Source organism: Canis aureus, chromosome X, assembly GCF_053574225.1.
Source record: "Canis aureus isolate CA01 chromosome X, VMU_Caureus_v.1.0, whole genome shotgun sequence".
NCBI lineage: Eukaryota > Metazoa > Chordata > Mammalia > Carnivora > Canidae > Canis > Canis aureus.
In genome coordinates, this window is record NC_135649.1 from 4,125,390 (window position 1) to 4,247,285 (window position 121,896).

General features: G+C 46.4%; 3 protein-coding genes, 1 long non-coding RNA gene and 1 pseudogene across 12 annotated transcripts; 2 read left to right on the forward strand and 3 right to left on the reverse strand.

Annotated features, from left to right (window-relative positions):
• The first annotated feature begins 29,041 nt into the window (after positions 1–29,041).
• On the forward strand, positions 29,042–29,821 carry LOC144307592 (thioredoxin-like; annotated as a pseudogene).
• Positions 29,822–68,092: 38,271 nt separating this feature from the next.
• CNGA2 (cyclic nucleotide gated channel subunit alpha 2) lies at positions 68,093–74,986 on the reverse strand. Its single transcript, XM_077888707.1, has 6 exons — positions 74,877–74,986; positions 74,567–74,659; positions 73,765–73,935; positions 72,541–72,648; positions 70,663–70,769; positions 68,093–70,314 (listed from the first exon to the last, which is right to left on the reverse strand). The coding sequence occupies exons 1-6, from the start codon at positions 74,984–74,986 to the stop codon at positions 68,909–68,911; spliced, it is 1,995 nt and encodes a 664-aa protein (XP_077744833.1). The 3' UTR covers positions 68,093–68,908.
• Positions 74,987–89,008: 14,022 nt separating this feature from the next.
• On the reverse strand, positions 89,009–95,674 carry FATE1 (fetal and adult testis expressed 1). The gene is made up of 5 exons (XM_077887323.1): positions 95,473–95,674; positions 94,322–94,449; positions 90,690–90,796; positions 90,206–90,284; positions 89,009–89,501 (listed from the first exon to the last, which is right to left on the reverse strand). Exons 1-5 carry the CDS (start codon positions 95,576–95,578, stop codon positions 89,370–89,372), a joined length of 552 nt encoding a protein of 183 aa, XP_077743449.1. The 5' UTR covers positions 95,579–95,674; the 3' UTR covers positions 89,009–89,369.
• A 2,685-nt stretch (positions 95,675–98,359) lies between these two features.
• LOC144307754 (uncharacterized) lies at positions 98,360–108,038 on the forward strand. Its single transcript, XR_013374474.1, has 2 exons — positions 98,360–99,428; positions 106,928–108,038. It is a non-coding gene; the product is annotated as an uncharacterized LOC144307754 (long non-coding RNA).
• A 1,245-nt stretch (positions 108,039–109,283) lies between these two features.
• Positions 109,284–120,290, reverse strand: PRRG3 (proline rich and Gla domain 3). 9 transcript variants are annotated; one of them, XM_077889378.1, is made up of 5 exons: positions 119,699–119,818; positions 117,164–117,374; positions 116,251–116,289; positions 115,158–115,318; positions 109,284–114,833 (listed from the first exon to the last, which is right to left on the reverse strand). In XM_077889378.1, the coding sequence occupies exons 3-5, from the start codon at positions 116,255–116,257 to the stop codon at positions 114,306–114,308; spliced, it is 696 nt and encodes a 231-aa protein (XP_077745504.1). In that variant the 5' UTR covers positions 116,258–116,289; positions 117,164–117,374; positions 119,699–119,818; the 3' UTR covers positions 109,284–114,305. The 9 variants fall into 9 exon arrangements, with proteins under 9 accessions (XP_077745504.1, XP_077745503.1, XP_077745508.1 ...); XM_077889377.1 differs by lacking the exon at positions 119,699–119,818 and adding an exon at positions 119,171–119,308; XM_077889382.1 differs by lacking the exon at positions 119,699–119,818 and adding an exon at positions 118,898–119,028 and having other exon boundaries at positions 117,213–117,374.
• Positions 120,291–121,896: the final 1,606 nt, after the last annotated feature.

Below are 121,896 nucleotides of genomic sequence, written 5' to 3' on the forward strand. Positions count from 1 at the left end.
ATAGAAAAAGCATTAGAAACGACAAATACCCACCATTTGCTTCAACGTGGATGGAACCGGAGGGTATTATGCTGAGTAAAGTAAGTCAATCGGAGAAGGACACACATTATATGGTCTCATTCATTTGGGGAATATAAATAATAGTGAAAGGGAATGTAAGGGAAGGGAGAGGAAATGTGTGGGAAATATCAGAAAGGGAGACAGAACATAAAGACTCCTAACTCTGGGAAACGAACTAGGGGTGGTGGAAGGGGAGGAAGGCCGGGGGTGGGGGTGAATGGGTGACGGGCACTGACGGGGGGCACTTGACGGGATGAGCACTGGGTGTTATTCTGTATGTTGGTAAATTGAACACCAATAAAAAATAAATTTATTATAAAAAAAAGAAAAAGCACTGAGGGAAAACACAAAAGATCAGAGCTCTTGGCCTGGTTCCTTCATTTCCCTACAAGTTGTTTAATCTCTGAGCTCCCCTTTTTTAATCTGTAAATGTGTTGGAGGACCACATGAGATCTTGGGCAAGAAGTTGCTTTACAAACTGTACGGTGCAGTATTAAATGAGGGATAATTCATGAGGATGCTTCCATTCTGTGGCCACTCCATGCCCCTGCGAAGCAAACAGTACTGGGTACTACCAATGGTAAGAGCACAACCTCTGAAGTCAAGATGCTGAATTTGGACCCTACCTTCACAACTTACTAGCCTCTCAGAACCTCTGTTTTCTTACCAATCAAGAAGGGAGACTTTTAATTCCAACTTGATAGGGTTTGTAGTGAGGATTAACTGGGAAGCTCTTAGAACAACATACAGAACATGTCCACGGTAAGTCCTCGCTAAGAGTGTGGACCAATGACACCTCTCATTTTGGTCACTCCACATTATTATTTTGAGATTTTCCCATATTCAGAGTTCTTCCACTTTAACTGCTATACATCTCCATCATTTGCACATTTCATTCTTCCTTATCTAGTCCCATATTGGTGCCTTTATATTTTCTAACTGGCTACTGCTGATGTAGAAGATATTGATATGAGAGAGCTGCTCTTCTACCTAGTAAACATGCTGGACTCTCATCAGTTCTAATGGTATGTCTAATTCTCTTGGACTATCTATGTAAATGATCACATCATTTACAAATACACTCATCTTGTTTCTCTTTAGTAGTCCTTATACTTCTTATTTCTTCTTTCTAGGACTTTCCACATTAACTTGCTTCTAAAGTTTCTTTTCTTCTAAGTATAATATTTGCTGTGGGTTTTTTATAGGTGGTCTTAATATGAGTGAGGTGTTCCCTTTATTAATAATTTTAATGTATTTTATCACTAATAGATATTAAACTTTATAAAATGTTTTTTATGCTTCTACAATCTTTTTTCATTGTTTTCCCCCAAGTGTATTAATGTGATAAATGACATTGACGGATTTCCTGATGCTGAACCATTCTTGCATCCTGGGGATAAACTCTACTTGACCATGATGAAATCTTTTTGTTTGTTTATTTGCTTGCTATATTTTGTTTTGTTTTCAATACACTGTTATAAAAATACACTGTTATATTTAGTTAATATTTTGCTTATCAATAGTTATCTATATTTTCAAATGACATTTCCTATAAATGTTCTTTTTTTTGTCCCTATGCAGATTTGGCATCAAGATTATAGTAGCCTAACTCAAGCAGGCACCTTTCCCACTTTTTTCTTATCTCTGAAGCAACATGAAGAGGAGAGAGATTATCTTTTCTTGGGAAGTTTGATAAAAAAAATCAACCTGTAAAATTATCTGGAACTGGTCCTTTTGAGAGGCGGTGAACTTTTGATCACCACTCCAATCTTACATGATCATTGGTCTATTCCATGGTCCTGAGCTCATTTTTGCATTTTAGAAATCAAGACATTGACCTATCCTCTCTGGCTTTCAGCCTTTTGTCTCGCCACCATCTTTCTCCTAACACCACTCCTAAAGAACCAGGAACTAGGTTTGTAGGAGGAGAGAGAATAACAGCGGCCAGATAATTCCTGCCTGCCTTTATATACCCTGGGTTATCAAACTGTAAGAAGCTCTTTGGGCAGCCCTGGTGGCTCTGTGGTTTAGCGCCGCCTTCAGCCCAGGGTGTGATCCTGGAGACCCAGGATCCAGTCCTGCATAAGGCTCCCTGCATGGAGCCTGCTTCTCCCTCTGCCTGTGTCTCTGCCTCTTTCTCTCTGTGTGTCTTTCATGAATGAATAAATAAAATCTTTTTTTAAAGAAGCTCTTTGAAAAAACTCTTCCTGACCCCTCAACCACATTTAGGCAGAAAAACTTTAGGGGCTAGTTTCCCAATGAGGAAAAATGTCACTTTGTCACATGATGAGTCAGTACTAACATCATCCTCTCCCTCTTAAGCTTCTCTTACTTAACTGTCTTCTGTTTTTTCATTTATTCATTCACGTTAACTCTACACGACCTTCTGTGCAGGCTTCACTGGTTTTCACTTGTCTAATGTACTGGAAGAAGCATGTCACTTGTCTCTCAGCATAATCATAGCTGTGAAGAGAGCTACAATTAGAACTGAGCCAGGTTTGTTTACTTAATGAGGGCAGAGTCAGCTCTCCTGCCCTCCCATCCTAGACCTGAGGTGAAAGTTTTGAAATCTTTCTCTCTGAATTACATGGACTGCTTCTCTAATTGCATTAGGAAAAGTCATTTGTGTTCAATCCTGAAGTTCCTTTGCTCCCTCCTTCCTCTGATCATTTGGAAATTGTTAGTGGCAGATGGCTGAGGCTCTCCAGTGCCATTGTCTGATAGGTCCCACCCTGCCTCCAGGCTGCCCCCTGATCCTTAGTTTAGCTATCTATATCTTTCTTTGCTCAGGATCCAAGTTTCTTACATCATTCACTATCTGGATGGAAATGCAATCTTCTCATCAGCAGAAAGAGTGAGTTGAGTCACGGATCTGAAGTCCAGTGGAAAGACCCAAAAAGACAGTGGTTATCCTAGCCCTAACCCAGGTATCCATAGACATCCAGATGGATAGCCTATGATTTCTTCTAATACCAAGCCCTGTCCATGTTGGGTTGTTGGCCTATGGCTTGCATCATTGTTTAGAAACACTTCAGCTTAGGAGGATTAAACATCACCTTCTAGAGGGACATGAAGGGCAAATATCTATGTGGGGAGTGGAAGATAGATGAACATTGCCCAACTCTTGAGCCTTGAGAAATATCTTCCCTCATAGTAGTCTCTTATTGTCATTCTGCCAGAAATATTGTGACCCAAATGGCTGTTGATCCTTTCCAACTACTCTAAAAAAATTTTTTTCTCACTACATTTCAGGGGGCTGCTTTCGACTTTCAGTTTTATGCCTGAGAAACAGACTCTTCCCTTTTGATGATGATTGACAGCTGGGACTGCAATTCCTTCTGGATATATCTGGCACCTCTGGTCAAGACACAAGCTTGGCCAGACCACTAGAGAAAAAAAACACAGAGACAATAGGAAGATTGAGGTATTGTTAGCTTTCTGTGCTTGCAATCTTTGTTTCATTTTATGGGGCTTGAAGTAGACCCTGAAGGACAATGTTGATATGGTTCTAATAACTTGGGCAGGACATGTGGTAGATAGAATTCTAAATATGGTTCCCTAAGACATCTGTTCCCAGGTTATTAAATTAAACACTAATCTAGAAACACTGCTGTAAAGAGATTTTGCAGATACAAAGTTCCAAATCAGCTGACTTTAAGATATGGAGATCACCCAGGTTGGTCTGATCTAATCATAGGAACTTTTTGAAAGTAGAGTTTTCTCTAGCTGATGGCAGAAAGAGAAGTGAAAGATATTCAAAGCACAAGAAAATTTCAGTGTACTCTTGCTAGATTTGAAGATTGAGGGATCCATATGCAAGAACCAAAGAATGGACTCTAGGAGATGAGAACAGCCCTTGACTGACACCCAGCAATGAAACAGGAACATCCATCCTGAAATTCAGGGTGCTAGCAACTTGAATGAGCTTGGTAGTAGACTGTTCCCTAAAGTCCCAGATTAGAGCCTAGTGTGTCCCTCACCTTGATTTGTGAGGCCCCAAGAAGAGCACTCAGTTAAGCTTTCATGACCCAGGGAAACTATAAGAGAATAAATGGGTATTATTTTCAGCTGCTAAGTTTGTGGTAATTTGTTACACAACCATAGAAAAATAATACAAGACATGCAACCAGTCCCCCAAAAGCATCAAGCCTCTATCTCAGCCCTCTGCATGCATGAAATCAAAAGGCCCTTTTCCCCTCTCTGGCCCTGAGCTGAACTTCTCTCATACTTCTCTCACTGGTTGAGGTCTCAGTGTGGCCTTCTGGTTGCTGTGGTGCTAGGGACAGGCTAATGACTAACTTGACCCACTGGCAAGCAGGACATTTATCAGGCCAAGGCTGGTAGGGATAATTCCTGCTATTTTCAGAAATCTGGGTACAAAGCATTTCCATAGTCATTTTTCACTGGAGCCTCATAGCAACCCCCAACATGTAGAAACAATCATGTCCCCATTTCTCAGATGAAATAATGAGGCCCAAAGAGAGAAAGTAGTTGGTTCAAGGTTAGCGAGCTAGCATGGAGAAAGTTCCTGCACTTAATACAATTTAGTTTTGGTAAGTATTTGTGGATTCTTCATCAGGGGGTTGCAAGGCTTTGGTGAAACATGATCATCAAGGCTGCTTCTCCTCTTGTGCATCTGAACTAAAGGAGTAGAGACCTAGGGAACCTAATGAATCATGATGTAGGTATTATTTGCAGAGTCATAATCTGTCCCATGTTGTGCCCTTGGTTTGTAAGGCTCTTTGCCACATGGTTCTCGTTATTGTTCATTTTATATGTCAACTCGACTGGGCTGCAGGGTGCCAGATATCTGCTTACACATTATTTCTTAGTGTGTCTGTGAGGGTGTTTTCAGGAGTGACTAGCATCGGAATGGCTAGACTGAGTAAAGAAGCTCACCCTTCCCAACGTGTGAGCATCATCCAATCCACTGAGAATCTGAAGAGAACAAAAAGGCAGAGGAAGGAGAAGTTTGATCTCTGCCTGACTATTGAGCTGGGGTATATTAGATTTCTGCTCTCAGAATGGAACTTACACCATTGGCCCTGTGGTTCTTAGGCCTTTGGAACTACACCACTGGCTGCCCTGGGTCTTCAGCTAGCTGATGGCAGATTATGGGGCTTCTTATCCTCCATTAGCATGTGAGTCAAGCCCTCATAATTAATAAACAAATGAATAGATATCTCCTATTGGTTCTGTTTCTCTGGAGAACATTGACCAATTCAGTTCTCTCCCTCATTTCCTTCTGGTCTTTGCTCAGTGGGGCCTTCTCTGATCACTCTATCTAAAATTTCAATGCCCCCTCAACCCTACCTCCTGCTTTATTTCTTTCCCTATTGTCAGTTACTACCATGCAATATCTATACATTGTATTTATTACTTTATTGTTTATCCCCATACAAGAGATTACATCTTTCCATTTCCCTTGGTCTCTGACATATAGTAGCTGCTCAATAAATTTATGATTTATTTTTATTTTTAATATGACAGAGCTGGGATGTAATCTAGCTATATATAAAGTCAAACTTAATTCTCTTACATGGTCAGCATGGCCATTCTGGCTCTCTGTAGGGACCAGACTCTGTCAAAGATCAACATCATATCTCCTGTTCCCTGTGGACAAAGTGGCCCCCAAGAATGTAGACCCTAGACCTTCCATTCTAGGAACCGAACTGACTGCAGTGTCATCTGCTCTTCTTTCTTTATGGAAAGTAATTTGTCTAAATGATGTCTCAGGCTCCAAGAGAAAAGATCCTATCTGCCTAATAAGCGGAGATTCATTTATAACAAAGGGAACAGAAGCAACAGATTTATCCTGATGCCTTTAATTTATTTAAAACTTAAACTGACCCTAACGTAAAAGATGAAATTGCACCACCTGAAGTGGCTGAGACATATCAAGTGTGAGCCATCTCCCTGGGGCCAAAGCAGTCCCTCAATAACTATCTGAAATACCCTTACCATTGGCAGAGCCTTTATGATCAGGCAGTTCAACAATCAGGGCATCTCAGATCTTCCCAGCAAGGTAGGAGAAAAGCAGAGGCTGCCCAGTCCCCAGTTTTCCACTTGGGCAGTCATGGCCTACCCTAGACTGTGTATAGGAATCAGAGTTGGGGAATCTATCTAGGACATACAAGGCTTTTGACTGATGTAGTTCTGCAGCTTCTAAGGCAGAGTCTGCAATGAGAGAGGTTCACAGAAAGCTTTGACTAAGGAGAGGTGTGGGATTGCATGGGGGAGTGAGATGGAAGTGCTTCTGGAAAGATATGATGTTGTCATGCATACTTATATGGTATTAAAACAGCTGACATGTTGAGGGTTTTTTTTAAAGAATGTCACAATGTCCAAGCATCAAATAAACACAACCCCAGCCCATAGCTTTACCTAATGTCATGTGCCCTACTGAGATACAATGTTATTCTAGCCTGATTCCTGATCTCCTACCCCGTAACATACACACACGTGTATGCACACACACACACACACACACACACACACACACACTGCTGTTTCACCTTCCACTCTTGGTCTCAGTCCTTGTGTTACATCACCTGATTCCAACTCCTGCCTTGTATATTTTTCCATTTTCCACTAAATGTAAAGAGCAAGTTATTTTCCAGAATCAGAAAATAGAAGTCCAAGCTGCATTTGGATCTAGTAGAGTGTTTTGTCCCTTCCCAGCTGGAAACTAGGCTTGTATAATGTTTTCCTTTAAGAGGAGACAGTGTAGCCCTTTACTTCAAGCAAGTCAGGGTTAGTGAAAAGTAGAACCCAAATGCAAGTAATTCATGCCTCATGCAAGGAATTAGACACAATCTAGATGTTAGACAACATGAGCATGGTTGAGAAAATTGTCGTACATCATCTCCAAAGAGAATTATTCAGCCATTAAAAATATCATTATGGGGCAACCTGGGTGGTTCAGCGGTTTAGTGCTGCGTTCGGCCCAGGGTGTGATCCTGGAGACCTGGGATCAAGTCCCACGTCAGGCTCCCTGCAGGGAGCCTGCTTCTCCCTCTGCCTGTGTCTCTCTGTCTTTCATGAATAAATAAATAAAATCTTAAAAATATATCATTATGAAGATAACATTGCAACATGGGAAGTGCTTACACTTTAATGGTAAGTGGAAAAGGCTGTATATATGACTGTAATTACAGCAATGTAAAAAATACACACATGTGGCCAAGGCCTGGGAGGTAATGTGAGATAGAAAATAAGCTCTTCTGAACTACCATGTGGCAATTATGGGCTATGTTTTTCTTTAATTTCCTATAATGTTCTTTAATAGTGTTACAGTATCATTGTTACAGTAAATAATAGTCAAAGAGAACAAAATCCACCCTGAAGTCCTCAGTCAACTGCAGCTTCCTGGACCAGAACTGTTATAGAAAGGCCTTCTTCACTGTCCATGAAGATGACTATGAGGACAGACACTGTGGAACACAATGTAGGCAAGCTCAGTTCCCCATCCAGGGGTAGACTGTGTGCTCTGTGGGCTGCAAGGAAAGGACAGAGCAGGCCAGGTCTCTGGACCATAGGCAATTCAAACCTGTTTGACAAATTTTAAACACAGCTGTTATTCCTGCACAGAACAAGTAACTGATGCCTCCCTACATCCTCCACAGTGCCTTGCTCAGTGTTGCACACACAGGAGTTACTAAATATCTAACTTACAATTATTATCATGATTTTTCCTTCCCCTCCCCCTCTTCCACCAAAATAGATTCTGGTTGTCCTTTGGTATTTCCCATCTCAGTGGCACTTCACCCAAGGGGCTAACCAAAGGCACTTACCCTTGTGTCTGTCATCCACATCCCCACATTCAATCCACCACTGCATCCTATGGATCCTGTCTCATTAAAATTTCTCAAATCTCTAGGGGTATCCAGGTGGCTCCATCAGTTGAGCATTTAACTCTTGATCTCAGCCCAATCACCACATTGAGCACCATGCTGGGTGTAGAGCCTACTTAAAAAAAAATTCTCAAATCTCTCTTGCTTCTGTTCATCCTCACTGCTACTCCACAGTCCAGACCTCTGTTATCTCACACCTGCACTACAAACTAATGAGTTGTTGAGCCTCCAGCCTCAACTTCATCCTCTACAAAAATTGTGCTGAAATTTTCCTGGCCTAATAGTGGTGGTCAGGGAAAATGTATGGCAAGGGAGTGGGGAAAACTTAGGAGTGTGAACCCATGGCCTCAAGTCCCCAGAAGAAGCAGGGCATTGTAGGAAGCACCCACACATTGGCAGTTTCCATTAAAATGATCCCCATGTTGTTGGCAGTTCCCGCAGGGCCTTAGTCTGTCAGGAACTTCAGGACCCAACTGTAAGATGACCCCTCTAGGATTCAGGATGAAAAGATTTGAATCTTTATCCAGCTTTGTTTAGGTATTATCTCATCATTTCCCTTTGAATTTAGGTACATTCATGTACACAGTGTATTCAGTTTAATTGTATATATTTATACTTTGGGGGTAGATATTTTTGAAAATGTTTCATTGATAAAGATCAGGTAATCAAAAATGTTGATTATGACACCAGCCACCATCTAGCTATTTCTAAAATATTTTGATTGAATCACTCTTCTGCTTAAAACCCTTCAATGGCTTTCCACAGCCTGCAGCATTACTCAGATGCCCTTTATGACCTAGTCCTGCTGACTATTCCAACATTATCTGCCATTAGCCCCCAAACCACTTCATTAGCCCCCAAGACCACCAAATGGCCCAGAGCAGCTACCTTAAGCCTTCATAGGAGCTGGTCCAGTGGCATGCTGAAGCCAGTTCATTCTCAACTGTGCATTCGGTGATATCAAACTGGTAGCTTGAAATGGGCCATGATGGAATTATTTACAGCATAGGAATTGGGAAAAAAGTACAAATCAGAGATTTATTTTTCCAGGAAACTCATTTTTGACATTTTGCAGCGCATTACTGAACTGATCCTTCTTCTTGGAATATCCTTTTCTGAGATCTTCACTGGCCCCTGCTTCAAGATTTACTTCAAGAAACATGCCATCTAAGCAGCTCTCCTCATTTCTTTTTGCCCCTTTCTGCATCTACACCTCTCCTCTGTGTGCCTGTGCATACATCTATCATTTCCCTGTGAGCTTCTTAGGGGGAGAGCTCATATCTGAGTGACTCTATGCCAGATGCTATGAGGGATACTCAAGAAATGTTTGCTAAACTGAATGAAATTTCTGATAGAGCTGGGATACCTTGATGCCTATAGCTCCTGTGGGTCCCAGTGAGCCTAGTCAGTAAAATTAAACCTGGGTGGGGCTTCTGGGTGACTCAGTTGGTTAAACGTCTACCTTCAGCTCCGGTCATGATCCTGAGGTCTCTGGATCTAGTCCCGCATCAGACTCCCTGCTCAGTGGTGAGTCTGCTTCTCTCTCTGCCCCTCACCCTGCTCATCCTCACTCTCTTCTCTCTCTCAAATAAATAAATAAATAAATAAATAAATAAATAAATACATAATCTTTTTTTAAAAAAAAGAATTAAACCCCAAGGACAGCTAGAACAAGAATTAAAAAGTCTCTCTAAAAAGTTACCAAATTAACAACTCTAACATGTTCCTCCATTCTCTTCCTTGCTGAGGATATCAGGCTAACAGCTTCCTTAAACTTTCTTCAGCTTCTCAGACACTCTGAATGGCCTAGAGGTTGCTATAGGGGAATTAGTTCTCCTGTTGAAGAAATTATCATTCACACCACATACATGAGCAAACAGCTGTTGATAAAATCTTTATGCCAGAGGCAAGAGTTATAGAAATGTGTCCCATTGGATTGCAAATGGAGATTTGTTTTCTTTTTACAACAATCCCTGATAACATTTATCACTTGCACTAGCAAGTTGGTGCTTGGAACACCAATCTAGAGTTATTCTAAAGACAGAACTTTAGATCTCAGGCTTCCCTGGAGAAGGAGGGTTAAAAGGAGAAGAGATGTCTCTGTCTTTCACTGCATCTGTATCTTTGGGGTAAATCCCCAGCAGTGCAACTGCTGGGTCATAGGGAAGATCTATTTTTAACTCTTTGAGGAACCTCCACATAGTTTTCCAGAGTGGCTGTACCAGTTCACCTTCCCACCAACAGTGCAAGAGGATTCCCCTTTCTCCACATCCTCTCCAACATTTGTTGTTTCCTGTAATGTTTACAGCAGCAAAGCCCACAATAGCCAAACTGTGGAAGGAGCCTCAGTGTCCATCAAAAGATGAATGGATAAAGAAGATGTGGTATATGTATACAGTGGAATATTACTCAGCCATTAGAAATGACAAATACCCACCATTTGCTTTGACATGGATGGAACTGGAGGGTATTATGCTGAGTGAAATAAGTCAATTGGAGGACAAACATTATATGGTCTCATCCTTTTGGGGAATATAAAAAATAGTGAAAGGGATTATAGGGGAAAGGAGAGAAAATGAGTGGGAAATATCAGAGAGGGTGACAGACCATGAGAGACTCCTAACTCTGGGAAACGAACAAGGGGTAGTGGAAGGGGAGGTGGGCAGGGGGTGACTGCGTGACGGGCACTGATGGGGGCACTGGATGGGATGAGCACTGGGTGTTATACTATATGTTGGCAAATCGAACTCCAATAAAAAATGTACAAAAAAAAAAAAGTACAGCCAAAAAAAAAAAAAAAAAGAGGAACATCAAATCATGCCAATAAGATACCATTATAGCAGAGGATAAAGATGAGATATGGGATGATTCTTGATTTTCTGCTCCTCAGACCAAAACCCAGAGCTACAAACAAAAGTTCTCTCCTCAAGCTGTTAGAAAAAGCCTGATTTCTAACCAAGAAAGGGAGTGGAAGAGGCGGGTATGGTTAGCTCCTGGGTCAAGAAGGAAGGTTATCTCCTTAGCAAGTTCATGGGAAGACCCTCTGCTCTCTCACAAAGGGCAAAAGGTGGCTGACTCCAGAGAACCATGGCAAAGGAGCAGATATGAAGGAAGAGAGAAAAAAGAGCCTATTGTCCCTGTGATTGAGGAAAGGCATGTCCTGTTCAGCTTCCCATTCCTCAGCTCAATACAACCTAAAGCTCAGAGACTACCAGAGAAATAGACCTTTGGTCTCTCTGGTTTCAGGAGAGACTGTGGAGTCCCAAAGGCCTGGGTTTTAATCCTTGTACAGCCATCCACTAGTTGAATGAATTGGGGAAAAGTAGTTTTTTTGTTTTGCCTCAATGTTCTCATCTACACTATAGGCACAACTTCCCTCAGAGTAGTGAAAATTAAAGTATTATGTGTAATCTTGGCTCAGCTGTGGTGCCCAGCTACTTGGTCAAACACCAGTCAAGATGTTGCTGAGGGCAGGGGGTTGGGGTGACTGGGTGACAGGCACTGAGGGGGGGCACAAATGGAATGAGCCCTGGGTGTTACACTATATGTTGGCAAATTGAACTCCAATAAAAAAAATATACAAAAAAGAAAAAGATGTTGCTGAGGAGGTATTTTTTAGATGTGATAAATTTTTATAATCAGTATACTTTGAGTAAAGCAGATGACCCTTTGTGGTGTGAGTGGACCTCATCCAATCAGTTGAGGGCTATAAGAGCAAAGACTGAGCAAAGAAAAGGAATTGTGCTTTTGTGGGTGCAATATAGAAAACCTGTCTGAGTTTCCAAGCTTACTGGCCTGCCCTGAGGAATTTGGATATGCCAGCCTTCACAATCACATGAGCCAGCTTCTTCAAATATATACATATACAGTCAGGGTTTACCAGAGATACAGAGGTAATAGTATATATAAACAAGCAAACAAACTGTTGGATATGTTTCTCTGAAGAACCCTGATTAATACAATATATAACAGATATAAAGCACCTGACATGGTCAGGCACATAGGTTGTACTCAAGACATGGTAATGAGTCTGCCGACTAACATGCATCCACACTTCTCACCATATTTACCCTTTCATTTGACAGCATTTGATGTTGTCATAACTAGTCTACCTTTTCTAATCTCTAGACCAGCCATAGGGTCTTGCCTTAAATCTCTTTATTTTGATGACAAGCCCTAATTGAATATTTTTGATGGATCTTAAACCTGGATACATATTACAATCACACGGAGAGCTCCTCAGAATTATCAGTGCCTAGACTCCATCTCCAAATATTTTAATTGAATTACTCTGGGATGGAGCCAGGACATCCATAGATGTTAAAAGCTCCCAAGTGATTCTAATGCACAGCCAGTGTTGAAAGCCATTGTTCCAAACTATGCCAAGTACATACCAGAAGCAAAGACAAATTTGAGATGATGCATCTTTTCATTTAAGTGTTCTATTTCCAAGTGTTTTACCCTCAGTGAAGGGTACTACTGTCCCCCAGTGTCCAAGCAAGAATACCAGGAGTCATCCTTGATTCTTTTTTTTTTTTCTTTTACCCTTCAATTCAATTCATCAGCCAGCCTTATTCACTCCAGCATAAAAAATATCATGCTCCTTTCTTTCCAACTCCACTACTACTCCTGATCTAAGCTCCAGTATTTCTTTCCTGGGACAGTGTATTCACTTCTGTATCAGTCTGAGTCTAATCATGACAGGAAAACTACACAATGATTTCAACAGGGAAAGTTTAATATAAAGAATTATTAATGAGTAGTTTTGCAAAATGAAAAAAAGTTCTACAAATCTGTTTCAGAATAATGTGTTACACTTAAAACCACTAAACAGTACACTTGAGGTGGTTAAGATGGTAAATTTTATGCTGTGTATTTTTAACCACAATTTAAGGCAGGGGTGGGGGAAGGTCAGCAAAAGAAGCGAGACACAGAAGAACACATATTCTGGAAATTCCAGAGAATGTGAATCTACAGAGACAGAAAGTAGGGCTGGGAGTGCAGACAGAGTGATTGCAAGTGGGCACAATCATTTTTATATTGTTTTTTTTTTCATTTTTATATTGTGATGATGGTTTTACACCTTTGTGAATTTATTAAAAACTACTGAATTGTACACTTAAAATCAGTAGATTCTGTGGTTTATAAACTACCTCAATAAAACTATTTTAAAAACTATTAACTATGGGGGTTGAATTAATGAAGGATTAGCAAACAACAGGAGAGAACTCTAGAGAACATAGGAATAACAGATATTAGGAGCAGCCACTGGAAGTCTCCATCAAATCTCCCAGCCATTGTTGACCTTGGGGATGCATACCCTATTGAAGAGGGCACCACCATGGTTCACCGAGTGGCAGAGAAGTCATTGTGATGCTGCACTGGCAGATGTCCTAAAAATCCACCCTCAAGAACTTGTCAGAAATATGTCCTCTAGGAAATCTTTCACTGAGAGGTGCCTCATACAAAAGTGCCAGAGGAAACTGCTGGCCACTGGGTGCTGCTGACCACTTCAGAATCTAAAATCTGGAAAAGCTCTAAGTACTGCAGGGGCCAGGCACTGGAGAAGTGATATGTGCTACAGAAGTGAGACCTGAAGAAGCCATCCATATAGGCTCTAAGAGCCTGCTGATGAAACATACCAGAACTAGAAAGAAAAACTCTTTTCCTCCTGTAATATCTCTCCAGTGTCTTCTACTGACGAAGTTTCCATAACAACTGGCAAGGAAAAAGTATTTGGAGGGACCAGATCCAATTTCATAGAACAGGCAAAAAGGGCAAATTTGGAGCTGAGGAGCCATATATCAGTAACCAGCAGAGCATCTCACTAATATATCTGCTTCCATTCTTGGTCATCTGAAATCCATTTGCCCTATAACAATCAGAGTAATTTTTTTGAAATTAAAACTTTATCTTCTTCCTTTACTTTTCTTTGGCATAAAATTCAAACTTCTTCCCATGGCCTAAAGATCCTGATGCTCTGGCCCTTCTCTCTTCCACTATTCTTTGCTTCTGTTTCATGCAGGATTTCTCACCAGCTATACCTAGAACCCTTTCACTATTCTATCCCTTTCTGCCCCTCTTAACCCTAGACCAACTTAACCCTTACTTATCTTTAGGTCCCAGCTGAAATGGCTCTTCTTCAGGGAGGCCTTGCCTGACCCCAGTCTGGGTCAGCTCCCCAACCTCCCCGCACTTGCTCTTTTGAAGTATTCTTCACCTGTAGTTCATTGTTCTGTGTCTGAATCTCTTAATTGGCTATCAGGTTTATGGAGAAGGAACTATGTCAGTCATGGTCATACTCATATTCCCAGGGCTTGACACAACGCCTGATGATCAGTAAGTGCTCAGTAATACTGTTAAATAAAATCTAAATGATGATAGGCACCTGATTGTGACTGCACTGAATCTGATAGGGAGCACTATGTTTGATGCACTGAGCCAGAAAATGTCTGAGGTAAGTGTGTTTAATCAGAGAAAACTCCTGGAAGGAAATTAATTTTATACTAGATAAGAAAGGGATGGTGGGCCTAGACTGCCAATAAAATGTAGAATTATTGCAAGGAATACAGTACCTAAGAATATTGGCTTGACTAAAACAGAAAAATTGGAATGGAGAATAGGAGAGATAAGGCTAAAGAAGTGAGGGTGGAAGCAACAGCAGAAAGCAGCAGAAAGGACATATCTGTCTAGTGGCTCTAGGAACCCCCCCTCCCGAGGATTATTAAAGCCAGATGTTTTGGGAAGATGAATCTAGTATCTATGCATCTGAATGGACTGCAATTTCCCATGGAGAGAGAACAGAATGGGCAAGGGAAAAATCTGGTAATTAGTGGCTGAACTTTAACTACTGGTCAGTGGAGGTAGGAGAGAAAGGAGGAGGGTAGAAGACAGGGGTGTATATACTTCAGTGGTACCTACAGAGGTAGAAAGAAAGGGGATCATATTACATACTGGACTCCGTGCTGGGTTCAAGAGGTAAAAGGTTTGTGGTCCCTTCCTTGTGGAACTTGTTAGTGAGAGAAACAAACATTAACCAAATAGTCACAGAAATAAATACCATCGCCAGGTAAGTGTCAAGAAGGAAAATTGCAAGCTGCTCTGAGAGTTAGGGTCAGGAAGTCCTGATCTAGTCCAAAGGGTCAGGAGAGGCTTCCCCAAGAAACTGAAGGGGAAGCTGAGATTTGAGTTAACTAGGTACCTGTGGTGGTTGGGTGGTGAGACATAGAGCACTCAAGGGAGAGAACTTCATATTCACACATGGGGCATGTATATCCGCATGATTTGCACCCACTCTTCTATCTTTGGAAGTCCTAAGAGACTTAGCCAAGACAGAAAGCAGGCCTCCAGGAATATCTTGGGGCCAGCAAAGCTTACTCACTCTGGCACATTTGTCCTCAGCCTCCATTAAACCCTTTAGATATTCTCAAAAAATGAGTACACCCACTTACAACAAACCTATTGACAGCGAAGCCAAAGCACAGAAAGTTGAAGTGATTGCATTAATACCACATACAGTGAATCCACATGCTCCACTGAAGGTACAGTTTTGAGACAGATTCAAGTTGAGAGTCAAGTAATCAATCAGATCAGCAGACCGTCAATGGGTCTCAGCCATTAAGACAATGCATGAGTGGCTTTGTTATTGACAGAGCTACGGTGATTCAGAGATAAGCCGAGGAGTAAGGCCATAGCTATGCTGGTCAATAAAGCACTTTGGTCCTGACAAAGCAAGCAATTAGGGCCAGCTGTGTTTCATTTTTTACCTCCTACCCAGAATGGCCCCCTAGACACATTTATCAAGTCAGGAAGGCAGGGCTGAGGGTTGACGTTTAAGTCATTCCAGCAGAGATGAGAAAAAGAAGAGCATAGACCAAGAAATTCTACATGAGCTATATTTCAAAAGTATATACATCTCCCAAGTATGAAGAAACTGTAAGCAACCTAACAGAGAGCCCCTATCTCCCACCTCTCCTCACCCTTCCACAGGACAAAGCATTACTGGCACTAATCCATCCCAAACTGGATGGATTCAAAGGACCACTACATGTTGGTAAAGAAAGGGAGGTGGGGTCTCCACATCTCCATGGGGCAGGCCTGGAAACCTCACTGACTCTTGTCAATTTCTACTCCTCCCTTGCTCCCAGCTCTAGGCACACAGGTCCACCAAAGATGTAACACCCTCCCGCCTCGACCAGAAGTTCTTTGAAAGGAGAGACAGGATAAGAGTTACCTCTGTGTCATTTCTGTGTCCCCAGTGCCTGACACTAAGTAGGCACTCTGTTAATATTACTTTTGTTGACTACTTACCTGAATCCAGAAAAAAGATAGCTGCTTTCCTAGGAATCCCTCAGCCTTAACTTAGCAGTCCCTGAATTATGTTCACAGATGTGACCTACACTAAATTCTACCTTTCCTGGCATAGTTCTGGGCAAAGAAGCCTCTTCAATTGCCACATTATTTATTATATTTGGCTTCTGCCTTGTCATTCTTTCTGACCTATCAAAGAGTTATTTTGTCAAAATTCTTTGGCCACTTCAGCCAAGTTACCCATCTGCCTGCAAGAAAAACTATGGGCTCATGTTTTTCCTGATCTCAGGAAAACCATAGCTCCCACACAAGTACATAATAAGATCAAGTTAATTTCCATTTGGCTTCCTCAACCTCATCTCCTAAGTCAGGTCTCAAGTTTGACTTAGCTGATGGGAAGGCTGTGTTTTGGAGAAGCCCCAGTGCAGAGTATTAGTCACCCATAAAAGTGTCCCCAAGGCTTTCTATATATGGAGACAGCAACTCACAGCCTTGCAGCAGCTATAGCAAAGGCTCAGCTGAAGAGCAGAGTGATAGCCTCAAGGCATCTGAAGGGGTCAGGGGCCTCTTCCTAGCCCCCAAACTGAGAATGAGTTTCTTTGGGCTAAAGAAGTATCTGCTGAGATTAGGAAACTCAGCAGTCTTATGCTCCAGTCAAGGTCTCACCTAGATGGTGCCTGTCCTTTATCAGATGGCCCAAGGAATTTATACCCTTGGTATGAACCATTTATCTGGTGGTAGCCAGGTTTCTCAGATCCTCCTGAAGGATAACACTGAAGGGGTGTCTTGAAACAGGGTGCATCTTTGGAAAGAAGACAAACAAGAGAGGGAACTCCATGTTGAGGAGGGGGCTACCAGGTTCAGCTAAGAGTATGAGCACAGGAATGGAGATAGACAAACCAGTGACTGAAAGTACTAGCAAATTATTTTGTTTATTTGGACTCCAGGACTCTAGAAAAGGAGTATAGGAGACAAGGCTGAGGAGGGCTGTAGGAGCTGAATTCCCCAGGGTCTCTGACATGAGCTGCCATCAAGGGCTTGGACTTTGTGCAGTAGGTGGTGCCAAGCCTCTGGACTATTTTGAACAGAATGATGGCACAAGAAAACTTATGCTTTGAAAGGCTCCATCTGGCTATTGTGTTGTGTTTAGAAGACCACTAAGGAGGCTTGGAGCGGTTAGGTATTGAGATGGTGGTGGCCTGGTATAAGAATAATGTCCTAGGTTGAAAAGAAGTAGTCAAGAGATCATTAAGAAGATGAGGGGACAGGACATAGTGACTGACTGAATTTGGGACATAAGAGCCAGGAAAGGGCAGCCCAGGTGGCTCAGCAGTTAAGCGCCTGCCTTCAGCCCAGGGCGTAATCCTGGAGTCCCGGGATCGAGTCCCATGTCAGGCTCCCTGCATGGAGCCTGCTTCTCCCTCTGCCTGTGTCTCTCTCTCTCTCTCTCTCTCTCTCTCTCTCTCATGAATAAATAAATAAAATCTTAAAAAAATAAGAGCCAGGAAAAAGTTGATGATTTACGAATCTATATAACACATTTAGGATTTATGAATCCATAAAATATACTAACTAGCTTTTACTGAGCATCAAATGTATACAGAGCTCCATGTTTGGTAATAAGGACCCAGAGTTACATAATACATGGTGTCTGCACTAGAGTAGCTCCAGGTCTGGTGGAAAAACCAAACAGGAAGGTGACAATGACAATAGGATATGCCTAGTTGTTATGGAGCACAGAGGAGGGGTTCCACTTCTAGCCTCGAGAAGATGGGAAGGCTAAAGGGAAAATTCTCACTGGAGTTAACCACTGAGCTAAGTCCTGATGGGGACTGGTTGAAGGGATAAGGGTCCAGATACTGCAAGCAGGTGCACAGCATAAGTGAAGGCAGTGAGGTAAGAAACAGCATGATGCATGTGTGGAGCCAGGGATGAGATGGATGGTAGCACAAGTATTGCTACCTGGGACACAGTAGGCAGAAAACTTTGCGGTAGTGGCGGCAGAAGAGGGAAAGCAGGGTGGGTTCTGTTTTGGAGATGTTCTGCTTGAGGTCTCAGAGGAATGAATAATCTCTGCAAAGAGCCCCCTGTAGAGATACAGCTGGGCTTAGGAGGGTTGGTAATGGTGGCCTGCGTAGGGCACCTTGCCCTCCACCTTCTCAGTAACGTAAGACTAGTGGGGGTTAGCAGGGATGAGAAAAGGTAGGTAAAGGCTATATGAGGCAAATCCCTCTGGTTGCAGGATTCTGTGGTTCCATAGCAGACCCATATATCGCTTGGATACCTGGGATCTGAACAGTTGAGGCTCCTTTAGTACCTTAAGGCATATCCTCCTTTTGCATCTTGCAACTTGTCTAGGGAAGAAGGTGAATCACCAAGCTCACATACACGCCAGAGGAACAAAGGGTGGCAAAGCCCACCTTAGCCTCCTGGTCTCCCAACTCCTTTCTTTAGCCACTCTTTCTGTCACCTACTCACAGTGAGGGCCCCGTCCACCTGTGCCAGGTCTGTGTTCCCGGTCCTGCCCATCCCTCAGAAGGCTGGCTGCACTTGAGGGGATGGTTGACTTTCTGGCTGCCAATCACTGATTCTGGAGCCACAGTTATGCTTGAGGAACAAAAAGACCTATTGGGATACCTGGGTGGCTCAGCAGTTGAGCATCTGCCTTCGGTTCAGGTCATGATCCCGCGGTCCCAGGAAGGAGTCCCACATCGAGTTCCTTGCAGGCAGCCTGCTTCTCCCTCCGCCTCTGTCTCTGCCTCTCTCTGTGTTTCTCATGAATCAATAAATAAAATCTTTAAAAAAAAACCTATCAGTCCACAGAGAAATCTCATTTTTTTCCCATTGTCTCTTTTGGACACATGACAGGATAGGCATGTTTTCAAAAGGTAGCAAAGAAGAGGGAAGAGGAAGGGCAAGGTATGTCCTAAGAATGGTGAGTCTTCAAGAGTGTCGGAGTCTGGAGCACAATACAGCAGAGGGAAGGGAGAGTGGCCTTTAGTGAGGAGAGAGAGGTGGGCAAAAGTCAATCATGGAGGGCCTCTTAACACAGGTTAAGGAGTTTGGACTTACACAGTAATTATTGTTAGGACAAATCTCATTCTAACCTTGCCTTTATGTTCATGCTTAGAAATGAGGATGAGTGTAGAGACAGAGAGACAGAGAGAGAGAGGTGAACAATTTTCAGTGGTATCCTTGTATAAGTTCTATCTTAAACAAAAATATAAAATTTAAAATTTAATTTCCCTTCAATTTAAGAGAAGGTGTCTTCTCTTAAAGAAGAGGTGACACCTCAAGGGAAAAAGTTAATTGGGTCTAGGTTGTAAGAAGATCCCTCTGGCTGCTGCAATAGGGGAAGGATTTGGAGGAAAGAAAGTTGGATGAGACCAGGTAGGAGCCACTATTGTCATCCAGGTGAGAATAGAAAGAGCTTGAATGAGGCAAGGTTAGTGGGCTTTGAGGAAATGAGGCAAGGTTAGTGGGCTTTGAGGAATGGGGTGAAGAGAATTTCCAGTGCAGGAGCAGATTTCCTAGGACTTGGTTTCTAGTAGGGGAAAACACAAAGGAAGCTCTCCTAGATGACTCATAGGTCTCAAGCCTTGATAATGAGAAATTCTTGGCACCATGATCAGATATAGGCTAAGCAGGCAGAGCAGGTTTGATGGGGGAGACAGTGTTCCATCAGATGAACACAAATTTTGTAGCTGGTAGTGTATCCAACAGTTGAAGATGGGAATCTAGGGCTCAGATATGAACAGGACTGAAGATAGGGACCTGGGAGTCACCCACACAGAAATGAACACAACCTGTGGGACTATGGAGATCTCCAGGGGAGAAAGTGTTGAAGAACTAGGCCAAGGACAGGAACTTAGTGTTTATGTTAGGAGATGGAAGGAGGGAGAAGAGCTAGGGGAGCCAAAAAGTTTGGGAAGAGACAAACATTCCTGTCTTAGTGCTTTGTTCATGGTAGTTTCCAGAAACATTCTGGGAAACCCAAATGCAAGATGTGTCTGGTGAGAGAGAAAAAAACTAAGCCTACAATATCAGAGATGGCAGATAGGAAGCAGAGTTTCATCTCAGCAGAATGGGGCCAGCAGCTCTGTATGGAGGGCTTGAAGAAGTAGCAAGCAAGAAGGAGACATAGCATTTGGCAGTTAGGAGGTCTTGAATGTTCATTGTGGGATAAAGTTCTGGAGAGTACTGGGAGACAGACAAATGGCTGGGAGATAAAGAGGAAGCCAGGGTAAAGAGGCAATGACTTTGAAGGCAATCTCTACTTGAGGTGAAAGCAAAGGAAAAATCAAAGTAGCACCAGGAGACTAGGATATGCTTAACCTAGGACAGGCATTTTCTAGGCTGCAGAGCAAGAGTCAATAGAATAAAAGAGGCTGAGAAGGGAGCATGATTGGTAATGATTCATAAAGATGGGACTTCAGGAAACTGGATAGGAAGGGGAGTGAAAGTGCCAATGAGAGAGAGAGGTGGGCCTCAGGACTAAAGAAGAGAAGAAATATTGAGGTGGAGAAAATGCTAACATTTTAGGATTGAAAGAAGAAATGATACCATCAGCAACCACCACTTCTTAGGTATATACTCAACGCCAGGCATCAGGCTGAGTGCTCCTCGGGCATTATTTGATGTCATTCTAACAATAGCCCATGAGGGAGGTACAACTATTGTCCATATTCTATAAAAGAAGGAAACAAAACTCATACAAATCAAATATCCCTAGGCTGGTAAGGGAGAAAGGCAGGGCCCAGCCCAGGTATGTGAACAACAAGTTCCAAGTTCTTGCTCATTTATGTTGCATGGCCTCATACAACTCAAAATAGGAGGTAAGCTTCCTGCAGGCAAGGGGTATAAGGGTGTGAATAGGAGTCAGACAAGTATGGAAAGGCCTCAGTAAAATCAATTTAGAAACAGAATGAAGTTTAGGTTAAATAGAATTTGACCAACAAACAAGATGTGACCAGCAGCCTTGCCAAGAGTCATTCAGTTGCCCTAGAGTCTCCAGCCCTTCTTCAATGCCCAAATACATAGATATTATTTCCCTTTTACCAATGAAAAACTGAAGTCCAGGAGCAGTCAGTGATTTCCCCAAAAGAGATAGCTGGGCCAGGACTGGTGCACAAAGCTTCTGACTCACATGACAGTGCTTGCTCTTCTAGTTTAATAAATGGATGCACACACATGGCTGGGAATGCCAAGGCACCAGCCCTTCCCAGCACACAGGGATAGAATAACTTGGAAACTGTTGTTCCAAGCAACCAGACTCCATAGTTTCTGTCAGACCTGGACTTAAGTGCCAATGCCACCACTTATTGGCCATGTGAGCTTCAGTCAGTTGCCCAAGCTCTCCAAACCTCCAAATCCTCTGTAAACCAGAAATAATAATATTATCCACATCACAAGATTGTTGCCAATATAAAACATGATAACCTATGTGAGGTGCATAGCATTGTGCCTGGCACTGAGTGAGTGGTCAATAAATGTTCGTGGCAGTTGTTTCTGTTGTGGCAGTTGCTGTTAGTGGGGAGAACATGATTTAGAGGCAGACAGTGTGGGCTCTAGTCCTTGGTTGACCATTTAATTGCTCTGACCTGGCCAAGTTGCTACACATAGGAGCCAGTTTCCTCAGCTCTAAACTGGGGATAATTCACGGGTGACCATGAGGATCAATTAGGTAGCAGATAGGAAAGTGCTTTGAAAACTACAAAGTGCCCCACAAAGGTTAGTTATTTAATTCTACCTTGGAAGCAAAAGATCAGCCTTCTAGAGAATAAGGTGCAAAGGATAAGAAGAGAGGAAAATAAGTAAATGAACTCCATAAATCAAAATTGAAAGTTTGGAAGAAGGGAAAAAAGACCTTTTACTTGGATTTGGAACATGCACCAGACCAGGATTTGGACAAGACCTGTTAGAGGGACGATCATTTGGACTGGGCTTTGAAGGGTGAGTAGGTAAGTGATGTGTGAGGGGTAGGTGTAGTTTTCAGAGGGATTTTTAAAAAAGAAAGCTTGAATGAAAGCACAATAGCATGAGTTTGGGGAACAGCAAGTCAATCCATGTGACTGAAGAGAAGGGTTTGTGAGGGGGGAGGTGACAGATGAACCTAGAGATATAGTTTGGTAGCAGCTCATGGAGTGCCTCAGGATACTTGAGGATCTTGGACTTTGTTCTTCAGGAAATGGGGAAGAACTGGTAACCAGTACCTTCCAATTTCCCTGGCTTGACCTGGCCTCACACAGTCTTCTGAGCAATGTAAAGTGTTAGGAGAAATTTTCTTTGAGGAGACATACTCCATGGAACTTCAGTGTGGCTTCTTCCCACCTAAGCAGAATTGGCTATAGCCAAAAGGAGTGGTTGGCCGTGTCCTCTGCAGCTCAGAAAAGCAGCTCTCTATGTAGGTCTCCCCAGGGTCCCGGGAAGACCAAATTCTGCCTCAGCCAGACAGCTCTGTCCTAGACAGTGGGAGGCCATGAACACTCTGGGAAGATCCTACTGATTTTTATGCTTCTCACCCTCCCTTAAATGTTTTTCTCCTCATTTGTGGTTTCTTTTTTTTTATAATAAATTTATTTTTTATTGGTGTTCAATTTACCAACATACAGAATGACACCCAGTACTCATCCCGTCAAGTGCCCCCCTCAGCGCCCGTCACCCATTCACCCCCACCCCCCGCCCTCCTCCCCTTCCACCACCCCTAGTTCGTTTCCCAGAGTTAGGAGTCTTTTTTTTTAATTTATTTTTTATTGGTGTTCAATTTACTAACATACAGAATAACCCCCAGTGCCCGTCACCCATTCACTCCCACCCCCACCCTCCTCTCCTTCTACCACCCCTAGTTCGTTTCCCAGAGTTAGCAGTCTTTACGTTCTGCCTCCCTTTCTGATATTTCCCACACATTTCTTCTCCCTTCCCTTATATTCCCTTTCACTATTATTTATATTCCCCAAATGAATGAAAACATATGTTTGTCCTTCTCCGACTGACTTACTTCACTCAGCATAATACCCTCCAGTTCCATCCACGTTGAAGCAAATGGTGGGTATTTGTCATTTCTAATAGCTGAGTAATATTCCATTGTATACATAAACCACATCTTCTTTATCCATTCATCTTTCGTTGGACACCGAGGCTCCTTCCACAGTTTGTTCTGTCTCCCTTTCTGATATTTCCCACACACTTCTTCTCCTTTCCCTTATATTCCCTTTCACTATTATTTATATTCCCCAAATGAATGAGAACATATAATGTTTGTCCTTCTCTGATTGACTTACTTCACTCAGCATAATACCGTCCAGTTCCATCCACATTGAAGCAAATGGTGGGTATTTGTCAACTGCACCCCGATGTTTATAGCAGCAATGTCCACAATAGCCCAACTGTAAGGGGCCAATCTCCAAGGCAAAACCAAGCAAGCCAGTAATCTCCCCAAAAGGCAGAAATGGGGCAAATCAACTGACATTCCCTGGGTTAGAAGTCTCGCTGGGATGTGTTCCCCACAGATCCCCATCACAAAGAAGTTAAAGTAGGCTCCAGGTTCATCAAGCACACTGGGAATCACCAGTATTTTACATGTTAAATTGTATAGCCAAACCTTAAGAGGACTTTCCTCTCTATAATTATCCTACAATTAGAACAGAGTCACCAGGTAGTTAGCATCAGAGCCTTGGTCATGTCCTTCTGGTAAAAACAGCTAGACTCTTTTTGAGAATGGCTAAGTAAAGAGACTTAAAAAGATTTACTCCTCAATTTTAACCTAACAAGGAGATCACTTCATTAATACAGCTGAGTATCAACATAAACTAGAATAACTAAATGGGATACACAATTAGAACAAGGTTTAGAGAAATACAAGTCCCTAAGAAGTTTCTTTAAGGAGACTTCCTTGCTAAGTCTAAAATGATCAACATATACTTTCCTTCTCTTTCCCTTGCTTTAATCATCTGCTGGTTTCAATGTCAACTTTATACTGAACTTACTTCAAATTTTTGACTGCCTGCTATCTCAACCAAGAATCTAAGGAAAAAGAATGACTTGGTCATCTCTCCTTTGACACCACCCTCCCCAATCATAAACTGTGTTATTGAAGAAATCATTCTTGTGGCTCTTCCCTAACAACCCTCTACTGAAATCATTAATCAGAGATGCCATTTTCTTCTCATCATAGTATTTCTGCAATTGTTTCTAAGGAATCTGAGAGAATCCAAAGGGGAAAGAAAGATGGACATGTATGGACTACTTCCCAATATGATACCATGTGATTGCCTTTTTCCCAAACAGGAGGGATTAAGTGTTCCTTCTCCAAACCTGAGATCCTTGCCCTCACCAGAGTGTATGGTATTCATAATATACATTGGTCCCTTATATATATGGGATCACCATAATATATGATGATTCCCTTAGCAATCACTACTCCTCAAACTGTTTTCTGTTACTATTTGGACTTGATTTAATTTAATTACACCAGAATGGAACATTTTTAAGAGAATATTCCAAGAACATAAGCAGATTTCTAAACAAGCAGATGTAAATGTTTTTTTCCATATGAGCTGTGAAATCAGACCCAACATCAGTCCTCCACCACAACTCTGCCTTAGGCTCCTTGTAGGAAATGCCCAATTGTGAGTTTTTTCCCTATGGAGTAGGAATAGGGACTCTGGGGCTTGGCAGTTGCTTGATCAGCAACTCTGAAATGGGAAAGACTCACTTAAGTCTGACTAGGATATAGGCATATATTTTTTGTTTGGATCAAACACTGGAAAGAAGTCTTTGGAGGCAGGAGCCTGCAGAACAAAGGAATGGAGAAACACCAAAAATTTTAAAGAGTGTGACGAGAAGCCTCTATCTCACATCAGTGGCCTATCTCCTCCTAACTTTGCTGTTTTTATGGTTCCTCTCCTACCTCAGCCACTGATCTGGTTTTTGGCCTCAGCTCATCTCTTCTCAGGAGACTTGCAAGTGAGCCCTTTCCTAGAACAAATGGCCAACGCTGTTTGGAGTGACTATGGATGGCCAGTGGATTGGCATCTACCAGAATCCCTTCTTTCCTTACTGCTTTGTGTTTCTAGCCTCCCCTACTACCCTCCTGGCCAAGTCTATGCAATGGCTTCCTGATCCCAGAACCTGCGTGTGTCATTCCTGGCCTGTGGTTTGGCTCTGGCTTTGATTACTTGCAGCTGTATATATTCCCCAATCCAGGCCTTAACCCAGATGTTAGTGTGCAGACTTCTACATCAGCTTTGGATGTTCTTCCCATTTTCTAGTCAGCCTATGTGGCAGTGACAGTGGAGAGGCCTAGATAAGCCTGTGCTTCCCCCTTCATGTGCGGGTTAGAGGGTTTCAGCAAAGGAAAGTATCCAAGTCCTTGGCTTACTGCACCGAGGTTTAATAAGAGATAAGAGAAACTAAGGGGCATAGAGACCTCTGTCTAAAGAGCCATCAGAATTCCCTGACTGAGCTGGGATTGCCCTAGGAGTACTCAGATAGCCAGAGGTTATAGCCAGCAAGAGAGGCCAAGAGGAACCTGTCCATAAATGGAATTACTAGATATGGGGATTAGGACTAAAGACAACTAAGAACATCCTGGGGCTGTATGTCTGGTGACCCAAGCACTCATATGATTAATCAAAACCTTCATAACACCTCCTAAATCCCAAGCTTACCTAGAAATCAATGTTCCAAATCAGCAATGTCCAATAGTGGCTACCGTACTGGATAATGCAGATATAGAACATTTCCCTTCTCCCCAAATGAATTTCTGGAATAAAGATGAAGAAAGAATGATGACTAGTGAACAGCTCACCAGACAATGGAGCTCGACCAGAAGGGAGGGGTTGGTGTCACATGGGGAGAGACAGAGAGGGATCCTTGTATTTTGTAATTCCCAGGCTAGCTCTCTGCTCAGTGAGGAGGTTGGGACTGGTGGTCCTACCTTGCCTTACTAATCTCTGCCTCATTGGGCATTTCAATTTTTACCTATATAAAAAACACTATAAAATTCTATTGTCATTTAAGGAGATTTAAACAAATGAGGAAAGAGAGCCTATTCCTATATGTGAAGCCTCATTATCCTTGTTATCAAAGAGATGTCAACTCTCCAAAATCAGTCTACAGATTTAGTATAATCCTAAGTGGAACTTTAGGAACCTAGACAGGATGATTCCAAAGCTGATATGGGATATAAACAATTGATATAGCTAAAAACATATTTAATAAACAAATAAGAGGATACTTGCTCTAACAGATATTAAAATATATTTTGAAGTCACAATAATTATGAGACGTGACATAAAAGATTAGTGTACATAACAGATCTAAAAGCAGGCTCAAATATATGAATATTTAGTAATATAATAAAGAAAGAATCTCAAATCAGCACAAAAATATGTTGAGATAAATGGATAGGTATGGAAATTAACTTAGATCTTGTCATGTAGAAGACAGAAAAAAAGAAAAAAGAAGAAAAAGAAAAGAAAAACGCATTAAACTGTTTAATAGTAGTCTTTTTTACAGTGTCATCTGGAGAAAGCAGAAATTTGAATCTGAACAACAATGTACTCTTTTGTGTCTAGATTATTTCACTCAGCATGATGCTTTTGGGATTCATCCATGCTGTTGCATGCGTCAGTAATTCTTTTTTATTGCTAAGCAGTGCTCTATTGGATAAATATACCACAGTTTGTTTATCCCTTTTGTGTATCTAGTTTGTACATATAAGTCTACCCAGTTTATTATTGTCCTGTTGATGGACACCTTGGTTGCTTCCAGTTTTATTCTATTTATAAATCAGCTATGAATATTCCTGTATGATTCTTTTTATAGGCATATATTTTCATGGCTCTTTGGTAAATACCTAGCAGTTGAATGTTTAGGTTATAGGGTAAGGGATGCTGAGCTTTATAATACACTACCAGACTCTTTCCCAAAGTGATTATAAAATTTTACATTCTTACCAACAATGTGTGATGGTTTCACTTTCTCCACATCCTCATCAATATCTAGTATTATCAGTCTTTTCATTTTTAACTATTCTGGTGAGTGTGTAGTAGTATCTCATTATGCTTTTCATTTTCATTTCCAAGATGACTAATGATATAGGCAATTTTTCATGTGCTTATTGGCCAAAAACAAATATTTTTGCCTATTTTCGGTTGTCTGTCTTTTTATTATTGAGTTGTAGAATTTCTTTACATATCCTGAATGCCAGTACCTTATCAAACATAAGTCTTTAAAAATAATTTCCCCCAGTATATATTTTACCCATTAATATTGCTAGCAGTGTCATTTGATAAGCAGAAGTTTTAAAATTTTATGAAGTCTAATTTATCAATTTCTCTCATTGCTTCTGTTTTCTGTATCCTGGCTAAGAAATTGCCTACCTCCAAGCAGCAAGAATATTCTTCTACAATTTCCCTTAAAAGATTTATGGTATTTCACTTTATGTGTAGGTCCCTGATCCAAGCCAAATTAATTTTTGTGTGTGATGTGAGGCTAGGTTCAAAGTTCACTTATTCATATGGATGGACAGTTAGTTTAATGCCATTTGTTGAAAATATTTTTCCTTTTTCATTAGGTTGCTTTGGCACTTTTGTCAAAAATAAAATGACTATATAAATGTGGATCTATTCTGAGATCTTTATTCTGTCACAGTGATATATTGGTCAATACTTATGCCAGTAACACACTATCTTGATTAATACAGCTTTACATAAAGACTTGAAGTTAGGTAAAGGTTAATCCTCCAACCTTGCTTATATTTTTCAATATTGCTTCAGGTTTTCCAGATTCTTCACATTCCCACATAAATTCTAGAACTAGCTGGTTAATTTCTACCAATATGTAGTGTAGCTTGAACTAGAAGCATGGATACCACTTGGGATGCTATTGTGGTTGTCCACAGATAGGAAATATTCACTTGTATCAGTGCAGTGGTAAAGTGGAAATTAGTAGATGTATTCTAGAAACTATTGGGACTTAATGATTGGATATGAAGAGTGAAGAGACTTAGATTACTCTGATATTTCTCTCCTGGGTGGCCAAAAGGATGACATTTCCATGAAATATAAACCCTCTTTCATCTAGGAAGTATTTATTAAATGCATATTATGTAACAGAGCCTGTGCTTGGCACTGGGAACATAACAGAAGCAAAAACATACACGGTCCATACTGTACTGGAACATCTTGTGGATGAGAAAGACATTCATTAAATAATCAAACAGATGTAAATTTGCAACTAATGAAAGTGCTCTACAGTAAGCACATCTAGTACCTAGGTCTTGGTTTCTAATACCTTTCTCCAATAAAAAGAACCAAGAGGTCCTTGGTGAAACAGTTGCTTCTAGGATTGGGGTAGGAAATATATAAGATAAGCCAAGTATCTTGTAGCACCAGAAAGTAAAGTGCCAAAAGCATTAGCTTCAGGTGTACAACATAGTGATTCAGCAAGTTTATATATTATGCTGTGATCAGCACAGGTGTAGCTACCATCTGTCACCACACACTATTACAATGTCATCGACTATATTCCCTATGCTGTGTGTTTTATTCCTGTGGCTTATTCATTTCATAACTAGAAGTGGATACCTCCCACTTCTCTTTACCCATTTCGTCCATTCCCTAGGCCCCCTTTCCTCTGGCAACCATTAGTTTGTGTGTCAACTATATTCAAATAAAAAAATAAATACATAAATTTAAAAAATAAGTGCTAGTTCTATAAAGGGAAGGCAGGCTGCATGCTCTGTAAGCTAGTAGGCATTTTTGGATCCCCTCTCATCAGTCCTTACCATCACTTGTCAGTCCCCAGCTGCCAAAATGGTGGAGCAGATAGAGAGCAAGTATGCTTTTTAGGGAGCCTTGAACAGTGCAGGAGATAAACTGGTTGTAGTTGACTTTTCAGCCATGTGGTGTGGGCCTTGCAAAATAATCAAGTCTTTCTTTCATTCTCTCTCTGAGAAGTATTCCAATTGTGGTATCCATTGAAGTAGGTGTAGATGACTGTCAGGATGTTGCTTCAGAATGTGAGGTCAAATGCATGCCAACCTTCCAGTTTTTTTTTTTTTTGTTGTTGTTTTAAAGAAGGAGAGAGGGATCCCTGGGTGGTGCAGCGGTTAGGCGCCTGCCTTTGGCCCAGGGCGCGATCCTGGAGACCCGGGATCGAGTCCCACGTCGGGCTCCCAGTGCATGGAGCCTGCTTCTCTCTCTGCCTGTGTCTCTGCCTCATTCTCTCTCTCTCTCTGTGACTATCACAAATAAATAAAAAAAATTAAAATAAAATAAAATAAAATAAAGAAGGAGAGAGAAGAGGGTGGGGGAAGAGCAGAGAAAGAGAGAGAGACAGAGAGAGTATTAAGCAGGCTCGATGCCCAGCACAGAGCCCATCACAGGGTTTGATTTCACAATTCTGAGATCATGACCTGAGCCAAAATCAAGAGTTGGATGCTTAACCAACTGAGCCATCCAGTGGCCCCATCCTTCCAATTTTTAAAAAAGGGCTAATTGAATTCAAATTTTTAAAAAAGGAGACAAGAGGTGGGTGAATTTTCTGGAGCTAATAAGGAAAAACTTGAAGCCACCATTAATGAATTAATCTAATTATGTTCTCTGAAAACATAACCAGCCACTGGCTATTTAAAGCTTATAATTTTGTTTATCTACAAAAAGGAAAGATCAAGTATGAAGAATGTATACCAAACTACCATCTGATTATAAGTGACCATAAAATATTAATTTTACCCTTTAAAAAAAAGAAGTGCCAAGAAATGAAACAAAACAAAATCCCACTATGATGGAGCCTGTCAAAATGACACAGGAGTCAACTGAAAGACTTCCCAATGGCCAAAGTGGAATAACTTCAGCAACAAAATAAAGTAATATTAGAATATAACCCAAAGTATACAGTAAATATTCATGAGTCCACAGCGATATAAATAAATGATTGAATAAGTTAATAGATGAAGGAGAAGAGACAGCCTCTCATATACAAGAATTACAAATAAATTATATAGATATTACACACTAAAGGAAGGTAAGCATAACTCCTACTCCTTAAGTGAGGGCTACACATACTGATTTATTTACAAAGAGGACAGTATGGAAAGCAGGGTGGGGGAAGAATCATTTTACCATGTAAAAACCTAACAAGTACTACTTTAGCCAGGTGATCAAGGTCATAAATCATGTAGTGTGCTGCCTTGATATGATGTGATGAAAATGGCATTTTACTTCTGTGTTTTTATTTTTTTTTTTTTTTTTTTTTTTTTTTTTTAATTTTTTTTTTTTATTTATTCATGATAGTTACAGAGAGAGAGAGAGGCAGAGACACAGGCAGAGGGAGAAGCAGGCTCCATGCACCGGGAGCCCGATGTGGGATTCGATCCCGGGTCTCCAGGATCGCGCCCTGGGCCAAAGGCAGGCGCCAAACCGCTGCGCCACCCAGGGATCCCTACTTCTGTGTTTTTACTCCGAAAAATCATGACTCCAGTCTAATCATGAGAAAAACATCAGACAAATCCCAATAGAGGGGCATTCTACAAAATACTGGATGAGTCCTCCTCAAAACTGTCAAAGTCACCAAAAACAAGGGAAGTCTGAGAAGCTATCCAACAGGAAAATCCTATGGAAGCATTTATTTAGACACCTAAATATAGTGTGGTATTTTGGAACACAAGGATGTTGAGTAAAAAGTAAATAAACCTGAATAAATTACATATTTTAGTTAATTATGTATCCATCTTCATTCATTATTATAACTAAAATTCCACTGAAATGTAAGATGTTAATAATACGGAAACTGTGTGCAGGATGGAGTTATGTGGGAACTTTCTGTACTATCTGTTCAACTTTTCTATAAATCTAAAATTGTTCTAAGAGGGACACCTGGGTCGCTCAGTGGTTGAGCATCTGCCTTTGGCTCAGGGTGTGATCCTGGGGTCCTGGGATCAAGCCCTGATGAGGCTCCCCCCAAGGAACCTACTTCTCCCTCTGCCTGTGTCTCTGCCTTTCTCTGTGTCTCTCATAAATAAATAAATAAAATCTTAAAACTGTTCTAATAAATTAAGTTTATTGATTTTTCTAAAAGGTCTCTAAAGGAGAAGTGTATGGTCTGAGGGAGACTTGAGGACAGAGAAGGAAGCAATGGTGTGTTCAAGAAACAAAAATAAAATTATTGTGATTTAAGTAGCATGATCAGAGGTGAATATAGTGCAAGCTACAATGGAACTGATAGATAGGGGCCAGAATGTGCAAAGGTTTATAGGCCATACTAAGCATTTTTGTCTTTATCTTGAGAGCAATGATGTTAAGTAGCAGGGGATGAGAGATGGCACGAGGCAAAGGGAAAGGTGAAGGATGACACATTTTAATTTGGCCAACTGAGGGCCTAATACAGAATTTCTGAGGCTGGAACACTGGAATTGGGCAGGAGATCAATTTTAGATGTGGGATTTAAGGTGCCTGTGGGACATCCAAGTAGAGTGGTAAGGGTGGGGGGATGATGGTAACTTTATTGTTCTGACTTCAGGAAGGAATGAGAACAGACTACTTCTTTCAAAAATTTGGTGCTAAAAAAGAGAAGTTTGGGACAGTCACTGGCAGATTGGCAAGAATGAAAATTCAAGGGAGACAGAGATAGAAGAGAAAAGGGATAAGCAATAGAATAAAGTCTTGCCAGGCACCAAATTTAAATTCAATCATTAGGCATTACCATATTTGATGACTATATTCTCACCAACTTAATGGCGCCTGTGAATAGCTTACTCTGCACTTCATCATAGACATGGCCGTAGAGTGGCTAGGGCTTGTGATAGATGGGGAGGGTGTAAAAATCTGGGAGCTGGTTTGGCATTTACCTTATATCAATAATTACTATAGACATAATCAATACAGCCGCTCAGAGTGATGCTTCCAATGAAATAAGTATCTTCTCCAAAGTCAGTCCTGCGTCTACCTCAAGCAAAAAAATAAGCAGCTTTTGAATCCATTGCAGTCTTGTTTTTTGAGTGACTCCAGTTGGTTGGGTGGTAACTCATAGTTCATGGTGCAGCCAAGGAGCAGGCTTTGCTTATGGCTCCCCCGCTAAGCAAGATCTTTAATCCAACAGCGATCTAAAGCAACCCTTTCTCCACAACCTGCTCTGCTCTAGTCTTATCTATTTCCTTGCCTGCACTTCAGATCACCAAGCCAAGGACTTCCTTCCAGCAGCTAAAAACAAGGGAGCTATGACTCCCTGGCCCAACTCTTCCTATTCAGTTTGTGGCTAGTAGGCTAGGCTCTTAGAATTGACTTAGGCTGGGACAGGGGGTAATGGTAAACAGCTGCATGTGGCCACCTCTGAATGTATTCTGGGAAGTGCTGTGGGTCTAGCATTAGTCTTGCCTTCATTTACTGTAACTACCAGAGGACAAACTGCATTATCACAAACCATCCTGTCTGCACAGAAGCTTATTTTGCCTGTCCCCTTAGAGTTAGGCATAGTACCCACTATTTCAACTACACACCCAAGTGTGCCAGCCTGTTAACAAAAGCTCTTCCTATCCCTGTTCACTGTTAGATCCCAGACAGGGTCACAGCCTGCACTGGTACACACTCTTTGCCCTGCTCTGTTTTGTGCACAAATGTGATCCCCAGAGATGAAATAAAAAGTTTTATCCTCAAAGAGCATGAGCAATCATTTAAATACAAACAGAGCAGACATGTAAAGATCCAAGAAGAGCATGAACACAGACCTGCAGAGCTTACCAAGTACTCACATCATCTTACCTAATTCTCACAAAGCCCTGCATAATAAATCCTATTCTTATCATGCCCAAATTACAGAGAAGGCAACTGAGGTTCATTCAGAGAGATGAATCTCTTGGCCATGGTCAAGTTTTGTAAGTAGAAAATACAGGATTCAAATCTAGATCTGTTTGACTCTAAATTGTCTTCTTAATATCTTCTTAAGAACTCTGCAAGGCTGTCTTAAAAAACATCAACCTTGCCAGTAATTCCGACCATCAAAAACTGGTAGCAACACCTGCTACAGGATGAGGGCATGTGGCTGAGGTTTCTGGGAAGAGGATGCACTGGAAGAGTAGAAATATAGCCTGAATCCTATTACTGTTGGCAGATACATACCAGGCCTCAACAAAGCTGCTCTATTCCTCTATCTTGTCCAGGTTAATCCTGTCCTAGAAGATGTGGCATTTCATTGAATATGCCCTTTGCCTCTGTAACAAGATTCCCTTCATCTCCAAGCAGAAATGATGGATCAGCCTTCTGTTTGCTTCGCTGCTCACCTTTGAAAAGCCATCTCAGTTGAGCCAACTTTTGAATCATTTACAGGAAAATAGTTCTGCTGCTAAGACCTGCATTATGGCCTGACTTCAGCATGATGGTGTATAAATCTCCCTGGGTCTCAGCTTTTCCATTTGTAAAAGATAGATGTGTTGGGTTTCACTCCATCTAAGTTCCATCAATTGAGGAGGATAGATTTAGTCATTCGGTTAACCAACAAAAAATTATTGAGGACCTCCTGTGTGCCGGGCATACTGAGATACAAAGCATACAGTGATAAGACAGGAATGATCCTGGCCCTCATGGGGTTTAGCATCTGTAGAGAGAGGTGGCCATGTAGCAGGTACATCATAACATGTGATCATAGCATGAGGGCTAAGAGACCAGAGTGCCTAATTCTGCCTGGGGGATTGGATAAGTTTGCCTTTCTTACCATTACCTGGATAATTTCTATGCATCATTCATTCATTCACTTCCCAAGCATTTCCTGAGTGCCTGCTGAGTGTCAGGCACTGGAAATACAGTGAAGGTCAAGGTAGACAATGTTTTGGCCCTGTGGAGCTTACATTTAAGTAAAAAAGATGCACAATAAGCAAGTAAATGAATATACATACAGAGATAACTCAGACTGATGAGCCATAAGGAAGAAAGCTCAAGGCAATGTGTAGCTACTTTAGGTTGGCTAGTTCAGAGAAGGTCTCTCTGAGGAAATAACATTTGAGTTGAGAGTAATTAACAAGGAGTCAGTCATATAGTGACCTGAGAGGTAGAGCTTTTCAAGCAAGTAGAAAAGTAAGCCCCAAAGCCCTATACTACTATACTGAGTTTGATCTGTTTAAGGAAAAAAAAAAGGGAAAGGCCCATGGGTTTGGCATATGGGGAATGACAAGAGAGTGGCACGAAATGAGGTTGGAGTAGTAGATGAGGCTAGGTAACTCAGGGCCCTGGAGATCAGAATAAAAAGGGTGAATTTTATTCTGTCTGCAGGAAGCAACCATGGAAGGTATTAAAAGCAGGATAGTAAGGTGATTTGCATTTTTAAATCACTCTATATCAGATATATGATTTGCAAATATTTTCTCCCACTCGGTAGGTTACCTTTTCATTTTGATTGTTTCCTTTGTGATACAGCATTTAGTTTGATGTGATCCTACTTGTCTATTTTTGCTTTTATTGCCCATGCTTTGGTGTTATAGTCAATAACCATTGCCAAGGCCAATGTCAATAAGCTTTTTCCCTATGCTTTCTTCTAAGAGTTTTACAGTTTCAAGTCTTTAATCCATTGTGAGTTGATTTTTATGTATGATGTCAGAGTCCAGTTTTATTCTTTTGCATAGTTCTCCAGTTTCCCCAATAGCATTTATTGTTAGACTATCTTTTCCCCATTGTGTATTCTTGACACCCTTGTCAAAAATAACCTGACTACGCACACACTCACCAGAATATTACTCAGCCATAAAAAGGATGAAACCTTGCCATTTTCAATTACATAGTTAGAGCTAGAAAGTAACTGTAAAGTGAAATAAGTCATCCAGATAAACACAAATACCATATGATCTCACTCATATGTGGTATTTAAGAAACAAAACAAATGAACAAACTAAGAAAAAAAAGACAAACAAACAAAAAAACCAGACTCTTAACTATACAGAACAAGCTGGTGGTTGCCAGAGGGGATTGGGTAGAGGGAGGAATGATTAGGTGAAGGGGATTAAGAGTGCACTTGTCTTGATGAGCACTAAAAAATATACAGAACTGTGATCATTATACTGTACACCTGAAACTAATATAACACTGCATGTTAGTTATACTTCAATAAAAGAAAGTCACTTGACCATGTATGCAAGGGTTTATTTCTGGGCTTTTCTTTTCTTTTCTATTACATTAGTCTATATGTCTGTCTTTATTCCAGCACCTCACTGTTTTAATTACTATAGCTTTGCAACATTTGAATTCAGGAAGTGTGATGCCTCCAGCTCTGTTGTTCTTATTTAAAATTGCTTTGACTAGGTCGCCTGGGTAGCTCAGTGGTTGGGCACCTGCCTTCGGCTCCGGCCGTGATCCCGGGATCCAGGATCAAGTCCCACATTGGGCTCCCTGCATGGAGCCTGCTTCTCCCTCTGCCTGTGTCTCTGCCTCTCTCTCAGTCTGTGTCTCTCATGAATAAATAAATAAATCTTTTTTTAAAAATAAAATAAAATAAAATTGCTTTGGCTATTCATGATCTCTTGTGGTTCTATATGAGTTTTAGGATTTTTTCTATTTCTTTAAAAAAATGCCATTGGGATTTTGATAGAAATTATATTGAATCTGGATATCATTCTGGGTAGTATGAATATTTTAGCAAAATTAATTCTTTCAGTCCATAAACATGGATTGGTGTCTTTCTATTTATTTATGTGTTTTTTAAATTCTTTCATCAATGTTTTGTAGTTTAAGGCATACAAGTCTTTCACTTCCTTTCAAGTTTATTCCCACGTATTTTACTGTTTTTGATGTTAATATAAAAGGGGATGTTTTCTTGATTTCCTTTTCAGATGGGAGTGAATGGGTGACGGGCACTGGGGGTTATTCTGTATGTTAGTAAATTGAACACCAATAAAAAAAATAAAATAAAAAAAAAGATGGTTCATTGTTAGTGTATAGAAACATAACAGATTTTTGCACTTTGATTTTATATCCTACAACTTTACTGAATTTGTTTATTCTCCAAAAAATATAGACAAATGATCAACAGACACATGAAAAAGTACTTAACACCACTAATCATCAGAGAAATGCAAATCAAAACTGCAGTGAGATATCACCTCATATCTATCTGGATGTCTATTATCAAAAAAAAATGAAGACAAGTATTGGTGAGGATATAGAGAAACAATTGTTGGTGAGGATGCACACGTTGATGGAAATATAAATTGATGCAGCCACCATGGAAAACAGCATGGAGGCCCCTCAAAAAAATAAAAATAGAACTACCACGTGATACAACAATTCCACTTATAGGTATATCAAAGGAATTGAAATCAGGATCTCAAAGAGTTAGCTGCACTCTCATATTCACTGTAGCATTGTTCAAATAGCAAAACAGAAAAGCAACCTTCAATGCCCACTGACAGATGAATGGATAAAGAAAATGTGGTGTATACATATATATTATGGATATTATTCAGCCTTTAACAAGAAGAAAATTCTGCCATTTGCAACATGGATGACCCTGGAGGATATTATACTACATGAAATAAACTAGACACAGAAGAGCAAATACTACATGATGCCACTTATTTGGGGAATAAAATAGTCAAATTCATAGAATTACAGAGTAGAATGGTGATTTCCAGGGGCTGGGGGTAGCAGTGTTATTTATCAAAAGGTAGTTTCAGTTATACAAGATGAATAAGACCTAGAGTTCTATTATTCAGCATAGTGCCTATAACTAACAATACTGTATTGTATACTTAATTTTCTAAGAGGGCAAACTTTATATTAAGCATTCTTATCACCATATATAAACAAATAATGCAGTAGGAAACTTTTGGTAGTAATGGATGTGTTTATGGTACAGACTGTAGTGAGAGTTTCAGTGTCAGCTCCAAAGCCACTAAAGTTATATACATAAGGGATCTCTGGGTGGCGCAGCGGTTTGGCGCCTGCCTTTGGCCCAGGGCGCGATCCTGGAGACCCGAGATCGAATCCCACATCAGGCTTCCTGCATGGAGCCCGCTTCTCCCTCTGCCTGTGTCTCTGCCTCTCTCTCTCTCTCTCTCTCTCTGTGACTATCATGAATAAATAAATAAAAATCTTTTTAAAAAAAGTTATATACATAAAATATGGACATTTTTTATATGTCAATAATACCTCAATAAAGAGACTCCTAACTCTGGGAAATGAACAAGGGGTAGTGGAAGGGGAGGTGGGTGGGGGGATGGGGTGACTGGGTGATGGGCACTAAGGGGGGCACTTGGCGGGATGAGCACTGGGTATTATACTATATGCTGGCAAATTGAACTCCAATAAAAAAAATAAACATAAAAAAATAAAGGTGGGAAAAAAGATACTCTAGTTGCTGAGCAAAGAAAAGATTGAGAGGCAAGGCAAGAGTGTCTTAGTCTGCTTATCTGCTGTCACAAAATAACATAGACTGAGTGCTCAAACAACAGACATTTATTTCTCACAGTTCTGGAGGCTGGAAAGTCCTAGATCATGGTGCCAGCACAGTTAAGTTTTTGGTGAAGGCCCTCTTTCTGGTTTACATTTAGCCACATCTTGCTGTGTCCACATATGGTTGAGAGCAGAGAAAGAGGAGGCAAGTTCTCTCTTGTCTCTTCTTGTAAGGGCACTGACCCTATCATGAGGTCTCCACCTTTATCCCCTAATCACTCCCCAAAGGAGTGATCACATTGAGGGTTAGGGTTTTAACAGAGGAATTTTGGAAGGACAAAACATGCAGTCCATAACACAGAGAGACCAGTTACGGAGGGAAAGGTAACAGTGGCTTTAACAAGGATGTTCTCTGAAAGCTCAGTGAAGGGCTATGGACTTCCTCAGAGGCCTCCTGGCAGACCTGCTGCTACATCGCTATAGAAGTAGAGAGTGAGATACTTGCTGTGACAATCCCTACCCTCCCCACTAAGCTAAAGAGGTCCATCTGCAAGCAAGAAGATACATGGAATGGGGAGCCAAGAGGCAGGGTCTCTCTTCCCATAGTCACTCTAGCCTTGGCACCAGGTGTCCCTAAAAAGCCCCAGGATTTCTGCCTATTTTTACCATACCAATGCCACCTCAATGTCATTGTACTAGAAATGTACCAACTGGGTAACTTCTTCCTAAGATTCCTCCAGGAAGAAAGGCCTGAGGTTCCCCTCTTCTTGTCTCCTGATCACAGTCTAGAAGAGCCTGGCCTGGCAGATTGGCAGCTGGTCCCCACACAGGTATGACTTTTGTGTGTAAGGCACAGGGCTGGATGCTACCTCTCTTATCTCTTATTGCTTGCCAATCCTAGTTTGTGCAGGAACTCTGTCTGACTCTCCCCACCAGGAAGATAAGAAAGAGACCCATACAGGGACTGGGTCATACCCAAGGCCACTTTCAGAGCTAGAAGCCAATCCAGAACCTTAATCCATCTTTCCAGACTCCTAAACCCATACTTTTTTCCATTCCACAGCACTGCCAGATGTTCATAAGAGGGAAACCAAGAGTTTGGAAATGGCTTCAGTTAAGGAAACCAGAACTCCCTTGCCAAGCCCACATCCGCAGCAAAACAAACCCCTTTCATTCTCCTGCTACCTCAGCAATGGAAATCTCCCTGCCATGTCCATCTCTTTCTTCCCAGATTTCGCTTTGCCTCACAACATTTGATGGAAAGATAGCCAGAGGTAGGCACAGGGAAGGAGCCATACCAAATTAGGCAAATACCAGAAATGGTATAAGGGGGGACATAGTGTACAAAGGGGGAAAGGGGAGGTGGGATTTGCTAGGAAGGCTGGAATGAATGCTAGTCATCCAGACCCACTGGAAACCTGATGGATCAGAAGGGGCCTGATCTACTTACACATTGGAAAATTCAGTTGTTTCCAGAGGGTGCTCCAGACATACCAGTTCCTGGTCCCCCAAGTTAGAAGGTGGGTATGCAGGGAGATTAACTGCTCCTGCCTAACACCTTTGGACCTCTAAAGTGACTATGAAACCCTGGATTAAAAAAAAAAAAAAGAAACCCTGGATTATACCAGCCACCATCTTCACAGTAATTATCTGCTTACCTTGTTGTGGAGCCTTGGGTAAGTTCCCTCCTATTCTGGGGCCAAAACTCTCCTATCTGTAAAATGAAAAATTGGCTAAATTTCCCCTGACCCAGAATGTTCCAATAATGCCACCCCATGAATTCTGAGATAGGGGTATACTGGGTGGGTTAATGCTCAAAGTATAGCAAAAGTAGGAGATAGAAATGAGCTGGCTTCAGACAGGAGCTAATATACTGAATCTTGAGGCATAGAAATAGCTTCCACTATGAAAAAGACCACAATGAAGAGCTCTGTACTTACATACCACTCCCATGGCCAGTTGAGCCTGTGAGTAGGAGATGGGAATATAGCTCATGAAGCAAGACTGGCAGACAGAGACCCTAGATTTTCCCAGACATGCAGTAGTCTGTGGCTGAGAACTTACTCTGTGCCTAGACTTGAGATGGACTCTGGCTTGAGCATCTAGAAGGGTTGAGGAGAATAAGGTTGGGGAAAAGAGAGGAGGAATGAGGCAGCCACTACAGAAAATAGATTTTTCAGGGAAAAAAAAGCTAAGATGTTTAGAGACTATTTAATTAATGTTGTTTTGTGATACATGGTCTCTCTCCTGCCTATCATGAAGGCTTCAGTGAAATGCCACATTAATTGTCAATGCATTTGCAGTTGGATTTCTCCTTTTTAAGATCTGATCAATTTGCTGAGATTGTTTTCTACTGACACATAGTGCCAGAGCAGGGGTGGTCCAAGGAGACCCCACACCTTTGAGTTACATATAGAAGAGTTTTAGTAGCTTGGCCTGTCCACAGGAGGAAGATCTAATGGTCCCCTGACTACTTACCTACCCTCATCTTCATATCCCCTGTCCTGAGGCTACCAGGCCACAAAAGCCCCTCTGCTCAAAAATGTTGAACAATCCCAATGAAGAGTCAAAGAGGGAGCAAAGCCTCAAGATTGATTTCACAGTGCAGTCACTTGTAATGCAGGCCCTGAGTCTCAGAGATCTGGGGAGTCATACATAGTGTCCAAATTGGACTTGCAAGCTCATCAATACCACTGCCACCTACAATGGACTGAATTGTATCCTCCAAAAAATTCCTATGTTGAAGTCTTAACCCCTCAATGTGATGGCATTTGGAGGCGGGGCCTTAGGGAGATACTTAGGATTAGGAGAGGTCACAAGCGTAGAGCTGCTGTAATGGGATTAGTACTCTTATAAGAAGAAACACCAAAGAGTTCTTTCTCTTTCTCTCTCTCCCTCTCTCTCTCCCTTTCTCCCTCCTCCCCTCTCCCCCTGTCCCTCTCTCCCCCTCTCTCTCTCTCCCTCCTCCTCCCTCTTTGTCTCCTATGTGAGGACACAAAGATAAGGTGGCCATCTACATATTGAAAAGAGAGCTCTCACCAGAACCCAACCAATGCTGGCACCTTGATCTCAGACTTCCAGTCTCCAGAAGTAAGAAAATAAATGTCTATTGTTTAAGCTGCCCAGTCTATGGTATTTTATTATGGCAGCCTGGGCTAAAACATCACCTCTGATAGGAAACCAGAAATTTGCCCTTCACATACATACTTATTGGAATCCCTGTGGGTTAGGCATGAAAGGAAGTATTAACTGCATTCTACAGGGGAGGAAACTAAGGCCCAGAAAGCAACTTCACTTGGCCAAGACCACAGAGTGACTAAGCTTTGGAGCTGTGATTCAAGTCCAGTACTTTTGAGTCTAAGTCCAATATCTTGGTCCCAGTTCTCAAAGTGTGACCCAGGGACCATATGTTTCATACCATAGCATTTGCTATGCTTAAGCAAGCATAATTGGTAGGTCCCAACCCAGGTTCACCAAGTCACAGCATCTGGGGGTGAGCTCATGAATCTTCAGCTTTGTCATCTGTGGTGTAATTTTTATGCTTCCTAACACTAGAAAAGAAGTATCACTTTGTTCAGACTGCTGTAACAAAGTATCACAGGCTGGATGGTCTTTTATTTTTTTTGTTTTTTTGGATGGTCTTTTATTTATTTATTTTTTAATTTTTATTTATGATAGTCACACAGAGAGAGAGAGGCAGAGACACAGGCAGAGGGAGAAGCAGGCTCCATGCACCGGGAGCCCGATGTGGGATTCAATCCCGGGTCTCCAGGATCGCGCCCTGGGCCAAAGGCAGGCGCTAAACCGCTGCACCACCCAGGGATCCCCTGGATGGTCTTTTAAAAAGGAATGTATTGTCTATCAGTTCTGGAGGCTAGAAGTCCAAGATCAAGGTGTCAGTAGGGATGGTCCCTTCTGAGGGCCATAAGGGAAGGATCTGTTCCAGGCCTATCTCCTTGGCTTATAGATGGCCCTGAGTCTTCACATGGTCTTCCTTCTGTGTGCATTTGTGTCCTAATTGCTTCTTCCTATAATGACACAAATAAGATTGGATTAAGGCCCACCCTAACAACCCCATTTTAAACTAATCACCTCTTTCAAGATTATATCTCTAAATATAGTCACATTCTGAGGTACTAGATGTAAGGACCTCAACATATGAATATTAGAGGTACATAATTTAGCCTATAACAGAAGCATTGATCTAAAATATGATTCCTATGCTTCATCCCTAGTGAAAAACAAGTCATTTCTCTTTCTCTCCCCCTTCTTCCCACTTCCCACAACTCTAAAAACAAGACTGACTTCAGAAATCCCTGCTTCATGTTCCCATATCTCCCAGCTCAATCGAGGCCTTTGAGAACCCTCAGGAAGCTGGGGTCCTCTCATCCTTCTTTGATAGTGGATGTGCACATGGGTGATGTGTGGAATGTGGCATAGTGCCTTATGAGGAAAGACTTCTACCCTGAGGTGTGCAAGTTGGCTCAGTCTGCATGTTTCTGAGGCCTGTAATTAGCCCAAAATGAAGTGGAAGGCATATTTCCAGCAGCAGAAAACACACCCATCACTCTGGCTCAGCACCAACACAATAAATATTGTCTTTCATGCCCTGTAGCTGACAAGCTCATGTAACTCACACGAAAAAATCAGAACTCATCATCACTTACAGCATCAAGCATGCTAGCCAAAGATATCAGAGAATGAAGACAATGTCTAGGGGGGCCTAAGTACAGACCCTCTTCTTCCACACTGCACATCCTTGAACCACAGCTACTGTAAGGGTGGTGCCATGTGGAGCACTCCAGCTTTACCCGTAAGGCCCAGCGCAGAGGCTATAAATCTCAACCCAATGGGACCCGAGCTATTCTGGGCCCTCTGATGCTCCTCCTACACCACATTTGGCATTTGATGCAAATGGGAGATCTTGTCCCCAGAGACATTTGCTCACACAGCCCTTTCACACTCTGGAAAACCTGGGCATTTTCCATGGATCAGCTCCAATCCTTGCTCCCCTGTAAAGCTTTGGGCAAAATCCAATGCCATCTCCTCTGAATTCCCCGCACCTGTGGTAGAGATTCCTGGTTTTCCCCCACTCCCTTTGATCACTCAGTATAGAGTTCAATCACACTGGGAAAATCCATTTGTTCTGATAAGTGGCTCCCTGGGCTGGAGAGTTCTAACAACTCAGGAAATCAGACTGCAGCCACTCGTCAGTCCTTCAGCTTCACTTCCTGGTTGCCCAGAGCTGCTGTCCTGGTAGTCCTACTTTCCAAATATCCTGTACTGGAAAGCATATGTGTGTACCTTCCCCCACTCAGCCACCAGGCTGCTAAAGGGCTTCATCCCTGGGGTGTGAGGAGGGAGGTGACAGGGCTATAAGGGCCTCTGTGGAAGCAAGAAGAAAGAAGAAGGGAGGAAAAATATGTGAATACAGCTTCGTGACAGCCACATTCATCTAAGCAGAGACCTGGAGGAGAAATGGGCACACTGGAAGAGAAGGAAATGATCACAAGAGTTAAAACAGGACAAAGGCCCACTGTGCCAGGACTCATCACACTGCTGAAGGCCACTCAGCTTGTTTACTTGGGCTTTTTATGCAGAGGCTGTTCATAGAACTCCTGCCTGATCCAGACATGAGTCCTCTTCACCCCTGTCGATGCAGATAGAAGGCTCAAGAGATGATGTCGCAGTTTCAGAGTGCCTGTATTTTCTGGCAAAGGGCTAAATATTTCTGTATGACCCACCCTGGCCACACCAGGCTCAGCAGGCAGGAGCTGAACCATTTCTAGTAGACATAAAAGCAGCTGCTATGATACTGTCCCATGCAGACAGCTGTGTTTCATAGGGGGGCTTGATGTCATCCCCCAGGCATCTGGGGTGGGCTGGCAAAGCTCCTTCCATCCTGCCTTTGCCTTATTTGTATGCACATCTGTCTCCTTCACTTAACTGAGAGCCCTTCTGGGCCAGCAATGGCCTCTGATTCCTGTCTATCACACTCACCCCACTGCCCACACCCTAGAACCTGGCACTGAAATAGATCATGGCCCAGTGTTTGCAAGGGAGCCCAGTAACTCAGGAAACCTATGAAGTGTGAAGTAACAGCTGCAGATATGGGTCAGGAGATCAGTAATTCTTGGACAGGAAGCCTCCCCCCTGGGACACAGCTCGGGCTGGGGCCAGGGCTGGGGCTGCAGTTGATGTGGAAGCTGTATGCTTCTTAATCTAAAGGAGAGCTGGCTTGCCTTCTCCACCCATGAGGGATGTGCAGAGCCTGCTAAGGAAACACTGGACTTTCCAAAATGCTCCCACACTCCACACTGGCTTTGCAAGACCTTTCTTTTCCTCCTCCTCCACACCCCCCTCCTCCATCTTTGCATGTTTTGACTCTCTTGATTTTACCAGCAGGTTATGTTCACAAAAGAATATGTGAAACATTCCCAATAAGAGAAATAAGTAGAAAATGTCATCCACATTCCACCCACCCAAAGATAGCCACAGTTAAGATTTTGAAATGTTTTCTTCCAATATTTCCTCTAATCTTTCTGAACAGTGAAAGTTTCTGTGTGTTTGCTTTATTTCTACTTCTTAGTGACAACTGACAGCCAGGTGAGGAGGAGGGAGCAGAATGAAGCAATGTAAATGTTATGAGAGTGGCATTTGAGCCCTCGCTAAGCTACTGACATGCTCTGTGGTATTGGGCATGGCTTGACCTTCCCTGAGTTTTGGTTTTCCCATTTGTATAATGGGGTATTGGATGAGGTGAGTTCAGAAATTTCTTCCAACTTAAGGATTCTTTGAATCCATTAAAGAGTAAGGAAGTCTTCAGGGAGAGATTGTTATGTAAGCTGAGATTTAAAAGTGGAAATTCTGTTAGCATATTTGGAAGATGGCAGGCTAGGTTGAAGGAAAGGCAGTCACAAAGACAGAAAGTCTGGAGGACATGAGCTGCCCTTGAGAGACAGACTCTGGAGAGTTGAGTATGTGAGAAGTGTAGTGGGAGATGCAACTGGGGCCAGACACTAGATTCCTGGAATTCCTTCAGTCGAAAGATGGGTCCAAGATGGGTTCCAAGCACAAGGTGTCCACAAGTCTGGATAGTAGACAATAGATATTGGGAGATGAGCAGGGGACAGAGCCAGCTGTTGCAAATCCAGGTGTAAGATCTCAGAGAAGGTCTGGCCTTGTGAGCCAAGCTGAGAGGGAGGTCAATGGAATAAAGGAGGGCTAGAGCCATGAACTTAAGGACTCCACCAACTGCAAGCATGGCACATATTTGAGGGTAAAGGATTCAAAGAAGCCAGAATGAGAAAGAAAGAGCAGAAGCCCCAACAAGAAAACAACTCAAAAACAAAAGGAAAAAGCATAAAAAGAGTGAAATGATGACCTAGACAGAGTTGAGGTTATCCTGCCATCTCCACCAGCCTTATTCTCCCAAGTTGCGCAGTAATGTGGGATAAGCTGGCAGATGGGAGTGCAGACATTGAGAGAAACAGTCAAACTTCCTAGGAAAGATGTTTGGGGATAAGAATCTGGACATTCATTCACCTATTTAACAAGCACCTCCCCAAGCCTGTTGAGTGGTCAGCCCTTGAGAGAGGGTGCCAGTCAAGCTCTTAACTCTCCCTGTCAAGACTTAAATGTACATAATGGGCATATCAGAAACATCCGGGCATTGCCCAGGACTTTGTCTCAATTTAAATATATTTTGAGGCCATAGCTGTGCTTATGGAATGCCTCATGGTCCAAACACCTTGGCTTTGCACAAACATCATTAACTAGATATAAAGAAAAATGGAGCCTGCGTTTTCATTTACCTATAATACTTTATTATCACAAAATATAATAAAAGAACTTCAGGGCTGGACTGGAATTGGAAGTCACTTAGTCCAAAAGCATTATTACTGACTTAAACAGGCAAATATAAATATTTATCAGACTTGATGTTTCTAAAAAGAGACATAGATTTCTAAATGCAAATGGGTAAAGAAAGCTAGGTCCCCACTCACCAACTTCTCACTGTTATCCACTAAGCAAATGGTATAGACAGGCTTGAAGAGAACGTCCCACAGGATTGCCTCTGGTAGGCTAGAGGCCTTCCAGAAATTTTTCATCAGCTTATATTCCCAAGCAACCTGCCAATACATGGTCTCAGTTCAGATGGACAGACATTTGGTGGCTCGTTGAATAACTTGGGGGATGACTTTTGCAACCTTGAGAGCCCTTTTCAGCTAGTAGGTATTTGCCATGGTTCCTTGCTCCCTTGCCTTTCCTTTTGTCTAAGAAGAAACATTTGAGTTCATCATCTAAAGGCTGTTGCCCCTCTCAGCTAGCTTCTGAAACTTTAAACATGTGTCCTATATAAGAACTCTGACCTTCCAGAAGCAGCTGTGTCTATTTCCCATGCCTGTTGTGAGAGACAGAACCTGATTGGCCCTATGTCTCATCCACTGCACAATTTGTTTTGGCCCAATTAACCCCAAGAAATACCAGTTATTGGCACGCCTGGGTGGCTCAGCAGTTGAGCATCTGTCTACAGCTCAGGGAGTGATCTTAGGATCCAGGATCAAGTCCCAAATCAGGCTCCCTGCAAGGAGCCTGCTTCTCCCTCTGCCTACGTTTCTGCCTCTCAATCTGTGTGTTTCTCATGAATAAATAAATAATTCTTTAAAAATGAAAGAAATATGAGTTACAACCTTCGAACCTTCACTTGTCAGTCTCTCTTCCTCTTTCAATAGGAGATTTGGGATCTTTTAAGAAGACCCTGCAAACCCCAGCATGAACTGGTGGACATAAGGAGCCCAGAGAATGCCCTGGTCATGGTGGTGGTGGTGATAATAATAGCAGTAGTAAGAATGAAGGGCTGGATGTGGCCCTGCTTACTATGTTCAATGGGGGAGGTGGGGAACTTCTGCCAGTTCTAGAAGGTACTGAGCCTTGTCCCCAGCTTGACGCGCTGCCCAGTCCCTTTGTCTGTTTGCTACTTACCTTCTTTTTAAATGCTCGCAGCATGCTGCATAACTGTGGAGTAGCATGAGCCTCCATGGTGATCATAAAGGCACATTCTTTATCACCTCCCTTCATTATCTATCTGGCCATGATAAAGCCAGCCTTGTCAATGTGGACTGCAAGTCTCCCCCTGCCTCTATCTACAACTGTCACTGGGCTTGCACCTCTGGCTGCAGATTAAATATCTATCATGCTGATAAATAGCTTCTGTAGCAGGGGTAGAAATGCCAAGTCACCTTACAGCAGCCAGTGGCAGACAATCTAACCAGGGCAACCTTGTATAGGAAGCCCAGAATCGAGTGATCAGTTTTACATCTGTGGCACTGTGCCCAAGCTCACCTGTGGTTCATCAGTCCCACAGGTCAGCTCAGATGGAAGGATGCCAGGGAAGCTTGTTGATGCCCTGGCTAGCTAGTGGCTCTAGAATAGCAAACAACCATAATTCTTCTTTTGTTATTCCTAGGCAAAATTGGAGTCTTTGGCCCAAAGAGACACAAGACTGGGCTCGCAGCCTTGGCTTGCTAGGCAGTGTTATGGTTGCAAAATATGAGGTAAGGCGCTTTGGCTGGCTCTACCCAAGACCAGTGGAAGGAAGCAGCTGGGAGCCCTGTGGGGAAGGAAACTGACAAACAGACTCCACACTTGTGCATTCCTACAGCACCCCTGGTAACCAAATCCACCTCTTCACCACAGTAGATGAATTTGCCAGTGAATTTCCAAAGAGTGCAGAAGCTCATGCTGTGGCTTGACAGTTCTGTCCCTAGGGGCCCACCATGACTTTCCTGCTTCATAAGGTGCTCCAGGCTGTCTCTAAAATTCTTGCTGCTCTGAAAGAGAAGGGATAGATTCAGAATTCTGGAGCCCCTTGGGGCCTCATTCTTTTCCATACTAATGGACAAGTTTATCTCCAAGTTTTTTGCATCACTGCTATCTGGCTATTCTCACCCTTGGTGAGTCACACCTCCTTAAGGGGGGGGTTCTCTGGTGTCTCTACTGCCTATGGTGCCATGGAATGCCACTGAGGTTCTGGACATTAGCAAGAGGGAAATGCTGCAAACATCGATACCAATGATGCTAAGGTCATGCCTCAGTCCCAGGCACAGCGTTGAGCATGGCTCCTATGGAGCTTTCTGCCCCATCTCAGGTTGGGCCTGCTCTCTTGCCAACATGTGGCCTCCATCTCCACAAAGGACAGTATGAAGGCTTCTCTATCTTCAGCACAGTTCTCACTAATATGTGACTCAGGGGTCTTCTTGCTGGTCTAGATGCTCTTTGTTAACAGGATCTGAATCTTTTTTGGTTCTTTTGTCAGGAAAGTGTTGTTGAATGAATGAATGATGAACAAATGAGTGACCAGGACTATAAGAAAAAGACTTTTCAGGCTGTGAGTCCTTTGACATCCAACTACTTCCTCTAATTTGCAGCCTAATGGCTCATGTTAGGATTTCCTTCTAGGGCTTAGAGGTGGCAAGCTTGCTGTCTCCTCCCCAGGACAAACTTTTAGGACTGCAAGAGGGTGACTATGTTCTCCCAGGAATCTGCTTCTTTCCATGCTGAATAGTCCTTCCACTTATTTTTCCCCTTTACCCATACTGGTAGTTTTCTTTTTCACACAGCAGGTTGTCCCCAAATCTATTCAGCTGCAGGCCCCAGAACTAAGCTCAAGAGTCTAGACATGGTCTGCTCAATGAGGAGTTACTACTTCCCCCTTCCTGGACAGTGCAACCAACTACCATGGCAGCTTGTTCTCTAGCCACATGACACTCTGGGCCCTGCTGAGTTTTGTGGTCAATGAAACTAGGTATTTTTCTTCTGGGTTCCTTCAGAGCCAGAGATATTTATCAGGCACACAAAATTTGTTTTTAAAACATGATGACTTTTAGGGCATCTGGGTGGCTTCATCAGTTTAAGCGTCTGATTCTTGGGTGCAGCTCAGATACTGATCTCAGGGTCAAGAGATCGAGCCCCACATGGGGCTCTACATTTGGCGCAGAGTCTGCTTGAGATTCTTCCTCTCTCTCCCTCTACCTCTGCCCTTCCTGCTCATTCTCTCTCTCTCTCTCTCTCTCTCTCTCTCTCTCTCTCTCTCCCTCTCTTAAATAAATCTTTTAAAAAATGATGGCTTTCTATGTGATCCTTTAAAGAGTCATCTTGTTGAATTGGGCCAAGATGCTACAACGAGCAATAACTACATTTTTATCTCCAAGCCTTATATAAATTTGATTAATTTGGAAAATGTACCTTCTATGCCTTTAAATTTGGGACTGGAGAAGATTAAGAACAGAGTTCTGGGACATGTCACATTTGATCTCTCTTCAATGTTGAACCCCAGCTCTCAATGACTAGTCTTTTGGTGTAATTGTTCAGGTGGTTGTGAGTCACCCCAGTGCTATGAACATTCAACTCATATTTCTGAGAAGGTCATGAGAATCCTGGTTAAGTGGCTTAAAATACTGAGATTCCTAGAATGTCACAAATGGAAGTGATCACTTGCCCCTTTTTTTCATTGAAGAGGCAAGACAAAAGCCCAGAGAGGGGAAGCGTTTGCCTAAAGCTACCAGTGTAGCAGAACAGAATGAAACTTTGCCCCCATGCAGTCCAGACCTTGTCCTCCATATGAGGCTTCAGCTTCTCTTTGCTGAAGGGGACAATGGATAGTATCATTTTTTTTCCTTCATGAGAATACTTGACGTTTCCTTCTAATTGACATTGAAAATAAAAGCAGAGACATGACACCGCACAGTCCCTTCTCTAGTACAGCAGTGGAAATTCAGAAAGCATCATTCTTTTTTTTCCATTTGTCACTGAATGCCACCCAGCTCTCACGTAACCAATGTCAAGAGAAATCCCTGGATGCCACAGCAGTGGCCCTTCTCCCCTCCCCTAAAGACACCGGCTGTGATGGCTTACACAATGACTAATGTTAAGTGGAATCCAGAAGGAGCCCCTCAGACACTAAGACTGGGGCTAGACCACGAGGCAAGTTGGGGATAAAACCCTTAGCAGAGTGCCTAGACATCCATTAGTTATTTTGAGCTCTTGTCTGAGGGTGAGAAGCCTGTGTACATATTTTCATGAATACTTTTCACAGATTGGGATTGAAAGGAAGAAAAAAGCATTGAATATAAAAATTTTGCCAGTACACTTCTTAACCAACCAATAAGTTTTTCATCTGTTCCATTTGATATTTGGAGTTGTTCTTTTTTTTTGACTTCTAACTCTAAAATTTATACACATCTCTTTCACTGGAAGAAAGAAGTTATTTCTCAGAAGCTGAGCAAACCAGCTCACTAGTTATATATATTTGTGCTTCCTGCTGGGCCTCTGGCCCTTTCTCATTGGTATCATTTCTCTCTGACTCCTAGGCCTAGCCCATCATGGCTATTGATTGTGTCTCTCTAGCTCTCTGTTTCTGTCTTCTCTCTCTCTCTCTCTCTCTCTCTCTCTCTCTCTCTTTCACTTGTTCTCAGATTGTGTCTCTTCATTTCTCTTTTTTCTGCCTCTTTCTCATTCTGTCTCTCTTCTCTCTGGCCTTAGATCCATCTCCCAGGCCCTAAAATCTGGAGGTTATAGTAATCCCTCCCAGGAACAAGAGCATTTTCCCTTCAAACTTGTAGCTGTGTCCCTTGCCCCCGGTTGTCTAACTTTGAACAATGATTGTTAATAGAATATCTGATATTGAGGATTTAGCACACACTATTCTCAATACCAAAAAATAAAAGTGCTCCTAGGCTTGGGAAAATATAAGGTAAGAAAGAAGGGTAACTTCTGGGACTCCTTGGGCCTAATCTGGCTTGCAAAAATGCACCCTGGGCCTTTGGAGGTGGCTTATAGTGAGAGATGCTTGGAACCACTTGAAGGAGGCAGAACCTTCATTTGGGGATATCCTCCCCCATATTACACCTCTCCATGGCTCCCTATTGCCCTCCAGACAAAAATGAAACTCTTCAGCCTGGAGGACAAGGTCAGATGTGCTATATCCGGGCTATCATCTCCATCTTCACCATTCAACATGTCTCACATATATCTCTTATTCAACCACCCCAAGACTTCTACTTTTCTCTCAATCCACCCTCCATTTCCATGGCTTTATGCCTTTGCCCATGATGTTTTCTTACCTAGAATTCCTTTTCCTCCTTCTATACCTCTCAACTGACAATCTCCTGTAAATTAAAAAAAAAAAAGCCTATTCATCTTCTAAGCCCAAATCAAAAGTTGCCTCAATGGTTCAGCAATTTAACAACTCTTTATTGAGCATCTACAATGTACTAGATACTCTTCTAGCTACTGGAAGCACAATTTTGAACAAGTCAGATAAAGTCTCTGCCCTTCTGAAGCTTTTGGCTTTGGTGAAAGAGACAAATATTAATAAGATAAGCACACCAATGAAGGTATGATAATATCTGGGCTGACAGCTATGAAGGAGGGGTCCAGGATGCAATGAGAACATGTAATGGAGTACTTGATCTAGTATAGGAAGTCGGAGATGTCTTCTTTATAGAAGCAGTATATGAGCTGAGGCATAAATAGGAGGAATCAAGTAGGTTAGAGCTAAAGAGATAAATATGTGCAAGGGCCTTGAGGTAGGATGTTCATTTGTGTTTCAGGAAGAGCCAAGAAATCAGTGTATCTAGAATGGCAGGAGATAAGGTCAGGGATGTGAGCAGAACCAGTTTAGGCAGGGCTTGCAGGGCAGAGGAATGAGTTTGGATTTTATTCTTCATGAAATGGAAAGTTACTGGAAAGTTCTGAACAGTAGTCACAAGATTTGTAAGCCTTCTCCTGGCTGCTGCATGGAGAGTAGACTTTGAGAAAGTAGATAAGAACAAAGGCATGGAGATGATTTAGGAGACCATTGAAGTCATCCAGGCAAGAGATGGTGGTAACTGGGACCAAGATGGTACAGCAAGTATGGGGAAAAGAGATATTTAAAAGTTAGAGTTGATGTAACATAACATACATTGGAAAGTGAAAGGGGTATGGGCAGTAGAGACATTTATTGAGTGTAAATACAGGAAAGGAGAAAAAACTTGGAGAAGCTCTTAAATTTTGCTTTATACCAATTAGAATTGAACATGGTAATATTAACTAACAGGTCTTCAGTGTAGTAGAGGTAATTCTGTGTTCCAGGCTCCTTCCCCTACATTTTACATGTATTACCTCACTCTTCCCCAAACCCAGTAAAGTAGATGATGATGATTTTCATTTTTAAATGAAGTAACTGAGTCCCAGAGATTAAATAATTTCACAGCTGGTCACTGAGGAAGCAAAGATTTAAACCAGGCAGTTGGGCGCATGAGTCTGGACTCCTAAGTACTAGGTTAGCTGCTGTTCATATTATAGGTGATTGGAGCTATGGCTCAGGCGCTCAGAGGATAGGTCTGGGCTGGAGCTGGAGTTTTAGCAGTCACAGGTACAGAAGTTATCACTGAAGTTGTAGAAGGTGGATGAGCTGGGCTAAGGGAAAGGTCACCATGACACCTTTGCCCTCAGCTTCCAGGCGGTTTTCTCTTGGTCTGCCATAGGGGGCCTTTTACAGTCAGACCCACCTGAAGGCCCTTCCACCCGCTGGACAATTCCTGGTGTGTGCCAAAGAAGGTAGGCTTCTGGTTTGGGAACTCCACTTTGGAGACCACAAGAGTCCCCTTGGACCCAGGGAAGGACTTTGCCAAATCAATGTATGCTTTATTTATCACATATAGTGAAGAATGGGAAGGCCTGGGCCCCCTCAATGAAAAAGACTGGACAAGCACCTTAGCTACATTGGTCTTTGGGTACTGAAAGAGAACTGTGTAATCTGCAACACAGAAGTGTGTGATTTTGAATTTTATAAAAGAATCAATTGTAACAAAATGGAGATTGAAAAACTAGTCCTTCTATCCCAGGTAGTGTGAAAAACGCTTTACTCTTCTGGTTCCCCACCTGGGGATAAGTCAACACGGAAGGGACTGACATTTGTGCTTTTAACTCATTCCCAAGGTGACTCCTAAGTCAGGAGGAACCAGTGAACCAATGGTGTAGAATGATCTATTCTCTAAACACATGCACAATCTCTACCTTCCTATGGCCATACAATCACTCCTTGCACACTTCAAGGCTAAGGAAGGCACCTATTCTGAGATATTGGCTCTGATCTTGAAAAATTGTCTACTCAGAGTGCTGATTGGCAGCTGGATCCCTGCAAGACTCAACTGAAGCAGTGTTTATGGTCATAAGGTGCCTGGATCAAGTCTTTCTGCTGATCTGCTGCTCAGGTTGAGTCCTTATTTAGACTCCTAGCCCATCTTCAGGATGTCTCAGGAATCCCTGCTGTGTACACCATCTCTGTCTGCAAGGACTACTGCTGGCTTCTGTACTGCAGTTACTGGTGCCACCATGTTTTCTCTCCTTTCTCCTGACCAATGCTCCCTGCTTGCCTGCTAGAGTGTGAAAGGACTTGATTCGTTGACACATCTAACTGCTTCCATATCCACCCCAACAATGTCCCCTTCATCTGACTCCAAAACTACTTCTATTGTTTCCCCAAACCCTCCTTTGCATTGACTATAGCCTTGCAACTATGCTTGATGACCTCCGTTGAAATACCTCTTAGAAAAAAAAAAAGAAATGCCTCTTAGTCTTCAGCTTTTGCCTCTTCAAAGCAATTATGGCCATGCTGCCCCTTTAACTTGTTCATCTGAATGGAGAGTGGTGCTCCCAAGTATTTGTGCTTTGGAGCATGAGTTGGCTATTTTCTTTGAATGCTGTGTGTTAGCATAGTATGGTGACAAGAGCCAAGAACAGGTGCTCAGGAAGCATGAATTTAAGTCCCACCACCCCAAATAACTCACTGTACATGTCTGGGAATCCCTACCTTTCTCTGAGCCTGAGCATCCTCATCCACAAAATTGGGCTGCCTTCCTCACAGGCTTTAACACTGAAAGAATAGAGGCCTTAAAATAGGCAAGTCAATTTGCATAGGAGAAGAGCAAAGAGGAAGACTTGTCCTATTAGATAGTAAGATGTAATACAAAGTCATGGCAGTTTTAAAAACAACAATATGTACTGCTATAGGAAACCACAAAACTGGCTAGATCTCCACCTCACACAACATATGAAAATTGATTTCTGATGGATTAAAAACCTACATATGAAAGATTAAAGCAAAAAAAAAGAAAGATTAAAGCATAAAGCTATTGGAAGAAAATGTAGGAGAAATCCCTTTAGCCTTTGAGAAGGCAAGGATCAGACCTAAAATACAACCTTCAACCCATATGAGTTGATAAATTCAACTAATCAAAACCAAGGATTTCTGCTCATGAGATGATCACATTGGGAAAAAAGATAAATAACTGAGTGGTAAATATATTTGTGATGTGTAAAACCAAACCAAGAAGAAGGCATTGTTCAGCAAGAAGACAGGAACAACAATAACAAACAGATAAAAAATTTGAGTAGGCAATTTACATAATGGCCAATAAACATGTGAAAAAATGCCCAAGCTCACTAATAATCAAGGATATGCAAATCAAAACAGTAAGAAACTTGGCCTCAATCAGTTTGGCAAATATTAGAAAGTTGAAAAACACCAACTGTCAGCAAGGACTAAGTGAAACTGGAGCTTTCATGCCCCTCCTGGTAGAGTGTAAACTGCTCTGCTGTTTTGGAGAGCAAACCAGCAGGGCTTAGTAACATTCTGTACACCTGTACTTTATGAACCACTGAGCCCACATCTGGGTGCCTATCCCAAAGCAAGTCCCATCAGGACATGTACAAGGATAGCCACTGTGGCACTGCATGGAACTGGGGATGAGACATTTTCCATCTCCAGGAGAGTGGATAGTTTAAATAGAAAACTAAGAATCAGTTTGAAGTAACTAGATGTATGTGCAGCATGGACTGATCTCAAAATTATAGCACTGATTTTATTTTAAAATAAGAAACAGAATAAGATTTATAGCACAATAACATTTATGCAAATTAAGAACACATACACAAAACAACACTATATTTTACAAGAACACATACATATTCAGAGACTCATCTCAAATGCATTAGAGTGGGTGCCCATGGAAGGGGGAAAGGATGTGGGGATCTGGAATAAAGGAGGGAAAACAAAACAAGAAAGGGGCCTTGTATACCTTTTCAGTGATTTTCATAGCCAGCCCTGAAATGAGGGGTGGATTTAATTCAACTAAGCACCTGAGGTCCACAAGTAAGTTTTAGTCTTTTAAAGGGAAAAAGGAGGAGAAGGGATGAATAGGAGTAGCTGCTCACTGGGTAAGAACTTCACTCTTGGGGTGATAAAAAAAAAGTTCTGGAATTAGAAAGGGGTAATGGTTGCACAACATTGTGAATATACTAAATGCTGTTGAATTGTACCCTTTAAAATGGTTAAAATTATGAATTTTATGTTATGTAACTTTTATCTCAATACAACCAAAAAGAAAAAGAAGAGAAGGAAAGAGGAGCTGGCCATTCAGGGCTCCTTGGAATGCAGCCTGCGCTGCAGCCTTTTCTCATAACAACCCTGTCTCCTTGCCCACAGGCCCTTGAGGCCAGGTTCCCTACTACAGCACAAGGATGTCTTGCGCCTGGGTCTGGCCCTGTGCAAAAATGGCATAGATAGCAGTGCCCTGGCCTATGCCTCCCCGGGTACCTAATCCTGGACCTAGCTACCTCACAGATGCATGGTGAGGATCTAGTGGGTTGATGTATGGGAAAGAGCTCAGCACCTGACAAAGCGCTACGCTAGTGTGAGGGATTGTTGGGGATATTTATGACCAAGCCAAATTGCTCACAAGGCAATTTTCTCTCCCTTATTCCTTCCTGACATGGCAGCCAATTTCCATTTTAGAGACTTGGGACTTTGAGGAAGCAATATCACAATCCTTCCCTTCTTTCCCAGGGCTTGCCAAAAATTTGGTCATCCCTCCTGATGTCAAATTAAAACAACTGAGAGTTGTGCAGTGCAGGGAGGTGGCTTGGGGCCAGAGTTTAGAGTCCATCACTCAGACACAGGATGGCTTCTCAAGCAAAGGTTGCTTTGTCCCACAGCCCCAGGCCTATACCATGTATGTGTGCAGGTTCTCATTTATGCATCACACTGTATGCCCAGGGGCCTTAATCTTCACCCTACATGGAAATGTCTTCAGAGTAGCCAACTCTGGCACAGGTAGGACACTTCCATGCTGCAAGACAAACTGATGGGAGGCATCAGGACATTTCCTCTTTAGAGGGGCTTTGGGCAGCTATTTCTCTGCTTGGAGGCCCATGTGCGCCACCCAGGGATCCCTGAATTTAATTTTTTAAATTTGAATTTAAAATTCAAAATTTTTAAAAATTTTTAAAGAAAGATTTGAATATGTGTCTCCCCTGCTTTCAAACATTGCAAATACAAATGCTTCCACCTGGGGATCCCTGGGTGGCGCAGCGGTTTGGCGCCTGCCTTTGGCCCAGGGCGCGATCCTGGAGACCCGGGATCGAATCCCACATCAGGCTCCTGGTGCATGGAGCCTGCTTCTCCCTCTGCCTATGTCTCTGCGCGCCCCCCCCCTCTCTCTCTGTGACTATCATAAATAAATAAAAAAAATAAAATTCTTTTAAAAAAAAACAACAACAAATGCTTCCACCTGGCTTTCAAGGGTCTCCATGATTAGGCCCCTAGCAGTTTTTCCTGCTTTATCTATTGTCTTCTCCTACACCTCACCCTTTAGCTAAAGCATTTCCCTGTTCTTATGAACACATCAGGCCTTTTTCCTATCCTAGACTTTGCACATGCTGTTTCCCTTACTAGGAATTTCCTGTCCTATACTTCTGCCTTGAAAACTCCTACTCATCCTTCAATATCTTCCTCATTTCTCCCAGACAGGATGAGTCACTGCTTCCCCTGGGCTTTACAGTAAATATTCATTAAGCTGCTGCTGGGTGCCAAGCACAGTGCCCGGCCTTAGGGGGTACAAAGGGAATCAAGTCATACGTAGTCTTACACTCACAGAGCTGGCAGACTAGTAAGTGAAAAGAGATGGGGGTGGGAAGGGAGAGAGAGAGAGAGAGAGAGAGAGAGAGATTTAACAAAGAAAGAGATAAAGAAGGGCAATATGAGTGAGCAGTACAAGCCAGAAAATGAAAAAGATGAGGTGGTATGACAAAAGAGTAGCTGAATGGCCACTTTAGACTGGGTGGCCAAACATGGTGACATTTAGGCCAAGGACTGAATGTCAAGAAGGAACCAAAGCACATGGAGCCAAAAGACCTGACTCTTCCACTTACTCACTGCACATCTGTAGCCAATCACTTAAATTTCTTATGCTGTGGTTATTGTATGTGCAAAATGGGTAAACCCAGCTTGTCAAGTAAATGAGAGGCTTAAATGGAACCACATGTGCTTGGAGCAAAATGAGCCTTGATAGGCCAATATCACCACAGTTGAACAGCCATTTAGTCTATTCCTTTGTTTAATCTAGGGACCCTGAGGCCTGATGTCACTCTAGCATTGCTTCTGGCCCCAGTTTTTGGGCTGTATGAATGTAGTGCCCTAGTTGGCCCTTGGTGTCTCCTGAGACAGTGTTTGTGCAGGCATCCACACCCCTGCTCCCTGGGGTACTCTCTAAGTCCCCAGGATGCCATTGCTGCTATTCTCTGGCAGGGCTTGTTGCTAGAACAGAATTGCACAGATAGCTGATATATATATGGCATCTCCAGGAGCCCCCCTGGGCATGGTGGGCTGTCTCTGTGAAGGGAAAAATCTTCATTTGGCTGGGAATGTGACTGGGGAGGACTGATGGCTTTTCTTGCCCTTATGCAGAGCCGATGGTCAGGCTGTGCTGTTGGTGGTGTCACTGTCAGGAACTCTCCTCGCCCTATACTGCCTCCTTTATGATGAGCAGCCCCAGTGGCTTCCCAAGGACCTTTCGATGGCTACTCCTCAGCAGGCTGGGAGCAGAGGGACAGGGCAGTAAATTGGGAAGAGGCAGAGAATACGACAAGCCATGACTTGAGCCTTGGGGTGGAGAGTCACAGGCAGGGGCAATGAGCAGCTGAATGGGCAGGTGATGGGAAAGGATAGCCAAACCCTCTGGACAAAGGCTGAGATGGAGAGCCATCCAGCCAAGGGAGTACCGAGAAGACAAAAGGATCATTCTACAGGAGATCTGCCCATGACTTTGCTCCCTCACAAGTAGCTCATTGCTAGGGGTACCCATCAAAAACAACTCCCAGTGATGGCACACTGACCAGGAGCTCACTAAAGTCCAGAAGGCTTCACAGACCCCCACCCTTCATTGTTGTCCAGGCAGCCATCAGCAGTCCCATTTGGCATTTAACTCAGAGCTGGGACTCTGCCCCAGCATGCCTGTTTCCCCTGCCTTGCTCTTTTTCTGAGTCCTTGCTGCATGAGGCAGGGTTTAGGATGGCTGGAGGAATGGCACTGGGGTTAGGGGTTGGGGTCCAGGTCCTTAGGCTCAGCACAAAGTCCACTGAGGCACAATCTTCAACAGTTCCAGAGCCTCAGATACAGGGAGAGGTGGAGGGACCGGACAGGCTAGGGCTCAAAGAAATGGGCAGAGGGAGGCTGAAAAGGAAAGGGGTAATTAGAAGGGGCTGGGGAGGCAGGTTGAGGGAGAGAGGGAGATGAAGAGGGTTGGTTACGGGGAAGAGCTGTGAGAAGTGAGGGCTGGATGGTAGTGGGGAAATGCCATCTAGAGAAGACAGAGGAAATAGAGGGCAGGGTGGGGTAGGAGAGGAGGGCAGAGATGGACTGAAAGGACAGCAAATGAGGGAAATGATTCTGAGAGGTGAAGGAGGGAGAGGAAGAGGCAGGAGGTGGGAAAAGAGGAGGAGAAGGAGACAAGGAGGGGAGGAAAGGCAAAGGAAGGGAGCTATTGAGGAAGAAACAGGAGAGGAGGAAGGAGAAAGAGAACAAGGGGGCTGGGAAGGCAGCCAGGGAAGGAAAGAGGGTGAGGGAAGATGGAAACAGTAAAGAGCCAGAGAAAGGCAACCAAAAAAAGGCTTAAAGGCAGGAGAGGACCATTTCAGATGGCACTTGTGACCTGGATGAGAGAAAAGACCAGCAACGCACGTGAAGACTCATTTCAAAGGGAATGTGACAGTGGGCTGCTGGCCAGGCTCCCAGAAGACACTGAGGCATTTCCCCAACAGGGTCAAGCCAGCATACCTGCATGACCCGCTGATTCTTTCCACTCCATGAGAGACACTTGTGCCAGCCTCCTCTCGGTGAGCCCTGCCACCCTGCAGAGCTGACCACTAAGCTCTGAATTTTGGGTGCTGGCCTCGTTTAAGAGGTAGCTAAGCTTTTCCAGCTGTCATCACTCCCTGGCCATGACTCACCAGGATAGGGACCCAGAAGTCTCCTTCCCTCCCTCTCCCCTTCCTTCCTTCCTTCCTTCCTTCCTTCCTTCCTTCCTTCCAACCTTCTTCCTCTGCTCATAACTAGTCACAGCCTTACCTCACTCCAGTGAGACAGGTGGAGGTCTGGACCCAGCTCCAGGTCCAGGTCAAAGCTCACGATGGAAGCCAGGCAGCACCCAGCTGCTTGTGTAGCAATGCCTCACAGCCCAGACGGCTGCTAGCTAGCACCTCCACTCCTTTGTGTAGCAGGGTAAAAGCTACCTCCAGCTCAAATTTGTGGATTTGCAGGGCCACTATTCCAAAGTACTAGGTCTTCCCAAATTTAAGGTGGCATGGTACAGATCTAGTAACAGTCATCGGCTGTGAAAAATATACTCTTAAAATAACAGGCAAACATGAACTAATGGATAGGATTTCTGTGCCATTTACAAATGATTCAATAGAAAGAAAGATTGGAAAATAGACAAAAATCAAGTTTCAGCCAGCTCCAACTCAAAATCCTCAAATGTCACCTGTCAGTGTTTCAGTGCTTACTCCATCTGGCTGTGATGTTATCTCTGCACTTAGATAAACAACCCACCAGTAACTTAAGGTTTGGGCCCATAGTTACTCAGTTGGAGGCTGCTCACTTGGACTTTGGGTGGGCCTCAGGGGCAGCTTCCAGGTCACTTGCCCATAGTAACCCGTCTTTGAAACCCTCACACCATGGGATCTTTCTGAAGCTGTCCCACAGCAGACACAATTAGCTTTCAGCACATTTGGACACAGTCACTAGCTCGCTCTGCATTGTCTTTGGGCCAAGGAAAACTATTTCCTGTTCTATAAGATCAGAACATAAAGGGAAGAGCATGACCGTGCCTGCAAAATGAGCGGCATTCCTGGCACTCTTTGCAGGCAGATCTCCTCTTTCCTAGACTCTGTTTCCCCACCTACCCTCTGGCCCACATTGGTTTATTTCTAGAAACCACTGCTGTGCTATGGACACACTGGGTACACACTTGTTTCCTTGTTTCCTAAAGGGCTACTCTTTTCTTCCATAGGTGTATTAGGAAACACAGACAAATCCATACATGTTAAAATATAGACAGACTGGTTCCCTCATTCTTTCAAGAAACATTTTTTGGCATCTTCTCTGTGCCAGGCACTGAATGACAACAAAGAGATTGAGCTACGAAAGGTTAACTTGATCAAGCAGGGCCCAGGGGATCTCTGGAGACCGCCAAATCGGGGTGGCTTTGAGAAAGGCCAATTTCAACTTGAAGCCTACGGAACTGGTCTCAGCCTTTGTAGAAGAGGGGCCAAGGAGGAGAAGAGACTAGGGCCATGGCTTCTGGGCCCCACCTGAGGAGGCATTCCTGGGCCAGCATGGCACTCTCCCAAATTGTTTTAGTGTTTAAAAGGAAGACTCCAACCCAGCCTGTCTTTCCAAGCACATTGCATATCCAAGTGCTCAGCGATGAAATCGATCTGCAGAGGTGACTCACAGGCAGACAGCCAGCGCAGTCACGGATCCCTGTCTGCATTCCCAATTTGCCTGCTCAGGTTGTCGTCTTTTTAATGTTATTTACCAAGCCCAGTGCCCCCAGTGCCTGTCCCCAGCGCCTGATAGAGCCCTCCAGCCATTGTCCCTGTACGCCTGTCACATCTTGTCAATGCCTTCTTGAATTCAACAGGTTTGGGCAGCCTGTCTACAGGCTTGCCTGTTCACTCCTGGGGCCCCAGGATCCAAGAAAGTGGCCTAGTGGATGCAGCCCCATCAGCGATCCCAGCAGGTCCCAGAAGGAAATGTCCCCCAGCTACACCTCCTCTGCCTTTCATTGGGCAAGAAAGAGAAGGGGTTGCCAACAGTAGTCCTGCACATGGCACTGTCCTGCTGGCAGTCGTGGTCAGTGTCAGTGAGACGCGGGGGCGGGGGTGTGTGTGTGGAATGGGGTGGGAGGGGATCCTATGTGGAGGGGGGATAGGGAGGCCTAGGGAGGCCCCTGAAGAACTTCCTCCTGCCATGCTCTGTGCCCGCGGTTGCACTTATCACCTGACCCAACCCCACTCTAGCCCGGGAGTCTGGGGGGGGGGTCCCAGTTCCCTGGGGTCCAGGTCCTGCAAAAAGGGTCCTGCGTGTAGGATGGGCAAGGGCTTGGAAAGTGCATGTTAAGCTCCACTCGTGGCGCGAAAGCGCCCCCACCATGCTCTGCGGCCAGGGGTGGAACAGCAACTGAGCGAGCGTCCTTGAACCTGAGACACCTGGCCAGCCAGCCCCTTCCAGACCCTGGCCCAGGCTGCTGCTCATCTCCACCAGCAGCCTACTCACTCATCCTCACTTGGCCTCCAAGACCTGGGTCCCAAAGGCTTCTCCACACTTCAGCACTGGACAGGCCCCACCTCCTAGAGCCAGAGTTCTTCAAAAAGCCGGAACAGAAGGGTATCCAGAGACCTTACTCATTATATAGATAAAAAAACAGGCTGCAAATTCAAGGCAGATCTTTGTTCATGGACAGTGCTAGGAACTTCTGATTACTATCATCTTACCGTGCTCCCACTCGACACTAGTCCTGAAGCCTCTCTAACCACCTACCTTTTCCTCTTAGACTGGCAAAGAGAGTGAGGTTATGCCTCAGGAACTTAGACCCTCAAGATCCAGAGGATTAACCTGCAAATTCCAGGGATACCCATTCCTCCAGCTGGCCTCTGATTCCACCACTCCGGGAAGAAGTTGGAAGGACTTAGATGTGGCACAAGCCCAGATTATGTAACTGAGTTGGCATTTAAATAACCTAACAACAAATTGCCCAATTTAATTTTCTTACTCAATCCAATAAAGAAGAAACAAGAAAACGTATTCTAATTAAATACATTGATCCATAGGAACTGGCAACTCTGAAGGTCTGCCTGGAAGTTAGCAGTTACACAAACTTGAGTGACACAAAGATATGAGTTATAAGACAAAACTCATCCTCCCCCCCTTCCACAGAAAGGCTTCAAAGTGTCCTGAAAAACTCTTCCTTTAAAATAAATGGGAAATTGAGCCCAAAAGGAAAAGAAACCCATCCAAGTCCAGCCAGCTAGGCCAAGTTAATTTTCAGGGTCTGTGGAGCTCAAGAGAGCATCAGGTTCGTGCTCTACTCTAGCCACAGACTGGGGCCCTTGGCCTTGGTCTTCAGCATCCTTGACCAATTGGATCCTTGGACCTGGCATGCCATCCTGCTTGCCAAGACAGCTCTTCTGCATCCTCCAAACTCTTAAGCAAATATCAAGTTCTCAGGGACAAATTTGTATATAGAGAACAAAATAGCAGTTTGCTCAGACCCCCTTAGAGTACTGCCCAGTTTGAGTCCTGTAAGTACTAGTAGGTAAAAAGTTGTGGAAAAGAGCAGAGTGTCACCAAGTCTGGGGGAGCCAAGAAAGAATGGCTTGATTAGAAATAAGGATTTAATGCCTTCTTCCCCAACTCTCCCATTGTGCTATGCCCCAGGTTTCCAAGGGAAGAAATTTCCAAGTCTTTAGCAAATAGGGGCCTATCAGATCCTACACTGTAGGGGATTGGTAGGATCTGTAGAACCCTATCAGATCCTACACAGATATGGCCCTGGTCCAAGACACAACACCAAGCCCCTTTGGACCTATGTTTAGCAAGCCTCTTAGCTAGAAATGCATCTTCATCACCCTCCCAAATGGTGCCAGCTGTAGCTGGCTTGGTTTTGGGTCTTAAATCAAAGCTGGATTGTCCTTCCAGGGTAATGTCTGCCTTGGAGAAAAGCAAAATTACTTAGTATTTGGCAGCTCAGTCCATGCCAGGGGAAGGTGACCTGCAACAGAACCCACAGTCAGTGTGGCAAGTCATTCCTCATGCTAGAACCAGATGGCATCCCATACCAGCCTACCCCACGTCCCTGTTGAGCTTGTGGAGCTCTGCCTTCAGTAGGGCCCTATAGGGACCAAGTCCCTATCCACACTTCCAACCCCAAGTAGCCTCAGCTATGGGAAAGGCACTGCGAATACCACACGGAAGAGGTGGTGGTTGTTTTGAGGTGGATTTCTGTGAGGGCCCCTTCAGAGCCCTGATGACAAAGAACAAGTCATGACAAGGTCTAGAGGAAGAGGGATCAAGGCAGAGGACAGTAAGTGCAAGGCCACCAAGACAAGAAGAAGCTTGGTGGGAGTGTGGGAGGAATTAAAAGAAGACTGGAGGGCTTCTGGAAGAGAAAAGCAGGAGAAGTGAAAGAGCAGGCAAGGTCAAAGACATAGCCTGGGCTTATAGCAGACAGGACCTGGAGACCAGTCATGAGTTAGGATCCTATTATAGGAATAATGGGAAAGCACTGGGAGGTTTGAAGTAGGGAAATGGAAAGGATTTCAGGGAGATAAGGTAGAAACAAAGACACTAATCTGAAGGCAACTGTAGGCACCTACAAGAAAGCTTATGGGGGCCTGGACCAGGGTGGGACCAGCAGAAGTGGGAGAGGTTCGTGGATCCTGACTTTACTTTGAGAGTTAAGCAGAGAGTATTTCCTGGCTGGTTGGATATACTGGATGAAGGAAAGAGGTGAGTCTAGGATGACTCCGATGGTTTGGCCTAAGCAACTGGAAGGGTAGGTTAAGCCATTACTCATATGGGGAGGATGGTAGGGAGCTAATTTGGAAGAAAAGCAATCAAAAGCTGAGTTATGATAGTGTTGATTTTGAAATGCGTTAGTGTTGTCAGGTAGGCTTTTGGATATCCACCATTATCTGGTCACTCCCTTCATGAGCCATTGGAACAATTATTCATATAATCATTTTCTTTAAATCAACCTTAAATAAGTTCATTTTTTCTTTAACTCCATGCTAAGCAATAATATTCATGACATCAAGGGTTTCATAGACTACTAGTATTTTTTTCCTCGATACACATTAAAATTCATATGACAAACATAGTTACTAGGTCTTATTGAAGTTCAATCCTGACATTTCCTCCTTACCCAACCCTTAGCAAAGTCTGGGCACCTGGCATATACAGATTTGAATTCAGCCATTGGCTTTGATGCCTAGGATCCTTCAAGGGCATTTGAAGGAATTGCAGTGGGGCATTCAGAGAAGAAGACCTGGTCCTGAAGCTCAGAGAGGGCCTGAGGGCAGCCTCCCGATTGCTAGGGAACCCTACTGAGCCCTCAGCTTGGTAGGGGGTTTCACAGAGCAGAGCCCACCACCCTTTTCTTAGGTCCATGCGCCCTCTGGTGGTTAGGTTCTCTGACTCTTTGCACTGGGGGGGCTTCTGAGCTCGCTTCCAGGCTATGCAGAAGTGGGGGACCCTCTACCTTGGCCTCCTTTCAAGGGAAGGGGAAGGGGTCAGATTAGCTTTAGGCTCAAAACTAAGGGACAGGATGGGCTTAAGTGGGGGCAGCAGTTTGCAAGCCAGGCTGAAACCACCAAGAGTCAGACCAAAAGGGGAAGAAGAGTGGTGGGTAGGAGTAGGGGCTTTTGTTATCCATAGAAGGTCGCCAATGCAAAGAAAAGCACACTGATAGCCATATACAAATAGGGCAATTTACCTTAGGTGGGTATTTTCAGAGGAAAATACAAAACACTCCAATTCTAATATTTCAAAATTAAGAGCAGGGAACATCAGACTATGCTGAATAAATACAACACATAATGGAAAATGTATTTCAGTTCTTATATTACAGCCAGTTATGGGAGAGAAGCGGGGGCGGTGACCAGCAACAGGCAGGAGAGAGTCATGCTCTTGCAGAAAGCAATCAAGGAGGGGACTGGGAGGGGCAAAGAGACACTGTCTGCCTAGGTTGATATCCAGGTGCTCACACAGGCATCCACACCACATCGACACAAGTGTCCACACAGGCGTGTGTGTGTGTGTGTGTGTGTGTGTGTGCGCACACACACACATTCACATACTCACATACTTCAGGCTGCATGGATATTCTTTTGGTAACCCTTTCATCTTTTTCTCAAAGAACAAACTGTGTTTAGATGAGAAGAGACCAATTGCTAAACACACTCACAGTCCAATGTGCAAGACAGTCTCATGTAGAAGGCTGTGGCAAGGCCTCAAAGAAGGGGGCCCCTGAACTGAGTCTCAGAGGAAAAAAAAGCAGAAAAGAGTGATCCAGGCAAAAGGGACAGCATGAGAAGTCCTAGAAGCTTAAGAGAACATAGACATTCAAGGCACCACAAAAGGTCATGAGTGATTTAGACTCGAAGATGTCTGGGGAGAGTGTGGGTACAGAACAGAGCCCTGAATCCTGCATCTCATTCCAGGGAGCTCCCCACATGACCCAGATGAGTCACCTGCTTGCACTGGGGAAAACTAGGTCCAAGATTTGATGTCTGCTAGGTTGATGTGAGCTGGAAATCAGGTACCCATGGAGGCTGGACGAAGGGTGAATCAGGCTCCAGGAGAAAAGGCTACAGATTTCTTGCTAAAGCCAATGAAATATTTTTCAATGCAGTGATCTGCTGCTTCTGGGCCAGTGCCATTCCAGGGCAACAAAATTAATATCTATTCTGGGTTCCAGCACAGAGCAAAGCTGAGCTACTTGGTGTAGCCTTCGCAATGAGCATCTGGGCAAGCAAATGGTTGTGTCCTCAAGGACCCCACCTCCTGGTGGCTCAGCTTCTAATGAAGTGAAGGGACTTAGAGCCTTTTCTTCCAGCCCAGAATTCAAAGGGAGAGCATACACAGAATACTGTTCCATCATGAATCCTGCCTCCCTACTGCTGCCATTCTCAGGGATCAGGTCTAAGCATGGGTAATGTTACAGATCCCTCCAAGTGAGTCTGTCCCTGGTTAGGACTTGTTACTGTAAGGTAGAGAAGAGGCCAAGAAATTACATCAATTGTAAAAGAAGTCTGGCTAGAATGAGTTCCAAAGAAGATCAGTGGTAACACCTACATCCAGGAAAATTGGACTAATCAAAATTAAAAAATTCTGTGTTTCAAAGGACACAATGAACAGTGAAAAAGCAACCTATGGAAAGGGGGAAGGAATTACAAATCATATATCTGAAATATCTGATATGGGCTAATACCCAGAATATGTAAAGAACTCCTACAACTCAGTATGAAAAAAACAAACAATATGATTTAAACAGTGCAAAGGACTAAATAGCCATTTCTCAAAAAAAAAAAAAATGGCCAAAAAGCACATGACCGTTTACCAGGGAAATAAATATTAAGACTACAATAAGGTACCACCCACACCCATTAGGATGGAAACTGTAAAAAAAAAAAAAAAAAAAAAAGAAAGAAACAAGTTTTGGTGAAGATGTATAGAAGTTATACTCCTAGTGCACTGTTAGTGGGAATGTAAAATCGTGCAGTTGCTATAAGGGATATTATGATGGATGCTCAAAAAATTAAAAATAGATTTACTATATGATGCAGCAATTCCACTTCTGGGTATATCCTCAAAAGAAGCAAAAGCAAGAACTTGAGCAGATATTTGTGTATTCATGTGCATAGTGGCATGATTCACAGTAGCCAGAAGATGAAAATAACCCAAGTGTCCATCGGTGGATGAATGGATAAACAAAATGTGGGGGAATCCCTGGGTGGCGCAGTGGTTTGGCGCCTGCCTTTGGCCCAGGGCACGATCCTGGAGACTCGGGATCGAATCCCACGTCGGGCTCCCTGCATGGAGCCTGCTTCTCCCTCTGCCTGTGTCTCTGCCTCTCTCTCTCTCTCTGTGACTATCATGAATAAATAAATAAAATCTAAAAAAAAAATGTGGTATATCCATACAATGGAGCATTATTCAGCCTTAGAAAGGAAGGGTATTCTGACACATGCTACAACATAGATGAACTTTAAGGGCATGAGTGAAATAAGCTTATCACAAAGGAATAAATAGGGTATAATTCCACCTATATGAGGTATCTAAAATAGTCAAGTCATAGAAACAGAAAGTAGAGTGATGGTTGCCAGGTGCTAGCAGGGAGGGAAAATGAGGAGGTGTTGTTTAATGGGAGTAGAGTTTCAGTTTGGGAAGATTAAAAAATGCTGGAAATTTGTTTCACAACAATGTGAATGTACCTAACCCTACAAAACTGTACGCTTAAAAGAGGATGAGGGATTCCTTTTTTTTTAAATTTTTTTTTAATTTTTATTTATTTATGATAGTCCCAGAGAGAGAGAGAGAGAGGCAGAGACATAGGCAGAGAAGCAGGCTCCACGCACCGGGAGCCCGACGTGGGATTCGATCCCGGGTCTCCAGGATCGCGCCCTGGGCCAAAGGCAGGTGCCAAACCGCTGCGCCACCCAGGGATCCCTGGATGAGGGATTCCTGGATGGCTCAGGGTGTGATCCCAGGGTCCTGGGATGGAGTCCCACATCAGGCTCCGCACAGGGAGCCTGCTCTCTCTCTGCCTATGTCTCTGCCTCTCTCTGTGTGTCTCTCATGAATAAATAAATAAAATCTTAAAAAATAGTTAAGATAGTAAATTTGATGTATATTGTACTGTGATTAATAGAGACCTAGAGAGATGGATGATAAATAGGCAGATAGTAATAAGTGGTGTGCACAAAAGCATCTGAGTCTGCACCTAGAACTTCTCGACTACTAATTAGCACTTGTCCTTTGGGTTCCTAATCATCTGATGGTACCTACTCAAGTATCTGCTCTTCCAGAAGATCTCCTGCAAATCCCCAGATGTAGCCAATGTTTCTTTAAAGACCCAGCTATTGGCAAATAGAAACATAGGCATCTTGATGTGTTTGCTCATTGCCCCAGCATTTTTTGAAAGCCTCCTCTGGGCCATGCATGTCCCCAAGACTGCAGACAAAGCAGTGAGGGAGGGTATGTTGGCCCTGCCCTCCAAGAGCCCACAGTACGGAGGGGAAACCAGCTCTGTCAAAACCAGCCACACAGTATGATATGAGCCAGAACATAGACTTGCAAGTGCTGTGGGAGTCTGGGGGGGGGGTGATTGACTGCCTAATGAGAGCCTTATCCAAGAAGGTAGTTTTTGAGCTGAGTCCTAAAGGACCAGTGGAGCTATGGCAGGCAGCAGAAGATAGCAGAGGTGTTCCAGGCAGAGTGAGTCCTTTATAAGAGGATAAAAGAGGAGAGAAAGGGAAAGAATGGGAATAGCGTAGTGGAACAATAACCACAACTAGTTCAAATGAATTTATTAACTTGTAGGTGCCTCTACTGCAGATGTGAACTTAAAGAGTCTCCCACCCACTGCCAGCCTCAGGGCTTCTTCTGTAATGCTCTGTATAGAGGAGTGATGGCCAGAGCTCCCACCCACCTCCTTCTCCAGGTAGCACTTCCTTGTTCCTCACTCCCTGCACTGGAATGGACAAGGAACCAAGAGAATAATCTCTCCCTAGTCCAGAGAAGCCTGCAGAGACCTCACTTCTGGCTGGCAACATTCAGATGGATGAACAAAGCAGGACTTGGAGTACCTGATGGAGAGGCAGCCGTGAGTGATCACTGTCCTACTTGCCACCCTCCTTTCCCTGCCTTGGGAGACAGACACTCGGTACCTATGCTAACTGTCTGCAGCCATTTATTGAACTACATACATGTGCAGGGAAATGGGGATATTCAGATCACATATCCAAAAAGCAGGGGCCAGAACCAAGTGGGAAGCAGCTATGTGTGAAAGAACCTGGAGAAAGGGCAGATCCACAGTAGGGTGCACAGTGTCCTGCAGATGGGCTTCTTCAGAGTAGATCATTTCCCAGGCTCCCAGCCCCAAGAAAGACCCCTTGAAGATAATTCAATGGGCTCTTCTCTTCCTTCCTCAGACTTGGACAGGCTAAAGCTCCTGGAAGCTGAGCCAACATGGTCTGCACTGTGCATAAGCTTGGCTATTAGCTGGACTTGGAGGAGGGCTCCTAGATGATTGAGCCAAAAACCTAGGACAGAGAGGCTTCGGGGAGAATTCAAGAGGTAATATGGACACCTGCACAGCTCCTCTAATTCCCAAGGCTGGGAGGGCAGTTGAACCCAAACCCTCATGGCTTATCAGCAACAGCTGGCTCGGGGCTGGTAATCCCATCTGACAGGTAATCATCCTCATTGTTCTGCTTCATCTTGGTTTCCAGAACCGTAATGCGCTGCTTGAGCTTTTGCTGGGCTCCCGTGTATTCAGCCAGCAAGCGGCCAAAGCGAGTGTACAAGGTCTCCATGTTGGTCTCCAGCTGCTCTAGCTTCTCTTGCACATCTATGTCCATGCTGGCTGCCACCTCAGTCTCATCCAGCAACCCCTCCTTCATCAGGATCTCCCGGCCCCTCTCCTCCAAGACCTTCTTGGCATCAGGGTACTCAGTCACGGCTTCCATAAGATCATCCTTGGACAAGCAAAAGAGATCTGAGTAACCAAGGCTACGGATGTTGGCTGTGCGTCGATTGCCCATTTTGCTGCCCTTAATGTTAAGGATACTGATCTCTCCAAAGCAACTCCCAGCCGAAAGCAGGGCATATTGAGTAACACCATCATCAGCCACCACTGCCAATTTGCCCTCCTTGATTATGTACATCTCCTTGCCAATATCCCCCTTGCGGCAAATGTAATCACCAGGACTGAAGACCTGAGGACGAAGCTTCAATACTAGCTCCACCAGCAGGCCAGCCTCACAATCCTGGAAGATGCGCACTTTTTTGAGTGTGGACAGATGGACATTGATGGCTATCTCAGCCCTCAGCTTGGCTGGCAAGTTCTTGAGAACTTCCCGCTCATCCACACTCTTCTTATTGGTCCACAAGTAGTCAAACCATTTAATTACCTTGGCTTCCATCTCTTTACTGACCTTTCGGAACTGCATGTAATGTTTGACAGCATCAATCTTGGCCTGGAATTCAGCCCGAGTGGCATTCATGTTGGAGATCATGGAGCCCACGTTTCCCACAATGGTGGCAAAGATGAGGACACCAATCAGGAAGTCAAAGATGACAAATAAGTACTCCTCATCCTTTACAGGGGGTGGTGTCTCTCCAATGGTGGTGAGTGTCAGCGTAGACCAGTAAAGGCAGTAGATGTATTCTCTAGCCAGGTAGCCATACTCAGGGTCAGTGATGTTGGGATAAACCCAGGTGTCAACGCCAAAGCCAATGGACTTGGAGATGGCATAGTAGATGCAGGCATTCCAGTGGATGATGACCAAGATGTAGAGGACCAGGTTGCTGATTCGGAATATGTTAGGGTAGCTGGTGCGTGTCTCAGTGCGATCAAAGAATTCAAACATGCGGGCAAAGTGTAGCAGGCGGTTGAAGCGCAGCTCAGGTCTGTGGATGCCCACAGCAAAATAGATCAAGTCTGTGGGAATAATAGAAGCCACGTCCAGCTTGAACTGCAGTGTGTGGATATAGTTGTCCCGCAACTTCTTAGAATCTTTGACCAGCAGCCCCTGCTCCAAAAAACCTAGTAGAGATGCAAACCAGTATATCAGTACTGCCCTCAGGCCTGTCCCTCTAAATAGGCTAATGCTCAGCAAGGGACAAACTGCACACTCAGCCCTCCTGCCCAAGAAGAGTTATAGGAAACTCACAAGGCAGAGCTGGCCTGAAGGACCCTAACACATGACCCCTAGGCTTGAACCTCACTAAGCACACAGGGACTGTGAGGTTCAAAGAAGAGCAAACACCAACCCAAGTCCCAGCCAGGCAGTTAAGTCTAACGCTGTGTCAAGAAATCTTCCTAAAAAAGTGGATTCAGGAGTTTGGACTGATGGGTCATGTTCCTGCCTATGCATCCCACTTGCTCACTTACCTGTGCGCAATCGAATGAAGAGGTCCGTGATATACACCACATCTGAGAAGTAGTCCAGCACCAGCCACACTAGGTAGTAGCCTTTCTGTAGGTCACTGAAGCAGGCTCTGCAGGAAGACAGGACTGGGCTTCTCTCTCAAAGCCAGCCAAGGCCCTCTGGAGGCCTCAAACTGAGTGCCCACTGAGCACAGGGCTTGAGATAGCTACTAGGGACACTGACAAGTCACAGTCAGTCTGGTGTCATGAAGAAACTTATTAACAAGCAACATATACCTCCTTAAATAGACATCCACACTGACCATTACTTGTCTCTTATCCACTGGACTATGAGTACCAAGAAGATGGAGACCACCTCTTAGTCATTACTGTATATGTCCTATGCCCTGCCCCAGAGCACCAGGATTTTTGACAGGGGTGAGTTGAACCAAAAATTAGACACTGGAAGTATGAACTATAATATACAGCTGAATAGCCCCATGCCCATCTCTTCAACATACACTTATTGAGAATTCAACACAGAGCACTGGCCAATCCAAGTGAGAGAGAAGACAGTAGCTGGGCTTAGCCTAGAGGCAGTAGGAATGGAGAGGTTAGAGGCTGCAGGAGTTTTAGAAAGAATTGACAAGACTTGATGACTGAATGGGTACAGACCCAGAGAGGGAGTAGAATAGGAGATAGAATGCACAATGATGACCCAGTGAGTGTACGAGTCAAAGGAAAGAGCAGTTTATTCTTACTACTTGGTCACATTTCAAGTAAGACCCAAGACCCTGGTGCACCAAGCCTACAGAACAGTACTATGCCTGCCTGATATTCACTTCAAGTCTTCCAGCCAACTAGGCCATCCTGAGACAGGGTCTTGGCATATGTTCCTCCTTCCCAGAATGTTCCTTTCACCAGGCTCAGGCATCTAAATAACTGATTCCCTCTCACCATTCAGGTCTCAGCTAGGATGTCACCTCCTTAGAGAGGACTACACTGACTGACTTCCTCTAGTAGCTCCCTGCCTCAAGTCCCTTGGGCATTTGTTTTGTTCATGTTTACTATCAGTGACTCTCACTAGCCTGAGAGCTCCAAGAGAGCAGAGGCCATGTGTGTCTTGTTCACCACATCATCGTCAGCACATAGCACAGAGCCTGGCACCCAATGGATGCTCAGTCAAACCCTTGCTAAATAAATAAAGTGGGGGATAGGGTGGGGTGGGAAATGATGTCAAAGAAAGCTACCTGTGAGAGTGGCTTTGGAACTGAAACTGTAAGAAGAACCTCCATAGGCTAAAAATGGGGAAAGAAAAGCTTCTCTTGAGGAAATAGAATGTTATGATTCAAGAGTAGTGACTGCTGGGGCTGAGGGTATGTCCAAAAGGTGGAACTAGAGAGAAGGCCAGGTCCAAACAGCCTTAACAGTTACTCTGAGGGCTTCAATTTCATCCTGTGAGCAATGGGAGGGGGGGCATTGAAGGATTTATTAGGAGAAACTGACGTAATCAAATCCCAGTTTCTACTAACTGTACTAGTTGCAAGTGTGAAGGATGCATTGGAGGGGGCAAGAGTGCTTGCAAGAAATGGGTGCAAGACTATTGTAGTTGTCCCAGGGAGAGAGGAGGGTGGCCTTATCCAGGCCAGTATTGGTATGGATGGAGAAGTAAGAACAGATACCAGGAAGGACATACATGAAGCTTTGGTAGCATATTAAATTGGGAGGGGGCATTGGGGGTTAGCAGGGCAGAGGGAGGTGCCATTGGCAAGCAGGGGATCCAGAAAGAAAACTGGGTTGAGATGAGCTCTGTGTCCACAGCTGGGACTGGTACACTCTTAACCCCAAAGCCTGTGTGCTGGGCTGCTTTGGCCACCCCCTCCCAGATCCCTCTCTGCTCACCTGGCCACCAGCAGGCACCAGTTGTAGAGAACAGGCATGGCAATGACAAATAGCCAGCGGTAGTACCAGTCCCCAGCTGGATCCAAGACAAATAGTTCAAATTTCTTTCTAAGGAGACAGACAGAGGGCAGGCTTGAGGACTAGGTCCTCACTGTGGCAGCACCCCAGTTCCCAGAGGCCAGGAGTCCTTTAAAAATTAATGCTTAAGAGGATGTGCAGGGTAAGGACCAGGTTGGCTCAGGGCCCCATTTTCAGGGAGACAACTTGGTACTGGGCATCTGAGTAGAGCTCAGATGGGCCAGGGTCACCCATCTTCCTACTTTAACCCCACACAGGCCCATTGGTCCCCATGCCTTCCTGAGGCAACCTCGCTCAGAGGGCAGGACATGGCAAGGGGCAGTGTTTTCACTGAAGTGGGCTTCAGGGCCTGGGGAGGTACTTCCACAGGATGGTAATGAGCACTCAGGGCCTGTTCCCATATCCCTCCTGGGAAGAGAGAGGAACTCCAGAAAAGTGAGTGCCACGTGCTTCCTGCCCACCCCACCCTCCCTGTTTGGTCCCTGGCCTCCAGCTCCCAAATTGCTTTCCCAGATGCTACATCCTGTCTTGGCAAAAGCTCTTTTCCTCCACCGGCCAGAAGTGGGGAATGTCGGCTTGGCCAGACATCCCCAGTCGCCAACTCATTCCTCAAAGAACAGAGCTTCCAGCTCTACCTTCTTGGCCCTCCCCCGCTCCCTCCTGCTCAGTTGTTCCCAGGCCTTCCCCAGCCAGCCAGCCCCCCATATGGCCTCTTCAAAGGCCCACCTCTGTACCCACATTGGCACTGGTGTGGGCATACTCTCAGCAGCACTCCCTAATTGCACCCTCCTCTGCATTTACTGACTGTTGGAATTGAGACTGAGGCTGGCAAACATTTGTGTGCCCTTGCTGTTTGCTTCATAAGCAGTAAGAGAACATCTGGCAAGGGACAGCTAAGGGAAGAAAAGCCACTAAGAGCTCCCATGGCAATTGGTTCCTGGAAGTTGGAAAAGTCTGTGAACAGGGACAATGGAAACATACTAGAATTAAAACCATAGCAGGTCTCCCCTGTCAACCCTTTTCCTTGCCATGGCAGGACTTGTTATAGACTTCAGTCTTCCCCTGACAGTGGCATAAGAAACCCCACCAAGCCCTACAGTCGCATGCATGAGAGCCCTTCTAGTCCTACAAGCTGGACAACTATACTTGGTGCCCTTGCCCTCGCCGTCCTTGTCGCCTTTGCCATCCCCTTGCTGCGTTGTCACAGTCTGGAGCTCGGGCCCACGGAAACGCTCCAGGAACGAGTCAGGTCGAGCTTCCTCCTCACGGAAATTCTTGTTGGCCCACTCTCTGATGACCCCCACCAGGCGGACAATCCTAGAAATGAGAGAGAGCATGGACCAGAGAGAAGAATCATGCTATTCAGAAAGGATGTGGGCCCAAAAGCTCACCACTTGGTGAGGGAGATGGAGAAGGGACCTTGGAAACAGGCCAGTCCATGATGCTTCCCATGCTGAGTTGGGATGTGGACCAGCACTGAGGACAGGAGGCTGGGGTTTGGGTATGACTCTAAATGCAGCCTGAGAGGCAAGGAGTTGTTCTGGGAAGACTTCTTGTATGAGGTGCCATCTCAATTGATGGTGAAGAACAAATAGGTAGTCTCCAGGGCAAGATAATGGAGGACAAGTCAAGAGGAAGATTGGCCCAGGCTTCCTGATTTCCCTATGGAGCCTATGACTCTGGGCTGCGGACCTCAGGACCCTCTTCTTAGACCCATTTGCTGGGGAGGATTCCTCCTCCCTCTCCCAATGCTGAGACAGACAAGTCTGAAGGGAATGCTCCACTGAGCACTCCCAGCTTGCTCACAGGAGCCACCTCAGGAGAAAAGTATTTCCCATGGGTCTTAGCAGAAAGGCTCAATGGGACTGACAGAAAGGGAATTATGGTAGCCATTCTGACAGATCCCATAGGCAGAAGCAGGTAGCATGAGAGCAATGGTGGAACCTACCTGTGGAAGCCACCCCTTCCCCGCTGGGGGGCATCCATCTCCGCCAGCCTCTGAAGTTCTGAGGAGGTGTCATCATCAGCGGCAGACTGTGGCCTGTAGAGGAAGGAACAGAGCTGACAAGGGTTACTCTGGACATACCTTGTCTCCTATCAGCACTTTTCTCTGCTGGGAGGTGCCTAGAAATCCAATACTCCCTTTTTAGAGGATATTCTTAAGCCAAAGGATTGTTTACTCTGACAATGAGGCAGAGCTGGGAAAAATTAGAAGCCTCCAGGCCATCCCTGAAAAGACCCAGCCTCAACAGACTCACCTGCTGCTGGTCCTGGGGTCATCTTTGCCATTGGCCTTGATGGCAGGAGGTGCATGGTGGTTGTGGTTATTGGCTGGGGAACTCTTCACACCATTGGATTTTTCTGTCATCCTCCATGTACAACCGGTTCCTCACCTGCAAGGGAGATGGTGAAGAAAAAAGTCACAGAGGATCTTGGACACCAGATAAGGCAGAGGAGATACAGATGAGCAGTGAGAACAGAACCAGGGCTCACCTGGGAAACCCCAGCATTCCTGGGTACTGCGATGGCAATGCAGGACAGGGGTATTCAGCATTGCCTAAGTACCAAGCTCTAAACACCAAGAAGATGAAGGTGCTTTCCCCACTCTGCCAGGTAATTCAAAAGGCAAATAGCACTAAATTGCAAAATGTGCTTATTTTTCTTTTACCCCAGTGTATTTTTGACATATAAACTATCAAAGCTAAAACAAAACAGAACAGGTAAAAAAAACTGTCTGAGATGGTGTGCCTGGGTGGTGCAGTTAGTTGAGCATCCAACTCCTAGTTTTGGCTCAGGTTGTGACCTCAAGGTCTTGAGACAGAGCGTCATGTTGGGCTCCATGCTCAGCACAGAGTCTGCTTGAGATTCCTTCTCCCTCTCCCTGCCCCTTCTGCTTGTGTATGCTCTCTCTATCCCTGCCTCCCTCTCAAATAAATAAATAAATAAATAAATAAATAAATAAATAAATAATTTTTTTTTTAAATGTCTAAGACATCTTCTGGTGCCCTGTCTTTGCAAATGTCTGGAAGATACTTAGGCTGCCGAGGATCTCCAAACCAACAACTGCCCCCAAAATCTTGCCTTATGGAAGGAGATGTATCTCCTTGGCCCAAAGCAGCTGCTACCCCACCCCTCACTCCCAGATCTCTGGTTCTGGTTCTCCTGACCCGAGATCACCTCAGAACTCATGCTCTTAGGTGAGAGTTCATCTCTCATTGACTTCTTCAACCAGGGGTAATGTCTCTGGGGCTCCTTCCTTTCAGCTCCAGTCACATTCTCTCCAGTACCCCCTAAGTAATGTTGCACAAGCTGAGGAACAAAAAATGAGCCCATGGCTGGGACAGGGAGTGAGAGGTAGAGAAGGGAGCACTCCCATGGGCTCCATAGACAGTGGTACCAGTCAGGACTCTCTCCTTTGGGCTACAGCAAGCCTTGGAAAAGCTGAGCAGGAGCATGGCTAGAACAGTGTTATATTCTAAAAAGATCCTCTGGCTGCTATGTAGAGACTGGATTAAAGCAAGATAAGAGGCAAGGTGGTAGGGAGAAGACTGAAGAAGATGGTGCCAAAGGAGCCGGAGACAAATGGGCAGAGTGGAGAACTATTCAGGAGGAGAAAGGACGGGACTCAGAGATGGATGGGGAGCACTGGAGAGCAAGTGGGTGGAATTGCACAAAAAGAAAATACAGACTGAGGGACCAGGTCAGAGCTCTGGAGAACCCCAAAGTTTAAATATGAGCATAGGAGGATGTGCCCACAAAATAGACTACGAAGGAGCAGTCTGAGAGGGAAAAATCCTGAAGAAAGACAGGAGATTACATTCATTCTGCATTATTTCTTGCCATGGGTTCAGAGAGGCTGGGGCAAGAGAGATTCAGAGCAGCTCTTCCCTGCTCGGTCTGGTCAGCATGACCCACCAGATTCAATCAGAAGTGGTAAACACACCCCTTCAGGTTGCCTATAACCCCTACTGCTGAAATCCTGCCCCAGTCGCCACTACCTCATCCCCTCTCCATCCACTAATTCCAGATTCCAAAGCTGTCACCATGGTGATGGCAGGCACACCAAGCTCTGCGGTGAGTGGTAATAACAAGCAACCTCAGAGCTGCTCGCCCGGTACTCTCTGTGGGACTATGGCACTGGGATGCTAATGAGGACACCTGAGGGATAGGAACCAGTATCTCTCAGTCTCTGCTTGGACCCTAGAGACAGCAGACCATGGAGACAGAAAGTTCCAGGCAATGCAAACAAAGCTGGTACCACTCACACTGATCAGAGTTGGCCTCAATGGAGCACTGTTCAGTGAATGGATAGTAGGAGTACAGGTAGAGCAATAAAGGTTAAGTCCATTGCATGGATGGAAGGGAGACTGGTGTGAGGAGAGTGGACCCAGAGTGGGGTGTGAGCACAGGAGGCCGAGGCAACCCAGGAAGCATGCAAATATCAGACAGAGGACTTGGGACAGCCTCACTGATAGAGATCCAATGCAGGCCCTGTCTGCCACCACTTGGATCTCTTCCTTCTTTTCTAATCATCCCTAATGGCAATGGCTCTCAGCCCACAGACGGATAGCTTTGGGGGTACACGGCAACATTTGTGTCCTCTCTAAGTTTCTAGCACCAAGAAAGATTTGTCTCCTGTTATTCCTACTCCTTCTCTGCTAGGAACAGGCCCTCCCTTCAGTCTTGTTGCCCAGCAACTGCCCTGCCACACACATTCCAGTTCATAAGACCCACCCCCTCATGCTGCTTGCCAGGGAGCAAAGGCAGGCAGCTATCTCCTGGCAGTGCAGGCAGCTATGCCAGTGGTTCTCATCTGCATCTAGTCCTAAGGCTTCTAGTACCATCATGTCCCCAACCAGGCATCTCTCCCAAGCCACTCACCCATATCTCCAGCAGCCTGGTAGACATCTCCTTTGAGGTACCTCAAATGCAACATAGCTAAAACTAAACTTGACACCTTTACCTACAAATTGACTTCTCCAAGTTACCCATCTCTTAAAGGGGGACTACCCTATACCCATCGTCCAAATCAGAAACCTGGATGTCAACCATAACTCTTGGTTTCCTCCAATCAGCATATCCAGACAACCTCTGTCCTCAGTCAGTCGTCCCCCCCAAAGTGTCAAAGATCTGTCCATGTACTGCCCTCTATTCCCAAGGCCCTGGCCTGCTCTCAAGCCTTCACTGTTGCTCTCCATACATGCTGCAGCAGGCTCTGGACTAGAGGGTTTGCTGGGGGTTAAAGCTCTCAGAGTGGATGACCAGAAAAGGAGGCTGAGGGGAGCATCCTGAGGATCTGCAAAGGCCACATGGAGCTGAACAAGTGAAGGAAATTGGTGACCTTATCAAAAGCAGTCTCCTGCCCCCCTCCCATCTAGCAGCCAGTAGTTTTTTCTCTGTATTTACAGGTTTGATTCTGCTGCTTGTTTGTTGGTGGGAAGATAAGCAAAATGGGTTAGGCAAAATGGGTGAAAGAGGGTGAGAGATACAGGCTTTCAGTTGCAGAATGAATAAGTAACAAGGATTAAAACAAAACAAAAAGGATGAAAACAGTACAGTGTGGGGGATATAGTCAATGTTATTGTAATGGCATTGCATGGTGACAGATGGTAGCTACACTCGCAGTAAGCACAGCCTAATATACAGAGAAGTTGAATCACTATTATGCACACCTGAAACTAATATAACATTGTATATCAACTATACTTCCAATTTTTTTTTAAAAAAAAGAGCAGCCTCAAGGAGTGATGGTAAAAGACAGCATGTTTTACAGGGTTTCATAATGAGTAGTAGGAGGTGAAGAAAAAAGCTATGAATATGTCTAACTCTTTCCAGGAGCTTGATTGAGAGAGAAAGGAGAGAGATAGAATGGAAACCGAAGAATGTGGGGTTGCAAGAGGTTCATTGTGTTGTTTCTCTTATTCTTTTACTGAAAGGAGATAATAAAGCAGGTATAAAAATTCTGAGGAGGGATTCAACAGATAATGAAAATATCTGCATATCCGTCCAACTTCAGTTAAGACATCATGAAAGATGGATGTAATGAGTGGGCTTAGGCACTAGAGGAGTAAGAGGAGATTTATCAAGAACATAGGCCAGGAGGGAAGGAGGTGACAGACAGTTTAGATGGGGATAGGGATACAGTGAGAAACAGCTGAAGGGGCTCATTCATATAAAACCCCAGAATTCTCAGTGAAATGACATCAAGTTTCACCTTCAGAGGCACCAGGCAACAGTAGACACAGACTTTGGAGGAGGTCAAAAGGTTTGAAATAGCTGCTGCAGAGGTGCATGGGGAACCTGAGCAAGTGTGAGGGCAGGACTAGGCTAGGCAAAGAAGACAGGAGACCATGTAATTGGCAAAGACGAGAGAAATGGGCTAGGTCCTAGATAGAATGTGGAACCCTCAAGAAGGGAGGCTTTCAAACAGAGTAAGACGTAATGATTCTGTAAAAAGCCTGACATCAGTCACGATATACTTCTGGATCTCTTTCCTTCTCACCCACAAGTTGAACAACAGACCCAAGACTTTTATAGAACAACCAGCCCTGGTCCAAGTAGTCTCTTGGACCCTGGTTGAGAGCATTCTGAGGACAATTATTTAAGAGATGCTAAGACCAGGGACATAAGGGACAAGTTAGACATACAGCCAAGAGAAGAAGCCAGAACTACTAACTTCCAGTTTGTGTCTCATTCAAATGCTCATTGTTGCCTGGTACTCTTTTATTCATTCATCTAGCCCATGCATGTTCCCAAAGCACCCGCTGTGCATCAGGTCCGTGCTAACTGCTGAGGTCAAAGAGATGTTTCTGGCCAAGCCTTTGACCTCAGTGTTGCTCCCAGAATAAAAGAGACGATAGGAGCACAATTCATCCTCAGAGTCACTTCTAGATTCATGCCTGTTCTGTTTCTCAGAAGCATTTGACACAGCTTGTCTACTCTCTCCTCTCCTCCTTTCTCACTGGCCACTTCTTAGTGTCTTCTGAAAAAGCCTCTTCCTCTTTCCTAACTCCAAACTTTGGAGTTTCCTGAACTCAGTCTTTGGATGGATTCCTTATAGTTCTCTTCATCATTTCCTCATCCAGTCTTGTGGCTTTAAACACATCTGTATGATGATGACTTGCAAATTTATAACAACAGCTCAGCCTCTCTCCAAAACTCCAGTTTGCCTCTCAGATATTACCACTTGAATGTTGAATAGGCATCTCAGACTGAATATGTCCAAAACTGAGCTCTTGATCTTCCTCTCCAAGCCTTATCCTCCGGTACTCACCTGCATCTCAATAAAGACAATGCTATTGTCCCAGTTATTCAAGTCAAAAAACTTCAGAATCATCCTTGACTTCTGTCTTTCTATTATATCCACACACTCTACCTGTGCAAGTCACAAGGACTCTACCTTCAAAACATACCTTGTATCCAGTCATTTCTCACTATTTGTACCATTAATATCTTAGTCCGAACTACCATCTTATCTCAGTGCCTGACATATAATACGTGCTCAATAAGTTTTGAACGAATAGTCAATGGACGGTACCTGCACTTTCTCCAGTCCATTACTCCCTCTCTTTATACATCCATTACTTTTTTTAAAAAAGATTTTATTTATTTATTCATGAGAGACACAGAGAGAGAGAGAGGCAGAGACACAGGCAGAGGGAGAAGCAGGCTCCATGCAGGGAGCCCAATGTGGGACTCGATCCCGGGTCTCCAGGATCATGCCCTGGGCCGAAGGTAGGGGCTAAACCACTGAGACACCCAGGGATCCCCACTACATCCATTACTTAGCTTAGGCCACTACTATATAGAATAGGTCATTTTAAAGATTTTATCTGTTTATTTGAGAGAAAGAAAGAGAGAGAGAGGGAGAGAGAGAGAGAGAGAGAGAACAAGCATGGAGGAGATCACAAACAGGGAGGAGAGGGAGAAGCAGATTCTACGCTGAGCTGGGAGCCTGACACGGGGCTCGATTCTAAGACCCCAGGATCATGATCTGGGCCAAAGGCAGACGCTTAACAACTGAGCTACCCAGGTGCTCCTAAATTAGTCATTTTAAAGGACTATATGAGACTTCTGCTTCTGGACAAGATGGATTATCAGGGACTGGATATACCCTCCAGAATGAAACCCAAGTTCGGCAAAATAAATGAAACAGCAGCTTTAAAGACATTAGGCAACAATGTCAGTGACCCCTAAGAGTCAGGAAACAAATGAGGTGATCTCTACAATTGCCCCAGATTACTTTTATGAGAGATGCCGGGCCATGGCACAGAGAGAGGAAATCCAGGTGGAGCCTGATAGATTACCTGGATTGAGAAGACAAACATGAGAATCCAAGGATAGCAAGGCAGCTAGAGTTTGCAGAATAGAGTACGGGGGAAGAGAAAGCTGCACAGAGAGAGAATTCTAGAGATCTGCGGAGTCCCTTTCAAGTTGTCAGCTGAGCATTTATCAACACATACCTATGAGGAACGAAGTTATCCAAGGCTGGGGAAAGAACCATTCCAAAAAACTAGAGTTACATTTCCCAACACTAACACAGGGCATGGAAGAGTGTCTGATGCCACCAACTACACTGGAAAACCTAGTAATTCATGGACTATCTGGTGATGTATCCAGGAGGATCCTGTTACTATAGTGGGGAATAATTTGTTCCTCGACTGAACACTGTTCTGGTCCTGCTGAAAAAGTCTGAAAAGCAAGACTCAAAAAATCAAACTCTCTCCAAATAAGTTAACTTCATACCAGGGCAAGACCCAAAAATATTTTTAAGAATAAAAAATAAGTATTTAGCATCCAACAAGGTAAACTTCACGATGTGTGGCATCCACTCCAAAATTACCAAGCATATAAATAATGTCTCTGCAATGAAGAGCAAATGATCAATCAATCAAAACAAACCCAGAACTGACACAAATTACCAGACAAGGGTATTAAAACAGTTAATATTACAAAGAGAAAAGAGAATCCGATAAAGAAAGAGGAAAGCATCAAAGAGCTATGGAACAACTTCAAGTGGCTTAACATAGGTGTTGGTGAAGTTCCCAAAGGAGGGGGGGAGAGAAAAAAATATTTGAAAAAATAATAGTCAAAATTTTTCCAAGTTTGACAAAAACTATAAGCCCACAGATACAAGAAGCTCAATGAGCTAAGCACAAGAAACATGAAGAAAACTACACCAAGTTATTCTATATGTTGGCAAATCGAACTCTAATTTAAAAAATATATACCAAAAAAAGGACTACATGTGCTGTGATGAGCCCTGGGTGTTGTATGGATGTGTCGAACACAGTATTGTATATCTGAAACTAAGATTACACTACGTTAACGAACTGGAATTTTAAATAAAAACTTCTTTTAAGAAAAAGAAAAGAAAACTACACCAGGGCATATTATAATCAAATTCCCCAAATATATTGATAATAAGAAAACCCTAAAAGTAGCCAGAAATATAAGACACATGATGTACAGTCACAAGAGTAAGGATGAAATCAAATGTCCAATGATAACAAAATAATAATGAAAATCCCTCTGCTGAGCTTCAGACTTTCCTTCCAACTTCCAACTGGACATTACTTTCTGGCTACCCTTGAACAGGGGCAGTTCACCTCATCCCAAATCACACTGAATCCACCACCACCATCAGCCCTTAGACAGACATTTGTGACTGACTGAGACTGCAAGCCTTCAGCTTCTGGCCTTCGAGGTGCCTTGGCACTCAAGCTTCTCCCTAAAGAGCATGTCCAGGCTCATTGTCCTTGTGCACAGCTTCCTGCCAAGTTCCCAAAGTCCTACAGTGAAGCCCGAGTCCAGACTACGCCACTCTTTTTGCCAGCAGCACCCCCCCCACTAGATCCTGTACTGCCTGAGGGCATACATCAGGTTCTGCATTGTTATGCACTGCATACCCATGTCTCACCACAGCTGGTTCCTGGAAAGCACTCCACACATGCTGATGGAAGGAAAAAAGGGATGGAGGGATGGAGGAGAAGACATAAAGGCTAGACTGTGGTGCCATTCTGAGAAATCTCAGAAGACAGAGCTTAGAAGAGGGAACTGCTAGTAGAGAGATTTCCTCCAGTGAATCCTTCCAGGTCACCGGGTATCCCAATGTCTTTTATCATTCAGGCCATCCTGGCCTCAGATTCAAGTTAAGACTAGCCAGATTTTTTTCTCCTATGACTTGGGAAGGGAAATCTTCCATAACTGACAGCCTAGAGAGGCAGATTCCGAGTCTCAGCCAGACGCTTATCACCCCAGATATTCAAATCCGGCCATTACATCAGAGAAGGTCCTGGGCTGCAGGCAGAGAATGGTACCAACAGGTAATGGGGATCATGTACATCATAGGTGGCAGGACAGTAGGGGCAAGCAAGCAGGAAAGCAGGGAGGTAAGGTGGGCAAGCAGTCAGTGACAAGGAGAGCCAAGAAGAAGCCAGAACCTGGGAGTGCAGGGACAGTTTCTAATTCATTAAGCAGCTACCATGTGCTAAGTACTTGCCCTGAGTTAATCCATTTAATCCTCACAACAACGTGACAAGTCTGATGCTATTGATATTCCCACAGCGTGGATTCACACCTAAGCAATCTTGCTCCAAAAAGTGATCCACCTTTGGTTCTGGCCAGCCATCCAGAGGTGAGGTTCTAGCCTGCCACTTTTATGAAACAGATGCTTAAGAACTATTTGTTGAATAAATTAAATCTCCAGAAGGATGCACAGGAAGCAGGGCTTTGTACAAAATGTCTGGGAGGTCAGTAGAGCTGGCCGTTCATTTGACAATGGGCTGCAGCCTCTTGTGTGGACACCATGACATCAGAAACTTGCCATGGTAAAAAAAAAAAGAAAAGAAGAGAAAGAAAGAAGAAAGAAGAAAGAAAGAAAGAAAGAAAGAAAGAAAGAAAGAAAGAAAGAAAGAAAGAGAAAGAAAGAGAAGAAGAAAGAAAGAAAGAAAGAGAAGAAAGAAAGAAAGAAAGAAAGAAAGAAAGAAAGAAAGAAAGAAAGAAAGAAAGAAAGGAAAGGAAAGGAAAGGAAGCTTGCCATGGTTGGGCTTCTTTTACCAAGATAGACTTTATTTCTTTACAGACAACTATGGGAATGGGGCAATATATCTGACATCAGCCACACTGAGTCCGTACTCCAGGCCAAGGAGGCCTCTCTTAGGATAGGCTGGACCCTAGAGACAGTAGCCAATCCCATATCCCCAAACCCTGTTGTCCTCACTGAGAAGCCCCTCTTGTGCTCTACATTTCTAGGTGCCCACAGGCCAACTCTATCTCTGGGTGCAGACATGCTGAGCCCTGGACTCAACATGTCCCAATCTGAAATGACCTTCTGACCCTAGCCCTGGCTTTTACCTCCACAATGCCTTATCTTAAGAAAGTCACACCTCTCCCCATGCGTGCTCAGTCCAGAAACCTAGGAATCATCCTTGGTACCCACCACCCCATCTGCAAAGCCTGTTGGTTCTACTGCTGAAATCTTTGTCCAATACCTTCTTCTTTCTCCAGCCTGACTGCTGCTTCCCCGGGTCTGGCCTCAACCTTGCCAAAGCTCTCTGACTCTTTACTTATTCACCTCCAGACTCCCAAGCCTACCTCTTCTCTACCTTCCGCACCATCAGGGTGAGTTTAGTAAGTCAATACCTGGGTCTGTCTGTCACTCCCGCTTCTAAAACACATGGACAAATGCCCTCACGTTAGAAATAAACTTCACCAGAGCAGGAATTTGTCTGTTTTGTTTAGTCATTAACCTCAAGACCCTAGCCCAGTGATAAGCACATATGTATTTGGGAAGTGAATGAATGAACGAATTAATAAACAAATAAATTTCCTGAACTTGCAGTTTCCCATATCTACACCTCGTTTCAGTTCACTATTCCCCACTTTCTTTGTATTGTAAACTTACCATGTCCTTACATTAGTTTACTGTGTCTCTCTCATAAAATGGTCAGTCACATCCATGTGAGCAAGGACTGAGTAGGCCTTATTCCCTGCTAAGTGCCAGAATTAGGGACAGTGTCAGGTACTTATTGAATGGATGGAGGAACCATCTACATGAGAAATACCAAACTCTGCTTTGGGGCATTCAAATCCCTTCTGGATCTCACCAGACCCACCTTTGCAGCCTCATGTCTTGTGGGGCCATCTCACTTTGGAGCCTGGTGGAGTGTGGCTATATCTGGTCCTGGCAGTTCTGAGGATGCTGCTCACACTCTGCCAACTGCAGGGCCACGACACTGGCAGGAAATCTAAACACCAGGCCACCCCAACATTAGCTGCTTCTTACGACCACAGGCCAACAAGGATGAAGCTGACACTTTCTGGACTGGCATCAAGATCAGCTGAAGGGCCAAAATGGAGAGCCTATCCCTGCCCCAGGCCTGAATGTGGAATCTTCCCTCAGCCAAAAGTTCCAAGAACTTCATTGCAGATGCTTTTGCCCAAATGGCAGAGGGGCTGGTTCTCAAAACCTGAGAGACCTGCAGTGGCCATTCTCCCTCAAGGCTCTTCAAAAGAAGCCAGGGTGCATTTGAAGGGCCAAAAACAAAGACTGCAATCCCAGTAGGGTTTCTGGAAGAAGCATTACATAACCCCCACCCCTACCTCCATCACTTCTCATATGCAGAGAGCCATGGAGCTCCGAGTGGCACATTCCATGCTCTGAGACTGGGATGCCCAGAATTGCCCTGGGTCAGGCAGGCAGTGGAGGAGGCAGGGGCAGGTGGTAAGGCCCACAGGCTTTTCCTTCCCTCCCACCAAAGCCTGTCTGGCCAAGCAGCCCTTCAGCCCCTCTATTCCAAGTCTTCCTCAGCCACTCTCCCTGCCACTCTCCTAGAAGAGAACAAAGACAGCTGCTTTGGGCCAATCCTAGCATGGCACTCAGTGCCTCCATACTTCTGGAGCCCCAGGATTTGATTCAGCTGCTTTGACAAAGGACAATGGTTCCCCACACAGTCACTTTCCCTCAGCTGGGAAAGACCAGTCACACGAAAGCCCTGTCAAGACACACTCTAGGACCTGCACACTTTCATGGGCTCCAGCTCCTACCGCATGGAGGCCACCAGCCCTGGTTACAAGAAGGTGCCAACCCTTGATCAGCGGCTGCTTCAACCCAATGCCAGCTCCTTTCCTCACCAATCAGATGGCTTCAGAGGCAGGGTGTCCCCTGGCCACAGTCAGCATCCGTTGGTCCGTCTGTGAAGCTTCCAACCAGAGATAAGCCCTTGGGGGTTCATCAGCACCTGAAGCCAGCAGTGACTTCCTGGTATTCCTGTTCCCAGGCCAGTAGGGTCCCTGATTCCCCCACACAGCTGGCAGCCTCCCAGTCAGAGAGCTGTCCCACCCCACCTGACACCAGCATGGGAAGCTGGCAGTGGCCCAGAGGAGCTCATGCCTACGGCTGCAGCAAGCTCAGGACCCTGGCCCCAGGGGGCATCTGCCCACTGGAGAAGCTGCCGTGCCTGCTGGCTGGATGCGTGACCCTCTCACTATGGGCCCTGTACAGGTCAGGCTGCAAGAAGGTGAAGGCTGGATGCTGGGCTGCCTGGCTGTGTAAGCTGCTTGTCCGCCCAGATCCACGAGCCAGCCCCTCCCAAGCTCCCTGAGGAGCCCTCCCTTACATGGAACATGCATCACTCAGGGCTTTGTGTCTGGGGACTCAAAGCTGCGAGCTCACTGCCCCTATGCACCTGCCTCCCGCCTTGGCCAAAGTCCTGGCCAGCCTACCTCCCAGAATGCAAGCCAGGGAGAAATCTAAGAGGGGCCATGGTTGGAGAAGTGAAAGACGACAAGAACCATCGGGTGACAGATCATTAACTCCTTTTCAAGAGGCCAAGTACAACCAAGCCCCCTCTGTGCACCTCACATCCTTCTCTCCACATGCCCACCTTCCTCTGCCAGGCTTCCCCAGCTGCTGGGAAGCCAACCTGAGACAGAAGAACCAGGATATGGAGTTTCAGCAATTACAAGGGCTGGTGGGGGTCTCAGTGCCAGCCTAGTGGGACAGGCATGATCAGAGGCTTATAGCTGCTATAGTCACCCGCACACGCATCTAGGAAACTGGCCCATCTCTCAGTGGGTTGTATGGGGCAGCTTACGTGAGATCCCATGCACGAAGCCCAGGACTCAAACAAGTAGACACATCTGCATAACACCAGGAAGTCACTGCTGGCTATGTCACATATGTGACCGTGAGAGTTTTCAGGGGTGCGTAGCAAGCTGATCGTGGGAGTTAGTTCTATAGTGAGGCTTAACACTGTGGGACAAGGGGCTTTGTTAGGTCCACCTGTAAGGTTTGCCTTTCTCAGGAGGCTATTACCAAGCAGGACTTGTGCAATTGTTCAGATTGTCACCTGAAGGCCTGGTAGGGGGTGCCAGCCCCCACAATAGGGCCCCTCCCAGAACTCTGCAGAGGAGCCCACTGCCTGCCTCTCAGGCCATCCTGGAGGCCAGCATGGGGCAGATCTAGCTCCAGTTCCCTTCTAGAGGCCTCTGTAGATGGAGCAGGCAAGGCTAGCAACAGTAGTCACACCACAGGGTGAGGTGTGGAGGGGAGCCAGGGTCTATGCAAGTGCTCCACCTTAGCTCACCTAGCCCAGGAGACATCTCTCCAGGGGGCTGCCGCAGTGTTTGTTTGCATCTTGGCTAAATTGCTCCCAAGGGTGAACCTTTGTTTCGCAACATATATTCAGCCAGACTTTTTCTGCAAACATGTCCGTGTCTGCTCTCACACACATGCACACCCATGTCCCAGAGGGCAGGTCTTGCTCTGACCCTCAGCAGACTTCTCTTTGAGCCTTCTGGCACAGCCAGCTGGAACAGAAAAGAGGGGCAGCTTTCAGAGGGCCACTCAAGGGCAGGCTTCCTGGTATCCTTAAATCCAGGCCTCTCTGCTCGGCTTGCCTGGCCTCCTTCCACATCCTCAAAGGCAGTGGGGACTTTGGACTTGTGGCTGTTCCCCTTGATAAGTCCCTGCAGCTTGGGCCCTGGTCTACCCTGAGGCTGTGGGGAGGGATGGGGTGGCCTACAAGGACGTTACCCAGCCTTCCTTTTAGCCCTTGGATGATTCCTGGGCAGCAGGGTCCATTTGGAGTGGACAGGGAGGCTCCAGGTCGTCTCCAGGCCTCTTGGCCTTTCCCAACTAGAAGCACTTGTGTCTGGAGGCCGCCCTCTCCCCATTCCACAGAGGGCCTTCCTCTGGCACTCCATTACCTTCTCTACTCTAGGACCAGAGGGGGAAGCTCTCAACTATCTTCATTAAGTGTTCTTGTCTCCACTTTCACCAGGGCCCAGACCCAGTGGCCACATGCATGGTATCCCACAGGGCTGACAGGCAGCCTCCCAGAGTCAAGAGTAGAAGAACCCCCTCGTTGTCTGGGGGCCACTAAGTATCAGAGGATGGGGCAGGAGCAAAGCAGGCCCACAGCTCCAGTCTCTCTCTCCTTCCCTCCTCCCTTCCATCCCTCTCCCACTGTCTCTCTCACATCTCTTCCCATTGTCTCTATCTCTGTCTCTCTGCCTCTGTCTCTATCTCTCTCTTTCTCTCTCTCTCTCTCTCACACACACACACAGTCATGTTGATTTTATATCTAATGACTAACATACTCTGTTACCTTTATAGATGAAGAAGCTGGACAGATTTGGGGGATTGGGGAAGGTCCAGTTAGCCACTAAAGCCAATGAGAATTTTCTGGGTCCCTGCCCCCCCAAGAGACATGTATTTATTGCTTGGCGCCAGGCAAAGGGGCAACAGCTCTTCCCAAGGTCTCCTGCAGCCCAGCGCATCTGGGATCAGGCCCCAAACAGTGACACTCCCATTTGTTCAGCCCAAGTCCCAGCGCCCTACCAGCAATCCGCCCTTTGTGAAATTAGCTTCATGGGGGCTGTGGACATGGGGGAGAGGGGCAAAGCCCCTCCATGTGGCCTCCCATTTGCCTCTAGAGCTGAGTCAGGGTGTTGCCCTCAGTCAGTCTGTATGAGACAGGCAGGGCCTAGGCTGGAACACAAGAGAACTCATTCCAGACCTAGCCCTGCCCCAGGCTTGCTGGATGACCCAGGGCCATGCTCTTCCTCTCAAGGACTCAGTTTCGTCCTAGGCAAATGGAAAGGCTTCTGGTGCACTCCAAGTTTCCTCTGATTGAGTCCTTGCAGCACCTGGCCCGGACACACTGTGGAAGAATAGCTTCCCCACGAGCACTCATGGGCATGAGCCCAACAGGAAGGACCTTGCCAAGCCCTGCCCCTCAGAAGGCTCCCTGCCTGGGCAGGGGATCTTGGGGGGGAGGGGACCAGGACCCCTGGGGTGGGGCATCAGTCTAGTCCCTGCAACAGTGACTGTCCACAAGGGCTGTCCCTACATGAATCCCGGATGAAAGAAGCTCAGCCACCAGGGTTTGCTGCTATCAGTAAGCGTTTATTGAGCATGTTCTGCGTGTAGAGCCCCGTACACAAAGTGGAAGAAAACTGGGAAGGCGCAGCCAGGGCCCTGCCACAGACGATGGAGCGGAAGGGACACCGAGGGCGCATTGGCAGGGTTCAGCTCTCAGATGGTGATCATGGAGCGCTGATGGGCCAGCAGGACACTGCCCTTTTCCGACCTCCCGGCAGCACAGGCCTCCCCAGGCCAGCGGGGGAGAGGTGGACAATGGCTCTGATGCTGCTAAGGGCTGCTGGGAGATGGAAGGAGCACGAGCAAGAGTGGGGCAGGGAGGAAAGGCAAGAGGAAGGAGAAAGGGGCTCGGGCGCTGGAGGCATCACTGGCGCATCCACAGCCACAGGTTGGCAATGCAGGCCGACACCAGCACGGTGAAGAACAGAGCTTCCCTGTGACGCCAGGTGGCGCCCTGGTCCTCCAGGGCTCGCAGGCGGCTGGTGATCACCTGCAGCTGTATGGACGAGGGGCTGGTGAGTGAGTGACGGGGGAGCCCATGGCTCACCCCTGGGGAAAGTACGAACTTAGTACAGGAAGGGGCTTTGCTGCCCTCTGGGTGAGAAGCAGGCAGAGCCTCTGAAACCAGGGGCTGGGGTCGGCCCAAGGGCCGGACCGCCTGTGTTGGCAGGCGCAGCGGCCTAGGCCCCTGGTTGGGGTTCCAAACCCCAGTTGTGTGGAGGAAGCCAGCCTGTCCCAGCTGTGCCTGGGGAGTTGGGGGAGGGCGTTGCAGTCCTGGGAAGCAGCCAGCACCTCCAGAGTGAGGGCTCCAGGATGGGTGACACCCAGAGGCTGAACAGGGCCACCAGAGCAGATGTGCCTCCAGGCCTGCTGTCCTCTGTCCCTAGGAAGACAACACCTCCGCCAGACCTCTTAGCAACATTCTCTCTGCACAGACTTCTACCCTTTTCTGTTGCCTCTTCATCCTCCTTTTGGCTTCTCCCATTCCCTCCCCACACATCTCAGGGAGAGACACAGAGCTGAGGCTGCCATCAAGATGGGACACGAGAGCCCCGAGGACCAAGAGGGAAAGGAGGGGAGCTTGACTTCACCTCTACTGCCAGAGGCTAAGATGACTTCAAAGGGGGTGGTCTGGTTGCTGCCGAGGCCCACCTGCCCCTTCCACCCTCCCAGTGGGTCCATGGCATGGGAGATACTTACCTGCCTTTTCATGACTTCCATCTCCAATCCATTGAGCTCTTCTAGGCCAATCTCTGTCATCATATCAGTCTCTGGGTTGCTGGGAAAGAAGAAAAGATGGAGGGTCAGAGGTGCTGGTGGTCCTTGGCCAGGCATGGCAGGGAGCATAGGAAGGCCATGAGGGCAAGCAGGTAAAGTCAGGGGCTTTTGTAGACAATGACTCTGTCTTCCTGAGTCCTTCACTTCCCATGTAAGTAGGTCCTGGGAGCTGAGGGCTGGAAGCCATCCTAGCCCAGGCTCAGGGTACTCAGAGTCCACAAATGGGTAAGAGGCCAAGAGTTTCATGAGTGATGGTGAGGGGGCAACAGAGCCCCAGAATTCCAAGCATGGCCAGCTGTTCACAACACCTTCCTGGTCAGTCTGCTTGCTAGCCCATCTGATCCACTCTGGTTTCTGCCCAAAGAGCTCCAGCTTTCCTCCTGCAGGGGCCTGGGATCTTTCTTACCGCTCATAATGGAACCTCATGTTTTGGAAGCCATGAGGATGCTCCTGGGAATGGGCATCACCGTGGCCTGGTTCTCTCAACATTCTGGGTAATGGCAGCTGGGGCCCCTAAAGAAAGGAATGGTCAGTAAAAGTAGCCTACTCAGTCTCAGCTGAGCAGCTGCCTCACACTACCCAAGACCAATGGTGTACCCTATCAGGAGTCATGTGGTAACTGATCCTCTGGAATCAGGGACTGGCAGCTTCAGACCACTAGAAGAGCCTGGGAATCCCACAAGTTGGCCAACTGTCACCACTCCACCCACACCATGGTCCTCAGTAGCTTCTAGCCATCCAAACGATGGGGAAGGAAGGATCCCTGTTCTCTGCCAATGCTGTCACATGCAGACATCAGCTGAGTCAGAGAGGAGAATAGAAAAACTCAGTTTTAGAGCTGAGTAAATTGAGGCTTGGCAAACGACTGGACTTTTCAAGGACACACAGTAAGTGTTGGAGCTCAGGATAGAACTCTGGCCACTGGGAGACTCTGAGTCTCTGAGTCTCTGAGTGAGCACATCTCTGAGTCCCTGAGTGAGCACAGCCATCTCAGCAGCTGTCATTTTTATCCGTATCTGGAGTGGATGTGTCTGGCCCACAGTTCTGGGGCTAGGGTATGTCATGCCTTGAGGAACTAGTGTGGGCTAGAGGAACAGAATGTGCCAGACCCACCTGGGTTCAAATCTCAGCTCTGGGCTTCCAATGCAAGAAGAAAAATGTCACAAGCTATTTGGTTTCACACATGCCACATGTCATTCTCTAAGCCCTAACCAACATCAAACCATTAAATCCTCATCACAACCCCTCAAAATAGGTATCACTATCATCTCATTTTGAAAGATTGGAAAACTGAGACACAGAGAGGTCATGTTACTTGTCCAAGTCACACAACAGGTAAGTCGCAGAGCAGTCATTTAAAGCCAGGAATGGGGGCAGCCAGGGTGGCTCAAAGGTTTAGCACCACTGCCATCAGCCCAGGGTGTGATCCTGGAGACCCGGGATTGAGTCCCACGTCAGGCTCTCTGCATGGAGCCAGCTTCTGCCTGTATCTCTGCCTCTCTCTCTCTCTCTGTCTCTCATGAATAGAAAAATAAAATCTTTTAAAAATAAAATAAAATAAATAAAGCCAGGAATGGTTGTGAATTTAGAATTATATGCATAATAATATATAAGAATTTTATAGCTAGCACTTTGATGGAGATTAAGAAAATCTATGAACTTCATTAACTCCTAGCTTCTGCCTACTACTTCAAATAGTGTTATTTTTATTTTCATTTACTCTTCAAGGCACACTACTTCCTCAACACCCAAATCAGCAAAACACTATCATGAAATTTTGGCCTTTCATGCTGTGATTCTGTCAAAGGTGGTGGTAGTTCCATTTGGGGGGGGTGCTCAAAAGTCAATGATAAATAGAATTGGTAAATTTCTTATTTCTAAATGTCTAATTTCTAAATTCAATATATTTAGTATATAATACATATCAGTATATCAGCTGTTTCTTTTTAAAGTATTCCTGAGGTCCTAAAAGGTAACTGTAATTAATCCAGATATTATATCTCCCCACTGCCCCCCCTCATCCCATTCTGCCTCAATCTCATGGGCATGGGTGGCTTGCTGGAGCCTGACCTGCTGGAGCAACCTGATTTGACTTCTGCCATTGGAGACGAAACCAATTCAGTATTTCTAGCTTATTTCCATTCCCAAGAGGTCTCTGGGAGCTCTTTTTCTCTTTATTCATTGGCAGTGGAATCACTTAGGCATTTATCATATCTCATTCCCTAGAACAGCCAGGCCTCCGGAATCTCCAATCTTATTGACTTTCCCCACTAGCTTCTGCAACAGTGTAACAACCATGGTGACTCTGGCTAACAGAATCTGCTACAGAACTACCTGACTCAACTGATTCCCTAGAATAGTCGAGTCATCCTTCCTCCAACATGGCTACCTTTTCCCAGTAATCTTTGCAACAATATGGCTGCCATTTTTTTTCTAGAACATTCCCTCACCCAGAGTGAATGTAGCTTAAAGGATTAGCTACAGAACAATGAGACTCAGATGATTTCCAAGAACACTGGGTTTCCCTTCCTCTGCAACCGAGTTGCCTTTTCCCAGTAACATTTGCAACAGTATAACAACCATTTTTCTAAAGCTTTCCCTCCCTCACAGTGAAAGTGTGGAACAGATTGGATACAGAACTTGAAACTCAGATGACTCCCTTCAACAGTCAGGTCCCTCTCCTCTCCAACTGGGTTCTCTTTTTCCAGCAACTTTTGCAACAGTATAGCAACCATGTTTCCAAAGCTGCTTCTCACTTAGCAGTGAATGTAACCTAAAGGATTGGCTACACAGTGAGAGATCTCACGGGATTCCCTAGAACACTCAGGTCTCCCTCCTCTCCAAAATGACCACCTTTTCCCAGTATCCTTTGTAACAGTGTACCTGCCAGTTTTCCAGAGCTTTTCTTAACCCACATTAAATGTACTTTAAAGGATTGGCTACATAATGGTCAGATTCAATTGATTGGATTTCCTAACAGCCAGGGAACATAGGAACCTAACTTGTCTTAATCTTTTTCCAGACTTGAGAATCATATTGTTTTATGTATGTATATTTCTATTTAATAGCGTAGATGAGGTCCATCTACAGTATCAAGGATTACTAATGTCTTTTACTTAAAGTCCACAGAGTGTAGATGCTAACTAAAATTCCAAAATGATGGGGATCCCTGGGTGGCTCAGCGGTTTAGTGCCTGCCTTTGGCCCAGGGCGCGATCCTAGAGTCCCGGGATCAAGTCCCGCGTCGGGCTCCCGGTGCATGGAGCTGCTTCTCCCTCCTCCTGTGTCTCTGCCTCTCTCTTTCTCTCTCTATCATAAATAAATAAATAAATAAATCTTTAAAAAAATAAAAATAAAAATAAAATAAAATAAATTCCAAAATGCCTTCATGGCAACACCTAGACTAGTGTTTGATGGAATAACTGGGAACTACAGGCTACCCAACAAACAGGTAAACTTGACCCTCATAGTGATCTAATCATTAGGGAAGCTGAGGGAGAATTTGGACTTAGACCAGAGACTGTAGGACCTGTATGGGGACAGTGGGGCCTCCAATGGCTACAGACAGATTCTTTCTTTCCTATCCTTCCTTCCTTTTATTCATCAATGATTCTCATGATTCCAGGCTGATTATTTAGTTGATAATTAAATAATTTATATAGTTATAATTTATATAGATAATGTAGATAATATAGATATAGGAAGGAAATATACATATAGAATTATTTATTTATAAAGGAAAGTGTCATTTCACACACAATAGAGTTTTGCAAAATAAAGTGTATATGTAGTCCCCAAGGAATATGTGAATCCGGTGTTCTGGAAACCCAAGGTTGAGCTCCCAGCCTACCAAAGGATGGCCCTGACCTCTCAAAGGACATCCCTGCCTTCATTGCCTCACTGGTACACAAAAGCTTTTTCCTTTGGCCCCAAGTCAACATCTGGCTCTGCTCAACCTACCGTCATGAAGCTGGAGCCCCTTTAGTCTGTTGTCCCAACCCCAGCCTAGCCACTGCATGCCAAGGACTCCATACAGTACCGCTTTCTTGCTCCGGTTGCCAGTCATATTCCAACCCGATTGACCTGCAGCAGAGCCAGCAGCCTTTGGATCCGCCTTCTGTCGCTGCTGAGAAGCACCCACAGACTGGGATCCATGCTCCATCATTTCTAGGCAAAAGAAGAGAGGCCCCAGAAACACCCATAGAGGCTATACCAAGGCTTCCTGGACACAGGACACACCAGAAAGAGGATAAGGTACCCAAACTTCTTAGGAGTCATTCAATATTCATTCACTGTTGTCCCCTGGCAGATCCCAAGCCTCAGTCTGTTCATTTGTTTAAAAGTTTAGTAAGTATTTCTTGAGGGCCAAACTCTGGGCTAGGTTACTGGAGGGAGAGCAATGACCAAGACACAAGATCTCAGCAATCTAGTAATCAACTGTCTATGTGTGCTTAGCTGAAGTGAGGGGTGCAAAATGGGTATAATCTATCAGTGTTAACTCAGATCAAGAGATACATGCTCCCAAAATGATAAGAACAGGGCAACATGGTGGAAGGAAGGGCTACTTCTAGAAAAGCCAGAAACACCTGTGAGGCAGAGACCTGAAAGACAAAAATGATGGCAGCCATGGAAAATCTAGGAAAACAGCATCCCAGGCAGAGGTAGCAGTCAACACAAAGGCTATCAGGAAGAATCAGCCTTCGGGTATTATGAGGACAAGTATAAATGCAGTGTGCTGTGGGTCATCATACCACAGCATGAAATATATTGAGGAGGTGGCATTGGCTGGCTCTTGTAGATCAAGGAAAGGAGTTTGGATTTTACTCTAAAGGAGGAAAAGGCATTAAAAAGGAGAGAGAATTGGTCTGAATGATCTTATAAATTGAGCGCTCTGGATACTTTGCCATAAACACAGTGGTAGCTTGGACAGGGGGAGATAAGGACCACACATGTGGATCCCATCCTACTCTCTCACAGGCTTCAAAATGCTCACATCATCAATACCTTTCCCCCCCAGCTTCCTGTTCATCAAGGCACAAATAGAGGTATACGCACACCAAGGCACAGACACACACATAGCCACACATACTTGCATATATATGACTCTTCCCAGCCATGAACACACCTTCTCCAACACATGTGACTGGGTGCAGACACCCAAAGGAAAGGGACATTACAGGGGCTCCTCACCTGCTATCACCAGGTGCTCCTGGCTTTTCCCATAGTTTCCAGGAACCAGCTCTTCAGCGATGGATGTTTCCATCTCCTCCTTGATAGTAGGGGGGCCTCCTGCCATCACAGCTAGCGCTTAGCTATTAAGCTATAGCCAGGATACACAGGAAGCTGGGCACAGAGCAGACTCTTGGAAAGTCTGCTCTTCCAGGGGCAGGAGCTCGAGGAAGATATATCTGGCCATGGGGGTGGAGCCACACTCTCCCACAGGACTCAGGCCTTGGACCCAGCACCTTGTGTTCCTGTTGTATCTTATTGGCTTGGTTCACAGTCTTCTCCCCTGCTACTCTGTAAGCAACTTAGGAGGAGGAGTTTCTGATACTTATCTCAGAAACTTTGCCTGTGAGAACTACCCTGGCTCTCGGGTCACATGATTTGGCCCCATTGAGGGGCCAGTGGGATCTACTCTCCATCATTTCTAAAGAGAGGTAGATACTGGCACAGGACCCCAAAGCCAGTCAGTAGCCAGAACAGGGTTAGATCCCAAACTTGTTGTGGCTTCTGCAAGCCCAGCTCTGGCAAGTATTTCAGGCCACAGCTCCCCTCAGGAGGCATCCTCTACAGAGCACATCTTGTTTCCCCCCAATGTAGAGTTCCCAGGGGAGATGGCCTTTTAATGCCTTGGGTCAGTCTGAGCAGGAACCATGAGAATCTAAGGAGGGAAGGGCAGGAAAGAAGGGATCTACCTGTAGCCACTGGAGGGCCCACTGTCCCCAGGCAGGCCCTGCAGTCCCTGGTCTAAGTCCAAATTCTCTCTCAGCTTCCCTAATGATTAGACCACTGTGAGGGTCAAGTTTATCTGTTCGTTGGGTAGCCTATAGTTCCCAGTTATTCCATCAAACACTAGTCTAGGTGTTGCTATGAAGTTATTTTGGAGCTTTGGTTGACATTTGCACTCTGTGGACTTTAAGTAAAAGAAATTACTAATCCTTGATAATGTGGATAGGCCTCATTTAATGAGTTGAAAGGCCTGAAGAGCAAAGACTGAGGTTTTCCAGCGAAGAAGAAATTTTGCTCAAGAATGCAACATCGGGAAACAAAAGCAAACAAAAACTCCTGGGACTAAATCAGAATACAAAGCTTTGGCACAGTAAAGGAACCTGTCAACAAAACAGAAAGGCAACCTAGTGAATGGGAAAAGATATGGGCAAATGATGTATCTGAGAAGGGGTTAAAATGCAAAATATATAAAGAACTGATACAACTCTCAGCACTAGAAAAACAAAAAAATCCAATTTAAGAAGGGGCAGAGGACCTGAATAGACTTATTTCCAAAGAAGACATACAGATGGCCAACAGACATGTGAAAAGATGCTCAGCATCACTCATCATCAGGGAAATGCAAATCAAAACCACCATGAGGTATCACCTCACCCCTGTGAGAATGGCTAAAATCAACAATACAAGAAACAAGTGTTGGTGAGGACATGGAAAAAAAAAAGGAACCCTCACGCACGGTTGGTGGGAATGCAAATTGGTGCAGCCACTATGGAAAATAGAATTGAGTTTCCTCAAAAAATTAAAAATAGAAATACTGTATGAAACAATAATCCCACTACTGGGTATTTACCTAAAGAAAATGAAACAAAGGGCAGCCCCGGTGGCTCAACGGTTTAGCGCCACCTTCAGCCCAGGGTGTGATCCTGGAGACCGGATCGAGTCCCATGTCGGGCTCCCTGCATGGAGCCTGCTTCTCCCTCTGCCTGTGTCTCTGACTCTCTCTCTCTCTCTCTCTCTCTCTCTCTCTGCCTCTCATGAGTAAATAAATACATTTAAAAAAATCTTAAAAAAAGAAAATGAAACAAAACAACAATAAAAAAAGAAAATGAAAACACTAATGTGAAAAGACATATGCACCCCTATTTTTATGGCAGCATTATTTACAACAGCCCAGATACAGAGTGACCTAAGTGTCCATCAATAAGAATATTGGATATCGAATGAGGAAGACATGACATATACACATACAGTGGAATATTGTGCAAACATTAAAAAAGATGAAATCACGCTGTTTGTGACAATGTAGATGGACCTAGTGGGTATTATGCTAAGTGAAATAAGTCAGACAGAGAAAGACAAATACCATATGATTCCACTCATATGTGGAGTCGAAAACAACAAACAAAAAGCACATTCAGACCTATAAATACAAAGAACAAACTGCTGATTTCCAGAGACGAGGGGGGTAGGGGATGGGCAAAATAGGTCCAGGGGAGTGGGAGATATGGAAGGAATAAATCATGGGAGTAAAAAGCACGGCAGGAACACCAGGAACACGGAGTCAGTGATATTAAAATAACATTGTATGGTGACGGGTGTCAGCTACAATTGTACTGAGCATAGCATAATGTACAAACTTGTTGAATCACTATATTGTACACCTGAAACTAATGTAACATTGTATGTGGACTATGCTCAAACTTTAAAAAAAAAAAACAATTTTTTTTAAAGACTGCAGCATCTCTCCCTGCCTCAGATTCCAATGTGCAGGCCTGCCCTGCAGATTTTGCCCTTGCAAGCCCCATAATGGCAGGAGCCAATTCCTCAAAATAAATCTCTGTATACACACACATAGGCATTTGCACATACATACATGTACTGACATAAGTCCTACTGGTTTCTTTTCTCTAGAGAACCCTGACTGATACAATCACCAGAGGTGAACCCTGGGCTCTAGGGAATAGCTCCAGAGTCCCTGGGGGGAAGAGGAGGTGATTTGCAAAAGGAACCAAGCCCAGCTGGGGCCAGGAAGAGGAGGGAAGAAGAGGAGGAAGCAGGGAAGGAGGAGGGAGGAAGGAAAGTGTGAGAGAGAAAAGGAAGGGCTGCAACTTGCCTAGAGAGGGTGACATGGTCTGGACTGCCTGGCCCCCTCCCTGGCCCCACCTGTCCAGCACTGGGACTAATCTGGAGCCCAGCAGACCCAGGCCCTGCCTGCATTCCTGAAGGCCCTGAGGAAGCCCTTCCCAGATCCAGTGGAGCAGCTGCAATGAAATCCGAGCTTTCTGGAAGGCCACCTTAAGAGTGGAGAAGTGTGCTTTTGGGGGACCCAGGAGCCTGGGAAGCAGGAACCATAGGCTTCTGCTGGCCAGGGCTGCCAGACTGAGCAAATACAAATACAAACCGCCAACTAAATTTGAATTTCAGATAAAGGACAAGTAAGTTTCTTTTTTTTTTTAAGATTGTACTTATTTATTCATGAGAGACACAGAGACAGAGAGGCAGAGACACAGGCAGAGGGTGAAGCAGGCTCCCTGCAGAGGGGCCCCAGATGCGGGACTCAATCCCAGGACCCCAGGATCACGCTCTGGGCCAAAGGCAGGTGCTCAACCACTGAGCCACCCACGGGTCCCAGGACAAGTAAGTTCCTAGTGTGAGTACACTCTGCGCAACGTTTGAGACAAACTTACACTGAAGATGTATTCTCACGGTTTATCTGATATTCACAATTGACTGTGTATCCTTTATTTTATCTCTGGCAGCCCCTGTGCTCTGCCCATTCTAATCATGATCTCACGATTTGGCCTTGATCAAGTCTTTCCTTTCTTTGGGCCTCTGTCTCCACACTGGACGATGGAGCTAACAATCCCTACCTTACAGCGTGGCTGGGAAGCCTCCACTGCCTAGTGTGACAACCTTGGGGCCCGAGGCCTGGAAAATCCCTAGAGCACAGGGGACTGGGCCAAGCCTTATGGCGCCTGAGAAAATGGCTCATGCTTAGTGAAGGTGGGGGGCTACAGAGACCTAGACCCCAGTGGAAGGCTCCCAAAGAAGAAGGCCAGAAAACACAAAGCTCTTTTCACCCTGGAGATTAGACAGATGCCTCTGGAAAGAGGAAGGAGGGGCCCAGAGAACATCTGGCCGAGATGTGTGTATACGTTTGCAGTGCTCTACACAAATGAGATCATACATTTGAGGTACGTGCTGTTCCGCAGTTGACTGTTGGTTTTGGTTGGCTTTTTTTTTCTTTTTTTTTTTCCAAGTACCTGACACATATTAGGAAAACCCTTATAAAAGGTAAAAAGAAAAATGCATAGAAGTGTGTGACCTTACATGTACACATTTACATGAAGGGAAGGACAGGGGGTTCTTGTCTATCACTTTTCTTAAAAGGGTTTTGTGGAATTTCCCCCCAGTTTATTGAGAAATATGCAAGTTGCTTTTTTAAGTGCACAGCGTGCCTTGGGGATCTTGCATGTCAGAACAAATCTCCCTCACGTCTTTGAAACACAGCTTTTGCTGCACAGCTGCGCCCCTGTTTATTGACCTGTTCGTGGACATTTTAGGTGTCTAAAGCTTTTCGCTTTTATAAACAAGATGCAGTGAGCGTTCCTGGACATGCCTCTTTGCACACATATGTAAATATTTTTGTAGGGCGGGTGCCTAGAAGTGGAATTGTGGGGTTCTAGGGTGTGCATGTTGACGATTTTTGCTAATATTGACCAATAATCTCCATGCCCCTCCTAAGAGACTGCAGCAGGTGGGACCTCACCAAGTGGAAGAAAGTTCTGTTTTCTTCAGAGCCTTATCAGCAGGAGGTATTATGAGACTTTCTAAAAGGCATTGGTATGATGGGTAGAAAATGATATCTATCTTATTGTTGCCTTAACTTTATTGCTTTAATTATGAATAAACCTGAGCAATTTTTAATATGTTTATTGATTTTTCTGTATTTCTTTCCCGTGAACTGTCTGCTGGAGGGCTTGGATCCTTATTAAAATAAGAGTGGTTTTATTAACAGAAAAACATGGGGATGAAAGCTCCCCCTCCCTTCAAGCTAAACGTCTCCAAAGAAAACATATCATCTTTTTCCCTAAAGGTGATCATGAGCACAGAGCCTCCACTGGGAGCCAAACAAATCCAGTTAATTGCATCCTCGTTTGTGCTGAAATCTAGAGAGCATCCAGCCCCCCACAGAGCAGGTGTCTGACTCCGGCTGCTGCCTGCCTGTCTGCCTGCCTTTGTCTTACGTCTGTCTGTCCCTCTGCCTGCTGGAGCGCAGGCCTCCGCCAATGCCTTCCAACCACTGGCCTTTTCCATCTGTTCAGCCAGCCATGTGCTGGACTCAGATTCCTGACAAGCATGGGGCCCGGCAGTGCTGTGCACCGCCTGCTCCCACCTCCCTGGCAAGTAGCAGTAGAGGGTGACAGGAACCCAGGCCAGGATCAGCACACCTGGGAGTGACACCAGGGCAACTTAGGCTAGTTGTTTCCCAAGCTCTGAGCATCTGTTTCCCATCTTCACATGGAAGATTGGGCAAAACCCAGTTTTAAACTATGTTTTACTGTTGCAGGGAGGTATGTTGAGGCTACTTGGGCTTCAAGGCAGGCTCCAGCCTCTCTTCACACAGAGCAGCTCTGCTTTTATCCACTTTCTCATATCCGGGTTCTAGGGAAGAGACCATTCGAAGCCAATATCCGGGTTCTAGGGAAGAGACCATTCAAAGCCAATGGGCACAATGGTCCATGACATCCCAGCTCTGCTCAGAGTCCAGTTTCAGGCCAAGCGAGTAACCTGATTGGGGCTGCAAACTCAGATCCCAGGCATCTGGGAGTTTCCTCTCCACTTGTTAATGAAACTTATGAACCTATAAACAATTCTCCTTCCTGCTCCTGGAAGCAGCTGGCACTGATGTCATCCCTGGAGCCCCAGGGCCTCCCCAACCAGAAGGGAAGGGGAAGGGGAACTAGTGCAGCCTTGCAGCTGTCCCTCCGTTCCTTAAAGAGACAGGAAGGACAGATGCCTAAACTTGAGTCACTTCATAAGCAGAGAGGGAGAAATAAGTGGCAGGAGCATGTGGGGGCAACCCTTCAGACTCATCCCCCCGCCCCCGCAGAGACAGGGCCACCAGCAGGAGGTTATAGAGAGCTCCTCAATTTCCAAATGTGGGCCTCTCTCATTCAGTATGACTGTCATGAATCACGACTGACTCGGTGCCAAGCCCTGAGACCAGGGACAAGTTTCCTGTCTTCGTGGAACTTATGCTTAGAGGGCAGACAAGAACAAATAGACAGGAAGGCAGAAAGCCCATGGGTCTGAGGGACGGTAACAGGGGCTCATTTTTTTGGCAGTCCTGCCCTGAATCCGGCTACACTCTGCCTTCCTGGAAGGGTCGTAGGTACTCTCTTGAGCTTTGTCAACCTAAGAGCAAGAGACTGACTCTTGTCCCCAAGACCGACAGCCTCTGCCTACACACCTCCAGGACAGCTCACTGCTTCCCGAGGTGGCTTGGACTGGGTGGAAATGCTGGTCACACACCCCACCTCCCAAACTGGTCCACCCTGGAGGGAGCAGCCCCAGCAGAAGTGGGGTAAAGACACTGACACAGCCGCAGCCCAGACTGACAAGCTTATGTCTCAGCAGCCATGTCTCTCCCTGCAGCCCCTGGGGCAGCCCCCACAGGAGAACTCAAGTGTTGCTAGCTAGGCACCTGGTGGGGAACTCAGGACTGCCCTGTGTGCACGTGGACGTGGGACAGAGCAGCCCTGAAGAGCAAACACTGGGAAGCTTGCCTTCTGCCTCCCGGTGGAGCCGGCTGCTGTCTCTGTTGTTCATGTCTTCTCTCCACTGGCCTGAGAATCCCTTGCCCCAAAAGCTGGCAGCAGATTTGGAAACCGAGAGGGATTTAGTTGTCTGCTTGCCACTCACTTTTGCCCCATGTGCAGGGAATCCTTGGAGTGGGTGGGAAAGGCCTTCCTTCCTGATCCTAGCTAGAGGCAACGGTGTCAGATAAGGTGACCTCACAGAACCCGCAGCCTTCTTGTTTGCAGGGTGACTCCCCAGATTGAGATGCATCTGCTCTCAATTGTTTCTATGTCCAATGACTGAGACGTGAAGTGTATGTACAATTCAGGAGAATCAGAAGCCAAAGGAAAATGGCCAACAATAATGAAGAGGTGGAAAAAAGTGGTGCAAAGTCTCAGACACTGACCAGCTCAAAAGCATAAGCAATGGCAGCTCTTCTGAGCCAGAGAACAAGGTGGAAGAGAGGAAAAACCCAAGGTGAGAAAGACAGGCCTGAGAAGCTGTAGACAAGTAGATACTTTTCCTGTTATCCCCCATTTTATTTTATTTTTTTAAAAGATTTATTTATTTATTTATTATTAATTTATTTATTTATGATAGACATATATATATAGAGAGAGAGAGGAGGAGGGAGAAGCAGGTTCCATGCCGGGATCCCGACGTAGGACTCGATCCTGGGTCACCAGGATCCGCGCCCTGGGCCGAAGGCAGGCGCCAAACCGCTGAGCCACCCAGGGATCCCCTATCCTCCATTTTAGATGCACAACCTGGGCCCAGTTCACTTAGCAATTCGGTGGCAGGGCTTAGACGCAAACCAGTGGCTTCAGACAGGTGACCTGGGGTCCTCGGAGAAGAGGAGAAGGCCCCAGGGGGGGACTGGCTCAGGAGAGCCTCAGCAAACCTCCTCCAGCCCCGTCCCCCCTTGCCCTGCCCTTCACTCTCCCAAGACAGCGGTGGATCAGAGCCCAGGCTCTGAAGTCCAGCTGTCCCCTCCCCACAAGCCCTTAGGGTTGGAGGCCTAGCTCCTCACTTAGTAGCAACGTGCCTTGGTGGTTCTGTTGGGAAAAGGCGGGTCACGAGGCATGGCATATGAAACACTGAGCTCCTACTAGAGTTAGTGCTTGAAGCCCAGCTGCTGGGATTCTCACAGAGGCCACAAAGCCTCCTCCTTGCTCGTTACAATAGATGAGCTGCAGTGCTGCTAGCAAGGTTGGTGGCCCCCTGTACTTGGGCTCATCTCCAGCTCTATCAGTAACCCAGCTCTGCGCTCTCCAAGGCCTTCAGCTTCTCCCCCCTTGCTAAGATAATTCTCTTCAACAAGGAAATATCATCACTTCTTTCCCAGCATGGGGATGTTGGTTCCATTAGGGCAGAGACCTTGTCAGCCTCACTCACCACTCTGTCTCCCATGCACTTGGCATAAGACCTGACTCATGGTAGGAGCTCATTAGGTAGTTGTTGAAGTAAGATGACCTGGGATCCCTGGGTGGCTCAGTGGTTGAGCCTTCAGCTGAGGGCGTGATCCTGGAGTCCTGGGATCGAGTCCCATGTCGGGCTCCCTGCACAGAGCCTGCTTCTCCCTCTGCCTATGTCTCTGCCTCTCTCTGTTCTCTCATGAATAAGTAAATTAATATTTTTTTAAAAATAAATAAATAAATAAATGAAATGACCTGAAAATTTTAAAAAGGGGAAAAAACTGTCTTCCCTTAGTATCTTATCTCACTTACTTATGCTACTGTCCTTTCTCAACTCCTTGAAAGTGTCACCCCCACTGTGCATGCACACTGTCTCTGCTCCTTTACCTCCCAGACATTCATCTCCTCATTCTAGTCTGCCTTTCTCATCTGCAACTCAATTGAAACTGCACCAGGCCAAAGCCACCACTGACCTCCCGGCTCCATCCCATGAGCCCACTCCACTCTTCATCTTACTTGACTTCTTGGAAGCATTTCACATCATTGTCCTTTCTCCTTCTAGAAACATTCTCTCCTCTTGGTTTCCAGGACTCTGCACCCCCATGGTTTTTCCCCCTGCCTCTGGCCTCTTTCCTGGCTCATGGGTTCACACACAAGACTTCATTTATCATCCTTTTTGTATAATCTTTTTTAGATGATAAAGTGAATAGAATTCCGGTAAGCAGAATAATACCCCCCCCCCCCGAAAGATGTCAATGTCTTAATCTCCAGATACTGGGAATATATCAGTTTTCATGGCAAAGGTTGAAGATGGGATCCAGTTTGCTAATCTGCTGGTAAAAATAGGAAGTTTGTCTTGGATTACCGAAGTGTCCGGTATAATCACAAAGGTCTATAAACATGGGAGAGTGACAAATACAAAAATGTCAGGGTGATGGGATGTGAGAAAGACTTAACTATGCAGCATTTTTTTTTCAATTGCTTATGTTGGATTCTTTCCTCATTAGCAAAGAATTTCATTCAGTGTAATTGTACAAGTAGCTTTGGGTATGTTTATCATCTTTATGGTAACTTGACCCTAGTCCTCCCGCCTTAGTCCCCTCAGACACACTCCACACCACACACTTCGCATGCTCCCCCGACCTACTCTTCCTCTGCTATGACCCTTCCCATTGAATGGTTTTATGCCTCAATCTGAGCCTCTAAGCCTCAGAGTCATCTGGGACTCCTCCCTACCCATCCCAACCAATCAGTCACTATGCATAGTCCCATCCCACCTGTGATAGTAAATTTTACGTGTCACCTTGACTGGACCGTGGGGTGCCCAGATTAAGCCTTGTTTCTGGGTGTGTCTGTGAGGGTGTTTCTGTATGATATCAACATTTGAATCAATGGACTCAGTAAGCAGATGGCCCTCCCCAGTGTGAATGAACATCACCCAATCCATTAAGAGCTCGAATAGAACAAAAGGAGCTCACATGCCGTAATGAGCATGGGGTGACATATAGAAATGTTGACTCACTACATTGTCCACCTGAAACTAATATGACACTGTATGTTAACCATGGAATTTCAGTAAAAACTTTTTAAAACAGATAAAGCACAGATGCTCACAGACACAGTTCAAAGCTGTGGCAGCTGGATACTGAGGCACCAAGTGCAGCTGGTGAGGAAAGAGCCTGGTGGTGTGGCTCCTGCTGCTCCGAGTGCACACAGCCCGTGGACCAGATCACTCCAAGACAAATGTTGGACGATGGATGCTACTGTTGCTTTTGGCCTATTTTTATAAAAGCAAAAATCTTCTGCTGGCTTCTTTCAGTTAGCGAAAACAGGTGCTAATGCAGGTCTTTCATAAAACCCAAGTGGCATAAAGCAAACTTTTGAAAAGCGGGGGGTGCCCATAAGTCCAACTCTCTATCTCTGTATACGACTCCTACTGGTTCTGTGTCTCTGGAGAACCCTGATACAATATCCTCAATATATTATTCAGTGTTTGAGCAAAAAGCTTCTCAGTAGTCTACTTCTCTCTGTCTCCTCTGTCACTACCCCAGCCAGTGCCATCACCACCTCTTGCTTGGATGACGGCATAGCCTCGTACCTTATCTCTTGGATCTTATTGTGACCCCTTCAGCCCATTACCCACATAGCAGGCAGACTATTTTAAATATAACACTCAGCATAATACCCTCCAGTTCCATCCACCTGGAAGCAAATGGTGGGTATTTGTCGTTTCTAATGGCTGAGGAATATTCCATTGTATACAGAGACCACAGCTTCTTTATCCATTCATCTTTATGCTGAGTGAAATAAATCAATTGGAGAAGGACAAACATTATAAGGTCTCATTCATTTGGGGACTATAAAAAATAGTGAAAGGGAATAAAAAGGAAAGGAGAAAAAATGAGTGGGAAATATCAGAAAGGGAGACAGAACATGAAAGACTCCTAACTCTGGGAAACGAACTAGGGGTGGTGGAAGAGGAGGTGGGCAGGGGGTGGGGGTGACTGGGTGATGGGCACTGAGGGGGGCACTTGATGGGATGATCACTGGGTGTTATGCTATATGTTGGCAAATTGAACATCAATAAAAAATAAATTTATATAAATAAATAAATAAATAAATAAATAAATAAATAAATAAATAAATACAACAGGCCTGGCCATGTCCTCTTGCTCCTCAAAGCACTCCTCAGTGCCTTCCCATTCTCACTGCAGAGTAAAGACTATAGCCCTGAGTGTAGCCTCGGGGCCCTGCATGGGCTGCCTTCCCTCAGCCTCTCCAGGCTCATCTCGCTCAAAGATTTCCCCTTATGCTACCCTGGAGTCTTCTGTTTCCTTAAAAACTTGACAGCCTTGTTGGACTCTAAACCCCTTCACGTGGCATTCCTCTGTCTGATTTAATTGTCTTCCATGCTCTTTGCCTGACTGATTCCTACTCATCCTTCAATCTTTAGGTTGGGCATGGCTTCCTTAGGAAGGCTTTCTCTGGCAGCCCGCAGCCCCAGCCCCCCAGACTTTCCCTAGCAGAAACTGCAACACACGTCATTGCTGTGGCTTATCTAATGCTTTCCCCACAAAACTAGTCCCAGAGTTCCAGAAAGATAGGACCTAGGATGTTACTATACTCCCTTCCAGAGCCCCATGGCCTGGCTTGAAGCTTGTAGAACACCATGCTCTGTCAGCACCTACCCCCCTATGCCCTTATCAGCCCCAGGATTCAGGAGTTCTAGGAGTGACTGGTCTACTCAGTGCGCTGCTGCGATTTAGTGTATCCAATCTGATATGAAATGATAGCCGGCCTCTGTTTTGTAGCACATAAAGCCTGGTGACACTGAATCCATCACGCAGTGTAAGTTCCTCGGAGAAATTGCTGAACGTCACTGTTATTGGAGCTGCTAGTCTTGTGATTCCTAAAAACAACATATTTTTCCTATAAACAAAATGTGAGTGGTCACAAACATTTTGTCTATTTTTCAGGCTTTGGGTTCTCACATCACTCTCCCCAGAGGAACCCTGGAAAAACTATTCTGAAGCCCACTTCTCTCCCAATCCCATCTGGCCTGTTGGGACCTTTGGCAACTGTCCCAGACCTGTCCGTTTGTGGCAAGGAAGAAACTGCTCTAGGAGGCCTGGTTTGAGGCTGACAAGGTGCCCCTGTCTTCACTGGCCTCTCAGAGAAGTCCTGATGTCCACCCCTAAGCTTTTCCAGAGCGTGTGTGATGTGCCCAGGGTTGGGATAAGGAGCAGCAAAGACTCTCCCTGCTACAAATGGAATGTTATAGCCTGAATTGTGTTTCCTGCCCAACTCTCACCCCCAAATTCTTATGTTGAAGTCCTGACCTCCAATACCTCAGCATATGACGGTATTGGGAGATAGGATCTTTAAAGAGGTAACTGAGGTTAAATGAGATCAAGAGGAGATTAGGACACCGACACACACATAAGGGAGACCATGTGAGGTCACAGGCAGAAAAGAGTGGTCTACAAGCCAAAGGGAAAGGCCTCAGAAGAAACCGACCCTGCCAACGTCTGGCTCTCAGAACCCCAACCTCTAGGATCCTAAGAGAATACATTTCCATCATTTAAGCCATCCAGGCTGTGGTACTTTGTTATGGCCACCCGAGCAAACTGACATGTGAACCCTGGGTCTTAATTGGACAAAAGAATCAATCGACACATTTTATTTCATTGAACACTGACTGTGAGCCACTGTGCTGAGTTCTGAGGAAGAAGTGAGGAGAAAAATGTTTTACACGGTCCCTGCCCTTGTGGAATTACCAGTTGGGCAGGAGGAGGTGTGGGGACGCTGGCAGGTTGGACAGGCCACAGGAAATCAAAAGCAAAGTGACCTCCCAAGAAGACTAACAGTGTCATCTGAGTGGCCAGGGTGGGACAATCAGGGCAAATGTGAGTTCCCGCGATGAGGGCAGCACTTCCTGCTCGTGAGACCTTGGCCAAATGGCATACCTCCCTGGCCTTCCTTCCCTCAGCTCTCACAGGTCTCTCGGGAGGACTGTCTCAGTTATTGTGTCCATAAGGCCTGGCATACTCCAAGTGCTCAATAAATGCTGGCTATGATCATTTCCAAGCACATCTCACGGATCCTTCCGACGATCCCTCCATCCCTTTGCTAGGTGCAGTCTCGGACCAGCTGCTCGAAGGGTTTGGGGATAGTATGGGATGGAGGCTTAGGGAAAGGATGACAAAAGGGATCCCAAGTCACACCCAGGAAGCAGTCTCTGGCCCCTTCCCTACCATCACTCCTTTAAGTCCCTGCCCTGACTTGCCCTCACCATCCATAAGCAATCCCAGAACGTGTAGTGCTGTGGTACAGCAGGCAAACAAGAAAGGGAGACCCAGTCCCTTGGATGGTGCCTGAACAGGGACTTGGGAAGCCTGGGAACTCCCTCATGTATTAGCTTCCTCACATGGGCTAGCCTGGGACTCTACGTCACTGCCTAGAATGCTTGTTCCTGACAAAAAGAGCCTAAAGTGCAAACCCCATGTTCAGAATGTGACCCCATCTGTGCCCTGGAGTCCACTTGAAAAGTATTCATTTGACTTCTCCACATCCCCAGAAAGTTGGCATCACTCGACAAGCCAGTCCGGGATAGGAATGGAACCCAAGGCCCCTCGCTGTCATTCTGGCATTTGGCCTCCACATTCAATCCTCGAAGGAGGCCCTACATTTCATGGTCATTTTCTCTTCACTGCCATGGCTTTTCCTATTTGAGGGTGGATTATTTTCATTACTGGGGATTGGTCCAACTTGCACCAGTGATGTCCCATGGCCATATCTCACCCCACACCAACAGCTGGGAGTACTGGGGGCTGAGACTATGCTTCCATCAAGGGGAAGCGAGTGCATCCTTGCCCTCTGAACAGTCTCTGAGTCTTGCCATTCTCTGAATTGGGCAAGCAGAGCCAGGGCAAAGCCTGAGTATTAAGTCCTACCTTCACGGGACACAGAAAACTTTCTCCCTCCCACCCCTCCCCCAGCCCTGAAACCAAGCAAGGTATCCTTTTAGCAAGAGAGACAACCCTGTTAGTAGCCAGGGATCAGGTGACAGGGAAGTTGCTAACTTGATTTGTGACAGACTTTACTAACCCGTCCCAGGAGGATGGGTCAGGAGATCATCTTACACATAAGGACAATCTTTTAGGACCAGGACATCTCTGCTTCCTGCTTCTAAACTGGTTTGGGCTGTTTCCTTATCTACAGCCTGACTTTGGGGGGGAAAAAAACCCCACACATTTGGCCCACAACCATCCATGCCCCAATGAAAGTTCTGGAGTCAGCAGGGATCCGAGAGTGATGAGGACAGGACACAAGTGAATGCCATGTGCTCTTTATTATTATTAATTATCTTCTTGTACAGAAAGAGACAAAGTCGAACAGCTAAACTCAACAATTATAAAAAGAGAGAGAGAGAAAGAATCAGAAGCAAGAGGGTTGGTTGCTCCCAGGCTCCAGTGAAATCCTGACATACTACTGAATGTACAGATTTCCCAGCTGACATGGGTCAACACATGAATACAAGCACAGTTTAAAGTGGTACCAAAATGAATCCATTTCACAGTAATCATGTCTAGAAGCTCAGTTGCACATATCAGGGTTTCCACTGTCACAAATTCACAATCACAGAGTGAAATAGCAGGTGTGTTCAGGCCTGGGAAAGTGGCATCCGGAAGGGGAGACAGATAGGGAGGCAAAAGCAGCTGTGGGATTTGTTTCAATCTTGAATATCTGTGTTAATGCTCAGGCTGGGGGCGGGGGAGGGGCAGGCACTGTGCAACGGTCAGATGTCTCAGTACAGTAGAACAACTGTTGAGGCAATGAGCCCGAGGGGGTGTGCTGTTTGGATATCCTTGTCAGAGAAATTCTTGCTAGAGAGAGACTCGCCGCCCACAGCCTGTGAAAGGAAAAGCTCCCTACGTTCAATATTTGGGGGCGAATGATGGGAGTGGCCAGTCTGATAGCAAAACATCGGCTTCACAGAATATTTAGCAAGATACACAGCTACGTTACTTTAAATTGCAGGCTACGAGAATGAAAAGCTACAGCACCCACCCTTCCCGCAATGGAGAGAGACCAAGAGACCATCCTACGCACAAAGAGCCTCACACACGAGAATTGCTGAACCCCAAAGCTGAAGGCACGGTGAAGGGATCCCTGATATCTTGAGCCTTTTCTTTGAAAAAAAAAGTGCTCATTTTAACTAGATCCCTCTTACACATAGGACCCTGAACATCGACTAACATCGCGAAGACTATGTCAAACCTTTCTACGGAGCAAGAATCGCAGATACCGTGAATTAAGATAATTTAATAAGATAAGTTGTGATTTGTCTATAAGTTCTGAATTAGTGGGCTTCAAATTAATAGGCTTTTACCATGGTTGCAGGCAGTCTGATTACAGTACTTTGAAATTAGCTAATTATACTGATTAGTAGGAGCAGAGTTCGGTGGGGAGGATGTGCTTGTTTCTGAATCGGCACAATCCTGAAATGGAGCTTCATTACTTGTCAAGCTGGAAAGCTTTGCTGCCCAGCTCTCCATCTCAGCCTTGAACGTGAGGGCACGTGCAAGACACAGCACACAGGCACACTCCTAGAAACACAGGGCGTAGGTGAAAAAGAGCCCCCCTCCCCACCCCTTTCCCCAGACAAAAGAACAATCTAGAGGCAGTGTTGTTTTTTCCTTCTTCTCAAGGGATGCCATTCGGTTGTCAAAAGATCAACCCGCAGCCAGAGAGGAACCATCTGGTTCAAACTCCTTAACAAAAAAAGACACTTTCCTGTCCTGAATTCCTCATATTCAGGCCACCAGAAAGGCAACATCCAACCCACCGGGCAGATTCCTGTTTTCCCAAGCACCCTAAGGAATTCGCACTAATGGCAGTGGGATTCACAAGCGGAAGAGGAGGCTCCTGGCCTCCAGGTCAGCCTGCTTGGTGTTGCTGGGCACCTGTGCGCTTCACTCTTTCTCTTGTGCTTTCATTTTGAAGAACCCCAGGCGATGGGGAGCAGCGTGGAGGGACAGGTTTGCGATTCTCGTTTTAAAAAGTCTTAAAAAGTGTTTTAAAGCCTTTTCTCTTTTTTTTTTTTTTGTCTTCATGAAAAATATCTGAACAACTAGCCCCACCATTTCCAAAGGCAAGAGTCACACATTTGTTCCACCACAAAAGAAAATGGAAAAAGAAAAAGGCCCAGGAGTGCTCAGATCTCCTTCAGCTGTTGAGACCCGCAGAACAGGGGCAGAGGTGGGGGACACGGTGCCAGAAGGGCGTGGGGGGGTCCCACAGGGCAGAGGCCCACAGGGTGGAGCTGCTTAGTCTTCTCCTAAAACTTTTCGTGAAGTGGGGGCAGAAGGTGGTGACTCTGCGGGGCTTGGACAGCCAATCTCAGCTTTCCTCCCTCAGGGTCCCGTCAAAAGGCTGTCCAGCCCCAGGAGGTGACATTCCTCCCTTCAGACCGGAACCCTCCTGGTACAAATATAGCCACACACCGGCTATTGTTTCAGATAAGCATATGAGAAAAAGGCAACGTGCACACGTGTACAGGCACGCATGCACAGGCGCACGCACGTGCGCGCGCACACACACACGCACACAGGTCCCAATACAACAAAAATGTAGCTACTACAGATTTAGCATTGTATCAAACCAACGTCCATACAAAGACACAGTTTGAAAAGGTATATACAGAGCATTCGTAAAAGCCGAGTGTGCACCGTGAGGAGTTATGACCCTTGTGTACTATAGACTTTGTTTTCTACAATAGACTGCAAAAAACGTCCCAGAGACCACGGTGGCAAGCCCACCTGTTAGAATCTCGCGGAGCACCTTAGCGGGAGCACACAGGGCCCCAGGAGCTGCTCTCGAGCTCTCCCTGCAGGCCCGCACTCGCTGGCCTGGCGCCCAAGGACGCAGCATGTGCTGCCCTCCCGCAGGCCAGGCTCCTGCCTCCCGCTCCCTCCCAGCTCCACCCGGCTTGGCAGGGCAGGGCTCCGCGGATGCCAAATGCAGCAGGCCTTCCTTGGCATGCTCCCTTTGGCTCTGGTCAGCGGGGCCTGTGCCCGGCTCTCTTCTCAGTGGGGAAGAGACACACGGGGCGGGGGGTGGGGGGGGTCAGGGTCTTCTCCCCCGCTCCCAGGTGGCTCACAGGCCTCGGGCTGCCCCCGGGTCCTCCACCACAGGCCAAATAGGAGAGACCGCAGCCTCCGTCGTGGAAAGAGCAGGGCCCTTCTAGGCTAAAAATCCCTTTGTGAAGAAGGGCAGGAGTGTCATGTTAGAGGTCCAGAGGGAGAAGAGGAAGGAAGGGAAGGTGGGATGCACCTGGTTGGCACCTGTGGCATCAGGGAGCTCTCATGGAAGGACAGACGAGAGAACAGAAAGCATCACCCGGCAGGACACTGACTCCCCAAGTCGAGACTCAACATCAGAGTCACGTGAAGGCCCCCATGAGACGGGTCTCCTGTAAGCTACACATTTCCAGAAGCATCTTCTTAAGGGCAAACTGCACTAGCTCCCTGATGCTTCAGGAACTACACAGGCATTATTAGCTCAGTCAGCCTCCCTTGGGTCCGGGAGGTGGGGGGAGGATGGAAAAACCCAGCCACCGGGTCAAGCTGTCGAAGTCGGTGGCCTCAGTGGGATAAGAATACAAGTCTCCTAAACTTGAAGTGTGTCCCAGGGCAAGTGTTCAGGATGGGAGGGGCCTCCAGAAGTCACCCGCGGCCTCGAGGCAGGGCTGCGGTCAAAGGACGAGGCCCGATGCCTGCCTTGGAGAGCTGTTTGGACGGAGAGAAGCTTGTCTTGTCAGTGGGTTTTGAATTGCTGTGGTTGCCAATAGACCCTGGCTGTGCACTCTAATGGACCCCACAAAGATTTGCTACATTATTTTAAGCACCACAGAGAAAAAGTGATTTGGCTCCGAGGCCAGGAGGACGGACATGCAGGGCTAGGGGGGAAGCGGTGTCGAGAATCTTTTACGTGGTCACGGTCAGTTCAAGGGCAGGTCACTCCTGCCCCACTGCTGTCCAAAACCTCCCTGAAATGCAGAAGTGGACAGCTCCTGGGCCGCAGAGAGGGGTCACTAAAAATGGACCAGCACCTGGCCATAACACAGGAAACCCCGAAGGCGTCTTCAACCCCAGGTCACGGGCTTCCCCACCTCCCCTGCCAAGGAAGTTCTAGAAAGGGACACTTTGGGATCTTTTCCCCAGGTGAGCACCATTATTAAGGAGAAATCAGTCAACTGAAGTTCAAGTTCAACTCAATGCACCTGCTCACGAAAAGGGAAGTATCCTCAAAGTTCAAAGCTGAGGAGGCCAAGTTCTTGGGTTTTGTCATCCCAGGGTACTATCAGCCTCAGTAGGACAGAACTCCAGCGCTCTGGCCCAGGCTTGTAGCCCTGAGCACTCAGAGGCCAGGGGCTCCCCAGGCAGGGTCACCAGCATTAGTGTTCCCAGAGCTACGATTGGGCTCAGGCCAGTGGGTAGTGGCTTTAGCACAGCCGGTACACATCTAGAAAGCCAAGGTCTTCAGAAGGCCAAGCACACTAGAACCAGAGCTAGCTTCCAGGATGGCAAAGTTCGCACAGGCCTCTCACTCAATCTGGCAGCCAGCCCCGTGCCCCTCATCCTTCACACAACCCGTCCTCCTTCCAGCTGGCTCCAGATATTCCTTTTAATCTGGTCAGGAGCGTGTGTGGAGGTGGGTGTCGGGGCAGGGGAGTATCACAGATCTGATGTCCCTCGGTCCCCTATGAATGGCCCAGGTTGTATTGTTTTGCTTTATTGTGTTGGTCATTTATTTACTCATTATTACTCTTTTTTGTGGTTGTTGTTCAGTCCTTGTCCCCGTCCTCAAAATGTTAAGCAAGGACGGAAAGCAGAAGACGGGGGAGGAAAAGGGACTGCTGATCGCCTAGCTTCTCTCCCTCAACCTCTGTGGCCTAGGCTCCCAGACACACACAGGTCTCCAGCCCGCCACACGGCCCCGGGGCCTGAGCCTACGCACATTCGGGCCACAATCCACTCAATGGGCTAATACCTTTGGCATAAGAGAAGCCAGTTCCTGATGGGAGGACAGGAAGGCGGGAGCATGGGGGCTTCTAGGAGAGCTGGGCTCTCTGGCCTGTGGCTCCCCCAGGGGCTTTGACGCATGTGTGTTCCCTACCCCCCCCCCCCCGACCTGTCTCTGACAGCTGACTTCCTACAAATCCACGGTTAGGAAATTATTTGGCAACAGGAGGCTAAGGCTGTTTTGTGGTGGCACAGTCTTTAAAAAGTTAAAAAGAAAATAGGAGACCCCTGAAAAGAGGCTTTCACTCCGGACAGGACAGAAGTCCTACTACTTGTCCGAGCCGGGGTTGGTGGCCACTATCTCCTCATACTTTGGGGGTGGGTCGCTGTAAGAGACACTCGCCTCCTCACTGCTGCTCTCCTGAGGCGCGGTCACCTCCTCGTAGGACGGGGGAGGGGTGGCACTGGACAGCCTGGAGAGAGAGAGCTCAGGGAGGTAGAGGGTGCTCTCGAGGCGGACCGTGGCTCTGCCCCCGCGACTGGGCCCCAGCACCACCTGCGGGTTGCCCCCCGCCTCACGATGCCCAGAGGACTCCCCCTGGCTATGCACAGTGCCCCGGTACACCATGACCCGGGGCAGGCTGTGCCCGGCACGACTGGCGAGATACCGGTTCTGCGCGTACGACGGGTGGTGACGGGTGGCTTTCTGCAGCTGGCACCTCCAGATGATGAACAGGGCAATGACGATCAGGAGCGCCACCCCCAGAAGGGGCACCACCACGTACATGGCATCTGAGCTTTGGGCTGGATCTCGGACCGAGTAGACGGCGTTCGGATACCCCTTCCAGAACTCCATCTACAAGAGAAAGGGGGCCGCTTGCACCTGCACACACGACCTCACGGCCCAGCTGGAGCCCCGAGACCTCTGGCAGGCCTGGCACGTTCGGCGGGGCCTGTGGCCGCCCCCCGCCCCCCAGCTGGCCTACCGTCGACAGCTGCCAGGACAAAGGAGGGTGCTCCCAAGTGACGAGGCCCCCAGAATCGGGCGGCTGGGGCTCTAAGGCCACGTCCTTCGATGGCCCTGGCGCCCCTGCCACAGACCGGGCGGCTTTGCCCGCACGCCTTGTGATGGGCCCCAGGCTCCCCTGCTCCCACAAAGCCGCCCTGGGGCAGCACATGCCGTTTTCTCTTTGTCCTCGAACACCTCCTTGACCTCCTCGTAGCTGCAGACCTCTTCCATGCACTCTCGCTCGATGGTGCCCTGGCGCAGCTCCTCCAGGAACTCATTGGCGCGGGGGAACCGTTTCAGGACCGAATGGGCATTCTTGGCCTCCAGGAACACTGAGGAGAGAGCCGTACTGAGGCCTGGCACGGGCGAGGGCCCTGGGGCTCCTTCAGGCCCGACTCAGCCCGGACAGGGAAGCACAGGGAGGAAGGGAAGCAGGACAAAGCCGGCAAGCGCCGCGCCACCCCGGATACGGCTGCGCCTCTGCACCCGGGATCGAAGGGCTGGCTGACCTTCTGCGATGCCACGATGCACCTGCTTAGAACACCACGGACCCGAGCAGACGCATGAGTGTGGGGCCCCGGGTAGTACAGAGGAAAATGGGACCAACCGCAAATCACCCCATAGGACTCTACCAGGGCGGTGCCCTGTCCCTCCGCCTGAATGGCCACCTGCGACGTCACCAATTGCCCAGACCCAGACAACCTACTACCAGTCCAGTCTGGGCTAGATCGGGGCACTGGGCACATACAAATCTGAGAGTGCCCCGGGGAAGAGGGTCACAGGGATCTATGAGGAGAAAGGAAGCCCCAGGAGACTGGGCACAGACGCGTCCTCCAAAAGTGTCACTGAGTCCTAGCCATATCTACTTATTCCCAAGGGAGGGACCCAGGCCTAGTCGAGCTGCCCCACATGGTCTCAGCTACATGCTCTGTAAACCTGAGCTAGTATCCTATCCACCAGCCCCTTGCAGTGCCCAGGCAGGCAGGGCTTTCCCAAAAAGCAGGCGCCCATTACCAAAAAGTAGGCCTGTCGTATTAGTTTCTCTCATACAGGCTTGGGCAGGTGCACATCTACAAGTGGGCACACACTCAAGGATGGATCCAGAGCTGAGAGGGGAAAGCTGTGACCCACCAATGAGACAGGGGCTTCAGGGACACCCTGGGGACGGGCAGGCTGGACAGGACTTGAGAGGTGAGCATGCACCTTTCCTGTGAGTCCCTGGGCACGGCCACTCACCCCTCCACCCGGGCCCTGGCAAACTCACCTGCCATGGCTGCTCCCTCAGCTCCAGCGTCTCACTTGCCTGGCAGAGGAGAAAAGCAGAGTTACAGTGAGGTCACACCTCAAAGCCTACAGGGCACCCCCTCGGCCCTGGGATCTGACTCCCACCCCCACTGGCCTGGTCAAAGGTCAAAGCTCATGTCACCCCCTGTGCCACTCACAGCCTCCCGTCCTCCCCCAAGCTCCCTGAGGCCCAGCAGAACCCAAAGCTAACCTTCCTTCTGACTCTTCCCCCCATGACCAGAGTCTGAGAGTGTAGATGACCTTTAAAAGAAAGAGGGGGGATCCCCTCCTACAGGCCAAGTTTCCTCCTTCCTCACTTCCCTCAACAAGTCTTCGCACTTTTAAGTCAGAAAGGACCTCCGAGGGATGGAGAATTAGGTGAGGTCAAGCACGCCAACGGTGACAGAGACAGGACCCACTCTTAGGGACTCATTTTGCTCACAATGGCGAGTCCCAGAAACCTCTAATGACAAGTATGTTCCTTGAAAACAGGCGGCCCGTGTTGAAGAAGCAGGTGCTGGCAGCGCTGAACGGGGCGACAAGCATCTCAGAAGTCATGGCCCAACCCCGGGTGACCCACTGTGTCTGTCTGCACCGGACAGGGTACCGAGGGTCTCCTGCAACTAGCTCCCTCTCCTCTCATGGCATCGAAGACCACTGCAGTGGGGCATGAAGATAGTGACCGGCGTGATTGGAACTGAGATGCTTAACTCAACGCAAGGGTTGCCTGCAATGTCCCAAAGCCCCGCTCCTGCTCAGGAATTCTCCAGCCACTATATAAACCAGGGCCAGTGCTCCCGCGCACGCGCACACGCACTGCCCGAGCTGTCCGCACCTGGGAGCCATCACCCCACTGCTCCCTCCCCAAGCAGAAGCTGGGAGTTTATGACTACCTGGACGCAAGACACGGGAACGTGCAACCCGTCGTGCTACCCTTTTCACCTCGGCTGCCAGGAAGCTCAGTGTTAACGCTGACCGTGAAGCCCAGCTGGTGAAGCACCTATGCTCCTCCTTGGCAGCGTGGCACACGCTTTTCTATTCACAGGTGCAGGGCCTTGTGTGTATTTCAAATATACCTTCCAATCCGATCGGCAAACACGTAGGCTATAAATGGTAAATAAAATCAAAGCTAAAGGAAAAACAGCAAATCTATCCCCTGTCTACAAGAAACCCCACGTCAAGGGGGATTTTGTCTTTTGAACCCCAGGACGATCCCACCCAAAACTCGGGGAGCGACTCCGTCCCCCAGATTGGTCTACCATGGTAAGAAGAGTTGGCCCTCGGTGTGGAAGGAGTGAAGACTGACTATTTATCTCAAGATTCTGCCTCTGACTGGTCTCTGGGGTTCCCTGAGGGCCAATGCCAGTCACGTGGTGAGGGTGTGGGTGTGGCACGCCTAACAGCAAAGGGTTTGACTGAATTAAAAATGGAGCTGTTGTGTCACAGTTTGCAAAGATTGAGTAAAGGCTGTCCTAGCGAGTGAAGATCCAAAGCCACACATTGCATTGTTTATCGAAGAGAACTGCCGTGTCGGTTCTGTTCATTTTTACGTGTTAAAATTACATAACAGCTTACACACAGCCACATCTTGTCCCAAACACACCTGACTTGGGTGCATGCACACCCACACCTATCATAGCCACGAATGAGTGCTCTCCTGACACTTGCCAAAGTTATTAGTTTATTTTTAAGGTTCAAAAAAGGCAGGAACTCCTCCTTCCCCCCCCCCAAAAAAAAACCCAGCTCACAGGGAATGGCACACTCCATTAACAATTCTGCAGCCACCATTACTGCTGCTGCTGCTGCTGCTGCGAGGCCGCCTCCCCCTCCTTCCCCAAAATTTAGCGCCTGCTTCTTCCCCTATAAATACACCATCAATAGGGCGTTGCTATGGCAACAGTGAGGAAGCGTGAGGGCTCCAGACAGAGAATGCTGCTGCAGTCACGCATATACATGATGTCCCTCCTACCCCTGGTGGATACTGTAAGGCTGATTGTAGGCCCAAGGAATTTTTAACCCACTCCCCCCAGGAACACAGCTGAATCCTGAGGGCCTGGAGAGGAAGGAAGGCAGGGACAGGCCGCCACAAAGACCTTCCTTAACCCCAGCCTGGGCTGAGGCAGCCAAATCACAGCAGTCTGAAAGGTCGCTCCCCAAATCCCTCGCATGGAGACAGGAGGCCATCAGAGCACCAGGTGTCCCAAGACGTGGCCTGCAAACCACTTCTCCCAATCCTAGCCCTTTTCATTCCCCTCACTCAGAACTAGCTGTCGCCAGGAAAGGCTTCTGTGATCGCCAAAGCTCATGACTCATCAACCCACCCAGTGACATGAAACTCCCAAATTATGCTCCAACTCCAACTCTGGGCCCTCCTGGTCCCCTTCCGCTCATGCCAGCCCTTAACGTGCCCGTCCTTGCCCACCGTCGCCCGCCAGCTGCGCCCTGCCCAGGAGCGCCAGCCTCTGGCCCGGGCACACTCTTCTCCTGGGGCTGCTCGGGACCCCCAACGCCTTGGCCCGGCCGGGCCTCCGGACCCCCCCGCCCAGCAGTGCCCGGCGCCCAGCTCAGGGGCCCTGTACTCCGAACCATGCCCTCGGGGCCGGGGCGCCCAACCCCAACGGCCTCACCGTTCTCTGGGCCCAGGAGGCGGCCGCCCTGCTTGCGCACGCAGCCCGCCACCTCGCTGCGGCGCCTCTGCCAGCAGGGCCCTGTCCCCGCCCACCTGCTCCCCGTCGGCCAAGCCCCCGGCCCGGCCCAGCCGTCTCCGCCCGCCCGCCCTCCCCGCCCGCCGCCCGCCCGCCGCCCCGGGGCCCCCCGAAGCCCGCCCGGCCGAGGCCGGGGCCGAGGTGCGCCTGGAGCTCCCGCCCCTCGCAGCCGGGCGCCCGGGCCCTGCCCGTTACCTCGGACCCCCCTGCCCTGCTGTCCTCTGGGGACTCCGCCGCTGCCCGCCCCCCACGCCCCGCTGCGCCAAGTCTGGCCTCGCGCCCCGCGCCTCGCGCGCCACCCTCGAGCGCCACGACCCCCGGGCCCCGCTCGCCAGGCCGCGATCGTCGCGCCGCACCGCGCGCCGGGCCGCCGGGCCGAGGACGCCAGAGGGCAGGGGGCGAGGAGAGCGGGCCGAGGGGGAGGGCGGGCGGCCGGCGAGCTGGGCCGGAGGGGCGGCGGCGCGCACCCAGCACCGCGCGCCCGCGCCCCGCTCCGCCGGCGCCGCCCCTGCCCCCGCCCGTGCTGCCGGGGGGCGGGGCCTGGGCGGCGGGCCCGGGGCGCGCCGGGGACCCCCCAGCCGAAGGCGCGGGCCCCGTGGTGCCCCCGGGCCCTGGCCCTCGGAAGCCCGGGCGCCAAGGCGAGCTGGGGCGGCCGCGCCCAAGGCCCACGCGCCCGGCCCCGCGCAGCGCACCCTCCCCCACCTGTCCCCGACCCAGGCTCACCTGTCATTGTGGCCAGCCCGCCCCCGAGAGCCGGCCGAGGAAAGAAGGGGCTCGGGCCAGCACCCCGGGCCCACCTCGCAGGGCTCCAGCGGGCCCGCGGAAGGGCTGGGTGGAGGCTGCGTTCCGCCAATGACTGGGTGACCTTGGCTCCTTCACTTACCGCCCCCCCCCCCGCCCCGGGACGGCAGGCTCCCCGCCGGTCAAATCTGGTAAATGGGGAGAAGCCTGCCTCCCTCGCGGGGCTGCAGCGAAATAAAGGAGGAAATGGGTTTGGGAAAGTCTGAAGGCGCAGAAAGGGGAGAGGAAGGGGAGCGCGGGGGGGAGCGGGGAGGGGGCACAGGAGGCCGCGCTGCGGAGGTTCGGCATGACAGGACCAGGCGCTGGTAGAGGACACTGGTCCCAGGAGAAGCACGCGACGCGGCGGACTGCTAAGGGGGGACCGTTGCGGGGGGGCGGGGACTCGGGGTCTGGGTCTGCCCAAGCTTCCCCGGGGTGGTCCAGGGCACCTGCTGAGTTTTCAGGGTTCCGTTTGTTCTCTGCACCTCTGGAGCCCTCCTGGCAACTGAAGTGGGCGCCTTTCCCACCCCTTTTCCTATTTTGGGGTTTCCGGCAGGATGATCCAGAGAAGGTACACCCGGAACTATCCCCACCCCCATCCCAGGCAGAGAGATTCCAATGTCCTGCCTCCATCGGAAAATAGGGGGAAGGCTTCCATCCCCTCGGGCCTCTGGCAGTCCAGCTCCCAGAGCCGAGCAGCCCCCCTGCCCTTCTCTCCTCTCCCAACCCGGCTCCCAAGGGCGCTTTGCACCTGTACTCAGAGCCCCCTTTGCCCAGGACAGCCCTCTGCCCTCCTTCATGAAGGCAAGAGGCCCACATCCCCCCGCCTGGGGAGAAGGCTTGCACAGAAGGGAATCAAGATCACCCGGGGATAAGAACGGGAGTCCTTTGGGACCCAAAAGGGCTGTGTAGGCTTTAGAGGCCCTCTCCGTTCTGGGGGAGAGGGTGTGGGCCGGGCTGCTGGGAGAAGCGCTTTGGACCTCTCCTGAAACTTACTTCCTGGGTCTCCTAGTCCCACCCCCAGCTTCCCTTTCTGATCTTAACCATGTCCACAGGCGACTTCACACAACTCTCCACGTGTGAGGCCAGGGTCGGTGGCTTTCACACGCCTCCCAGAACCCCCACCTAAGCTACTAGCTCCCTCCCTGCCCAGAATGCCTTTCCTCCCACCAGCAGCCTCTGCTCACTCACATTCATTCTTCCCGCATAGCTCAGATGACATCTGTCCTCAGGTCGGGATTCTCCGCCCCTGCCCACGCTGACGGCTGGGTTCTTAGCACTCTCTGCAGATGCCCAGGGTGGGAATGGTGAGGAGCGGCCCCTCGGCAGCAGCAGCAGCAGCGCAGGAGCTCCAACTCCTGACAAGACCATGCATCACCTGCGATCCTGAGCAAGTGACTTAACCTCTCTGCATCTCAGTTTCCTCATCTGTCAAAGGAAAATGATGACGATAATGATAATAGCTCCCTCAAAGGCAGGGAAGAGAGCAAACGGCAGGGTCACATCAAAGTCACATGAGTGTGCCCCCATCCAGCTGCATTCTGTCCGTTTGGTCGCTCACTTGAGCCGTGCACCCGCCTCCTCTATCTCGGGGGCCAGGGACCTCTTCATATGTCCCTCACATCCCACACAGGGCCTCATCCACAGCACCCGCTGGATGCTTGCAGAGCCGAGGTAGGAGAGGCCCAGTTGAAGTGAGGAGCTGGAGCAACGGTCCATCTTCAACTTACCACCAAGGTGTCCCCAACACCACCAGAGGCTCTGGGCCCTGCTTCCTCCCCATGGGGATCCTGAGTCTGGGCTTCCTCCAGACTTTGGCTTTCTTCAAAGAAGACTTCCTAATTCCCCCCAGGAGGGCCCCATGCACTCCCAGGGACCAGGAGTTGCTTTGAGATATGGCCTGAACAGCCCCTGCTGTGCACCAGGGTGGGAAAGGTTTGGCCTCTTGGCTTACCTGCCTGGGCTGGGCACCCAGCAGATTAGTGCACTCAAGGGACTTTATTTTCCAAGCAAATTGCTCCTCCCACAGACTAACGGTGCAGTCCAGACCCTCATTATCGAAATCCTAGAGAGATGCTCCAGTCTCCCTGCAGGTCTTCACTCTCCTCCATTTCCATCCCACCCAACATGCACCCTTCTCT

Excerpts from the sequence above, each read along its gene's own strand:
- CNGA2 (XM_077888707.1), bottom strand. The coding sequence starts at position 74,986 with ATGACAGAAAAATCCAATGGTGTGAAGAGTTCCCCAGCCAATAACCAC. Across the intron at positions 73,936-74,566 it reads GGAAGGGGTGGCTTCCACAG|GATTGTCCGCCTGGTGGGGG; the intron begins GTAGGTTCCACC and ends TCTCATTTCTAG. Across the intron at positions 72,649-73,764 it reads GGCGAGGGCAAGGGCACCAA|AAAGAAATTTGAACTATTTG; the intron begins GTATAGTTGTCC and ends CTGTCTCCTTAG.
- FATE1 (XM_077887323.1), bottom strand. The coding sequence starts at position 95,578 with ATGGCAGGAGGCCCCCCTACTATCAAGGAGGAGATGGAAACATCCATC. Across the intron at positions 94,450-95,472 it reads GGAGCACCTGGTGATAGCAG|AAATGATGGAGCATGGATCC; the intron begins GTGAGGAGCCCC and ends TCTTTTGCCTAG. Across the intron at positions 90,797-94,321 it reads GCAACCGGAGCAAGAAAGCG|GGGCCCCAGCTGCCATTACC; the intron begins GTACTGTATGGA and ends TCCTTTCTTTAG.
- PRRG3 (XM_077889385.1), bottom strand. Across the intron at positions 114,834-115,157 it reads TCGAGGACAAAGAGAAAACG|ATGGAGTTCTGGAAGGGGTA; the intron begins GCATGTGCTGCC and ends TTTCTCTTGTAG.